Here is a 113924-nt window from a genome sequence, read left to right as displayed (position 1 = left end):
TATCCTCCTCCATGGGAGAAGAACTGGTCACAGTGGAGGTCCGGTGACTACTTAGAGATTCACCAATCAGCATGGGAGGAAGTGGAGCCGCTCCAGGCCCTTGGCGGAAACGCCAAGCCTCTGGAAATGCTGACAGCAGCCGTTTAAGGGTTTCATGTTTGGCTTTCTCTGGGCATCGTTCAATTAGTCCACTGCTCTTTTTCTTTCTTCCTGCCAAAAATGTAGTTGACTGCAAAGCCCCCAGGGGCATAGCCAAGTTTACACAAATCTTTTCTAGACCAAAGAAACTAGAAATGCAGCCCCCTTTGTCCCTGGCCCCTTCCTTCTAGTTCCCCTTTCCCCTTCAATGGGAAGAACGGAAATTTTTCTCTGAGGACTCTTCTCCCCACTTCTGCTTGTCAGCTACTTCACACCCCAGGTTTCAGAATGCATTGGAAACCTTCCATTCCAGACCTGGGTTTGTCATCTGACAGCCCAGGGTTCTCGTCTTTCTTTAGCAGTCTTGCTTGGCAGGGGTATAGCTAGACTGTGATTGTTCACAGAGTGTGAAGAGGGTGGAAGCGGGGTGGGGTTGCCCGTGGCGCCAAGACTTGCAAGGCTGGAAGGCAGGAGTGAGTGTACTGCCACACAGGAAAGGGAGGCTCTCAAGCCTGGCCTCTAGGGCTTGGTGGGAAGAGCAGAGACTCGGATTGAAGATAAAGAAGGGGTCTGGAGACTAGAACTGGGGCTCTGAGAGGGTCCTTGGACCAAAACGTGCCTCTGCTGTGTATTTGCCACAGTCTAGTTGTATCACCACCGAAAGGAGCAGGGGCTTGCCCCCGAGGCTAAGGAGGGACTCTGGGAAGAGAAAGCTGTGGGAAAGATCGTTTTTATATGTTTGTATCTCAGCCGCCTCTTCAATGGGGAGCAGAGACGGGAGGAGGAGATAGAGCCCAGAGCCTGAGGAAGGGTGCAGTGAGCAAGCGCTCCTGATTTCAGCAACCTGTTTATTGCCTGTGTTAGGTCACTGGTAAGCCAACTCTTCTGTGCTGCTTGAATATTTTGTGGAGCGAAGATTGAATCTGCCCGGGACCTTTGCCACGAAGGCCTGTTTCTTTGAGCTGGGTGCTGAGAGCTGCCTGGACAAGCAGCCGTCAGCACCCAGCTTCCTGCAAGCCTGCATCAGCCCCGATGTGGGAAAAGAAGGTTGCAGGAGCACCCCTTGCCTCCTGTGTGAAAAGCCTGAGAGGGACATGGTTTTGCAACCAGGAGGTGCATGGCAACAAAAATAAATTTGTATTTATTTGAATTTTTGTTTAAGTTCCAGTTAATACACAGTGTAATATTAGTTTCAGGTGTACAACACTTCCATACATCACCTGGTGCTCATCTCTGCACTTCTTAGTCCCCATTACGTATTTAACCCATCCCCCCATCCATGGCAACTTTTTAAAAAATATTTTATTTATTTATTTGGGAGAGAGAGAGCACGAGTTGGGAGGAGAGGGAGAAGCAGGCTCCCTGCTGAGCAGGGAACCTGCTGTGGGGCTCGATCCCAGGACCCCGGAATCATGACCTGAGCTGGAGGCAGCCGCTTAACTGACTGAGCCACCCAGGGGCTCCTCGGCAACTTTTTTTTAAAACTAAATTTCTAAAGCCCACAGTTGATTCGTGCATCTTCATCTCTATTTAAAAGACTCTTTCACTATGAAGTGTTCCAAGATTTACCCTGGAAAGATGCTTTGATATGATATGGCTTAAAAACAATTTGACCAAGGAGGGCAATGTCCCTCAGGGTCCTGAAGCAGCTCTTCCTCTTTTTTTTTTTTTTTGCAGCTCTTCCTCTTTAATGAGCTCTTCAGTATGTGTTGCTGTTTTTTGTAGGGCTTCTAATAATCCCCTGGGCTCCCTCATTCTTCAGAGCCAAGCATTGCAGAGCTGGGGCTTGAGCTTGTTGAGGCTCTGACCCAATAGCAGTTGTTAGCCTAGGGCCCTTGGACTCTTTCATGCTTGATTTAGCACTCTGGCTTTACAAGGAGAGATTGTGTCCTATCTTCCCTGTCCCAGTTCTAAGCACTGTGGCCTTGAAACTCAAAGTTGGAGACCTAAATATTCCCTAGACCCTCTTTCTACAGGCTGAGGACAAAGGAGATGTTTTTTACAGGTGAGTAATTGCTAGCTCCATGTGCTCTGCGGGTCGGCAGCGAGACTTCTTTGAACTCTGAAATGCGTGTGGCCTTTCTGCCAGAATCTCTCTTCCCCTGGAGCCTTCTGGGACACGTGACTGATGGTGAACGGTGACAGGATAATGCATTTCCTGACAAGGTGTTGGTCACCAAGTTGTAGACCACAGGATCTCAGTCAGCTGAGGGGGAAAGAAGTCACTCCCCCCTCATCACTTAATCCGCCAATTCAGTGCTGCTTACACATCAAGGCCTTTCCTTCCTCTACTAGAATACTGTCTGCAGCAGTTTTGGGACCCTTATACCTGTTTTTTTGTCTATCTGTATGGGTTTGTGTGTGAGCGGGCCTGCTATGTAAAACATATTGTGGGGAAAAAAATTTGAAAAACACTGGTGTTTAGGAAAAACTCCATTTTCCACTGATGTTTCCTCTGTACACACAGGACACTTCACTTCTGACACTTCTGGTCACCAAACGGGTAGGATTTTCCCCACACCAAACCATTGAGGACACCCGCTGGGCGTCCTGCAATTTAACTCCATTCTGACACCATCTGCCCGGAGACACCATCCTATCCCTCAGGGTAAGGGCTCAGCCCACAAGGCTGCTCCCTACTTCAGATGCCAATCGCAAGTAGCAGGTCCCCAGGTTCCCACAACTTCTGTCTGACTTGGCTACAAATTGGAGGTTCCCACAACCCCTTCTTTAGCTTCGATTTATTTGCTAGAGTGGATCACAGAACTCAGGGAAACACTGAAGTTTACCAGTTTATTACAGGACATGATAAAAGATACAGATGAAGAGATACCTAGGGCGAGGTCTGGGAAGGTCCCGAGTGCAGAAGCCTCTATCCCCATGGAGCTGGGGGGTGCATGTGTTTGCCAGCCTGAAAGCTCTTGGAAACCCATACTATTGGGGGTGTTTGGAGGCTTTCTCAAATAGGCATGGTCCATTATTAATTCCATTTCCAGGCCCTCCCCTCTCTGAAGAATGGGGGATGAGGCTGCAAATGCCAAGCTTCTAATCATGGCTTGATCTTTCTGGGGACCAGCCCTCATCCAGGAGCTTGCCCAGAGTCGCCTCACGAGAACAAAGATGCTCCCGGTGTTCTTTTATCATTAGGAAATCACAAGGGTTACAGGAGCCCTGTGTTCGGAACCAAAGCCAAAAACCAAATATTAGAACAAGAAATGTTCCCAATGCCCTTATCACTTAGGGTGTTAGAAGGGTTTTAGGAGCTCTGTGCCAGGAACTGGGAGCTGAGACCAATATATATATTTTTTCTATTATCTCACAACTGGTCTACAGGGCAGACCTCTCTCCTTGGATATATTGTAATCTCAGGGTCAGGAGGACAGAAATTGACTACCTTCCAAAATATCTCCCCTATTCTCTTTCTCTTTGTTTTTTAAAGATTTTATTTATTTATTTGAGAGAGAGAGAATGAGAGATAGAGAGCATGAGAGGGAAGAGGGTCAGAGGGAGAAGCAGACTCCCCGCTGAGCAGGGAGCCCGATGCGGGACTCGATCCCGGGACTCCAGGATCATGACCTGAGCCGAAGGCAGTCGCTTAACCAACTGAGCCACCCAGGCGCCCATTCTCTTTCTCTTGGTAAAAGGAGTCACTCTCTTCTGTGATTCAGGCTAGAGACTTTAAAGCTGTCTTTGACTCCTCTTTCCATTCCTTCATCTTTTGTGTCCAGCTGGTCAACATGTCCTGATGCTTCCTTGTTTGAAAAACCCCTCAGACTCGCCTCTTCTTGTGTCCACAGCCTTGTCTCAGCCAGTCTTGGAGGCTGGATTGCCTCAGATGCCAGTGCCTGCTGGTTCCCTACCTTCTAGTCTAACCTACCCCAAGCCCATCCTCCTTACCACCATCATTTGAATCTTCCCCAAATACTAGTTTCATCCTATCAGCTGGGGTTATTCAGCCAGGATGAAAAAAGGCTGATGGGAAACAGAACAGTCTCCAAAGATGAAAATCTATCCTGTAGGCGGAGGGGCAGGTTTACTCCATCTGGCTCCAGAGGGCAGAACTCAGGTCTGTGGGTGGCTTTGGTGTGAGACGTCCAAGAAACAAAAGAATGCATTGACAAGGAGAGAGTCGACTGAACTGTCCTGTCCAGTTGGCAAGTTTCCCTGCACACACCAGTAATAGCCCAATTAGAAAACACCCTGAAATATAAAATACCTAGAAATTGGGGCGCCTGTGTGGTACAGTTGGTTCAGCGTCAGACTCTTGGCTTCAGCTCAGGTCATGATCTCAGGGTTGTGGGCTTGAGCTCCGCAGTGGGCTCCACGCTCAGCAGGGAGTCTGCTTGAGTTTCTCTCTCCCTCTCTCTCTGCCCCCTCCACCCCATGCTTGCTCGCTCTCAAATAAATAAATAAATAAATAAATCTTTAAAAAGGTACCTAGAAATCGCCTCTATTGGAAATGTCAATGAGCAATGTGAAGACAATGACCAAATTTTGTTGAGAAATATGGGAAAAGTCAATGAAGAAAAACTTCCCTGGCTGGCAAAGTTAAGATTGTAAAGATGTCAATTCTTTCTTAATTTATTTTCAGGCTTTGTGTAATTACAGTGAAAATCCCAATAGAGTCCTTTTAGAATTGAATATAATTATTTTAAAATTTATCTGGAAGAATAAACAGGGGAGATGGCAAAGAAAATGTTGAAGACAGAGCTTAATTGGGAGGATTATTAGCCTTGGCTGATAGTAAAACATTATATAGTTTATACATCAATTTAACAGACTGACTAGGCAAAAATAGATCCAATTTTATATTAGCATTTATTTTTATTTATTTATTTTTAAAGATTTTATTTATTTATTTGACAGAGACACAGTGAGAGAGGGAACACAAGCAGGGGGAGCGGGAGAGGGAGAAGGAGGCTTCCCGCGGAGCAGGGAGCCCGATGTGGGGCTCGATGTGGGGCTCAATGTGGGGCTCGATCCCAGGACCCTGGGATCATGACCTGAGCCAAAGGCAGATGCTTAACGACTGAGCCACCCAGGTGCCCCTATATCAGCAGTTTAAAAAGAACAATGGGAGGGATGCCTGGATGGCTCAGTCAGTTGAGCGTCTGCCTTCAGCTCTGGTCATGGTCACAGGGTCCTGGGATGGAGCCCCATGTCGGGCTCCTTGCTCAGCAGGGAGTCTGCTTCTCTCTCTGCCTGCTCTGCCTGTTGCTCCCCCTGCTTGTGCTCTCTCTCTCTGACAAATAAATAAATAAAATCTTTTTTAAAAATAAAAATAAAAAACAATGGGAAGAAAGGCATTTGAATGGTTGGTTAAAATTTGGGGTGTTGGGGGTAAGTAGAGGACTCTATCCTTATATAGTACAACTAAATAAATTCCAGGTAAATTAAACATTACAAGTTAACTGTAGAAAAAATATAATTTAATAACTCTGAGAGGAGATCCATTTAGAATTTTAGTACTAAAGGTCATGAAAGTATATGTCAACTATACCTCAATAAAAAAATTTTAATTTACAAAAATGTGAATTCTGAATTAAACTAAAGGCCAAAAGAATGAGGAATTATTAGTGACAGAGATGATGAAAATGTAACATTTTTACTGATAAGCTCAAACAAATTGATAAAAATACTAAGATCCCCTTAGACCACTGGTCAATATAAGAATGGACAGTTCATGCACATATTTATTAAGCTCCCACTCTGTGCAAGCCATCTAGCCTTGGCCTGAGGATTCCAGTAGGGTGACAGCAGTAAGGGAGACAAGTATGTCAAGTGGGATAATGTGGGTTGCAAGTCCGGTTGGCTTAAGCAATAAAGGATCAGTCTTATGGTTCAGGTGACAGAAAAGTCAGAGACGCTGTAGGCCCAGGGAAGTGTTCATAGAGTACTTGGAGGTCTCACTAAAGATCTGGGTTCATTCTATTTCTTCTCTCTGCGCCAGAGGTTTGTTGCAGTGCTTCTTGTAATAGAAACAACACAAGTCCAACAACAGAGAAATGGGTCCAGTACATGAGGATGTGGCTTTCCTGGGATATTCTGCATTCACTACAAATGGCCTTTATGAAGACTATGTCGCATCAGAGAACAGTGCTGGGAATGTTAAGTGACAGAAAGTGGGGCACAACATTTTATGGACACTTACTACAACTTTGCAAAAGAAAAAAATGTTTCTAAAAAGGCTAGAAACAAACCACTCATCATGCTAGTGCAGCACGGTTTGTCTTTCCGCTCGGTTTTTGTTTTCTTGATCCTTCATTTTCCAAATTTCCTATGGCATTCATTCTTTTCTCTCCAGCAAGGCTGCTTCCCACACTGCCTTCGGCTCATGCGGGGATCAGTCCTGTCTTTGCACATTTTCTGGTGTTATTTCCTTCACCTGGAATGCCTTCCTCTTTTGACTTAGTAACCCGTCAGATATTTACTGATAACCAACACAACGAAATTGTGCAGCGTATGGAAGATAACTTACATGAAAACACTTTGTAAAGTGCTTTACAGCTGATAGTTTTTATGGTTAGGAATTAAAAAGGAAGAAGAGGGGGAGGAAGAGAAAGGCACCTATTATTTGCACAGTATTGTGCCAGGTGCTAAGGGAGGTCAGACTGGAAGAATCCAGAAGCTTACCATCTCGTCAGGTAGGTGGGGGAAAAACAACATGTGGAATGCTAACATGAGAGAGGCTGTGAGAGAAGGGTGGGGAGGATGTGGGGTTAGAAGAAGACTCTGAAGGATTTGGTCAGGGAGGGTCCCAGGCAAAAAGAAAGCCTGAGTTAGAACTAATCAGCCTGTGCTGATTAGGGGGGGGGCAGGTGGTGGTGGTGGTGGGCACAGCTGAGGAGTCCTGCAGAGGAAAAGTAGTGGGGGACTAGGGTGGGCATTGCCCCCAGAGTCTGGACTCTGATCTTTACAGCAACGGCTCTCCAGTGGAGTTTTTTAAAACTAGTGTGAAGGTTTCAGGGGGCCAGGGGTCTTCCTTGCCTGTCTTGTTCAACACTGAATCCCTAGTGCATAGAAGCGTGGTTCCTGGCACACAGTAGATGCTCAATAAATGTTAGTTGAAGGGAAGTGGGAATGAAGGCTAATCCCAAGAAGGTGGATGACACAGACTGAAAGGTAAAGGCTGGTGGCAGAGAGACAAGTTAACAGACGGCTAGAGCACCTCCAGGCATGAAGTAATGAGAGACTGACTTGGGCTAAGGGCCACAGATCTGGAAAGTAAGGGACTGCTGTGAGAGTCATTTGGAAAGATGGGATAGGTCCTGGTGACCAACTGAACGCAGGGCATGGAGAGAAAAGAATCAGAGATAACATCGAGGAAAGTCACTCATGCTTCCTCTGCCAGGAAGTCTTCCCAGAATTCTCAAGCCCGTGCTGTGTGTTCCCTTTCTGAGCTCAACACAAATAATCTGTATCACCCCATTTTAGGGTGTAAACATTATAATCCAGACTTTGCATATGTTTCCCTAACTAGGCTGCAAGCTTTTGAAGGTCAGAGGTATCTCCCATCCCCCCAATGCCTGACCCTACTACTGCCACACAGTAGATGGTCAGTAAGTCTTTACTGATTTAGAAGAAACCTGTATTCTCCTCTGTGCTGAAGAGGGCACTTTACTTTTTTTTTTTTTTAATTGTTTTCATCTTCTCTCTTAGTTGGTTCCAGGGAGTGAGGAGGAGGTACATCCTGAGTACTAATACTTTTCCCATGGAAAAGTCAGGTGCCAGCTATTGGTATTGCCGCCAGCAATGAAGAATTTCATCCATTCATTTGTTCTTACATCGGATTAGTCATAGGGGAAATAGCGTAGCATAGAGCCTAAGCCCAACATGAGCTTTGGATCTTCCTTATAATCTTAGATCTGTCATTTACTGGCCATGCTGGTTTGGAAAATTTATTTAATCTCTCTTAGCTTTAATTTCCTCATCCATAAAATCAAGATGATAATGTCTACCTAATAACATTTACTGAGTGCTTACCATGTGCCAGGCACTGCCATTTAATTCCCATTTTACAGATGAGGAAATGGATATGCAGAGAGGGTAAGGATCCACGGGTAGGAAGTGTAGAACCAGGAGCCGGTCATAGGCCATCTGACCCCACAGATCTTGTGCTTGGTGCTGTGCTTTATGACCTCATAGGTGTGGCGGTGGTCAACACAAAGCCATATGGAAGGATCACATGCCATGTGTCTGGTACATGACAGACACTGGATATGCTAATTTTGTTAATATTTTTGAGCACCAAACATGTCAAAGGTAAAGGCTTAGGCTTTAGGGATGTGAACAGGCAAAGATACACTCTGCCCTCAAGTTGCTACCAGTTTGGTAGTGCCACCAGATATATGTGGGCCAAGAGGCAAACAGACAATCATAAACTACCACTACTAAAAGAAACCACAGAAAACATAGAACTTCCTCACTTGACAGGAGAACACTGAGGCCCAAAGTGGGGTTGGGGGTGAGTCACTCAAGGTGGAAGCTTGGACAAGAATCTAGATCTCCTACACTGGAATGCGGGGTCCTTGGCCTAAGAAAGTGTCCAAAAAAAGGCAGGAGATGGTCCTTATCCAACGCCTATGTGCACTTACAAAGCAGCTTTCCTTGGGGAGCAGAAGATGGGGTGGGGGTGTCACGGACAGGTGGAGAGAAGCCCATCAGATCTTCTCTGCTCACCTAGCTCACCAAGTCTGCAACTCTTTAGCATCATGTCTTTCTAAACTTCAAATGGCAACTCCCTCTTCCTTCCTTGTCTTCCAGTGAGGACAGGAGTTCCATTCCAGGCTACTTCTCTAACAGGGATGTATCCTCGGCCAAGTGACAGAATCTCTCTGATCCTTGGGTTCCTTCTCTTAAAAAAAGAAAAAAAGCCAAAAAAAAAAAAAGAAGAAGAAGGTTGGTTGGACCAAGGTCCCTTTCAGTTCTAAAATGGCATGGGTCTTGTGGGGAATGCTTTCAGAGCACATTTACTCAGTAAACCTGAAAAAGAGAACTTTTTGTTTGCCAAGTGGAGGTACTGCGGCACCTCAGGTTGCAGCCACAAGAGGGCAGCAGGTCCGCGAGCACCTGCGCAGGTGGCCGCGGTGCGCGCCGCGGGAAGAGAAGAAGCAGGCTCTCTCCTGGACCTTGCCAGGGGTCCCGGGTGTTTTCCTGTTGTAAGTGCCAAACTCACTTCTTTAGCAAAGGGCAGCCAGCCAGGTTGGGGTGAGACAAGGGAGCAGTTTTGCAAATTAAGTCTAGCACCAAAGAGATGAAAGACCAGGCCTAAAAAGAAATTGGATTCTAGGAAAGTAAGTATTTTATGAAAAATTGAAAATGTATCCCTGTCCTAGTTTAAGTTGCCTATAGCTCACATTATCAGAGGCACAGCTTTGAGAAGAGCTGGGAGCATTTTACAGGCTGATAAAACGTCTGGCAGGCTAAAAGGTGATTTTAAAAAACTTATTTTGGGCGGCGCCTGCGTGGCTCAGTCGTTAAGCGTCTGCCTTCAGCTCAGGTCACGATCACAGGGTTTTGGGATCGAGCCCCGCATCGAGCCCCGCATCGGGCTCCCTGCTCCTCAGGAAGCCTGCTTCTCCCTCTGCTTGTGTTCCTTCTCTCGCTGTGTCTCTCTCTGTCAAGTAAATAAAATCTTTTAAAAAAATAAAAGCTAATTTGTGAGGCTCATGTGTGTTTTTTTTTAATTTATTTATTTGAGAGAGAATGAGAGATAGCACGAGAGGGAAGAGCGTCAGAGGGAGAAGCAGACTCCCTGCTGGGCAGGGACCCCCGATGTGGGACTCGATCCCGGGACTCCAGGATCATGACCTGAGCCGAAGGCAGTCGCTTAACCAACTGAGCCACCCAGGCGCCCAAGGCTCATGTGTTAGACCAGCATTTACTAAAGCTACTTGAGAAGTTTCAGTTTATTTTGCTCATGTTTAGTAAGCCCTTACTCAGGAAAGAATTATTTCTGGAAGTTTCCAAAGAGCTCAGCCAAGCCAGCACTATTTTTTTTTTTTTTTTTTTTGAGAGAGAGAGTAAAATAACCCAAAATATCATGTGTCATTGAATGAAAAGCACCAGCATGGGCACATTAATGTGTGGAAAGAGGAAGCTCGGTGAGATTGTTGAGGGCTGGTTACTGGCTTGGCTTATCCTCTTCAGAGTTCCAACCAGCAATAATCACATTTCAGATCATCACAAAAGCCCATAGATTCCAGATGACCTGCCCAAGGGCCTTTTCAAATATATAAAAGACCTTGATTCCCCGAGAAGATAATTCCCATTGGAGATTACAATCTTGCAAAACTTCTACAACACCCACAGAACACAACCTTAAGGATATGAGCCTTACATAGAAAGAGAATCTTGCTTAATTATCAGCAGTAGAGCTAGAGCTTCAATCCCCACCCCCAACCAGGGCCATGAAGGGGTGATGTTGGGATTAAGCTGCTCACTGCCTTACTCATCCAGCCTCATTTCTGGACCTCCACTACCTTGTGAGTTTCCAAAACACACCGTGTCCTTCCCCACCTCTCTGCTTTTGCATATCCTGTTCCCTCTGCCTGGCACTCTCTGCCTTGCCTTATCCTTCTAACAAGCTTCTATTCAACCTTCAAACCCCACTCGTGACACTGTTTGGCGAAGTCTTCCCTGACTTCCCCGAGAATCCCTGACAGTTAATCAGTGCTCCCATAGCAGCTGGTACAAAACTTATCCCGTCTACAGTAATTGTTTTCATGTCTGCCTCTCCCCCCAGACCTGAGAATTCCTAATGGGCAGGGCTGATGATTTATCTGTGTCCCCAGTCCTGGCCCAGTGCCTGGCACGTTGTAGATACTCAGCCAATGCCAGCTGAACAGACACGGATTCTCTTTCCTGTAACCAGCAGGGTGTTTTGCAAGGTGACTGACCAGGATCACAGAACAAAACAAAATCATTCCTGGAGGGAGCCCTGGAGCATTGCCCGGTATCAAGAGTTAAATGCAGAAAACTGCTAACATTCAATGTTTGTGCTTTGGAAGGCACACAGCATTCAAAGCTTAATGGAGGCCATTTGCCTAGAATCTATTTTAAGAAGAAGATTACATGTAAGGAGAAATTTTCTGATCATGAGATTAAGCTCTGGAACATGAATTTAAGGGAGTGGTGGGCGCTCCCTGTTGAAGATCTTCATAATCTATATATTTTGGAAAAGGCTGTTAGAAGTGAGTAGGTTAAATATGAACAGAGACTTCTGATTATAAGTTTATGTAACAGAACTGCTCAGCTCTGGGCATTGGACATGGGGTGGGGCTTTGGTAGCTTCCGGTGGAATGACGTGGCCCTCCATGAATGGGTGTTGGGGTTGGATACATAACCGTCACTTCTCTGCACAGCTCCTCACAGCTTTGCCTCATTTGCAAACATCTGAGGGATTAGTAAATATTAGTAGATATGTGTTGTCAAGTAAATAGACTTTGTGAGAGGTGCCAACACCTGCTGGTGCTAAGTGCTTGTGCTTCTCTCTGGCTCCAAGTCTTCCTCTCTGCCTCCTTGTCCCAAAGGCTTTTGGCATGGATGTGGGGAGATCCAGCTTTACTGAAAGACAAAGGAAGAAAGGGGCAGGTAACCTTCAAGGGGAAAGTAAGTGAGTATCATAGCTGGTTCCATTCTGTGCAGGGGGTTCCCTTGCAGGGCACTTTTGGGGGATGGAATTTCTTGAACTGCACGTCAGTCAGAACAACAGTGGGTTTGAGAACAGAGGGAAGGATAACACATGAATGTGAAAGAAGTGATTTCTGAGGCTAGGAAATGATTCTCACCCACAAATTAAAATGGGCACAAGTTCAACATTAGGTTATCAGAGAGAACCATGAATTTATGTTGTACATTTGTACCTTTATAAGTTTAGTGCAATTCCCTCGTTGTATATTTTAAATAGCCTCACTATTTTATTGAAATGTATTTATTGTGATAAAACAGACATAACATAAAACTTAACATTCTAGGGGCACCCGGGTGGCTCAGTTGTTAAGCGTCTGCCTTCGGCTCAAGTCATGATCCCAGGGTCCTGGGATCGAGCCCTGCGTTGGGCTCCCTGCTCTGTGGGGAGCCTGCTGCTCCCTCTCCCACTCCCCCTGCTTGTGTTCCCTCTCTCGCTGTGTCTCTCTCTGTCAAATACATAAATAAAATCTTAAAAAAAAACACTTAATATTCTAACAACTTTTAAGTGTACGATTCTGTGGCAATAAGTATATTTACATTGTTGTGCGACTGTCACCACCATCCAAGTCCAGGACTTCTTCATCTTCCCCAACTGAAACTCTGTACCCATTAAACACTAACTCCCCATTTCCTCCTTCCCCAGCCACTGGCAACTACCATTCCACTTTCTGTATAAATTTGAATACTCTAGGAATCACATAAGTGGAATCATACAATATTTGTTCTTTTGTGACCAGCTGGTTTCACTTAGCACGTCGTTCAGATTCATTGGCATTGTAGCATGTGCCTCATTGGTTTATTATTATTATTTTTTAGAGGGGGGGAGGGGCAGAGGAATACGGAGAGAGGGAATCTTAAGCAGGCTTCATACCCAGCACAGAGCCCCATGCGGGGCTTGACCTCACAATCCTGATATCATGACCTGAGCTGAAATCAAGAGTTGGATGCTTAACCGACTGAGCCACCCACTGTTTCATAAGTGTATCCTGCAAAATCTTATTTCTTAAGGTATCTCCATGTATAAATTAAGTAGGCATCATCATCTCTAGTTTACAGTCGGAGAAATTAAATTGAAGAGAAGGTAAGTGCATCAGATGTGACTGGCTGCTTCTCCAAATCTATATCCCCCTATACTCTCTCCCTCACACCCTTCTTTCTTTTGGCAGAGCTCCGATTTTGTTCTCATATTTACTGGCAAGCTATGCCAGGGACTACTCTTAGCTCCATGAGTAAGTCTTGATTAGTTTGAATCAATCACAGTAATTTCAGTTCCTTTGCCAACGACTGGTTTAGGTGATACACTTTGGGCCAATGAGACATGAGAGAAAGCTGATGCAAGACTTTTAGAAAGAGTTTCTTTGCTTTTACAAATAGACACAAGAAGAAACTTCCAAAATGCTTCTCAACGTGGTCACATGTGTGCGTGACGCTTGGAGCTCAGCAGCCATTTTTGCCACCATGGGAGGAGTTAGCCAAATGTTGAAGTGGCAGAGGAGAGAGATGGAAGGAATCCGATCCTTGATGATATGAATAAGCTGCTGAGTTAATCAACACTGGAACTCCCCACCTTAATCTTGTTATTTATGTGAGATCATAAATTTCCTTATTCTTTAAAGCACTTTAAAATTTTCTGTACTTGCAGCCAAAAAACACCTCATTTTGGGAGGCACTGGAGAAAATGAAGAGAGACACAGATAACAGAGTGACAACTGCCTAGGGAGTTACAACTGGAAGGATGGTGAAAACTGTTTTTTGGGCATGACCATCTGAAACTAACAGGTGTGGTGAGAAGGACTGATGGAAAAAAGCCAGCCAGTGTGGCTCTAAGAGCCAGGGAGCTTTTCTTTCCAATGGGAAGCCCAGCAAATCTCGGAGAGGTGGTATATAGCAAAGTGGGAAACAAGGGCATGATATGAAGATGGCCAGGTGAAGGGCGTTGAAACATCACAACTACAGGATGCTGCTAGAGAAGTAACATAATTGTAACTACATACGAAGCTGACACCTAAGCTGAGCCCATGGTAGATTGTACTAGCTCCTTTTTATAGTTTACCCAAAAGCTTTCTTTTGGCATGTGACCTGGGGGGTATGTGATCCAGTTTTGGACAATCATAGTTCTTCATTGTCCAGGCAACTTTAATTGGTCCAGGTGATGGGCACATGAAAGGGCCAAAGTCCTTCCCTGAGAAATAATATATGGATTTTGAGAAAAAGGAGGTGTTTTTTGCTAACAGATAAAGAGAAGCAGAGATGAACAAAAATGAAAGGCAAATGAAAAAGAATTAGGCGGCCCTGAGTTCTCTGTGTCTGACCCTAAGGCTATGGTTCCTATAGCACTTGGTTTAAATCAACGAGCCATCCCAACGTGGCAGATTATATTTTTCAGCGACGGCCACCATCCCACATACTCTGATTATGTTGCAAAACTGACACTCTTCTCACCTAGTGGTTGTGTCTGTGTCCCCTCCCACTGTACCCGGGCAGAACTCTGTGACTGCCAGGACCAAAACAATATGGTAGAGTGATGTCATGTGACTTTCAATGCTGAGTCATAAATATTCCATGCACTACTGCTTTATTCTTCCAGGACATCTGACTTTGGAATCCAGATACCACACTTGGAGGAGCCAAGAAGAAGAAACCACATGAAGATGCTATGTGTGGGGGTCGGGCCATCAGCCCCAGCTAAAATCCCAGCAGACAGCCAGCCTCAATGCCAGGAGTAAGACATTCCCTGGTGACCGCAGCCATACAGTCACCCTTAGCTTTTGAGTCTTCCCAGCTGAGGCCCCAGACACTGTGGGACAGAAACCAGTCATCCCTATGTGTCCTATCTGAATTCTTGACCCATAGGGTCCATAAGCATAATAAAATGATGGTTTCATGCCACTAAGTTTTGGGATGGTTTGTTATACAGCTGCAGTTAACATGAATACCCAGTGTCCTTCTTAGTTATGTGAACCAATAAATTCTCTTTTTTTTTGCTTAAGCTACTTTGAATTAAGTTTCTGTCACTTGCAACTAAAAGAAATTTGGTTCATATACCCTTTAGTCTGTAGGTGTTATTCACTTTGGCAAATCAGTTATTCAATTTACCAAGAAAGAAAGAAAGAAAGAAAGAAAGAAAGAAAGAAAGAAAGAAAGAAAGAAAGAAAGAAAAAATTTTTCATGTGGTCTTCATGGAGAAAGTATAGAAAAAATAGTGAGGAGGATAGAAGACTCAGAATTAGGAAAAGGGGTCTAAAAAAAGGGCCCTCTTTTTGTTTTCTTCAACCCATGACTCTATGGGTAATGACAGGCCTTACTGCCTCATTTAAGCCATTTAATTTTTTTTCCCTAGTGTTGAGTTCTGGCCACTGATCTGCTGAGTGACCTTTGAGAAGTCATCATACATTGCTGAGTCTATTTCTTTAGAGAGTGGTAGTGGAAGGAGCTATTTCTTCATCAGCAAAATGAGGGAATGGGGCTAGATGTGATATTCATTATTACACATATTAGTGATAACTATGTACTAAGCATTATGTTAGGTGTTTTCCACATATCACTCATTTCACTCCTATACAGCAGCTGTTATTAGACACTTTCTGGTCCTTTTCTGGACTAAGATTTCATCAATATTCCTTCTCTTGTGCCTCTCATTCTCTGAGGACATGTCACGTGTGACAAATTTCTCGTTTTCCAGAAACTTACGTTCAGATTAGAAAGGTAAAGCTGGACTAGACATCAAATTATTATGGTCTAAACTGAGTGGCACACCATAAATATGACAGGAGTTACATTTGTTATCTGCTGCCATGTAACAGATGACCACAAACTTAGCAGCTTAAAACAACACACATGTATTATTTCATAGTTTTTGTGGGTCAGGAGTCTGCTGGGTCCTCTGTAGAGTCTCACAAGCCTGCAATCAAGGTGTTGGCTGGGCTGTGTTCCTTAGTAGAGCCCAGGATCCCCTTCCAAGTTTATGTGGTCATTGGTAGAACTTCTTATAGGCACTGGACTGAGGGCCCCTATTTTCTTGCTGTCAGCTGGGGGCAAGTCTCTGTTCCTAGAGGCTCCTGCAGCTCCCTGGCCTTCTCCACAGGCAGATCAGAACATGGCAGCTTTCTTCCTCAGAGCCAGCAGGAGACTTTTTCATCCTAGTCTGCTAAGAAGTGTTATATAATGTAACTGTCGGTATGGGAGTGACACACATCACCTTTGCCACACTCTGTTGCGTAGAAGAAAGTCACAAGTCCTGCCCACAGGCAAGGGGAGGAGATTACACAAGCGTGTGACTCACTGGGAGGTTGTGGTAGTGGGGGGGGGTGTCACTGGAAGGTGTGTTTGCCACAGGAATTTAGTAAAAAAGATAAATCAGAGAGAACAGGAATCCTCAAGGGAGGCTTTATGGAGGGACTTAAGCTAGAGTTTAAAGGAAGAGTAGAATTTAGACCCACAAAGAGGGAAAGAGAAGAGGCAGACCATCTAGGATCAAAGGGCTATACACATATGAGCAAAGGTGTGAAGTTGGGGTTCTCACTTAAGTTAATGCCCACACAAAAACCTGATGGAAACCTGCTGACTTTTTACATCACAAAGGATAGGAGGAACCTCTTTTCTTTTTTTCTTTCTTTCTTTCTTTTTTTAAAAAAATATTTTATTTATTTGAGAGAGAGAGACAGGGAGAACAAGCAGGGGGAGCAGCAGAGGGAGAGGGAGAGGCAGGCTCTCTGCGAGCAGGGAGCCCGGCGTGGGACTTGATCCCAGGACCCTGGAATCATGACCTGAGCTGAAGGCAGACACCCAACGACTGAGCCACCCAGGCACCCATCTTTCTTTCCTTCTTTCCTTTCTTTCTTTTCTTTCTTTCTTTTCTTTCTTTTCTTTCTTTTCTTTCTTTTCTTTCTTTTTCTTTCTTTCTTTCTTTCTTTCTTTCTTTCTTTCTTTCTTTCTTTCTTTCTTTCTTTTTCTTTCTTTTTTTTCTTTCTCTTTCTTTCTTTCTTTCTTTTTCTTCCTTTCTCTTTCTCCTTCCTTCTTTCCTTCCTTTTTAAAGATTTTACTTATTCATTTGAGAGAGAGCAAAAGAGCAGGAAGGAGGGGCAAAGGGAGAAGCAGATTCCCTGCTGAGCAGGGAGCAACTCCAGGATCAAGACCTGAGCCAAAGTCAGACGCTTAACCCATTGAGCCACCCAGGTGCCCCTCCTTTTTTTTTTTTAAGAGTTATTTATTTATTTGAGAGAGAGCTGGGGGGGGGGTGGGGAGGTGGGGGCTTGGGGGGCGGGGGGGGGGCAGAGTGAGAGGGAGAGTCTTAACCAAACTCAGGCTGAGCACAGAGCCCCAGGCAGGGCTCCATCCCATGACCTTAAGATCACGACCTGAGCCAAAAGCAAGAGTTTTGGTATAATAAAGCAAGGCTTAATCGATTTAGCCGCCCAGGAGCCCCAGAACCTTTTTCTCTCTTTAACCAAAAGGAAGCTGGGTAGTGAAGAGAGTCCTGGCCGTTGTGTCAGAAAATTTGGGTTCATGGTTCAGTTCTGCTCTACACTAGCGGTATGATTGGGGCCTCTAAGCCTAGTTTACTGTGGATGCTTCTATTTATGTTGTGAGGACTTTGTAAGCTCTTGGGTGAGAAGTGCTCTGCAAGCTTTCTGGGTCCCACTTCCAAAGGCAGCTTAAGCGAGTTCCAAGACCCCACTCTCTCCAAGGCCACACCGCTCTCTCAGAGTCCTCTTTCTCAATCCTCACCAGGTCTCTCTTGAAGTCTCTTGAACAGCTGGAGGGAGGCACTCCCCAGGTTCTGGCCTTGGCACCCTCATCACCTTGTTATCTGCTCTGCCTGGTGCGCTCCTCCACCACCACCCACCACCACCCACCACCCACCACCCGGAGCCCACGCTCACCAATCCATGCTTGCGCCAGACCCCTTCCCCAGCGCTGGACTCATGCGTCCAACCAATGACTAATCCCTCCCTCCTGGATCTCCCCCAGACCCCTCAAATCTTCCTCGTACCCAGAACTAAACTCATTGCCCTCCCTGCGAGCCTCTTCCTCTTCTGCCTGGTCTTGGGAAATCACACCACCAAGTCTGGGCTTAGGCCATTCTTTTCTGCCCTGCCCTCACACCTGAGCTCCAAGTGGTGCCAAGTCCTCTCTGCCCGGTGTGGCCCTCCAGTCACCACCGCCCAAGCCTCCCTCTCGTCAATTCTTGCGGGAATCAGGGCACCTAGTTCTCAGCGGATCCTCCTGGCTCAGTTTGTTCTCCACACTTCCTGCAGGATGAACTTTCTCAAGCACGAATTTAATAGTATGTCCGCTTTGCTTAAAAGCATTCAGAGGCCCCTAAATATTTGGGAATGTGATTCTTGCCCACCCCCTCTGTCCCCTCTGCTCCAGTCCTACTGAACTACAGTCAGTTCTCACACTACACCATCTTCTTTCAAGTGTCTGGGTTTGAATGCACTGTTCCCTCTGGTCAGAAATAGCCGACCACACCATCCTTCTCTGCCTTGCCGGCCCTTCTCATCCATGATTACTCAGCTCAGCTGTTCCGTTTTCAAGGCCCCCTCCTATGGGCACTCTTGCCAGCCTCTGCAGGCCTTTATCACAACTCTCATTACTCCAGAGACCCAAAGCCTGTGGGGTAATTTCTTCTTTTGCTCTTTCTAGATTGTGAGTTCTCGAGAGCAGTAACGGTGTGTTATTTTAGTTTATTTTGATTCTCTGATCACCTTTTCTTCCAGTCTGATCCTTTCTACATATTTTATGTATTTATTTTTTGAATACGTAACACATTCATCTGTCTAAAAATTCAGAAGTTACAAAAAGCTATATAAGGAAAAGTCTCCCTTCAACCGCTGTCCCCACTCCAGTGGTCCAGTCCCCCTCCCCAGAGGGAATCAATATTATCAGTTTCTTGTGAATACTTCTAGGGATATAAATACTTCTAGAAATAAAAACATATCTACAGGGGCGTCTGGGTGGCTCAGTCGTTAGGCGTCTGCCTTCCGCTCAGGTCATGATCCCAGGGTCCTGGGATCGAGCCCCTCATTGGGCTCCCTGCTCAGCGGGAAGCTTGCTTCTCCCTCTCCTGTTCCCTCTGCTTGTGTTCCCTCTCTCGCTGTGTCTCTGTCAAATAAATAAATAAAAATCTTAAAAAAACAAACAAACATATCTATGGTTCCCCTTTTATACAAAAATGTTATCATGTTCTACAGACTGTGCTGTACCTTGTTTTCACTTATGTACGGTATCCAGGAGATCATTCCATTTCAGCACGTAAAGAACTTCCTTATTCTTTATTTTCAGTTTTCCATTGTGGTTGTATGCTAAGTTCATCAATGACATTAGGTTATTTCCAGTCTTTTGCAAATACAGGTAATACTGCAATGACTATCTTCACAAAAATGTCACTTCACACATGTACAAGTGTGACAGTAGAATGGATTCCTAGAAGTGGAGCTGCCAGACCAAGGAGTATGTGCATTTGCGAGTTTCACCATGCCATACTGCCCTTCATGGAGTTTGTAGATAACATCTTATTTATCTCTGTATCCCTAGCCACCACTGCAGAGTCTAGAACAGAGCAGGCATTCAGTACATTTTTTGTCAAATAAACAAATGAAAAAAATAGCTCTTTCAGTGGAAGTTCCCTTTTTCCTTTCTTTGATGTCCTTAGTGGATAAATTCCTGCCCATTCAGAGCTCAGTTCAAACCAAATGATTGTACAGCAAAATTCTTATTATTTCAACTTGTATTATTTTCCCTATTTGTGCAGTTAGTTGACACCCTTCTTCATTAGGTTGGTTATAAAATAAGGTCATATTAACTTTTATGTTCTAATATAATAACTGGATCCTCATCCCACATTTTGTGAGATGTCTTAATTATTCTACTACTCTCCTCCCCCACATGCTGAGCAATTGCTGGAAACCTATACATGGTTCCCAAATTCTTTCAGGGGGTTGCTTGTTGCTTTTATTTTATTTATTTTTTTAAAAGATTATTTATTTGACAGAGGGCACCTGGGTGGCTCAGTTGGTTAAGCGACTGCCTTCGGCTCAGGTCATGATCCTGGAGTCCCGGGATCGAGTCCCACATCGGGCTCCCTGCTCAGCAGGGAGTCTGCTTCTCCCTCTGACCCTCTTCCCTCTGGTGCTCTCTATCTCTCATTCTCTCTCTCTCAAATAAATAAATAAAATCTTAAAAAAAAAAGATTATTTATTTGACAGAGAGAGAAACAACAAGAGAGGGAACACAAGCAGGGGGAGTGGGAAAGGGAGAAGCAGGCTTCCCGCTGAGCAGGGAGCCTGACTAGGGGCTCGATCCCAGGACCCTGGGATCATGACCTGAGCTGAAGGCAGATGCTTAACGACTGAGCCACCCAGGCGCCACACTGGTTGCTTTTATAAGTCATCAGACCTCTCTCTGCAAGGTAACTTTTACTGTCTTTTTTTTTTTTTTTTTAGATTTTATTTATTTAGTGGAGAGAGAAAGTGTGGGGTGGGGGGCAGAAAGAGGGAGAGAGAATCTGAAGAGGACTCTGCACTGAGCGTGGAGCCCAACCTGAGGCTCAACTGAAAGACCTCGAGATCATGACCCCAGCTGAAATCCAGAGTCAGACACTCAACCGACTGAACCACCCAGGGGCCCCACTTTTACTCTCTTTTTTAAACCATGAATCCCTGTTGCTCCTCCTGGACTGTTTACTAGCTGTGTGGCTTCTCTATGCCTGTTTATTCATCTATAAAGTAGGGCACATTATAGGATTGTGAAGATTAAATAAAATTATAGATGTAAAGTGCTTAGAATAGTGTTTGGCACATGGTAATGTTGAGAGAAACAGTCCCTCATGGGTCTGTCATGCTTCTACCCATCTTCCTGGGTATGCCAAAAATGCAAGACGCTGACTGCTCTTGACCAGGGTCAATTCTCAAGGTTGTGTTTATAGTGAGCAACTTTAAGGAATGAAGTAATGTCTCCCTCTAGGACAGAGAACAGGTTTGCTCACTGCTTCCTATAAAATGGCAGGTTTCCCAAACTCAGTGTTCCCTCAGCTGTGGTGTAAATCCACCAAGTAAGTGCACAGCATTCATGTGAGCCCTTGTCATTCCCATAAGACTTGGGGGAAGAGGGATTGACACAAACATGCTGAAGCTCACGTTGCTTCCTGTGTTGTAATAGTCCTTTGTCTCCGATCCAGGAATTGTGTCTTTTTGTCAGCATCCACAAGACAGTAACAGACTAACTTACTAGCCAGTCAGTAGGGTAAAATAAAATACGAGTACTAAGTGCTCAAGTAAGGTATTTTCATTATTTTTGCTCTTGCTCTTCTTTCTTGCCTTTGCTAGGCATTCTGCACACTATCTGTGAGTGTGCATTTGGGTAGGTAGCTGAAAAACATCAACTGCTGCCACTGGCAAAGAATTCTACCGTGCTGTTGGGGGAAACAAAATAAATTAGAAATAAAGGTAACTTCAAAATCATTGCCAGATTTAAATTCTTACTTTGCCCCTCTAGTATCCAGTTCTAAATCGCTGAGACCATAATTTTCTCTGCATGTGCTTTTTGTATATTTGGAGCATAGTTTTTATGTAGTTGCAATACGTGAAAGTTGCGAAAAAATAACCGGGCCTCAGTTCCTGTTACCTAATAGGTGGATGACTTTGGGCTCTCTACGGTTCAGTTTCCAAATAAGTGAAATAGAGAAACGAATTCATGATCCAGTCAGCTCACAAGGTTGCTGGGGCCACGGAATAAAATAATGTATGTGAACACAGAAGGTACTGAACAAATGAGTTGTTATAATTTAAGGTCACAAACGTCAACTTATCCTAATATTATTGCTTTAGAGGCTACCAAATGAGTTATGAAATGAAAGAAAAAACTTGCCCCACGTCAACAGCTAAATCAGTCCGCCGCACTCGGCGCTGGGTTAGCGGCTCAAACTACAACTCCCGGCAGGCTTTGTTCCCCAACTGCGTCACATAACCTCCGCTCCGGCCGGGGCTCTGCCCTCTCCTCCGCCCCCACCCTCCAGAAACTACAACTCCCAGGAGGCTCCACGGGGCCCAACCGTCCGTTTTCCCCCCGCCCCCGGCCTCCCCTTTACCCTCTCGAGCAGCTCTGTGGCCGACTCCGGTCCCGCGGGCGGCGGAGCGGGCGCGCGCGCCGGGGGTCTTGCGGCTGTTAAGCAGGGCGAGCGCGCGCGAGGAGGGAGTGGAGGCGTAGGGGGGCGGGGGTACGGCTCGCTCGCTTGCAAGATGGCGGACGAGGACGGGGAAGGGATTCACCCCTCAGCTCCTCACAGAAACGGAGGTGGCGGCGGCGGTGGGGGGTCCGGGCTCCACTGCGCCGGGAACGGCGGCGGGGGAGGCGGCGGCCCGCGGGTCGTGCGCATCGTCAAGTCCGAGTCCGGTTACGGCTTCAACGTGCGGGGCCAAGTGAGCGAGGGCGGGCAACTGCGGAGCATCAACGGGGAGCTGTACGCGCCGCTGCAGCATGTGAGCGCCGTGCTGCCCGGGGGGGCGGCCGACCGGGCCGGGGTGCGCAAGGGGGACCGCATCCTGGAGGTGTGAGTATCTGGGCTGCCCGCCGCCCCACCCTGCCCCGCCCCCTCCGGCCGTCCCCGCATCTCCCTCTACCCCTGTCGCCCTCAGGCCGCACCGTCCCCCCTCCCCCCCTCCAGCCCCTGAACCGGCCCCCGGGACTCCGTTCCCCTCAGGCCCCGCACCTCCTTGGGGTTGACCCTTTCACCTCCCCGCGCCCAGGGTTTTCGCGACCCGCACCTCCCTCCCGGTAACCGGTCTACGTCCCTGCGCCCGGCTGTTTTTACCCCTGCCCCCGTTCTTCTGCCTTCTTTTCTGCCCTTTTGCTTTACCCCCGGGCATGCCGCTTTCTGCCCCTTGCTGGACTTCTGCCCTCGCTGACAGCATCTCTTTTTCTGACCCGGCCTCTATCGCGTCCTACCCAAGTTCTCATCTTTAGCATCATAGTTTCTTGTTCTCCACCACTGCCGTCAACCCCCAAGGACCGTCCCTCTGTCCTCTAGACCAAGTAGGCAGGACCTGTGATCGGCTCCCACTTTTCCTCCGGGAATAATCATCCCTCCACTGCACTCCTTTTGATTTCCTTAGTTACCCTCTCCTGCGGTTAAGCATCCCCTGCATTTTTCTATCCTGCCTTGTGTCCCTTTCCTCCCCTCCCTTTTGGATTCTCTCTCCCAAGAGTGTACCTTCTTCTCTGACCCTTGCTTGCATGCCTTTGTTTTTGTTTTGTTTTGGTGGTGGGGGAGGGTGTCTTGGACACTGTACTTTCTTTACACTGTTGTCCCGTATTGCACCAGGATTTTGAATCTGGTGTCTCCCATCTTCACATCCCTCTGAGAGCATCCCTATTCTGGTCTTCACTTCTACACCATACTCCTACTTCTTTTTAGTCAGGATTATGGTGGAGCTCTCCTGCTCCCCCCCGCCCCAAACTATACCCCTCTTTTGGGTCTTTGACCTCCTTACTTTTACGGGGCATGCCCTTTCCATTCTCTGTCTTACTCTATCCTCTTGTGATCCCATGCTCAACTTTATCCTATTCTTGATCTCCTCCAGACTGCTTTCCCTTCTCTTTTTAGGCTCCTACTGCAGCCCCTCCCCCCTTCATACTCCTTCATCCTTACTTCCCCACTGCATCCTTTAAAGCTCTAGCAGGATGCTGCCTTGTCTTGCAGTTTCTCTGCAGACCTCCTCCACCACTCTCATCCAGGTTTTACCTTGGTGGCTTTGTACTTTGTATTAAAATTTATATAGTGATTGCTGGTTGACTGGTAGGTGGCATATGCTCTCATTACCTCACCTCCATTCTCCCCAGCAGTCTTCAATCCTGTATCTCTTGCTTTTTTACTGAACCCTTATTTTTTCACACTTTTGCCCTCTCTCTCAGTGCTTGGATTTGCCCTCATGAAGTCTCTCTCATTTTTTATAAATGTTATTTTAGTTATGATTTCCACAACCTTCCGTTTCTCCTCTAGTAAAACAGTAGGTTTGCTCAAGGTTTCAAAGAGATTAGTATCTTGAGGTCTGGCCTATAGAGGAGTCCCTCCCTTTTTATTTACCTTATGCCCCCTGCCCTTATCCTTGACACTCTTACTCTGGAATTCACTCATTCTGTTTCCTCTTACCTTCCACCAGGAAGAAAGAGTAGCTCACCAAAGTAACTGTTTGGAGCTATTAAACCTTCCATTTGTGCTTTTTCTGTTAATGTTCTACGTGCTCTTTTCTTATTCTCTGGTAATACATTCTTAATCTTTGGGGGCCAGGGCATTCAGATGTAGAATGCAGTAGTGACCAAAATTTTGCTTCATACTTGGGCATCTAATTCTTTTCTTTCTAGATAACTCAAAATCTGTGGCTGATGTTTCCTTCTGATAGAAGCTCTCGGAATTGTCGTTTTCCTTTCCCTTTGGAAGTTAACTTTGGATCCAGCTGTTTATTTTTAAATTTAAAATCGAAGTATTTATTTAAAATTGTAAATTTATCATAAAGTTCTAAGTACTTTACTTTTTATAAGAGCTAAAGGAAGTAAACCAAAAATAATTCTGTGGATGACCACAACTAATATGATCAACTATTTCAAATATATATGTATATATATCAACTAACATAGTTGGTAGCTTCTTGCCTTTATTATGATTTTGTAACAGAGTCTAGACATAATTTAGGTACTGTAAGGGAGACTTTAGATGATCCCCTAGGGCAGATGGAGGGACTTGCCTCAGGTCCATGTTCCAGTCTAGGCCCATTCCTCCATCTAGAGAGAAAACATTGAACTTTGGCTCATACTTGGTGGTGAGTAGAGACTGTCTTAAAAAAGACAAAGTGAGCAGGACAAAAGAATGCTCTTTGCTTAGAGAACCTTACTCTGGAAGGTTGTGGTGATGAGACTTCTTCGTGGCAGTAGTTTCTCACCTTCCAGCTGTATTTTGATTTCCAAATTCTCTGAAGCTTCTTTGCTATTATTGGGAAATGGTGATAGTTGCAACACAGAGTCAAGCAAGTTGGCAGATTCTCTGAGACTTCAGCTATACCGTCTCTTTCCTTCCAAAGTCTGCATCTTCTCCTTAGGTTTTCAAGTGAGAGGAGGAAATCAGCGACCAAACAGACTTGATTCTTGAGGGATATCTGTGTCTGTTACTTGTTTTGATTTTGGTTAGGTTGATGCTAATTTTTCTAAAGCATTCTTTAGGCAGCACTCCTTAGGGCTTTTCTTTGTCTCCCACAAGTTCCTTAAGTTAACCTCTCTGTTGTCCCAGGAAAGTTTTGCATGTTATTGAAGTGCCAAGTGGGATCAGGGTTAGGCATAGGTAGATTATTATTGTGTAGACATAGTTTGCATGAAGTCATAGGTGGATGTCTGGACCTTGATGATTGCTTTTTAACTAAGACTTGTCCCTATTTTAGATGCTTTCGTGTTATACACAAATTATTCCAATTTTCATATATTGTAGTCATTTGGATAACTGAGTTGTGAAAAGAACCGAGTAACCTGAGATTTAAGGGATTAAAGTCTTGGACAAAAGTAAGAGCATTGATTTCTTTTAAAGTCTGCCTTATAAAGGCCCGGTCCTCATTGAATCTTAGAACAGTCATTAAACTAAATTCAGGGTGGTTCAGTTTGTCCTTTCTCCCTTCAGAATTGACTAGATTCTAACTGGTTTGGAAAGAGTCACATTGCAGGGCTTGGTAGTAGGATATGAACAAGCCCTCTGGGCTCTAAATTTTACTGCAGATGGGAAGTTTTGTACCAGCAGTGTTCATCTCCACCTTGTAATTTTACCCAGTGTAACGTATATTGAATGTTTCCCTTTGATGTGTATATACCTGGAGGGATGCTTTCATAAGTGGAACCAAAATACATATGTCTTTGCACTAATTATATAGTATGTGAAGTAACATTTGACTTCAGGTTAATTTTCTTAAAGGTTAAAGTATTTCTAAGGGCTCTTGATTGATTTCTTGAGAGCTGCCCTTAGGAGGGTTATAGTTGTGGTACCATCTTTATTTTTAAGGGCTTATCTATTGACTAGTTTATCTCTTTGGTATTTGGGTAGTGTGGTCTTTAATAAGCATGGACCCCCAAGATTGGCTTGCAAGCATTTAAAATCATGATATATTTGTCCTGGGTAGAGTATATGCTTTCCCTTTTCATAGCTTCAAGGTAATATACCCATCAACTTTCCCTTGTTAAACTTACACTTGATCTTAGCCAAAAGGCTGAGCAGTGATTCCCTTGTTAAAGTTAAACCATAAGAAAAATTAAAGCTCTCTCTCTCTATATATATACATATATATACACACACACACATATATATTTAAATTTGTTTATTGGGAGTTCATTTTAATATAATAACTTAGGAATATCTCATGAGCATTCTTTTTTTTTTTTTAGCTTCATTTAATGTGAAAGTTTGGAATAAAGAGGTTGGTGCCACAGGAAGTATTTTTACGAGTTAAGTGTGAGTCATTTAATGTTGACTGCTAGGTACCTTCTCAGGAGCTACTTTCTTTCTCAATTGTAGATGAATTCTATTTGGCCCAGATTTTCCACAAGTAGATTTTAGAAATGGTGTTTGAAATCATGGTTATTGATCAAAGAAAATTTTATGGTAGTGATTCTTAAGCTTTAGTGAGCATAAAAACTACTGGGTGTGTTTGTCAAAAGTGTAGATTCTTGGACTCACCCTTTAAGGGTTATCTGTGATTCAGTAGGTCTTGCATGGGGCCTAGAAGTCTTTATTTTTTACTCCCTTTGCAACCCACATACCCAGCCCATACCTGGAGCTACACTGCAGGTTCTAGGCCTTGAATTCTCCGTTCATTTTATCTTCGTGGTTATGTTGAGAGTCATGAGTTAAGACTATACTAACAAATAGTGATTGGTAGACTCCTGAACTCCAGCCCTTAGAAAATCAATTCAGTAAGATAGTGGACTATTATATCTGCTCATCTAGACTTTATTGAATCTTTCTTTCTTTTTTTTTTTTTAAAGATTTTATTTATTTATTTGACAGAAACACAGCGAGAGAGGGAACACAAGCAGGGGGAGTGTGAGAGGGAGAAGCAGACTTCCCGCCGAGCAGGGAGCCCGATGCAGGGCTTGATCCCAGGACCCTGGGATCATGACCTGAGCCGAAGGCAGACGCTTAACGACTGAGCCACCCAGACGCCCCTTTATTGAATCTTTCTAAATGTTGTAATAAAGATAAGTGGCAAAGAGGTAGAACAAGTTAAAATCATTATATCACTTTGTACTTTTTTTAATTAAAGATTTTTTTAAAGGTTTTTTTTTTCAGATTTTATTTATTTGACAGAGAGAGAGCACAAGCAGGGGGAGTAGCAGGGAGAGGGAGAAGCAGACTCCTGCTGAGCAGAGAGCCCGACTTGGGGCTTGATCCTAGGACCCTGGGATCATGACCTGAGCCAAAGGCAGACGCTCAACTGACTGAGCCACCCAGGTGCCCCAAGATTTATTTATTTTATTTTATTTTATTTTTTAAAGTTTTTATTTATTTATTTGACAGAGAGAGACACAGCGAGAGAGGGAATACAAGCAGGGGGAGTGGGAGAGGGAGAAGCAGGCTTCCCGCGGAGCAGGGAGCCCGATGCGGGGCTTGATCCCAGGACCCTGGGATCATGACCTGAGCCAAAGGCAGATGCTTAACAACTGGGCCACCCAGGGGCCCCAAGATTTATTTATTTTAGAGACAGAGAGAGTGAGTGAGAGAGTGGGCACGGGGTGGAAGGGGCAGGGGCAGAGGGAGAGAGAGAACCTTAAGCTGACTCTCTGAGCGCAGATGCGGGGCTTGATCTCACAACCCTGAGATCATGACCTGAGTGGAAATCAAGAGTCAGATATTCAACATCAAGAGTTGGATAGTCAGGTGCCTGGGTGGCTCAGTCTGTTAAGCGTCTGCCTTCGGCTCAGGTCGTGATCTCAGGGTCCTGGGATCGAGTCCCACATGGGCTCCCTGCTCAGCGGGGAGCCTGCTTCTCCCTCTCCTCCCCACTTGTGTTCTCTGTCACTATCTCAAATAAACAAAATTAAAAAAGAGTCAAACTTTAAACCAATTAAGCCACCCAGGCGCCCCTCACTTTGCACTTTGTGTCGTGTGTTACAATTTGCATAGTATTTTTACATTTGAACTTCACAACAGCCTTGTGAGATAGGGAAAATATAAATTCCTTGAGGATAGGGACTACATACATCTATGTTGTTTCCCTAGCCAAACGTCTAATGGCACATAGAAAGTATTACTCAATAAATATTTGCTGAGTGAATGTATGAGTATTATTTGCCCCTTTTTCATAAGAGAGGAAACTGGGTGTTGCACTAATGAATGTTAACCAGATTTAAACCCAGGTCTTTGGATTCTAAATCCAATATATTTTCCATTTCTTTTGTTTTCTTAGCTATTTTGACTATTAATAGTCAACTATTCTTGACTGGGTAGTCACTTAAAATTCTTAAAATTCAGTCGCATCCCTATAAACTTGGATAGCAGTTGAGCTTTGGTTCCATTGTGAAATGTAACTGTCTTATATCATTATTTACCCTGTCTCTCTGATTGTTAAATTGGATGGGTGACAGGGAGCCAAAGTGGCTATTCGTTGCCCTTGTTTGTTGATATCTTTATTGGTTATCAGTGAAGAGAGCCTGACATAATCATAATTGCAGCCACAGGAAATACTTTTAATTCCCTAGGTAGTTGAGGTAGCAAACAAATAAAACTAAATTTGAAAACAGCATTTATCTTTCTCTTGGAAATCACTTCCATAACATTGCTGTTACCAGGAAAAGATCTGTTGTTAGTAACATAAAGATGTGTCTAGGTCATATAAATTATTGGGAAGAAGGCTTCTCTTCAGCCCCCACTGACTAGTTTGTTTCAGGTGAGGGTTTGTTACCATGCTCTCAAGGATAATTATTTTTTAAGATAAGTCCCATTGGGAGTAATTCTTATGATAAGCAAAGAGACTCAATTGACAAGGAGACCCTTAAAATTTATGATCACTGCCCTGTGCCTTGGGAGCATGATCTGTGGTGAGTTTATTCGTTAGATGATGGCATTACTAACACAGTGGATATTCTGGTTTAGATTAGAGCCAGTTAGAATCATTCTTTTTGACTGTCAGCTATACAGATGATTTCTGTGCTTTACTCAAGCAGTTTTATAAAAGCCAAATATGGGTGGTAAAATTCCAGCCCCACACATGGAAAAAAAAAAATTTAGGATTTTTACCCTCTCTGATTGTTAAATTGGATGGGTGACAGGGAGCCAAAATGGCTATTTGTTGCCCTTTTTTGGGGCAAAAAAACCCCACAAAAAAACCCTAAATTTTTTTCTTTAAGATTTTATTTATTCATTTGAGACAGAGAGAGAGAGAGAGCATGAGCAGGGGGAGAGGAAGAGGGAGAAGCAGGCTCCCTGCTGAGCCAGGAGCCAGATGTGAGGCTCCATCCCAGGACCCTCGGATCATGACCTGAGCCGAAGGCAGTCACCTAACCACTTGAGCCACCCAGGCGCCCCTAGGGTTTTTTTTTTTTTTTTAAGTAGGCTCCATGCCCCATGTGGGGCTTGCACTCACGACCCTGAGGTTAAGAGTCACATGCTCTACCGACTGAGCCAGCCAGGCGCCGCAAAAATATTTAGGCAGTTTAAAAATATTTTTTAAAAACTTTCATGTCTCTGTAAGAGATATGTTTTATATTAGAACCAATATAAATACAAAAAAAAACCCCACCTGAAGCAAGTTTCACAAAACTATATTTAGTGTTACTGTGCTCCTTGGCATTTTTTAGTCTGTTCAGTATTTCAGAGATTTTGTTTTGTTTGAATGCTGATGGTGAGCCACATTAATTTCATGAAAATTAGGTTATGATCCACTATTTGAAAAACAGTGATTTAGGGTATCACTTTTCTGGTGTTGGCCCACTAGTATTACCCCATCTGGTTTTGCAATTAAGCACAAACTATGTGTAAATTACTGTTAGGCTTGTATGAGTCACAGAGTCCCCGCATCTCTGCCCTTGAGAAGCTTAACACTGCAGTGGGCAAGTGTACATTTTACTGTGTGTAAAGCAAATGAATTAATGGAGATAAAGGAAAAACACAATGAAGTTTAAAGGAATGAGTGAATATGGTTGAGATGATTGGTCACAGAAGGCTTTTAAACTGATTGAAGGACAAGTGTAATTTCAGTAGTCAGAGAAGGGGGAAGGATTTTATAGGCCGAGGAAACTGTGACCAAAGGGAGGAGGATATGAAAAGTTCTTGGGATAATAAGGAATCTAAAGTTGCTATTTGTAGACAGTTGTGCTTGAAGTTAGATCAAAAAGGGCTTTGAATGCAGTGCTACAAAGTTTGGATTCTGTTCTGTTTTTGAGGTCAGAAAATAATTATATGTGCATTAATACCTAGGACTCCCTGTGAATTTAGTTTTTATTTAATTATTTACCCAAAGAAGTTGAATAACTTCCAAGGCCGAAGAGGAAAATACTATTAGAATTAGAAGAATTTCAGAGCATCTAGTCTCTTGGGCTGTCTTGTACTATATAAAGAAGGGAACTAAGAACAACTAAGCTCTAACACCCAGAGCTAGGAACAGCTGGTGAAGGAGCTGGTTGCCTTTAATTTGTATATGTTTTACCTCACAATCTAGTCCAGCTTGTCGAATATCCACTTCTCTTTTTAAGTTTTTATTTTTTTTTAAATTTATTTATGTATTTGGGAGAGAGAGAGAAAAGAGAGAGGCAGGGTGAGAGGGACAGAGGGAGAGAATCTTCAAGCAGACTCCATGCTGGGTGCAGGATTCCATGCAGGGCTTCATGAGGATCTGACAACCCTGAGATCATGACTGGAGCTGAAATCAAGAGTCGGATGCTTAACCCACTGAGCCACCCAGGCACCCCACTTCTCTTTAAGTTTTAAATGAGTGTACTTACTGTTGTGTTCACAGTTGATAAGTTTGATCCTTATATGCTGCAGGCCCACTGTGCTCTGCCCTACGAGGTTCTCTTTTAGCTGTTCTAAGAGTTCCTAGTCTGCTCCTCTGATTTGAAGATGCCTCCTTTAATTTAAATCTTTTGTTTCTGCATGCAGCATATTGTTGGGAGTTGAGGGGACTGAAGACAGACAATACTAAGGTTTATTTTTATTTATTTATTTATTTTTAAAAAGATTTTATTTATTTGACAGAGAGGGAGAGACAGCGAGAGAGGGAACACAAGCAGGGGGAGTGGGAGAGGGAGAAGCAGTCTCCCGCGGAGCAGGGAGCCTGATGTGGGGCTCGATCCCAGGACCCTGGGATCACGACCTGAGCTGAAGGCAGATGCTTAACGATTGAGCCACCCAGGCACCCCTAGTACTAAGGTTTTTACCTGCCATCTACCTTCAGATTGAAAATCCATACAAAGATCCTTAAATAAGAATTGGTGATGCCCACAAAGTAAATTTTTGCTTTCTCTCAGTAATGTGAGGGGTACTTCAGGATTAAATTGTGTGATATGGTTTTAGTCAAATGCTAGGTAGTATGTATGTAGTCTCTTGTTTATTACTTAGCATGCTCCCTGCTAACCAAGTAAGGTTTTCATAACAGTTGAGGAAATACACCTATCTGCAAGGTATTAAAGTTGCAGAGTAAGGAACTGTATTTGAGTATCCTTTTGGGTACTTCCTTCCATGAACTTAAGTTATGAAAACATCTTTTAAAAAATGATTTGTTTTTGCTTAAGCTATCTAAAAGTGTAGATTCTTGTGTCAGACCTCAGAGCAAAACTAGAATGACAGATCTATGTATTCTATGGACTTGGAACACAAGTAATTAGCTTACTTCTCTTTGGAAAAGTACAGTGTGTCTGCAGAGAGTCAGCTGCTTGCGTGGATATTCTCCCAGCTGTGTTCAAGCAGCTGATTACTCTTAGAGAACTATTCAAGGAGATTAACCAGGAAGTTGTCTTTCCCCCCCCAAATACTGCAGTACTTTTATATTTATATGTCTATCTAGTTTTAGTTATGTTTATTTAGTATGTTTTAAAAATTGGGAGATTGATTAAATTAATTTTTGGTGATCTTGGAAAATGTGAAAGTTTTGGAAACTTCTTCCACTTCTTTTGCTGATCAGTTTAATCACCTATAAAGTTTGTAACTTGTAAAGTGTGTCGTTTGTCTACTGAATGCACCATGGGTTACTTAATTTTTTTTACCCAATATTATTGTCATTTTGATTTTGGTAGGGTTAAAAACTACTTTTTGGATCTATTTTCTCAAGCTATGTAACCTCTACCTATCTTTACTTGGACACAGCAATGAGTTTTGTTCTCTGGCTGGTATTTTGAATCTAAGGAAATGTGACACTTTTATGAGTTATGTGCTGGTAGATTATTTTAGATTTCCCTGCCCTACCCAGTTATCCTGCTGATTCAGAAAAGGTCTTACTGTACCTTTCTTCTTGTTCAATGTGTTGAAATAGACCACAATTTACAGAAACTGTAGTCTGTGTTCCTCAGCTTCCAAGAGAAATTGCCCATATTTAAGTTGGATTAAAGGGTGGTATTTGACTGCTAAAGGACTATCCCTTCAAAAGTATATCTGTTGTTACTAATTTTTGTTGTTGTTACAGATTTTTAAAGGCTATCTGTCATAGATGAAGGTATTTTGAGCTGATAGATCTACACTTCTTTCTTTTCTTTTTTTTTTTTTTTAAAGATTTTATTCATCCATTTGACAGAGAGAGAGCACAAGCAGGGGGAGTGGCAGGGAGAGGGAGAAGCAGGCTCCCCCCTGAACAAGGAGCCTGATATGGGGCAGATCCCAGGACCCTGGGATCATGACCTGAGCCGAAGGAAGGCACTTAACCAACTGAGCCACCTAGGCGCCCCTCTACACTTCTTCTATACACTCGTGTATAGTACCTCTTGAGAGTAATTGAATATTTAGGAAATAGCTATTAGGATTCAGGGTGTAGGCTGTTGTCCTAGAACAAACTTACCAGATCACAGGAGGAGTCATGCTCTTAATCACATTATGTAGTAATCCAGGAATAGTAGTGAAATAGAACTTTAAAAAAATTAAGATTCCTTTTTTGGTAATTTGTATCACTTGCAAACTAAAGTTGATAAAGCTGGTAGATTTTATTTTTTAATTAACTTTCACTGTGATCAGTATACCAAATTAAAAACATTTGGGGGTTGCATTTAAATTGGCCATGTAGGGCAATGGTTCAAAATTATAGCAGATCTCAAACTCTTTGAATTGATGTTGGGAAATGATTTAAAACTGATTATGTTTGTTTACTGGTCAATAACTGAGGGAGGGGTTCTCAGCAATAGTAGTGTACATAGGAAGCTATGTCAGGCTAGGGAAACCAGGAAACCATAGGCTGCTAGCAACTTTCTTACCCCTATCTAACATTCATTATCCCACAGTGTAGAGAAGTAACCCAGTTTTCACATCCAGCCTTACGTTTAAATAGAACCACGCGTTACTACATGCTGATCAAATGTTTAAAGACAAAAATGGAAAAATAATCCTATCAAAACAAAATAAGTCAATGCTGTATATAGTTTTAGTATCAGAACTTTCTTTAAGACCTTACTGGTAATTCTTTAGCCTCTGTCATGTGAGGAAACCCATTGTGCTTAACATTTTTTCATACTAAGTGTGGTGCATTTTGTTTTCATGAGATGAAACAGTGTAATTACAATAGATTATTCCCAGAATTCACATGAAATACTCACTTTTTAAATGTTAACATGTTTATTTCTTACCGCTTCTTACCTCATTTTGCTATCCTTGGAGTCAGTGTTTATATTTAAAAATAAATAACAACAATTAGTTACTTTTATTTTCAATACATTTGAGTAAAAGAAAACATAGCCTCACTTTGAAATTGCTTATGTGATTGAATGCCATATTTTACTCTTAAGCATTATTTCTACTACCTCCCATAATAGAAAGCAAAGTAATCACTAATACTAAAGTTTGAAAAATGTAGAGCTTGCATAATGTTTTTAGTACTTCCCCCTAAACAGTGAAACCAGTATAAAAGTTAAAAATAAGGAGTGGAATTACAGAAGTGCCTGAAGGAAAATCATTACTGAATGTTTTTCGTGCTAGCCTTAATAATTTTTTCATTCAGGGAAAAAATTTTTTTTAAAGATTTTATTTATTGACAGAGAGAGATAGTACAAGCGGGGGGAGCAGCAGGGGGAGAGGGAGAAGCAGGCTCCCCACTGAGCAGGGAGCCTGATGTGGGACTCTTATCCCAGGATCCTGGGATCATGACCTGAGCTGAAAGCAGACGCTTAAGGGACTGAGCCACCCAGGTGCCCCTCAGGGAAAAATTTTAATGAGTGCTTACTATCTGATGAACATGGGATTAGACACTGGAGGTAGAAAGCTGAATAACATGTAGTCCTTGCCCTTAGGAAATTAGCTGTATGTATGTTTATCCATTCCTCTACTGAAGGACATTTGGTTGTTTTCAGTTTTTGGTAATTATGAATAAAGCCTCTATAAACATCTGTGTGCGGGTTTTTGTGTAGACAAGTTTTCAACTCCCTTGGGTAATACCAAGGAGGACAATTGCTAATTCAGGTGGTAAGAGTATGTTAGTTTGTAAGAAGCTGCCAAACTGTTTTCCAAGGTGGTTGTACCATTGGGCATCCCCACCAGCAATGAACAGCCTTTCTGTTAATCCATATCCTTGCCATCATTTGGTGTTGTCAGTGGTCTAGATTTTGGTCATTCTAGGTGTGTAGTGGTATAAAATTCATTCTTTAAATTATAAAGTATTGTCATATGTTAGAGAAAATTTGGAGACTAAGGAAAAGAAAAATAATCCCCCATCTTATCCTAACAAAACTACTTTTGGTATTTTGGCTGTCTTTTATTTAGGCATCTTACATGAAGTTGAAATCATACTGTTATATATAATTTGTAATATAACTTTTAAAGTTAATACTTTATTTTCCAGAACAGTTTGATTTACAAAAAAAATCAAACAGTTCTGATAAATCCTCCCACCTCCGCCATATAGTTTTTCCTTTTATGAACATCTTACATGAGTATGGTCCATTTGTTTAAATTAATGAACCAGTATTGATATGTTATTACTAACTTAAGCCCATAGTTTGTTCACATTTCTTTAGTGTCTAGTCCTAATGTCTTTCTGTTCCAGGATCCTATCCAGGATACCACATTACATTTAGTTGTCATGTCTTTTTAAGCTCATTTTGGCTGTGACAATTTCTCAGTCTTTCTGTGTTTTTGATGACCTTGAGTATTGATGATGTTGAATTTTGAGTATTGGTCAGGTGTATTATAGGATGCCTGACTATTGGAATTTGTCTGATTTTTTTTTTTTTTTCACAATTCGACTGGGGTTTTGTTTTGGGGGGGAGGAATATTATAGAGGTAAAGTACCATTTTCATTAGTTCATATGAAGAGTACATACTGTCATTATGATTTGTGATGTTGAGCATCTGGCTGAAATCATGTTTGTCAGGTTTCTACACTGTAAAGTTATTCTCCGCAGCCCCTCTCCCCTACTATACTCTTTGGATAGTAGTGGAGTCACACTGTATGCAGCCTACACTTAAGGAGCGGGGAGTTACGCTCCCCTCCTCTAGAGTGTAGTATCTGTATAATTTAGAATTGTTCTGCATAGGAGAAGGATGCCTCTTCTCCCCCATGTATTAATATATTCAGTCATTTATATCATTATGGGCTCATGGATACAACCCATAATCCAGTACTGCTTTATGTTATTGCTCCAGTTGTTCCAGCTTTGACCATGGGTAGGTCTTTCAATTGGCCCCTGTGCCTTTTGCCATACCCCCTCCCCCCATTAATGTTTGGGTTATTTTGTTTTGTATTTGAGTACTTCTTTACTTTCTGGCACTACAAAAGGCTCCGGGCTCATCTTGTGTATTTCAAACCTAGAATCAACCATTTCTCCAAAGGGTCCTAGTTCTTTTTATGGGGGAATGGTATTAGAAAGCAAGATCTGGGCACTAGATGTGGTGGTAGCTACTAGCTACTTCTTTCAGGTCCTCTCAGCTGACAGCAAAAGAATATATGTGTGTATATTAACCTCTGTATATACACATGTCTATAAATATTTCTATATGTAACTATCTATATTAAATTAAATGAGTTCTTACTGTAGTTTTACTCCATTACCATATGGGTTTTTTTGTCACCCTCCCTTGCAGATCTGTACATTTCCACTTCAACAGTGAGAAATTTGGCTCCCCATGTTCACCATTCATTTACTTAATTGTTCAGTTCCAGTATACATATATAGCAATTGTTAACTTGTACTCTGGGGAAGCAATTTTATCGACTAGAGTATAGTACTTACGTGCAGTCCCTTTTGCCTTTATCTTACAGAATTCATTTCAGTTACTTAGGTCTGTACCTTTTCCCCCTACCCCCTTTAGGGAGATTGTTTGAAATACTTTTGAAATACAGTTAGATTCTCTTGTCGCAGTCTGGGATTCTCCCAACCTACTAGCTGATTTTTTTTTTAATTTGCATACATTAAGGTTTACTCTTTGTGTTGTAAAGTTCCGTAAGTTTTGACAAATGCGTTATGTCGTGTTTGTGCTGTTACAGTGTCATACAAAATAGGTTCACTGCCCTAAAAATCCCCTGTGCTTCACTTATTCATCCTTCCCCTTCCTCCACGCCCCTGGCAACACACTGACCTTTGCATTTTCTAGAATGTCGTATAATCGGAATCATACAGTATATAGCCTTTTCAGATTATCTTTCCCTTAGCAATATGCATTTAAGGTCTCTCCCCCTACACTATGTCTTCTGTGACTTGATAGCTCATTTCTTTTTATAGCTGAATAATATTCCATTGACGGGATGTACCACAGTTTTGTTTGTCCATTCACTTACAAAGCATATCTTGGTTGCTTTCAGGTTTTGGCAATTATGAATAAAGCCGGTGTAAACACTTGTGTGTGGGTTTTTGTGTAAATATAAGCTTTCACACCAATTGGGTGAATACCTAGTAGTGTGATTGCTGGATCTTATGGTTGAGACTACATTTGGCTTTTTAAGAAACTATCAGTCTGTATTCCAAAGTGGCCATACCGTTTTGCATTCCCACCAACAATGAATGAGTTGCTCTTGTTCCACATCCTCACCAGCATTTGGTGTCATTTGTTTTTTTGGATTTTAGCTATTCAAATAGTTGTGTAGTATCTTGTTTTGATTTGCAGTTCTCTAATGATGAATGATGTTGAGTGAATTTTCATATTCTTTTTTTTCCCTAGATTTTATTTATTTATTTGACAGAGAGAGCAAGAGCACAAGCAGGGGGAACAGCAGAGGGAGAGGGAGAAGCAGGCTCTCCATTGAGCAGGGAGCCTGATGTGGGGCTTGATCCCAGGACCCTGGGAACATGACCTGAGCTGAAGGCAGATGCTTAACCCACTGAGCCACCCAGGTGCCCCACTTTTCATATTCTTATTTGCCATCTGTAAATCTTCTTTGGTGAGGTGTCTGTTCATATCTTTTGTCCAGTTTGTAATTGGGCTTGGTTTTTTATTGTTGAGTTTTAAGAGTTCATTCTGTATTTTGGATATGAGTCTTTTATCAGATATGCATTTTCCGTATATTATTCCCCCAGGCTGTGGCTTGTTTTTCATTCTCTTAACGGTATCTTTCACAGAGCAAAAGTTTCTAATTTTAATGAAGTTCAGCCTAGCAACTTTTTCTTTCATAGATCATGTTTTTGTTGTATCTAAAATCTCTGCCATATCCTAGATTTTCTCCTATGTTACCTTTTAGAAGTTGCATTTTATAATCCACTTTTTAAAAAAAAAAGATTATTATTATTATTTTTTTTTTAAAGATTTTATTTATTTGACAGAGAGAGAGACAGCAAGAGAGGGAACACAAGCAGGGGGAGTGGGAGAGGGAGAAGCAGGCTCCCCGCCGAGCAGGGAGCCCGATGCGGGGCTTGATCCCAGGACCCCGAGATTATTTGACAGAGAGAGAGCTAGAGAGCACAAGCAGGGGGAGTGGCAGAGGGAGAGGGAGAAGCAGACTCCCTGCTGAGCAGGGATCCTGATGTGGGGCTCGATCCCAGGACCCTGGGATCATGACCTAAGCCTAAAGCAGACACTTAACCGTCTGAGCCACCCAGGTGCCCCTATAATCCACTTTTTAACATAATATTGGCTCAAACATATTTCTAGATATTTTCTTCATCTCTATAATTTTAAATGATTGCTTTATAGTTAATTTGTGCTATAATTTTAACTATTCATCCCTCTATTGTTAACTTTTTATAAAAACAAATTTGGAAACAATCTTTTTCTTTGTTCAGGATTATTTCATTTTTTCTTTCAACATATACTTGAGAGTGGTCTACATGCAAAGGTAAAGTTCTTGCTCTCTCGGAGCTCCTATTTTGATGTTTTCCTTCGGATAAATTTTTCAGTAATGCCGTTTTAATTGAAAATATAAGAACAGGGTGGCTCAGTCGTTAGGCGTCTGCCTTCGGCTCAGGTCATGATCCCAGGGTCCTGGGATCGAGCCCCACATCGGGCTCCCTGATCGGCAGGAAGCCTGCTTCTCCCTCTCCCACTCCCCCTGCTTGTGTTCCCTCTCTCGCTGTGTCTCTCTCTGTCAAATAAATAAATAAAATCTTTAAAAAATAAATAAAAAGTATTGAGAGAATAATTTTGCACTTTTTAAATTGTTGACAAGATTTGCTATTTATTGGAAGAAGCTCAAACATTTTAGAAATCTATGGCCATTCACATTCTTTAGTTATACTTCTCTTTTCCTATCAATGAATTAGGTGTTTAAAATGTAAGATGCAAAATGTTATTTCTGAAACAAAATGTTATTATTTTTGAAACAAAATCCAAAAAATTTATTTATTTAGTGGTCCAGAGTAGTAATTTGGTGTAGATGCATCCAAGCTCCAAGCTTCACTTTTGGCTATATTTGGCTTACACATGTTTGAATCTCTTATCTCAAGAGTTTAAGGGCAAAGTACAGCCTGATTGCTAAGACAGTTAGTCAATAAAAATATTCCCTGACTTGATTGTTTGCCTAAAGTAAGATGGCAAGGAGGTGGAGTTAGATGAAAGGGAGCCGATCAGATGCCTTAATTGCAAAATTAGCAAGGACAGATCTTCAAATTTCAATAGAGTAGGTATTTGTTTTTATAGTCTAGTGTCTAGTATTGCTGTGTACCCACTAACTGGGCAACGAACCGGTGAAAAGTCAAAGGAAGGGTCTCTCTTCTGATGTGTCAGGGGTCTGTTTTTCTCCAACTTGTGAGTCTTCACCCAATTTCTAAGAAGATCTATTGTGGAGAAAGTAGGGAGGTTGTTTAAAAAGCTTTGTGTAATTGAAGAAATAACAGGTATGTAAAATTTTTAAAAACTGCTCATAGTTCTAGTCACCCTAACTCAACTATTTTCATATTTTACACATCGTGCCTTTTCTTGGGTGAAAATATTTTATGTGCTCATCACAATAGACAGTATTTTGCATTTAACATAATATAAGGACTTCTCCATGTTATGTTGCATATAGCCTTATAGATATTTTTAAAGAATAATTGGTCCAGGGGTGCCTGGGTAGCTCAGTCAGTTAAGCATCTGACTCTTGGTTTTGGCTCAGGTTGTGATCTCAGGGTCATGAAATTGAGCTCTTCATCGGGCTTGTGTTCAGTGCAGAGTCTGCTAGAAATTCTCTCTCCCTCTTCCTCTCCCTCCCACTGTGCTCCATCCCATGCTCGCTTGTGCTCTCTCTCAAATAAATAAAATCCTAAAAATAAAAAACTGGAAAAAGAATTATATGGTCCATTTGCTTGATGTACTTGGATGTCTTTATTCAGAGTAATCTAAAAGTAGAATAGGGATTATGTTTCACTCTGATGATGGACTACTATTTCACACTTATAAATGAGGATATTGTATAATATTTTTTATTTTTTTAAGATTTAATTTTTAAGTAATCTCTACACCCAGTGTGGGGCTTGAACTCATGATCTTTAGATCAAGAATCGCATGCTTAAAGTTTTTTTTTTTTAAAGATTTTAAAGTATCTCTATCCAACGTGGGGCTTGAACTCACAACCCTGAGATCAAGAGTCACATGCCCCACCTACTGAGCCAGTCAACTTTATTGAGGTTTAATTTACATATGGTCTGATGCACACAGCTTAAGTGCAAAGTTTGAGTTTTGACAGAGGTTTAGACCCATTTAGACCCATTTAACCACCTACCCCAATCAAGATATAGAACACTTCTGAACATTTCTGAAAGCTTCTTTTGTGTTCCTTTGCATTCAGTATTTACCCCTGCCCACCCCAGACAGCCACTGATCTGATTTTTACCACTGTAGAATAGTTTTACCTACTCTGGTACTTCAAATAGATGGAATCAAATCAATCAGACCCTTTTCTGTCTCACTTCTTTTGCTCATTGTGGTTTTGAGATTCATCCATGTTGTTGTTGATATCGGTACTTTGGTCCTTTTTACTGCTGAGTAATAGTCCCTTGTATGAATATGCCACAATTTTTTTTTTTAATCTGTTCACCTTTTGATAGATACTGGGCTGTTTTTAGCTTTGGACTATTATGAATAAAGCTTCAGTGAACATTCAACAGCAATTGTTTGTGTGGGTATGTTTTCATTTCTCTTGGATAAATACTTAGGAATGGCATTATTAGGTAAATATGTGTTTAATTTAATAAGAAATTGCCAGATTGTTCTTGCTTTATGCTCCCATCAGCAATGTATGAGAATTCCAGTTCTTCTACATCTTTGGCAAAACTTGGTTTTGTTCTCTTTTTTATTTTAACCATTCTTGTGGACATGTAGCCACTTTGTTTTAATTGACATAATTGAAATTTATATCATATTGCTTGCAGTTATAGGAATTTATTGTCTGTTTTTTTACAGGCTGCCTCTGAGGGACTAATTGCCCTTTAATTGCTTTCTTGAATGTCACAGGGGGTCAAGATGGTATTCTGCTTACCACACAGAATGGCTCCTTGCTCTGGTACATTTAGTGATTGGCTCTGTCATATTTCCATCCATATTTAGTTGCAGTATATACAGCTTCCTTCACAGTATACAGATCCTGACAATTTAGAGCTTTTTCCCCCCCTGCTTTTCAGAGTGTTTATATTAGCTTTACCATTTCCCCAGCTGGCTAACTTTAGTTGAACAAAAGTCTTGTCTAAAGCCACTGCTGTTAGCTAGCTAAAGGCCTCTGATTGGGCCAGATTTTGTTTTTATGTAAAAAATGAGAATTTCATTAAAATTATTAGGTATATTTTTATAATGCTGAAAACACAAAGTAAGTTTTAGGTATCATGTAGTTACCTAAAGAAACAAAATTTTGGTCTTACTTGTGGATTGTTGGTTTTTTTTACTAGCCTTTTTTTTCCTTACATTTTATTATGAAAAATTTCAAACATACAGAAAAGTTGAAGGAAATGCCCAGTGAATACCTGCATACCTACTGCCTAGATTTTATAATTAACATTTTGCTCTATTTGTTTAATCACATATCTGCTGAAAATGTTTTGATAGTGTGTTTAAGTCATTCCCTTTCTTTGTGGAAGAACATAGATGAGTAGGACCCATTGGGCAGTAGTTACTTTTGTGTGGTGTAGGACTAGGTGGTTCTCTGATGCAGTGGTCTTATGAAGGGGATTCCCTTTTTTTGGTGGGTCGGGGTAGGTTGAGAGCTCAGTCATTTTTTTTTTCAAATGAATTCCAGCTAGATTATATTACAAAGACAGAAGAAAGACAAGGGAGATTGGTGATAGAGAGGATTTGTGTCATCAGGAGGCCAACATGCTACTGACCTGCTTGCCCAGCTGATACAAATACTATCACACGAATAGCTATCATTTACTGAGTGGTTACCATGTTATAGAGCTTTATCTCATTTTAGTTCTCATTCTGTTAGCTATAGGTATTATTAGCACCATTTTATGGATTAGGAAACTGAGGTTTAGTGAGATTGAATAATTTATCAATGTCTCATCTGTTAAATGGCACAAGTGGTACTCAAACCCAAGTCTGTCTGACTCTAAAACCCATGCTTTGAACCAGAAGTCTACTGCTGGAAGTTTCCTTTATTGAAGAATTTATAGTATTCATTTATGTCTTTAGAATTATCCAAATTGGGCCACACTTAATTTGAGCTTGGTAGAGTGGCTTCTTGTGGAAAAGAAGATATCATATAAACATTTTTATGATTGTGAAGGCCTCTTAATTCTTGAGGAGGGAGGGCCCTTTTTGAAATTAAACGTCCTGGGGTTTTTACTGACCTCATTTCATTCTCTGAAGAATGAAGGAATTTCCAGCCTTGTATTAAATTGTGGAATGTATAGCATTCCTTTTATAGTTGAACCAAATAAACATTAGCAAGTATGTTTAAAATGTGACACTGGTAGTTCGTTCCTGTCTTTATTCATTTTTTTAATAAAGATTTTATTTATTTATTTGACAGAGAGCGAGAGAGGGAACACAAGCTGGGGGAGCGGGAGAGGGAGAAGCAGGCCTCCTGCCGAGCAGGGAGCCCGATGTGGGGCTCGATGTGGGGCTCGATCCCAGGACCCTGGGATCGTGACCTGAGCCGAAGGCAGACGCTTAACGGCTGAGCCACGCAGGTGCCCCTATTTATTTTTTTTAAAGAGGTTTTTGGGGTGATAGCCAATTTGAAGCTTGGTCTTTCTCATAAAGAAGTGAAACTGAGCAAGCTCCCTTGTTCCCTGGCTATTGGAGTAAGCCCCACTTAGGTTTCTCTGATGACTTTCGGGGCTTGTTTTTTGAGTGACCCAGGAACGGTGTATTCTAACTTGAAAACTGAATGGGTGGAGGAAGTGTGCGTTGAAAACAGTAGTTCTTAACCAGAGGTTAAGAACTTTTGAAGCCAGTGGAAGCCGTGGACCCCATACTCAGGGTGAAAAATACGTATATGCACAAATACATACAAACAAATGCTATAGGTGCTTACCAGCCCTCAGCCTATTGACGGAATACCCGAAATTAAAGATCCTTTAAAGGGGAAAAAATTGGGGAGCTGAAAAATAAGATTTGAGCATAGTTGTTAAACTTTTTTTCATAAATGTGCGTTTCATAAAATTGATGATACTAACATAAAAATCTTGTTTTAATATCCAAGATGTTCAGTCTCTAAAGTGAGTTTTCCCTATTTTGTTAAAAAAAAATTTTTTTTTAAGGGCATTCATGAGTAAGTTAAGATTCCTAGGGGTAGATGAAGTTCTCCATGTTGATTTTTAATTTTTGCTTTTTCAATTATATTTCTTTTACCAGCAAAACATTTTCTCAGAACTACTAATAAGGCTAAAGATTTAGATGAAATCCTTTGACAGTCCCCAACTTGAGGTTTCCATTTCTTCTTCAATTAACATTTCTTCAACAGCTACACAATACTTATTATACCTTGTAATGCAAGTGTCCAGGTATTTTTCCCAGCGAGTTACATGTTTCATTACATTAATCCTCACAACAATCCTTTTAGGGGTTTATTATTATCCCCATTTTACACATGCAGAAAATAATGCTAAGAAAGGTTAAATGACTTAGTTAAGACCAGTGCCTGTACTAAAGGCAGGGCCAAGATTTGAATCCATAGCTTCAAAGCCCATTTTTCTTTCTGTTTTAGTGTCTGGCTCTGTGATCAGAGTTTATTATTTTTTTCTGATTACTAGTTTGACCTGATCCAAATTTTAAAAGCCCAAATTTCTATCAGTGGAAGGGGTGCTTTTATTTTTTTCTATAGCTAGCCAATTGTAAAATTACTGATTTTTTGTGTGTGTATAAGTTAGACTTTAGATTGTAAAATGTCTAGAGTGCTGAATTTACTGATTAGATTGTTAAACCCAAAAGGAAGGAGGCTTAGCAGGGTGATCTCCTGCCTGTTCTGTTTATATAAATGGATGTTTCAGATACCAGAGTTTGACAGAGACAGTTCCAGTGTCTGAAAAGTTTGTGGAAGGCTTGTTACTAAGCTTAGCATCATTTTCAGGAAGGAAAAATCCTAATGGTTTGGAACTGAAAAAGAGCTTAACTCTAAAGGGTAGTAGATAAGCTTTTATCACATTGACTAAAGGCTCTCAGGTGTATGTTTCCTAACTCTTGGGGGATAGCTATGGAGGGAACCTCCAGGTCAGCTAGCTACCTAGTGGTTTTTGCTGAGACAGCAGGCAGGGTCAGCATTGTAGGAAGGTAGTTCAGTTTGCTGAGTGAGTTTTGTGAGACTCAGCATCTTCCTTGACAAAATTATTGTTTTTCCAAACCTTGTACTTTTCCTAGTTGCAGCCTTTTTATCCATTGTAACAGGGAGGAGAATGGGTAGGTTAACTTACTATATAACTTTAGATGTAGGTTTTTCTAGTTTGAACTGATGACACAGGGCTTTAAGTGAGGTAGCACAGAGCAGAAAGAAGAGTAGGTAGAATGCTAAGAGAGATTAATGTAATTGGGAGGACAAGGGACGTTGGTTCAGATAATAAAGTTTCAGAATTGCCTTTTTAAAAACCAAGTGATAAAGGAAATTATTTGTATGAGGATATATACCACTTAACTCCCAAGGTGATGAAACTTGGGATAAAGGAAAATTAAATTGACTGATTTGGAGATACGGGGTGAAATCAGATATAAATATAAAAATTATCTTAAGTCATACTTTTGAATCTTTACAAATTAAAGGAATGCATTTTGTAAAAAATTTCTTCTAACAAATTTTAGGAGGTTTACAAAGAACTAAGTAGAGTTCAAATGGCAGCATTATTAAAAGGCACTTTGATTGTATTGTATACATCCTTGGTTAGGATGAGGAAATTAGCTTTGAAAGCTTTGTTTCCTCTGCAGCTTCACCATGTGCTTTCCTGAAGCTATATGTGGGATTCTAGCGTAGAGGAAGGGCAGGTCCTCTCACCTGTTTCCATTTTTTGTCCCTGCCATAAGTTCACAAACACTTTTACACGTTATGATCTATAAAAATATAAACAGCTTTTCTGGAACCAAATTAATCTTGATTTTATGGTTCATACTGCGTAACACTGGAGTGGGGGCAGGAGGGTGGAGAAATAAGGTGTTTGGACCCTTCTGGTTTATGGGATTTCTTTTTCCCTTTTTCCCCTTAGGAACGGCGTGAATGTTGAGGGGGCGACACACAAGCAGGTGGTGGACCTGATCCGAGCAGGCGAGAAGGAATTGATCTTGACAGTGTTATCTGTACCTCCACATGAGGCAGATAACCTAGATCCCAGTGACGACTCGTTGGGACAATCATTTTATGATTACACAGAAAAGCAAGCAGTGCCCATATCGGTCCCCACATACAAACATGTGGAGCAGAATGGTGAGAAGTTTGTGGTGAGTGTCAGCCAACTCAATCCTCAAAACATTTAGCTTTTATTTCCCCCCAGTCTCGTCATACATGATATAAGAGCACTAGAAGTAATCACTGCAACCCAGATCAGTTTGTCTACCAGGAAGATGGGTTCACACATAAATAAAAGACAGTGACCATGATTTTTTGCAGGGGGTGAAGTACAGGAATGAAGAGGATTTCTGCTTAAGTATAATTCCATTTTCTTTCCAGACAGTTTTTTTTTTTTTTAGATTTTTTTTTATTTATTTATTTGGGAGAGAGAATGAGATAGAGATAGAGAGCACGAGAGGGGAGAGGGTCAGAGGGAGAAGCAGACTCCCCGCTGAGCAGGGAGCCCGATGCGGGACTCGATCCCGGGACTCCAGGATCATGACCTGAGCCGAAGGCAGTCGCTCAACCGACTGAGCCACCCAGGCGCCCTCTTTCCAGACAGTTTTAAGTTTGCATTCTGGTCTGTTGTAAACATGTGTAAGTTGGTTTTGTTTATTTGTTTGTTCTTTTATTGGTTGCCGTATCTCTTTGCTAATAGCAGTCTCTCACTTACTACTGACTCCGTAGAGCTATAGAGAAAGATTAATTTCAAAAGGTGGTGTCTTCCTAAACATTTGGGTAATACAGGTTTTGTCCACATCAGAACCTACAGGTGCCCTACACTTCTCTCCACATCTTGTTCTTTTTCGTTTTCTTTGGAGATATCTGTGAGAATGATTAACTTGGGTTTTCTGCAAGGTCCTAATTATACTCTGACTACAGTAACTATTCTATACATTTCCAACCTGTTGCTTTGTAGATGTGCAGGAAAGCCCACCCTGAGTTCTGGGTAATATGTGCCAGCCCCTTTTTTGAGTACCTTTGCTTGTTCCTCAAAACCTAATAGCTGCTGGTGGCCCAATCTACTTACTTTTTCTCTTGATGGAGGTATGCTTTATTTACCTTTGATTATTTGGGGAGTGTTGATATAAAAAGAAATTCATTATTCTTTGTAGAAAGTGCAGTGAGTTCTGTTAGATTTTGGCAAACAGACTACATGTGTTTCAAGGTGAACTACAGGTGTTTCAAGGTTGCAATCTCTGAAACTGGGATTTGTTCCTGTATAGGAATGAGCCATAGGACATTTATGGTAAATTCTTTTTAGTGGAGAGATGAGAAAAGCAAGCAGAGAAGCCAGAAAAGTTCAGAAGGATCAAATAATGTTTGACTGCATCTTTAATTTAGCTGGTGATGATAGCACATAGCACAGTTTATGTAGCTTGGTCTATGGATTCTCAAAGCCATATACACAAAGTTTAGAGTTTTGTGTTTCAGAGGTGCTATACTTTGAATCACAAGGCACGTAAAAAGTAGAAATCAGGGTCAGCTCCTAAAAGTAGAGCAGATTGAATGTTGAGACCTTTTGGGAATTACCTGAGACCTTGGGAGCCTCTGTAGACTTTAGAAAAGGAATGAAACTACTAATTATCCCTTCTAAGAAAATCAACATTATTGAGCATAATTTACCTACATTAACATTCACCCACGTCAAATGTCCAGTTTCATGAGTTTGGATAAATGTACATAGTTTTATAATCACCATCATCCAATCAAGATACAGAACATTTTCACCACCCCAGAAAATTCCCTCATGACCCTTTGCAGTCAGTCCTCTCCTCATAATACCACCGCTGTCGACCACTGATCAGCTTCCTGTTAGTATATTTTGCCTTTTCTAGAATGTCAGATCAACAGAATCATATAATAGTTTTTGGTGTCTGGCTTTTTTCATTTATTTCATTTATTTATTTATTTATGATTTTATTTATCAGAGAGAGAGAGACAGAGGCAGGCAGAGGGAGAAGCGATGTGGGACTTGATCCCAGGACCCTGGGATCATGACCTGAGCTGAAGGCAGATGCTTAACCAACTGAGCCACCCAGGCATCCCTGGCTATGTTCATTTAGTATAGTCTTTTTAAGATTGATACTTGTTGCATATATCAGTAATTTGTTCCTTTCAATTGCATTTAATTTTTAATTGGATAAATTTACCGCAATTTGTTTATCCAGTGGCTTGTTGATGCATGTTTGGGTTGTTTCCAGTTTGGGGCTGTTATGACTAAACCATGAAATAACATTAATGTGTGGGGCTTTATGTAGATGTATGTTTTCATTTCTCTTGAGTAGCTGGAAGTGGAATTGCAAGGTCATATAGTAAATGAAAGTTTAACCTTTTTTTTTTTTTAAGGTTTTATTTATCTGAGAAAGAGTGAGCACAAGTGGTGGGGGAGGGGCAGAGAGAGAGGGACAGGGAGAAGAACAAGCAGACTCCCCGCCGAGCAGGGAGCCCCATGCAGGGCTCAAGCGCAGGACCCCAGGATCACGACCTGAGCCGAAGTCAGATGCTTAACTGACTGGGCCACCCAGGCGCCCCTAACCTTTTTTTTTTTTAAGATTTTATTTATTTATTTGAGAGAGAGGAGCAAGAGAGAGAGCACGAGCGAGGGGAGGGAGAGGGAGAAGCAGACTCCCCTGCTGAGAAGGGAGCCCAATGTGGGGTTTGATTCCAGGACCCGGGATCATGACCTGAGCTGAAGGCAGACGCTTAAACCACTGAACCACCCAGGCACTCCAGAGTTTATTTTCATGTATTTAGTGGCCATTCTTATATTTTCATTGGTGAAGAGTTCAACTTTTTTTTTATAAAAGATTTTATTTTTTTGATAAAGAGAGAGCATGAAAGAACGATTGGGGGCAGGGGCAGAGGAAGAAGGAGAAGCAGACTCCTTGCTGAGCATGCAGATGATCACAGGGCTCTATCCCAGGACCCTGGGATCATGACCTGAGCCACCTAGGCACCCCTCCCATTTTAAAACTTAAATTCTTTATCTTCTTATTTTGTTGTTAAGAGTTCTTTATGTATTTGGAGTCCTTTATCAGAGAGGTGTTTTGTAAAGTATTTTTCCCAGGCTGTGGCTTGCCTTTTTAAAAAATTATTTATTTATTTTTTTATTATGTTCAATTAGCCAGCATGTAGTACATCATTAGTTTTTGATGATAGTGTTCAGCGATTCATTAGTTATGTATAACACCCAGTGCTCATCACCACATGTGCCCTCCTTAATACTCATCACCCGGTCACCCCATCCCCCCCTACCCTCCCTTCTGTAACCCTCATTTTGGTTCCCAGAGTCCAGAGTCTCTCATGGTTTGTCTCCCTCTCTGACTTCCCCCCCTTCAGTTTTCCCTCCCTTCCCCTGTGGACCTCGCGCTATTCCTTATGTTCCACATATGAGTGAAACCACATGATAACTGACTTTCTCTGCTTGACTTATTTCACTTAGCATAATCCCCTCCAGTGCCATCCATGTCGATGCAAATGGTGGGTATTCGTCCTTTCTGATGGCTGAGTAATATTCCATTGTACAAATGAACTACATCTTCTTTATCCATTCATCTGTTGAAGAACATCCTTTTTATTTTATTTTTAACAATGTCTTTCAAAGAACAGAAGTCTTAAATTTTGATGAAGTCCAGTTTGTCTGTTTTGTTCATTTATGGATAATTTATATTCTAAGACATCTGCCTAACCCAAGGACACAAATCTTTTGTTTTCTTGTAAAAGTTTTATAGTTTTTTTTTTTTTAAGATTTTATTTGTTTATTTGACAGAGACACAGCGAGAGAGGGAACACAAGCAGGGGGAGTGGGAGAGGGAGAAGCAGGCTTCCCATGGAGCGGGGAGCCTGATGTGGGGCTCAGTCCCAGGACCCTGGGATCATGACCCGAGCTGAAGGCAGATGCTTAATGACTGAGCCACCTAGGTGCCCCAAAAGTTTTATAGTTTTAACTCTTTTTATAATAACTTTATTGAAATGTGATTCACATACCAGCAATTGTACATCTTAAGTGTATATAATTCTGTGGTTCTTAGTTTGTTCACAGAGTAGTGCAGCCATTACCACAGTCAGTTTTAGAACATTTTCATCACCTCGGAAAGGCTATACCTTTTAGCCACCATCCTCCAAACCTCCCATCTGCTCCCTACAAATCTTTCTGTCTCTACAGATCTGCCTATTCTGGACATTCCGTATAAATGAAATCATATGTGTTCTAGGGTTTATCCATGTTGTAGCATGTATCAGCCAAGTAACATTCCATTGTCTGGATACGCCACATTTAATTTATCTCTTCTTCAGTTGATGGACATTTGGGTTATTTCTACTTTTTGGCTGTTATGAATAATGCTGTTTTGAGTATGTGTGTACAATTTTTTATGTGGACATATGTTTTCATTTCTCTTAGATATTACATAAAAGTGGAATTACTGGGTCATATGGTAACTCTTATGTTTTAACCTTTTGAGGAAATGCCAAACTGTTCTCCAAAAAGTGGCCGCGTCATAATTTTCACTCTTATGTTTAGGTCTGGGATCCATTCAGAGTTGATTTTTGTATCAATACTGTATGATGTAAGGGTCAAGATTTTTTTTTTCCATATAGATATCCAGCTGTTTCAGCAACCTGTGTTGAAAAAGAATATCTTTCCCCATTGAAATACCTTGGCTTTATTGTTAAAAATCCACTGAACATATATATGTGGTTCTATTTCTGTATTCTGTTCCATTGGTTATGTCTGAACATTTCAATATGTTATTTTGAGGTTGTCCTCTATTTAGTGCCTTTTCCCTTGAAAAGGGAAAAGGGAATAGCCTCCTGGTTTTTTGTACAGTGAGTCATTTTGGATTGTATCTTGGATATTGTGAGTGTTGCATTGTGTAGGCCCAGAGTTCTGTGATATTCCCCTGAGGAATGTTGATGTTTTGTTTTACCTGGCTGCCACCTGTGGGCAGTACTCAAGTGTCAGTTCAATTCTTTTAGACTTTTCTCTGCTCGTTTGAGTCTGTTCTGCATGTATATCATCCAGGGAAGGATCAGTGTGAGAAGTATGTGTTGTTCATTCACAGAATTAAGGCATCTTTTTCTCTGTTTCTCTTTTCTGGAATTCTCCACTCATCTGGTGGCAGCCATGGTTGCCTAGAATCTTTTCTCTTTCCTCCAGACAGCAGAATGTTTCTATTGGAATTTTAGTTACCAAAGTCAGGCTACTTTGTGACTGATGCCCACTATCAGGGCAGAGCCCCCTAAAAGCAGGAACTCCTCCAACCCTGTGGGGTGCTCCATGTTTTGACTCCCCTCTGCAATCTGCCTGCATTTAAGTGTAGTATTCAGAATCCTCAGGTAATTGGTTTTTGCATTTTGTCTAGAGTTTGTAGTTGTTATCACTGGAAGGTTGGTCTGTGGGGGAATCTTCAGTTCTATCAAATTTTTTTTTAATGTATAATGAAGCTGTTGCCTTCTTGATGAATTGGCCCCTTTAATGTTATGAAATATCTCTTTATCTTCTGTAATACTCTTTGTTCTGAAGTCTTTCTCTGATACTATCTTATAGCCACTAATAGCCACTTCACCTTTTTTAAAAAAAAGATTTATTATTCATCTGAGAGAGAAATAGTGCAATTGGGGTGGCGGGTATGGGCAGAGAGGAAGAATCCGCCCCCCCCCCCCCCCCCCCCCCCCCCCCCCCCCCCCCGCCACAGCAGACTCCCAACTGAGCCTGGAGCCCAACACAGGGCTTGATCCCAGGACCCCAAGATCGTGACCTTAGCCGAAATTAAGAGTCCAACGCTTAACTGACTGAGCCACTTAGGCATCCCTCACCTTTCTTTTATTGTTTTCATTGAATATCTTTTCCATCTCTTTACTTTTATCTATATAACTGTACTTAAGGTGAGTGTCTTATAAACAGCATATACTTGTGTCTTGCTTTTTTATCCAATTTGGCAACTTCAGTCTTTTATTTGGAGTGTGTAGTCTACTTACATTTCATTTAATTACTGATATAGTTAGTTTTATATCTACCATATTATTCTGTTAACTATATCTCATCTGTCTTTATTCCTTTTTCCTCCTTTCCTGACTTCTTTTTGATTAATGGAGTATTTCTTTAGATTTTATTTATTTTTTTTAAAGATTTTGTTTATTTATTTGTCAGAGAGAGAGGCAGCGAGCACACAAGCAGGGGGAGCGGCAGGCAGAAGGAGAAGCAGACTCCCTGCTAAGCAGGGAGCACGATGCAGGACTCGGTCCCAGGACCCTGGGATCATGACCTGAGCCAAAGGCAGACGCTCAACTGACTGAGCCACCCAGGCGCCCCAGGTTTTATTTTATTTTTTAAGTAATCTCACCGTGGGGCTTGAATCTACAACCCTGAGATCAAGGTCACATGCTCTACCAACTGAGCCAGCCGGTCACCCCAACGGAATTTTTCTTTTTCTTTTTCTTTGAGAGAGAGAGCATGAGTGGGGAGGGGCAGAGGAAGAGAGAATCCCAAGCATCGCAGAGCCTGATGCGGGGCTCAATTTCACGACCCTGAGATGAGGATCTGAGCCAAAATCAAGAGTCAGACGCTCAACTGACTCAGCCACCCAGGAGCCCCTGGGGTATTTTTTTAATGATCCTATTTTATCTCCACTATTGTATTATTAGATACGATTTGTTGTTTTCTTTTCTTTCTTTTTTTTTGTAAGATTATTTATTTATTTATTTGACAGAGAGATAGAAGCACTAGTAGGCAGAGAGGCAGGCAGAGGGAGAAGCAGGCTCCCTGCTGAGCAGGGAGCCTAATGCGGGACTCGATCCCAGGACCCTGGGATCATGACCTGAGCCGAAGGCAGCCGCTCAACTGACTGAGCCACCCAGGCGCGCCTTGTTTTATTTTCCTAGTGGTTGTTCCAGGTTTATAGTATACATCTGTGTAAGTATTACCTTTAAATAATACAATATTACTTGTCATATAATAAAAGACTTGTACAGCAGTATATATTATTTCCTTCCCTCATCCTTTGTGCTGTTGCTGTCATACATTTTACTTCTATATGTGTTATAAATATATAAGTGTTCCTTCTACCTGAAGAACTTCCATTAATGTTCTTATAGTGCAGATCTGCTGGCAATGAATTCTCTTAGCTTTTGTTGGTCTGAAAAAGTGTTTATTTCACCCTTATGTTTGAAAGATATTTTTACCTGGTATAAGATTCTGAGTTGATGGTTTTTTTTCTTTCAGTACTTTAAAAATGTGACTGCAGTCTACTGGCCGGCATAGTGTCTGATGAGAAGTGAGAGGCCTGCTTATTTTAGTTTTTGTTCCTCTCTATGTAATGTTTTAACCCCTTATAGTTACCTTCAAAGTTTTTAAACTTCAAAGCTAGGTCTTTCTTGGTATTTATCCTGCTTGGGGTTTTCTAAATTTTATAGATCTGTGGTTTGGTATCTTATTATTTTTTAAAAATTCTCAGCCAGTGTGTTATCACATATTTCTTCAGCTATGTTCTTTTTCTCTTGTCCTTCTGAGATTCCAATTACATGTATGTTAGGCTGTTTGATATTGTCCTACAGCTTTTGGATGCTCTATTCTGTTTTTTTTCCCTCTTTCTTTTTTGCTTTAGATTATTTTTGTTACCCTGTTTTCAAGTTCACTGATTATTTCCTCAGCTGTGTCCAGCCTACTGTTGAGCTTGTCAGAGAAATTCTTCATCTCTGATATCATGTTTTTTATTTCTATCATTTCCCCTGAAATTCTCCATCTATTTACACATGTTCTCTACCTTTTCCAGTAGATCTTTTAATGTATGAATCATAGTTATTTAAGGTCCCTGTCTGATAGTTTTGACATTTAGCTATCTCTGAGATTGCCTTATCTCTTGACATGAGTGGTTTTTCTTTGTCTTACTTTTTTGTCCTGTAATACATGATTGAGTGCCAAGCATGTGTAGAAAAGTAGAGACTGAAGTAAATAGTATTTGAACCTGAAAATATGCAAATGTCTTCCTCTTCAGGGGATTGAGTCAATCAGGCTCAATTTGGGTGTTGTTTTGGCTTTTGGTATCTTTATTGTTCCATAGGCTTCAAATCCCTCTGATAGTAGGCTGCTTTGTGCTTAGAGTGGGGGCTGGGGTCAGAGGCTGTTTTTCTGTGTTCTGCTCTCCCCTCTCTCTCAACGTTTAGCCGCCCCTGCGTTGCCTGTACCACACAAGTTCTCTCCACCTTTGCCTATCCCCCAGTGGTGGACTACTCTTGCTTTTTATTTAGGCTAGATTTGTAGTGGGGGTTCTCTGTTATCTGGTCCAGCTTCCATCTTAGACAGGGTGTACACAGACCCTGTGCCTATGTCTTGGGAGTGAGACTTTTTCAGTTTTTCGGCCCTTCCTTATCACAGCTAAACTCTGCTTTGTATCTGTGGTTAGTCTTGGAAGAGTTTCTTGTCCCTCCCTTAGCTGTAGCAGACCTCTGCCTAGTATCAGTATAGGAGCTTGGGCTTAGGATGGTTTCCTGCCTCTCACCAGGAATAAGGAGTAGAGGGTTTTTGCTTTGTTTTCCCCCAGAAGCAGTGGATCTTTGCCAGTGCCCTCTGAGATGATTTGCTGCCCATACCCCCAAGGGCTTAAGCCTTTTGCTTAATAGAAGAGAAGAGTCTAGGGGCGGTAGGTGGGGCATTGTGTCTGTCCCCCAACAATTGCCAAGCACTTCTCTCATGCCTAGGCTGCCACAGTAGCCCATTTCTAGTGTCCCGCTCTGTCCCTAGTCTTTCTTGTGAGCACAAGAGGCCCATGGGGAAGACTTGCAAGGGCATGGGTAATCTCTTATATCTAGAGTGGGATTACTGTTCTTACAGCTTCCTAAATCCTAAACAGAAGCAGCCAAGGATAGCTGCTTAATGTATTTGTTTGCTACTACTTTTGTTTCTGAGTCTGTTTCTACTGACTGAGTTTTCTCCTGGTTATGGGTCAAATTTTCTTGCTTCTTCATATGTCTAGTATTTTTTTTTTTTTTAGAATAACAAAAAATATTTTACTAAAACATAAGATTTACAGAAGTTTCCAGACAAGCCATACAAAATGGTCACAAGCTTTTTCTTGAAGGAAGGATTCTACACTTGACAGCAAGTCACAATGGTATTAGTGAGGGCTGTGATGTTTGTTTAATGTTCCCATTTTGGTTCAAACAATCAAGCTTGTCCATCTACAGCATCTAAATAAAGTTAGACTTGGCTAGAGAGCATATTCTAAAGAACTGGTTAGCTGCTTTTAACCAATGCAATTAGATCACCATAAAAGGGGGGAAAGGAGCCCAAAAAATTAAAATAAAACTACCTCTCCCCCTCAAAAAAAGTAATAAAGAAAAACACCCACACCCCTGCAGCTAACCCTGACAACTACCTTCATTCACAGTGCTTTATACTCAAACCATGATGGGAAATGAATAAAAGCAGAGAAGGGCCACTGCTTTTAAACGTTTCACAACAATCCGGATGGTACTTCTAGCCTCTGCTCATGCTTTACAACAGTGAATCAGGACAAGACATAGGTTTGCTAATGTGCATTTAATCACCAAAGGACTGAAGATGTCTGGGCTTTTATTCTGTAATGTTTCTAAGACTGTGTCCATTAAATGCAAACAAAAAAGGAAGAAGTCTTGGCAGAACAGGAGAACTTGATGATCAGATCGATTTTAAATATTATTCATGGCATATAGCCTAGTCCATGCTCTAGCTGTTTCTATGGCTTGGGCTTCGTTGGTCTTCCACTGCTCCGCTACATCATTTGCTAATGGATCATCTGGATTGGGAGCACTTAACAAAGCCTGGATCGATAGCAGAACTGTGCGGATCTGTAGTGCTGGGGACCACTTATCTTTCAAAATATCTAAACATATTCTTCCCAACTTGTCTACATTAGGATGATAAATTTTGGTCATGAAACGTACTTTAGGGGCTGCCATCGGGTATTCTTCTGGTAGGAATAGTTCAAGCTTAAAAGTCCCTCCCTCAAAGGGGGAATCCTGGGGGCCAGCAATGACCACATGAAAATAACGGGCGTTGCTCTCATCTGGTTCTGCTTTAATGCCAGGAACTGGTTCTGCCAGCAAACGCTGGGTTTCCTTGATAATCCTGCGGGGCAGCCCGGCCATCTTGTCAGATCCCGAGTTCGGCCTCTGGTCTCGACTCTGGCTCCGCTCGCCTCACGCACGAGTGGAAGTCCAGGGCTCCACTTCCTGTCTAGTATTTTTTGATGGGGTATTGCACCCTGTTTATTTAATGTTAGTGTGCATTAGATTTTGTTATATTCCTTTAAAGAATGATGGGTTTTTTTTCTTTCTTTCTTTCTTTTTTTTTGGCTGGCATGCAGTTAAGTTACTTATAGATTACTTTGATCCTTTTTCAGGTTTGTTTTTAAGCTCTTTTAGGGAGCATAGAGTAGCTTTTACTCTAGAGCTAATTTAGCTCTACTCCAAAAGCATGGCCCTTTTGAGTTCTTTAGAATGCCATGGAGATTCAAGAGAGGTCTCTCTATTCTGGCTGGAGGGAAGTCAGATGATTCCAGATGCTCTTTGAACTCCAGTAAAATTGTTATTTTTACAGCTCACCCTGGTAATAGTTCTTTTTTTTAAATCGAATTAAATTAAATTTTATTTTATTTTAATTAACATATAATGTATTATTTGTTTCAGGGGTACAGGTCTGTGATTCATCAGTCTTATGTAATTCACAGCGCTCACCATAGCACATAGCACATACCCTCCCCAATGTCCATCACCCAGCCACCCCATCCGTCCCACCCACCTCCACTCCAGCAACCCTCAGTTTGTGTCCTGAGATTAAGAGTCTCTTATGGTTTGTCTCCCTCTCTGGTTTTGTCTTTTCATTTTTCCCTCCCTTCTCCTATGATCCTCTGTCTTGTTTCTCAAATTCCACATATCAGTGAGATCATATGATAATTGTCTTTCTCTGATTGACTTATTTCGCTTAGCATAATATCCTCTAGTTCCATCCACATCGTTGCAAATGGCAAGATTTAATTTTTTGATGACTGCATAATATTCCATTGTATATATATATCACATCTTCTTTATCCATTCATCTGTTGATGGACATCTAAACTCTTTCCACAGTTTGGCTATTGTGGACATTGCTGCTGTAAACATTGGGGTGCATGTGCCCCTTCAGATCACTACATTTCTATCTTTGGGGTAAATACCCAGTAGTGCAGTTGCTGGGTCATAGGGTAGCTCTATTTTTAACTTTTTGAGGAACCTCCATACTGTTTTCCAGAGTGGCTGCATACCCTGGTAATAGTTATTTCCTCAAATTGCTATTCAGCCAGAATTCAAGGGGATCCTATGCAGATTTCTAGAGCTCTGTCTCTCTTTAGCTCCCCCCTCTTGTGTACTCTGTCCTACAAATTCTAGGTGCTTTGGCCTCCCTGAACTCTAGTCTCTGTCTCCACAGCTCAGTGAAATTGCTATACTGTTTGGATGCCCTTGTCTGACCTGCAGTTCAAGCGTTACCTCTAGATAGAAAACCTAGGTTATGGTAGGGCTCATCTTGTTTGTTTCCCTTTTCTTAGGGATCACAGTTCTTAGTTGCCTGTTGAACAAGTGTCCAAAAATAGTCGTTTCCTATGTTTTGCCCAGTTGTCTAGGTGTTTACTGTGGGAGGTTAATTCCAGACCATTCAGAAGTTCTCAGATTATCCTATAAAAACAGAATATTTTTATTTATAGGCCATTCAATTAAAACTTGATTTTCAATATTCTTGATTTTAAAAGGAATACCAGTGGAACCCTGCTTCATACTATTTAGAAAATTTGATTCCGAGTGGATTAAGGACTTAAATGACAAAATAAAAAAATTAAAAGCTCTTAGTGGAAAGTATGGGTGAATAGGTTTTTGATTCTGGGTTTAAAGAGTTTAACACAGAAAGCATTGGTTATAAAAATATTGATAAATTGGACTCCATAAAACTGAGATTTTTAAAAATCAAGTTACATAATAAAGTGAGAAGACAAATGACACATAGGAGAAGATACAGTATACACACATGAAAAAGATTATGTCAAGAACTTATGAACTCTACAAATAAATGAGAAAAGCACAAAAACTCAGTATAACACTGGACAAAATATATGAATGTGTATTTTACAGAAGAGAACACTCACTGGCCAATAAATATGTGAAGAGATGATCAACATCATTAGATGAAACATTAGAGAAATGTAAATTACGACCACAGTGAAAAATCTTTTCACATCCATTCCCCATTGGCAAGAAGTAAGAGGATCTTTTTATGTTTTACTGAAAGGAGTATAAATTGATGTAACCACTTTAGCTTACCATTTGGCATTATCTCGTTAGGTTGATTATTCACATACCTAATAACCTTGCAGTTCTACTCTTAGTGTACCCAAGAGAATCTCTTATATATGTATAATGGGGGCATGTATACAATTTCATGGCAGTATTTGTTCATGATAGCAAAAACCCAGTAATAACCCCAGGTGCCCATCAACGGGATAACAGATAATTAAAAAGCAAAACAAATTGTTATATACGACAGAATAAACCACAAAGATATATAACATCGTGGATGAGACTAAGGGAAAAAATAAGGCATGAAAGGTCTCACTCTGAATGATAACCTTTTTATAAAACTAAAATACCTCCCCCCCTTTTTCTTATTAGTTTCAGAGGTAGAATTTAATGATTCATCAGTTGCATATAACACCCAGTGCTCTTTACATCCTTAATGCCCATGACCCATTTACCACCATCCACCTACCCACCTCCCATCCAGCAACCATCAGTTTGTTTCCTAGAGCTCAGAGTCTTACAGTTTGCCTCCCTCTCAATTTTCATCTTATCCTTTCCCCTATGTTCATCTGTTTTGTTTCTTAAATTCTGCATATGAGTGAATTCATATGGTATTTGTCTTTCTCTGACTTATTTCACTTAGCATAATACCCTCTAGTTCTATCCACATCTTTGCAAATGGCAAACTTTCTTTCTTTTTGTAATATTCCATTAAAACTAAAATACCCTTTAAAAATTAAAATAAAGAAAAATTTAAGGATTACTTATAAATACAGGAAAATACTATAAAAAGAAAAGCAAGGGAATGATGCACATGATTGAATATGTTAATTTTGGGGGTCAGAGGAGCAGGGAGAAGGGATGAAGGTGGCAGAGACGATGGTTAGAAATTATTGTCAGGGTCTTAGTTTATAGTTTACTTTTTACAAGGTTAAAAATAACTAATTAAATATTATATATATATAATATAATATAACTAATCAAAAATCCAAACAAAGAGCTTGCCATAATGATAGTGTGTTGTGAACCAAGGATTATGATTAATCCAGTTCTGGACACCTGAGGCCCAGATAAAGAAAGAAAAGTAACAGAGACCATTTATGATCCATCTTAGGGAAAATACACATATGCATGCATGCGTGCACACACAAGAAACCTAAGTTATTTAAGAGCATATTGTGGCCTTTATGCTTTTTCATTTCCAGGAAGGAGCCTAAAAACTTCAGCATTTGGGAAAAATCCCTGAGTAAGGATCTCATGCATTTTACCCAGAAATCAACTAAGAGTGCTGTATCTCCTTTTACTTTGTAAGCAGCTTGTGAATGGCAAATAATGTAGTTTTTTTTAAGATGGATTTTCAGCTAAAAATAAGATTACATAGGAGGGTGGTGTTGGAAACAATTTGTTTGTCATAATGTACGTTGAAGATTCATCCAGTCAATAGCAGAAACCAGGACAGCATCTATTTGACTTTTGGAAGCTGAACTTGGGTGATTTTGCCAAAATGTCATCATTCTGTTTATCACTTTTGCATTATATAAGGAGATTCTCTTCTGTGTGTTCAGTAGCACAATTCCTGTTACTTACTAGAGATTTGAGAAAATGAGAACTTTTTAATATTCAGATGCTACATAGGATGAGATGTTACCATTTCAAAGCCTTAAGAAATCTCTAAGTGGGGATCTAAGGAACCAACAAAATGGAGATCTCTGATATCTGGGATTTCAGTTTTGCTACCGAATACAGAGCCCGGGTGTTAATAGAATTGCTTTCCCTGCAGTAGGCTGTGCTCATTGTAAGATTTTTATCTGTTACAGGATGCCTGGCTGGCTCAGTTAGTAGAGCATGAGACTTAATCTCAGGGTTGTGAGTTCAAGCCCCACATTGGGCATGGAGCCTATAAAAGAAAAAGAGAAAGAAAAGAATTTATCAGTTACCATCTTCTGGCATTCATTACATAGGATTAAGTCATGAGGCTAGAGAGAGAAATGGCACAGCATGGATTTTCAGCATTTACATATTAGAAATTATTTTGAAGCTGAATTTTGAAACTTTGAGCTGCAGAATCCAGAGAAACAAAAGTAGATCACTGACGGATAAGTTTTACACTTTCCTCACCCGTGTTTTTTTCTTACTGGGTTCTTACTAAGCAAAGAGGAACTCAAGAGGACTGAAACTTGTTACCCTCAATGGTGCTAGGAGCGGTGCAGAGCCACATGCCGCCTCTAAATCCACTGCGCCATGCCTGCTCCAGCCCTGGGGCCTGAGGGCACGTGCCGTCTGACTCTGCATGGGCTCTGCTCTTGAATGGGTAACAACAGAAAATGGTATTGGAACACTGGGATTCAGCAGTTTTGCACAGGAAGCTTTGGGAGATGTTGTTTAATGTAGTGTGCCTGAAGGTGGGACAAAATTGAACAAACAAGATGAGTTTGGTGCTTTGGAAAGTGTGGAAGCTGCTAGTGAACTCTGTTCTCTATTAGGAGAAGTAACTGAAATTAATGAAACTCTTGCAGAAAATCCAGGACTTGTGTACAAATCCTTTTATGAAGATGGTTGGCTGATCAAGATAATACTCAGTAATCCTTCAGAATTGGATGAATTAATGAGTGAAGAAGCATATGAGAAATACATAAAATCTATTGAGGAGTGAAAATGGAACCCCTAAATAAGCTAGTATGAAATGGAAGGAAGGAAGGAAGGAAAAGAAAGGAAAGAAGAAGGAGAAAAAGAAAGAACTTGTTATCTCAGACAACTGGCTTTGCAGTCTGAACATTCCAACTTGAAGTCTTGTAGGATATGGTCAGTTGGAGAAGAAAGTGACCAGTGATCGTTAAATTCACTGTACTATTGCAAGCTAGACTAACTTCATCTAATTCCATTTATGAGCCAGCCAGTCTTAGGGTTTAAATTAAGGTAGAACGCAGAAGCACTGCCCGCCTGCGTATATCTTTAGTTCCTATTGATTATGTTCCTCTTTAAGACCAGAGAATATATTTTTTGATAGACATTCTCATTTGTAATGAGACTATGGGCATTTCTTTTTTTTTTTTTTTAAGATTTTTAAAATTTATTTATTTATTAGAGAGAGAGCGCACAAGTAGGGTAAGTGGCAGGCAGAGGGAGAAGCAGGCTCCCTGCTGAGCAAGGAGCCCGATGCGGGACTCCATCCCAGGACCCTGGGATCATGACCTGAGCTGAAGGCAGACGCTTAACCAACTGAGCCACCCAGGCATCCTGAGACTATGGGAATTTCTCATGGACCATCGACATTCTTGAGTTTTAGGCAGAAGACCTCAGCATGCACTAAGTGAATCAGTCTTTTTTTTAGGCAAATGAGTGTGTCCAAACCAGGGAAATATGAATACTAATAGATACTGGTTAATTTTAAGGACCATTGAAGAATAAAACAATCTGTTGGTGATCTTTTTGTATGTTTCTCATTTGCTAAGCACAGTTCATTTAAAAATGGTTTGGCTCTTGGGGAAGCCATTCCTACTTGCATTAAAGTATTACAGAACTGTCAGGCATCTGGATTATTTATATTTCTGTTGCCTTGATGCCACATTTAAATTGGGAGTGGTGAGGAGTTAGATGAGAGGCTTTGATGTTACTCTTCTCACTTTATAAAGAAACTGAAAGTTGAATCAACTTTTCAGTTTTCTTGTTGAAATTATCACAAAGGCCTCTCAGGCTGTAGCATTCTTTTTACCTTAGGAAATGTTTTACTGGACTTGAGATTACTCAAGTGAAGAAATGCAGTCATAGTCTTCAAGTGCATTACCACAGACCTACTCTACTCTTCCTTGGAAAAAGATATTGGGGAATATATTTGAACCAGCAGTGTCACTAACTAGTTTTACCTCCCTCCCTTCCTTCCTAGTATGAGGAACTCAGGCTGACATATATCACCCATAGTGTTATGGACTTGCTTTTTTTTAAGCAAAGGAATGGTGATGTTATTGAGAAGTTTGGATAGTTTAGTTTGAAAAGGAAGTATACAAGACCAGATTGAGTGAATAAGACTTTCTTAAGACTGCCTGCCCTCAAGAGAACTGTGGTCTTGTCTAAGGGGAATGTTGTTCTCTGTTTTAGGCATTTGTACTTTAAGAGGCAGTGATGGGAATACTTGATAATATATGTGATTCATTACAACTTTGAGTGATAATCACAGGAAGAAAGCTCATTGATCAGGATCATACACATCCTTGGAGACTGTTTCATAGTGATTAGAGGCCTTGCTTTTAATTGGGGGAGGAATCATAGGCGGAGAGTTATGGGAGAGGAGTCTTGAATGAATAAATTATTTTTGTATTTAATTCATACTTCCTAAATCACAGAAGCATGGGATAGATACTTCTTGAGCTTTGAAGGAAAGGCTTTGGCTTTTACATTCTCAGTGATTAACTCTTGATTCCATGAGTATATGATCTGTGTTGTACACATTTAAAATTTGGAATGATTTTTGCAAAACCAGTAAATGTGATTTGGGGCCAGTTTTTCCATCTCTGCCTCATTTGTTATGTTCTGAGAATACAAAGTAACTTGGATTATTAGATGTTTTTGGATTGCATGTTCTATTACTTTCCTTTATGAGGGTACATATTCAGGAATTTCACATGTATTCATTTATTTCTTCATCAAATATTTACTGAGTGCCTGCTATGTTCCACACCCTGTTCTAGAAGCTTGGCATGTATCTGTGATTGATAGACAAAAATCTCTAACCATTTCTTTATGAGGATTATTAACTCTCTGTAATTACAAAGTGGTCCTTAGGATACATTTATTCTTCAACTTTTTGTTAACCCTGTTTTAATGATGGAAGGAAGAACAAAACTAAAGATATCTGACTTCAGGAGAGGAGTTTTTGCAACAAAAACATTTTGCTAACAAAATGCTATTACATCAATTTTAAAACTTCCTTTGAAGTTTGGGCCACATGCAAATATCAGTCACATTGCTTTCTAGTCAACCCTCACTTTATACATCTCCAAATTTTCTTGCTTGTTCATTCACTAGATTTACCACATTGGTTTTGAATGACTTAACTTTCTGAAAATAAAATCCACTCTTAAAAGCTGATAATTGCCTTTGAAGATATTTAAAACAATGTGTTGGAGGTAATTTTAATAGCAAAAATAAGATCATGGGGCCACTTGAGTAGCACTCTGTTGTACGTATCATTTCTGGTGTGTTTATTAAAAGTAAGCCTTATTTTACAGTGACTGTGAACACATTCTCTGTTAAGTACATAGCAGAATATACCTCACAGCATCTGTCTGAGCTTGACTTTAGATGATTCTGTGATTTAATTTGTAGTAAGTAGGCTTTTTTTTTTTTTTTTTTTTTTTTTGTTCTTTCCCCTCACCAGGTCTACAATGTTTATATGGCAGGGAGGCAGCTGTGTTCTAAGCGGTACCGGGAGTTTGCCATCCTACACCAGAACCTGAAGAGAGAGTTTGCCAACTTTACATTTCCCCGACTTCCTGGGAAGTGGCCATTCTCTTTATCAGAACAGCAATTAGATGCCCGACGTCGGGGGTTGGAAGAATATCTAGAAAAAGGTAAGCTGGCCTATTAAACTCTATCTTACGTAGACATGGAGTCTAGATATGTGTTGCAACTCTTAAACTCCATAGCTAAGTTTCCTGAAACTAGTGAAAGTAAATCATATTTCTCTGACCATTGGTGTTGAATGATCTGAGCTTTGAAGCCGAGGCTGAAATGTCCAGTTCAAGGATTATTTGTCTATTTCATTGACTTGCTGAGCACTTAACAACAATAGAAAAATACGTAATTAGTTTTTGGTGCATTAGGGACCTTTATTTGTAGGGTTATATTATTTGCCAGCAAACACAAACAGACTCATCAACATGCTGAGTTGACTTAGGAACTAAGTGGGCAGTACTTAAAACATTTTTATTAAAATGATTCTCAGTTCACTGGCATATCCTACTTGAAAACTCCTTTTTCCTCTTACAGGTGCCAAGTTGTAGGTATTCTAGGTCCTTTTGATCTAAGCAGGTTATAGGTTGAAGTATTGAAATCTACTTGTTATCTCAGGACTTCCAGATAGTATATCAGAAGTGGGATGTGGATGCTAAAACTTTTGCTTATCTGGAAAGGCAAGAAAAAATGACCCAGATCTCTGGAATAAGATAGTTCATTTTGTGGCTCAGAGAAGAGATCTTGCTTCATTTTACATTATGGAGTTATATAATTTGCCAGCTGTGCAACAGGCCTTTTTTAAAATACTAATTTAATAGAATAATGGTCTTATGTGATATTTATTAATTCTGTGTCCTTGTGTCCTTGTATAAGAACTAATTGACCTAGTTGAATTTTTTTTGAACTGTAGTAGAGAGCCTTATCCCTGAAGAAAAAACTATTTCCCCTGTAGAAGTTAGTGAGATTTCCTCATCTGTTTTTAGCTTTTTTTCCTAACATGGAATGGCCTCTAAACACAGCCCTTGGGAAATGAAAAAGGGTATAAATTTTTTTTAATAAAATGAAGTAAAATTGTCAGTATAACTTAACATCCTCATGAGAGTGTCAGGAAATTAACTTTGTTATATTTAGACAATTAGCTTCTTACCTGCTTTCCTTCCTTCCTTCCTTTTTTTCTTTTCCTTTTTTTTTTGGTTGTTTTGAAGCTAAAGTTAGGGAGGTGAGAAGATGTGCTGAGCTTACTACTTAATTACCTACCCATTTTTTCCAAAATGGTTTTAACTACTTATGCTTCTCTGACTGGCCTGGTTCCTAAGCCAAGTAGACATTTTTCCTTTTGTATTTCAGTTTTGTATTTGCTTTATTCCTAATTGACTTTATCCTTGCTGGGTTTTCTGACTTGTTCTTAGAAGTTCACATGAGATTGCAAAGTTAAATTTACTGAACTTTCTCTTTTTTTGGGTGACTTCCTTTGGCTATGTTTAATATTTTTAGCAGGCTACATCTTTGAGCATCCTATTATTCCTCTGTTCTTGTTCATTTTTTTTTTAAGATTTATTTATTTATTTGACACAGAGAGAGATACAGCAAGAGAGGGAACACAAGCAGGGGGAGTGGGAGAGGGAGAAGCAGGCTTACTGCGGAACAAGGAGCCTGACGCGGGGCTCGATCCCAGGACCCTGGCAGATGCTTAACAACTGAGCCACCCAGGCGCCCCTCTAGTTCATATTTATATGAATGTTTATTGTGCCTTAACATGTCATATGTCAGGAATGGCATCCCACCTCTGCATTGCCTGCTACTGATGATTTACACTTAAACTTTGATATGTTCTTGACTTTAAAGTCTTGATTTTAGGGCCTCATGCCAGATTCTATTTTTGTTTTCTACAGTATGCTCAATACGAGTCATTGGTGAGAGTGACATCATGCAGGAATTCCTATCAGAATCAGATGAGGTAGGTGAATACTCCCTTCAGTGACTGTTTACCCCTTGGCTCCTTGTGGGGGAAAATAAAGATATTGATTATAGATTAAATTGCCATAAATTCCCCAAATGACTATTTTTTCAACCTCTGTTTCTTCTGTACCCTGCTTATCTTTCAAGACCTAGTACTAGGTTCATCTTCTCTTTGACGCTTTCCCTGATACTCACGTCATTGGTTTTTCATTCCACCAAGAACTTTTGCAGTCAGGACCACCCGATCATCACCTTGTTGCTCTCTCATTCTCTAATTTTTTTATACATATAATCAAATTATCACTTTATATTTTTAGTTCACTAGACTGTGAACTACCTGTAGGTAAGAGCTAAGTCTTTTTTTTTTTTCAGTCTTATTGAGGTAGAATTGACAAATAAGAATCATCTGTATTTGAAGTGTACTACTTTATGTTTTGATATATGTATACATTGTGAAATATCACCACAGTCAAGCTAGCGAACATATCCATTACCTCATAGTTACCGTTTTCTTTCTTCTTTCTTTCTTTCCTTTATGTGTGTGTGTGTGTGTGTGTGTGTGTGTGTGTGTGTGTGTGGTGAGAACACTTAAGATCTACCCTCCTAGCAAAATTCCAATATACAATATAGTATTGTTAACTCTGGTCACCATGCTGTTATACATTAGAACTCAAGAACAAGAACTTGGTCATCTTTATGTATTCCCAGTGCCTTACCATAATGTCCAGCATATTGTAGGTGCATAATAAATATTAATGGAGTAGAAGAATGAATACATAATGCTGCTATATTAAATAGTGTGTTATCTACTAACTATTTTATATGTATATGTCTTATTTTCCCGACTAGATTATAAGTTTCTTGCAGACAAGGGCTTATAATGAAGTAATGCTTAGGATGGTTTTAGATGATGAATATTTTTTAAGTGGTAAATGAAAATCGACTTGCTCTTAAATAGTTGTTTCTCTCTAATAAAACTTAGAGAGTCAAAAATCTGTTAGAGGAGGGGCACATGGGCAGTTGGTTAAGCATCCAACTCTTGATCCCAGCTCAAGTCTTGATCTCAGGGTCATGAGTTCAAGCCCTGAGTTGGGCTCCACACTGGGGATGGGGCCTACTTAAAAAAAAAAATCTGTTAGAGGAATGTATTAATCCTCAAAACCAATAAGAAAGAAGGATCTTTTGAATTAAGGGATAAGAATTGTTTACTCTTCTCTAGAAGAAAATTGAATATTATACTAAGATTCCTGCATTTCATCCTTTTTTCCTGTCAAAGGTAAATGATTACTTCAGGCTTTAGAAAGGAACTTAGGATACTACTTGAGCCAATCTAGTGTGCCTCACAATTTAAACCCAGAGAATGTTTGTCAAAACTATTGCTTTCAGTTGTTTTCTTTTCTCATTTGTGAGTTCTGAATGTTTAGAAGTAAGCCAAAAATCTCATCTGTGTTTGACCTAAACTGCTTCACACGTGTTCTGTTTTGAAATGTGAACACATTGGCTTTAACCTGTTTCTTTTCTCCCTGTTCATCTTAAAGGTTAACTGCTGCAGCCTGAAGTCAGCTTTCTGACTTGTAAAATATATTGACTTTAAGGTTTCTTTTTACCCCTTTTCATTGGAATTTGCTTTCTGTCACATGTTTAGGTTGTTGTTTAGCTAGCATGTTACAAGGAGAGTAAGGATATGCTGGGTGATAAATTCTGTCTCTGTATCTTTTCCCCCAGAACTACAATGGTGTCTCCGACGTAGAGCTCAGAGTAGCACTACCAGATGGAACAACAGTTACGGTCAGGGTTAAAAAGAACAGTACTACAGACCAAGTATATCAGGTAAATTAAACTTGGAACAGGTAGACTCAACATTGGTTGGTATAAAGCTAAGGAAAGATGGATTAAATGAGTTAATACATATAAAGTGCTTGGACTTATCTGGCATATAATAACTTTATTAAATGTTAGCTACTCTTGTTGATGTTATTATTAATGTGAAAGTACTTTGCCCTCCTTGAAAGAAAGGTACAGTATATATCCTGGGTCATAGTAGGTATGATTAGCCCCCCTCCTTTTTAATTGTAAAAAACTTAACATACATGAAAACAGAACAGTACAGTGAACCTCCATTTTTCCATCACCCATATTTAATAATCATCAAGATTTTGCCACATTTGTATTATATATCCTTTTTTCCTTTTCCTTTGTTTAAATTTTTTTTTTAAAGATTTTATTTATTTGGGACAGAGAGAGAGAACACGAGCAGGGGGAGAGGGGCAGACAGAGAGGAAGGGCAAGAAGCAGACTCCCCACTGAGCAGGGAGCCTCATGCAGGGCTCGATTCCAGGACCCTGGGATCATGACCTGAGCTGAAGGCAGTCGCTTTACCGACTGAACCACCCAAGCGCCCCTTCGTTTAAATATTTTAAAGCAAATTCCATTTTATTGGACCTGTGTATATTTCAGTATAAATCTCTAAAAAAATAAGGACATTCTTCTTATATAAATACAAAGCCATTATCAGACCTAAAAAATTAACAGTATTTCCTTGGCATTAACTAATAACAAATCCATAGTCAAATTTTCCCAGCTGTCTGAAAATGATTTTTTATAGTTGGTTTGGTAAAATCTGGATCTAAACAAGGTTTGGTTTTTATGTTTATTTTAATATAAAGCAGTCTCCCTTCCCTTCCCCAACTTTTTATTTCCATGTATTGGTTTGTCGTAGAAATTGGGTCTGTGTTGTCCAGTGTCCCACATTCTGAATTTATCTGTTTGTTTCTTTTATCTGTGTCATTTAATATGTCTATCTTCTCCTTACATTTTGAGTAAGTTGAAGTTTGTTCGAGAGGCTCGATTAGGTTCAGGTTCAGCTTTTTTTAATAAGAATACTTCATAATTGGTGATATATATATATATATCGATATATATATATATATATATCTATTGCTTTTCAACAGAGTTACACAATATCTGATTATCCCACTTTTAGTGATACTAAGATTAATCAGTGGGTTTAGGTGGTGATAACCTGGGCTCTCTATTGTAAAATTTCCCATTGGTCTGTAATCAGATAAGTGTATTATCGATGATTGCTGCCTTAACCAGTGATTTCATTAAGAGTTGCAAAGTACTGGTTTTCTAATCTGTCATTTCTTTGTATTTGTTAGGTAGAATTCTTCTGTAAAGAACTTTGCCTTATTAACTAGGGTTATGTAGTTACCCTAAAATACACTTTGTAGGAAAGGGAGGATAAATACTGAATTTTTTAATTGCCAATTGTCAGAGTAAAGAATTGGTGTCCCAAAAAAAAGAATTGGTGTCCTAGTTGATCCCAGTGATGTCCAATGAGATAATTATTTTATTTTATTTTAGTATCGTGGGTTTTTAGGTATTTAATATGATTTAATCATATATTATCTTTGATGTTCAGATTGTTCCATTTTTGGCCAGTGGAAGCTCCTTCATGTCTGCTTCTGTATTCTTTTGATGCAACTTATTTGTTTGGAATAGCATTCTTGCTTTCTGGTACAACAGGGTGTTCTGGCCTCATTTTGTATATTTCTCATCCTAGATCTAGAATCAGCCACTTTCCTCAGGAGTCCTGGTTCCTTTCAGTAAGAAATTATATATATATATTTTTTAATTTAATTTAAATTCAGTTAATTAATATGTAGTGTATTATTAGTTTCAGAGGTAGTGTTCAGTGTATATAACACCCAGTGTATATAATACCCAGTGTTCATTACATCACGTGCCCTCCTTAATTCCCATCACCCAGTTACCACATCAGCCCACCAACCTCCCTTCCAGCAACCCTCAGTTTATTTCCTTAGTTAAGAGTCTCTTATGGTTTGTCTCCCTCTCTGATTTCATCTTATTTTACTTTTCCCTCCCTTCCCCATCCTCTGTTTTATTTCTTAAATTCCACATATAAGTGAAATCATAGGATAATTGTCTTTCTCTGACTGACTTATTTTGCTTAGCATAATAATTCCATCCACATCGTTGCAAATGGTAAGATTTCATTCTGTTTGATGGCTGAGTATTATTCCATTGTATATATATACCACATCTTTTTTATCCATTTATCTGTTGATGGACATCTGGTCTCTTTCCATAGTTTGGCTATTGTGGACATTGCTGCTATAAACATTGGGGTGCATGTGCCCCTTCGGATCACTACATTTGTATCTTTTGGGTAAATACCTAGTAGTGCTCTATTTTTAACTTTTTGAGGAACCTCCATACTGTTTTCCAGAGTGGCTGCACCAGCTTGCATTCCCACCAACAGTGTTGGAGGGTTTCCCTTTCTCCACATCCTTGCCAACATCTGTTGTTTCCTGACTTGTTAATTTTAGCCATTCTGACTGGTGTGAGGTGGTATCTCATTGTGGTTTCAATTTGTATTTCCCTGATGCCTTGTGATGTTGGGCGTTTTTTTCATGTGTCTGTTGGTCTTCTTTGTCTATGTCTGTGTCTTCCTTGGAGAAATGTCTGTTCATGTCTTCTGCCCATTTCTTGACTGGATTATTTGTTTTTTTGGCTTGAGCTTGATAAGTTCTTTATAGATTTTGGATACTAGTCCTTTATCTGATATTTGCAAATGTCTTCTCCCATTCTTTAGGTTGTCTTCTGGGTTTGTCATCTGTTTCCTTTGCTATGCAAAAACTTTCTATCTTGATGAGGTCCCAATAGTTCATTTTGGTTGGTTTTTTTTTAAGATTTTATTTATTTATTTGACAGAGAGAGACACAGAGAGAGAGGGAACACAAGCAGGAGGAATGGGAGAGGGAGAAGCAGGTTTCCTCCTGGATCCCAGGACCCTGGGATCATGACCTGAGCTGAAGGCAGATGCTTAACGACTGAGCCACCAGGCACCCTAGGCCTTTTTGTTTATCTTTAATCCTGCTTTGATCAAGACTTTCAGGAAGACAGGTTTCTGGATATTAATATTTATTTTTCCTTTGTAGCAAAGAAACAAATCTGTTCCCCATACATTTACTCATGTACTATATACCATGGCAAAGGGTATGTGCAGAATTTGAGGTACTGCTGAAATTACAAAATGGTGCAGTGATTGCAAGGAAAATGTTAATTTTACAAGTTGCCGATGTTTTGTTTTGTATTTTTTTTCCCTGAGTATTTCTCTAGCGAGGCCAATTACTTATTTATTTTTTTGGCACTTTTCTCCTCATCCTGAGACTTGTAGCTATAAGCCATTTTCCAAACTTTTTTTTTTTTAATTAAAGATTTTATTTATTTATTTGACAGAGAGAGAGACAGTGAGAGAGGGAACACAAGCAGGGGGAGTGGGAGAGAGAGAAGCAGGCCTCCCGCTGAGCAGGGAGCCCGATGCAGGGCTCGATCCCAGGACCCTGGAATCATGACCTGAGCCGCAGGCAGACGCTTAATGACTGAGCCACGCAGGCGCCCCAGCCATTTTCCAAACCTTGAAAGCATTTCAGTTTCTGTTCAGTACAGTGTAGAATGGTGACTTAGAACTTTTATAATCTCCAATTTCTATCTCACATCAGGGATGAACTTAGGTTTGTTTGATATGTGAATAGATCTGGGAAGAAGGATATAATTATATTTGGTTTACTGAGACACTAGTATTTAACAATTTTATCTTGTTCAATTAATACCTTATTTATATTGGGACTGATCTGGAAAAAGAATTGTACTATTTTGTGTTTTTTGAGTTTTGTTGTCTTCTGTTTGTAATTTCAGTTTTCGTTTATTTGCACGTGGAGTCTTTCAGTTGTTTGTTGTCATATGAGCTCCTAGAAAGAAGGACTAATACTTGTTTTTGTTTTGTTTTTTAAAGATTTTATTTGTCAGAGGAGAGAGAGCCCAGGCAGGGGGAGCGGCAGGTAGAGGGAGAAGCAGGCTCCCTGCTGAGCAAGGAGCCTGATGTGGGACTCAATCCCATGACCCTGGGATCATGACCTGAGCTAAAGGCAGACGCCTAACTCACTGAGCCACCCAGGCGTCCCCTAATACTTGTTTAATATTCCTCTGTTGTCCCAACATTTTACTGTTTTCATATAGATACTCATGGTGATAATTCTTAGGAAATGGAGGTCTCCAGGCTGAGGCATGGATTGTCCAAAAAATAAATAAGAATAATTTTGAAGCATGAACAAAATTGACAACTATTTTAAGCTCAAGAACCAAAGATACAGATTTTGTATGTTAACAGCTTGTGTTAAATGCAGGTTAAATGTGTGAGAGTGGATATTTAAGAATTTATTTTCTTCTTAAGATCTGTTCTTATCAAGCACATGACTTATAAGTGGTGTTAAAAAAGACCTTCGTGGGATGAAGTCATATTTCAGAGAGAAAAGATGATATTTAAGGAGAGATTATTACCAGCTTGAATTGGCGGGGGAAATCATTTTAGAGATCATAACTGTTTGGGTCAAATACAGGTATATTTTTCCCCTTTTATTTCATACATATGTGTGCATGAGTGCATGTACACATACATATAAAGAAGAATAGCTTTAGATGATGAATTTAGTTTATGTGAAACCAAGATAGTGAAACGCCTCCCTTTCCCCCCTTGCACATGCACACACCTGTCTTTTCCCAAAGTATTGTTTGATTTAGTTACCCTAAAATGAATCTATCCTGTTTATACTATAGGCTATTGCAGCAAAGGTTGGCATGGACAGTACGACGGTGAATTACTTTGCCTTATTTGAAGTGATCAATCATTCCTTTGGTAAGTGCCAGTCAGCTAATTTAAGTTTTGTTTGAGGGTATTTTATTCTAATACTATCAGACTGAAGCTCCCAGAAGCTGTCATACTGAAACTGTTTGCCTGGAGAATAAGAGCTTGAAGAAGGGGAAATCCCACTCACTAGGACTGTGTCCCACAAGCAGACTAGGCAGATTCTATTAAGCCCAAGTCAAAAGGGTGTCTGATCACTGTCGATCCTTTTTCCTCTTTTGTAAGTATAACTTACTTATACCTAGCACTGATACTTCATGATGTTTTTTAAAATCAGAGTTTCAAAATTAATATATTCCAATGAAATAGCCAAAAAGAAGGATATTCCATTTAGCCACAACTTGTTTTAGTGTACTTTTATGCTTTTTGTAGATAATTAAGAATAGCTTTTTATTTTCAGGAGTTAGAAAAGAGATACATTGCTTAAAAACCTTTGCTTTAATGCATGTATTTAATTTTCCATATTCTCTTTCTAGGAAATTTTATTGCATGGTGACAGGAAGTTTCTCATATGTTATTTTATAAAAGCTCAGGATGCTGGTCACATTGGTTGCATTGAGTTCACAAAGGGGAGGAAGTCTGAGTGCTTGCTGTTAATGACAGATTTCCTATAGTTTATGGGTCTTTTCTACATCATATATATATGGGGCTAAGGCCAGAAATGACAGATATTGATTGATCCCACCTTCCTCATCCAGAAAGGAGGGGAGAGTTTCGTAGGTTTGGGTCACCTTGCCATCCCTGGTCAAGGTGTAACAAAGTTGATTCCCCCTGAAGCAGCCATCTCCTTATTACTCTTCATCTTCCCAACTCCCTATGGTCTAACTAGCAGATATAAATGTTACAGAGGATTGCTAGGGAACCACAGCACTTGGATTCTAATCTTACCCCTTTTTTCTAAGCTTTAGTTAACAAATAAAGTGGGAAATATTAAATCTGTCATTTTGCAGTGTTACAAAGTCAAGTAAACATCAAGAGAAGAAAACTCTGAGCCTTTCCAAAGAAAAGTAACATAGAAATTAAACACAATAGTGTTTTATCCTGCTGTGCCTTGTTAGGAAGAGGAAGAAACATTACTGAGAAGATACTTTTCACTTTGATGAATGTCTTAGAGTTGGGGGTGGGGAGTGGGGAGAGTCTTTCAGCTCTTAACAATAGAAGCAGTTCATTGAGAATTGCCACATGAGAGACTGAATGCACCATGGCTGGGTGGGTAAGAGGAGAGGCTTGCTTTAAGGATGTTCAGTGGACATTGCTGTAATTTACCAGATAACGGATAAGATATTTTAATTGACTTTGGAATAGATGCTGTCTGCACAGTCAAATGTTAGTTCAAGGGCGCGTCATTACAAGTGATAGATTTCCATCAGTTTGAGGCTCGATTGGCCATAGTCATAGTTAGAAGGGATAGCTTTGGCTAGAGAAATGGTTATTTTGTGGTCCCATAGCAGAGCTACTTGATGGTTCTAAGCCAATGTTCTGGTTAAGGAAAGCCTGCCATTCTTAATATCTTACACAGTTTGTGCTGAGGAAATTCCCTACATATCTTTTCACTTTAGCTTTCTTTCTTTCTTTCTTTCTTTTTTGCCTTCTCTTCAGTACGTAAGCTGGCACCTAATGAATTTCCTCATAAACTCTACGTCCAGAATTACACATCAGCTGTGCCAGGCACCTGCCTAACCATTCGAAAGTGGCTTTTTACCACCGAAGAAGAAATCCTCTTAAATGACAATGACCTTGCTGTTACCTACTTTTTTCATCAGGTAGGTGAATTGATCTTCCTGGAAAGGCCTGATTTCTTTTTCTGCTTATATGTAGTATGTAATTTGCCAATCCAGTGTGAATCCTTGGATAAATTGCTTTGCCTCCTGGATCTTAGTTAAGTTACATTTTTAAAATGTTCTATCATGGGGCAACTGGTTGGCTTAGTCAGTAGAAGATGCAACTCTTGATATTCGTGTTGTGAGGTCGAGCCCCATGTTGGATGTAGAAATTACTTAAAATCTTTAAAAAAAATAAAATATTCTATCCCATTTAACAGAAGATAAATAAGTTTAAGAAGTAAAGATGTCCTGGAGTTAAGAATAAATTTATTTATTTATTTATTTTTAAAGATTTTATTTATTTATTTGACAGAGAGGGACACAGTGAGAGAGGGAACACAAGCAGGGGGAGTGGAAGAGGGAGAAGCAGGCTCCCTGTTGAGCAGGGAGCCTGATGTGGGGCTCGATCCCAGGACCTTGGAATCATGACCTGAGCCCTAGGAAGATGCTTAACAACTGAGCCACTCAGGTGCCCCAAGAATAAATTTATTACTGTTTTTTTTAAACAACAGGAAATGAGCATATGGCTATGTACTTATTAAAAAACTTTTCTTCAAAATTACACATACATAGAGTTTAAAGCGTCAAATAGTTCTATAGAGGTTATTATGAAAAATATTAATTACTCCACTTATCTTTATCTCTGCTCCCCCTAGACAACCATTTTCACCCCCTTTAGCTTTTGTTTTATATTTGCTTTCATGTCTCTGTTATGACTTGGTTATATTGCTCCTACTTGAATTTTCAGATTCAAGCAGTATCTCTTAATTTCCCACTATAGAAGATGAGACTCTAGCTCCATTTCCTCCTGCATTCCCACTATGTGCCATAACCATACCCATACTCAAGTGTACTTTGCTAGGTGACAGAGCTAGAAGTTGAAATGGTTTCTTGACTTCAACTCTGAACTCATTATGTTATGTAAATATTTTCTCTTAAAAGGGTATGGGGAATGATTTTTACCTTAAAGAAATCAGCAGTCTTCTGGTAAAGGTTCAAGTGGCCCCAGCCTGGTGCCTACAAAAGTCGTTCTTGTAGCAAATCACTGAGATTGGATTCTGAATACCCTGGACAAGTGATTCTGTTTGTTCTTTCCCTTCCTCTTGTTTTTCTCTCCCAAAGATGAATTTTCCCTTCTATTAGATTTTTAAAGTTTTTCTTGGGATAGAGTGAGATTGGGAAGGGGACGCATGTTTCATATAGCTGAACCAGGAGTAGTTGAGAATAAGCATATTATACCTAGGTACCTTTATGCCTGTATCAAGTCCTTTTGGGGATTTTTGTCCATGTACGATCTCAGATTTATCACTTCCTGTCTTCCAGTTGTTACCATCCTAGTTTTACAATCTTGTTTCACGTCATGCTTAAAGCACCATAACATCATCAGTCTCCTTTTCTCTCTGTAGCTTGGTTCATTTGGCACTCATATAAATCAGTCTCTCTTTTAAAAGTAACACAAATTTTTATTGCTTATTTTAGCTCCAGTAGTCCTTAGTGCTGTCCTTAAGTCTAAATTTCTGTGCCTGTTTTCTGGGATCCTTCATAATCTGTTAACTTAACCCATCCAGCATTATATTTTGTTGTCCCCTGACATGTACCCTTTCTTTAAATCAGGCAGATCTGTCTCCCGAATGTATTTAAGCTCAGATGCATTCCTGTTCCCTGACTTCCATTTGTAGTTTTTTCTGTTCAGCTTAACCTTTGGGGTCCAACCAAGTCTTCCCTGATAACTATAATTAGCAAAAAACTCTGCTGTTTTTACTGTGTATCACTTACTATCTATACCATACATCTTTGCTACCTCATTGTTATCTTTAACAATTATATGTTATCTTTCAGTATTCTCTAATTGTTTCAACCTGTATAAATTAACTGGAATTTAAATCTCTTAACAGGAGAAACAAGATCCTTCATGTGCCTAGAACAATTCTTGAGCGCATACTGGGCACTCTTTAAACGCTACTTATTCCAATAAATATATCCTTGTGGCAGAGTTCACTGGTGATGATGATGACGGTCCAAATGGATAAGAGTTGTTCTGAAAAGGAATCTGTATCTCTTTATTTTTATCAATAATATGTTTGATAATGACTTTGATGTTCCTTTCTTCTCTGCCCTTGTTTTGGTGACAGGCTGTTGATGATGTGAAAAAAGGTTATATCAAAGCAGAGGAAAAGTCCTACCAATTACAGAAGCTGTATGAACAAAGGAAAATGGTCATGGTAGGTTTATGTCCCCATAATCTCTTTATAAAACACCTCTTCTTATCTCTTAAACATGTTGTTCCAGTCATTTTTGAAAGATGTTACAACTGGTCAGTGGCTTAATTAATTTTTTTAAAAAAAAGGAGGGGGATATAGGCCTTCATGTAATGCCCATTATGTTCCTCCATTTAGCATATTAGAGGGTATTTTGCAACATGTGGGTATTTAACTTTATTATTGACAATAACCAAACAGTATTCTTTTTTGATAAAAAGTTCTAAAACAAAAGATGTGCAGAACATTTAATATGTAAATATCAGTTCTCGAAGAGTTGATATTTAGATTTTTAACATTAGAAATTATTTTATTTTGGCTCAGGTCGTGATCTCAGGGTCGTGAGATCAAGCCCTGTGTAGGGCTCTGCACTCAGCAGGGAGTCTGCTTGAGATTGTCTCTCTTCCTCTCCCTCTGCCCATTCCCCCTGCCCCACACACTCCTGCTCTCTCTCTCTCTCAGATGTTTGGAAAAAAATTATTTTATTTGTGATTTAGCAATTGCAAAATTATTTGTTTTTATAACTTCCTTCTTTGCAGTTCCTTAAAACATATATGCTCAGTGGTGCCTTTGGTTAGTGTGCTATCTTAGAGCTGTGCTGTTTGATTCAATAGCTGCTTGTGTCATGTAGCTATTTAAATTTAATATTAAACTCATTTAAATTAAATAAAATTTAAAATTCAATTCCTCAGGTGCACTAGCCTCATTTCAAGTGTTGAGTGGCCACATATGGCTAATACCGTACCATGTTGGACAGCTCAGATACAGAACATTTTCATCATCACAGAAAGTTCTGTTGGAGAGGGGCTGCCTACAATATTCCTTAAATGTTTTAAAATGAATTTTCAATTTGTACCTGCCATAAACACAGGGATGGAAATTGTCAAAAGTAAAATTTGTAAAGAATGCTTACATAAAATTTCACTCATAGCATTTTAAAATTTCTTTCTTGGCGGGCACCTGGGTGGCTCAGTTGGTTAAGCGACTGCCTTTGGCTCAGGTCATGATCCTGGAGTCCCAGGATCGAGTCCCACATCGGGCTCCCTGCTCAGCAGGGAGTCTGCTTCTACCTCTGACCCTCTCCCCTTTCATGCTCTCTATCTCTCATTCTCTCTCTCTCAAATAAATACATAAAAATCTTAAAAAAAAATTTTCTTTCTTGGCAAATTCACATATAGTTGAAAGTTTTCCAATTACAGTTTTTCATGATTTCACACAAGACAGTTATTGCATTGGTGATGATGCTGATAGATCACTGAATTTCTTTTGTACCCTCTGTGTGTGCACTTTTTTATGAGGGGATATTCTCTTTCTAAACTAATTGGGTTGGAATAAGAATACAAACAAGTCAGCCATTGAACTCAGCCCATAATCTTATATCTAGCTGGGATAGTCATTTTATCGCTTATATGACAAAAAGTAGTAAATCTGTTTGTCTTAGAAAACTGCCAGAGATCAGGGAACCATTTACCAATGTTCTGCATACCAACAGGCTAAAATAGACAACACAAAAATCTTTTAAACAGAATTAATTCTTGGCAGAATTTTGGTAAAGGGAATTTTACTGTGTGAGAGACAGGATTTTAAAACTCGATTTTGGGGCACCTGGGTGGCTCAGTTGGTTGAGCATCTGATTTCCGCTCAGGTCCTGGTCTTGGGGTCCTGGGGTCGAGCCCCCCCACCGTGTTGTCGGCCTCCTTGCTCAGTGGGGAGTCTGCTTCTCCCTCTCCCTCTGACCCTCCCCCTGCTCTCTCTCTCAAATAAAATCTTAAAAAAAAAAAACCAACTCAATTTCCACCTCTTCTTTATATTAATGTGTGATTCTGGCCAACACATCTGCATCTTTTTGGTGAAAAGGACCAACTACTAAAGGACCATCAGCCTCTGAAATATTTCTTTGCCTTTGCCAAAGGCAACAAATCAAGGTACTTTCATAAGGGCTTCTGATAATTCCAGTATGGAATACATATTGTTTCTTTGCACATGTAGTACTCCAGACACACTATCTTCCATTTGTGCATTCAACAACAAATATTTGTTGATTACCAAGTGTGTGCCAGGCACAGTAGAAGGTGCTAAAAATATATAAATAGGTTTGGGTTGTCCTATGGCAAAATATAAAAGATCTGAATTTAACAAACTTGGTAATCTATTACAAAATTACTTTTAGACTCAAATTTGTATCTTGTAATCACTCAGTTAAGAACTCTAATACAGGGGTGATTGGGTGGTGCAGTCGGTTAATCATCTAATTCTTGATTTTGGCTCAGGTCATGATCTCAGGGTCATGAGATTGAGCCCTGCGTGGGTGCCTCTGCTTAGGACTCTCACTCCCTCCCCTTCTGCCCCTCCCCCTCCAGCTCACCTGTGCACACACTCTCTCTCTCAAATAAGTAAATGAATCTTAAACAACAACAACAACAAACCTCAAGTACAGTTGATTTTCCCCCCTTGGATCATTGGAATTGATCATTGGATCATTGGAATTGAGTATAAGATATGCTTAAACGTTTATGGAATTCTGTTGTCTTGAAAACCTAGTGCCACAAGTAAGTACTAGCCCTATAATATTGCAATTAGATTTTAAGTAAAATCCCACCAAAGGTTGAAACGCATGAATTTTATTCAAGTGTAATTTCATGTATTCAAGTATTAGTGTTCAAAGACATTAGTCTACCCAGTGGTCAGGTTCAGTTCATTGAAATTTCCAACTCAGATGGGCCCTTCTGATCCCATGCGTCTTGATAGCAACTTAATATGGTTGATAGGCCCAAGATTAGGCCAAATCACTACTATTAGTTGCCAAATCACTGTGAGACTTTCAACAAACTTCAGTTTTAGTTTCTTTTCTATAAAATGGGAATATTTGGATTGCCAGCTATCACGTAGACTCTTGACAAAATACTCCAAAATTCTTAAACATCTGTAAGTTCCCTTGTTTTCCAAATACAGAAGACAGCTCTTTATACTTTGTGCAAATCTAGGAGTATAGAGATTTGCCTAAAGCTGAGAAATACTACCTGACCTGAGAATCTGAAAATCTTATTTCCCATATGAGATTTTACCTCTGTCGTCATACCAAGGCCACAGGTGCCCTTAGTTTCCACTCAGGCTACTTTTAGAACTTAATGCCATTAGAAAGTCCCCTAAAGGTCCTTTGCTTTCAAGGACTACATTCTTGAATATGGAGGGATAAATCAGCATTTTGATTGAAAGGTGAGAGAGGGGCACATAGAGTGTGCCTGGTACTGTTCTAGGCACAATATGTACATTCTCATTTCCTCCTTATACCAACTGTGCAGGTGTGTGGAGAAGTAGAGTCTGAGAGATGAAGATTCTGACTTATTATCACTTAGCTTGTCAGAAGTGGAACTAGAATTTGAACCTATTTCTGTCTGACTTCAGAGCATGTTTTTTTCCCTGTAGCAGGGACAGAAACTGGCCGCAGCAGCCTTTATTCCCAGATGGCAGAGGGGAAGCCCTCAGGCAGAGTAACTTATACAAGGTCACAGAGAGAGGTCAGGGTATGCATAGCTCCATGCCTCATCTGATGGCTTTTCCTAATCCCTCCCTTTGTCTACATGTTTCTCTTTTTAAGAAATAAAATAAAGCTCCCTATTAGGAATATGGCAGAAATATTTTTAAAACAATAGTGGTGCCTCTCAAAGACGAGAAATCTCAGCAAATGTGTTATATGTAAGGCTCTTTTGGTAAAGAATGCGAGCAGAACCAGTCCCAAGGCTATGTGACACCTTCCAGCATTTGCAAAGGTCCTAAACACCTTTGAGCAGAATTTGCTGCTTACTGAGTATGCAGACTTTCCCATGACTGTGTTAGGAGGGTGCCGTGGATTGAGCGCTTGCAGGCCTGCTTGCAGGGCACTCTTCTTTTTCCCTTTAATATTTTATTGTAGAATATTTCAAATATGTAAAGAAGTTGGAAGAATAGTACATTTAAGCCCCCATGTACTCATTACCCAGTTTCAGCAACCTTCCACTTTTCTGCTGTTCATGTTTCATCTGTCTCATGCACATGCTTTTTTCCCCCGGAGTTTTGTTTTTTTTTAAAGACTTTATTTATTTACTTGACAGAGAGCAGGAGAGCACAAGCAGGGGGAGTGGCAGGCAGAGGGAGAGGGAGAAGCAGGTTCCCCGCTGATCATGACCTGAGCTGAAGGCAGTAGCTTAACCAACTGAGCCACCCAGGTGCCCCTCCCCTGGAATTTTTAAGAAAAATATTCATATACATCATTTCACAGGGCATTCCTGAGAGAGAAAATAGTTTAGCCCTCTGGCTAAGGATAATGGGGCCTTTAAAATTATTTTTTTAAGCTAAATACTTGAATGGTCACAAGTAACTGTGTGATGTAGGTGCTATTACTATTTTCCTTTTCACAGGAGAGGAAACTAAGGCTCCTGGGATTTAGTAATTTGCTAGAGTGCAAGTACCTTGCCCAAAGTGACATAGTTAGGAAGTGACGGAGCCAGGATTCAAGCCGAGGGTAGTCTGGGCCCAGGCTCTTGACCACTCTTTGTACACGCTTCCTGTCCCAACCTTTGTTTCTGCTTATAACCCCAGAAGAGTTTTATTCCATGGCACTGCCTGTCCTATCTACCAAAGTTTAGTGGCCAGAGATATCTTTTTGCCCATAGTGCTAATGGCAGGGCCAAGCAGTATCTACTTTTATCCCTAGTACAGCAAGGATGATGAGATAAGGGGATGGAGTAGGGTGATAAAAGGAAGGAGAAAGAAAAGAAAAATGACACAAATCAGGTATTGTGGTACTTCCTGTCACTGTGTTCTTGCTGTCATTTTATAATTTTCCCCTTCGAAGTTGCCATTATACCTAAACAGAAGTAAATACAAAGTAGGGAAGGGAGCATGTGGTGTGATTTTTTTTTTTTTTTTTTCCTGTGGACCTTTAAGTCTTCCCAGGGCAGTAGCAATGGTCTTGGTTCCATTCATTGGTACCAGAGCTACAGGTTGCCCAGGGTCCTTTTTGTGCTTAGGTCCCTTTGTCTCTTCTCTCTTAGGCAGAAGGCGACTCTGCAGTGTGTTCCAGTCTCCCTGCCCATCTAGTGTAGATCAGCTAGTGTGCCGTGCCTTTGTCTTCCTTCCAGCACTCCCTGCATGTCCCCAGTGTGCTCTGTTCTCTGTGTGGGGACTCAAGGCTCTTTGCTTATTTCCTAGTCAGTCCCTGAGAGGAAACTGGGTCAGAGTACATGCATCTTTTTTTTTTTTTTAAATCATCTTTTCCCTATTTCTGTTCTGTTTTCCTTCCCACTCATCTTTTACTCTTAACTTAAAATAGGGAGTTGAGTGAAAGAGAGGCCAGTCTTCATTGTAGAGGGGAAAGGACAAAGAGCTGAGTTGGAGTCCTTTCTGAATCAGTCCTGTAGCACTGTACCTCTGAGGGTTGTATATGCCACTCAGTTTGGTCCACATGCTTTTTAAGGAGGCATAGGTACTGGAGACCGGGGGATGGTGGCACTGATCTGGGGACTAGCGGCAATAGAGAAAGGACCAGTGGCCAAGAAATTAAACCTCGCTTCTAATCTTGACTGCTCCACCTGTGACCTTAAGCAAGTCTCCTGGGGGAGACTCTGGGCCTATCTTTAGCAGTCTCTTTCAGCTTAAACATGTTATGAGTATGAGATGTGGGATAGCTTACTCCTCCTCACAGAGATCCTTATAACTTTTGATTTGGGAGGAGACATGAGCTCCCTTTCCTTAATCATGCAGATCGCTTTGATTCCCATCCCAGAGGCAAGTGAAAGGAGAGGCAGACTTAATGGCATTGTGAGTCCCCCTCTACACAGAGCATCTCTTCTGGCTCCGTTGTGTACTTATGGGGTAGAGAAAGGAGGTGGGGTTGGAAGTATGAAGGTAGAAGCTGGAAGTGGAGCAAAGGATCTGCTCGGAGTCCTGGCTCTTCTTAGGGCTGGGTGTGAGACCAGAGCATGGTCTTCAGGTTGCTGGGTGAGAGTGTTCTCTTCATGGTGGTTTAATACTACAGTAACACTGTTTTTGCCTTCCTTTTTTTTTTTTTTTTTTTTTTTAGTACCTCAACATGCTAAGGACTTGCGAGGGCTACAATGAAATAATCTTCCCCCACTGTGCCTGTGACTCCAGGAGGAAGGGACACGTCATCACAGCCATTAGCATCATGCACTTTAAACTGCATGCCTGCACTGAAGAAGGACAGTTGGAGGTGACAGTTCGCCATGGGGCTGGGGCTGGAAGTACTAGGGACACAGTTGCTCAGTCACTTGCTGGGGTTTAGTTCCTGTTGGGAGGGGAGATGAAATCAAAGCTCTTTTGATGGGGTAGGTAAATTGGCACTGGATCCACACTAATCCTTACCTTCCTGGCTCCTCACGCTGACTCTTACTCTTCTGTCAAAGTCTTTTCTTTAAAATGATGCAGACATCTCACTCATTTCACTTCTGCTGTCTGCTTCAGAACCATCCTAGCTAAGCTCCCCAGCATTCTCGGACTTACGCTCTTGTTCTCGGATGTTTAGAACCAGGTAATAGCGTTTGAATGGGACGAGATGCAGCGATGGGATACAGATGAAGAAGGAATGGCCTTCTGCTTTGAATATGCCCGAGGAGAGAAGAAGCCTCGATGGGTTAAAATCTTCACACCATACGTGAGTGGTAGACAGGGAAACTGTCTTGGGGAAAGTAGATTGGGTTTGAAGTTCTCAAGCTGAATGCATAAATGGGGAGAGCTATAGAGGTAGCAGTTGTTTTTTGAACCCTAGAGCCCCAGGTATCTTCCTGTCTTTCCTGGAGGACTGACTAGGATTGGCAGTTTCACATCCCGTTTGACTCACAACTACCACTAGAAGGAGCCAGAGAATAGTAGATGAACCAGACCTGGGTTTTGGTTTGTTTGTTTGTTTTGTTTTGTTTTGTGGTGCTTGTCAGGGTTTTTCTCTAGGTTGAGCAAGTTTGGGAGGTGGGGTAACAGAGGGCAGGAGTTCAAAGGCATGGCCCTGTGGTGCCTGATCTTGAGAAGTCAGTGTTGCTATTTTGTTTTTGTTTTTCAGTTTAATTATATGCATGAATGCTTCGAAAGGGTGTTCTGTGAGCTCAAGTGGAGAAAAGAGGTAATTCTAAATCTTGAATTGACTTTTTTATCTGTTTGTTTGTTTGAAGTGATAGGCCTGTGGCCAAATACCTGGGACCTTCACCTCCATCTCAGTCTTTATAGGAATATTAGTTAGAGACTGTTTATTCTTCTAGAGAGGTTATTCTTCCAGCCTTTGGAGGCTGAATAGACTGTGCAAAAGAAGCCCTGCTTTTGTCGGTGGGTAGCCATTGGCTGTAGGCTATTCCATCTCCCATGACTTCATGGCCCCTCCTCTGCTGTGGTTTTGTTTTTGTTTTTTAATAAAATCACTGCCTATGTTGTTCCTGACCCAAAAGGGCAGCTGTCCTCAGTTTTAGCTGTTCTGACTAGACAAGTCATGACAGAACCTGTCTGGGCGAACCAAGAATGCATATGTGTGGGAAAGGTTCTGCCCCTGTTTTACTGCTGTCCATATTTGCCAGTGCTGGAGCAGAATTTGGAAGGTTCTGAATAAGTTGCTACTGATTCTCAAAGACAATGTTTCTGAAGTTCAGAAGGAAAGTCGGGATTATAAAAATTTATAATCTTGGTACAGTAGAAAGAACATTAGGCTCTGAGAATCAGATCAGGATTTTCTCCCAGCTTTTTTCCTCTCTGCAACATTGGGCAAATGAGCCTCCCTAGATCTCAGGTTTCTTGTCTTTCCTCATCTATAAAATGGGAACGCTGAACCAGATAACTAATATCTAAGCTCCTTTCTGGGTCTAAAAGGCTGTGCTTCTAGGTGGGAAGTTATAGCAGAGGTGGAGGCCAATCAGATGGAGTCATCTAGCCATATATTTTTCTGTTTCTGTCTGAGGGTGGCCACCAGGTGGGAGGAGATGCAGACACCTCAGGCTTCCCAATGACTGTTCTCTGTTTTCCTTTCAGAACATTTTCCAGATGGCACGGTCACAGCAGAGGGATGTGGCCACCTAGCCTTTCCTCACCCCTCCTCCTCCCCCTCATCCTCCCACCCCTTTCGTCTCCTGTGTCAGACAGAGTAACCATTAACACAAAAGAAGAGAAAAAGGAAAAAAGTCATTATGTTCAAAAGCCCTAAACTAAATCCTATTAATAATCCCTCTGAATTTCATGTCTCTGGAATTGAGCTGGTAGAGAATGACAGATTGGTCAGCACTAGGAGTCAGCTGAGTTAAGACAGGAAAATAAGCCCAACAATGCGCCAAAGGTATCTTTGTCCTTTCACCTGGGCCTCATACCAACAGACTCTCCTTGTACTATATTTTTAAAACTGGAACTATGAACTCCATCCATTTGCACTGTTCAGACATATATATGTATGTATGTAAAAATTATATATACACAAATTAGCTGCACGTATATACATATATATATTTCTTTTTAAATTTCATATTGATGGCAGTACCTTTTTTAGCTTGTGTTTTTACACACCTTTCACTAGAATTCATGACTTCTCTCTTGCTCTCTTTATTTTGAAACAAACTTTAAAAAGGAAAAAAAAATAATTTACCAGGAAAATACCTCTCCTCATGAAGGACTCGAAAAGTTTACAACCTGCTTGGGTTTTTTCCCCCCTTTTTTGTATTGGGTGAAGATTCTGACTCATGGGTTGCCGTAGAGTCTGAGGAGCAAGGAGCATAGTTTCTTTATCTTCCACGAGGCTGCTGGGGAGGAGAAAGAGATGTGTTTCTCAAGGGTAGCAAGGATTGCAGATCTGCAGGGAGAGTCTAAAGACTTGGTGTGGTCTTTGATTCCAAGACAACTTTCCTGGTCCATCTCTCTCTCCCACTCATGGCTTTCTAGCCACATTCCATCCACATCTCCTCACTTCCCGAGGGCCCCTTGAATGCTCTCCCTCCACTGCCTAGAATGGAGGGGAGGGTCAGCTCAGGAGGTTGATGCCACAGGAACCTGAAACACTTCGTGGTTGTAATTTCCCATTTCCCTGCCGTTTCTGAAGCAGGCAGAGTACTAGGGACCAGAGTTAAAGCCAATACCTTTAGGCACAAAGATTGGACTTAGGGGAAAAGAAGGAAGAAATGCCCTAAGTACCTAAGCTTTTCCCTATCCATTCCTGACCAATAACCACCCATAACCAATTACATTCTCCATGACTTCCTTAAAGAGCCTTGTTGGGGAGGGACCTGACAGTATAGTATCCGCAAGGCCTTAGGGAAACTTGGAATGAGTCAGTGGTCTGTGCCAACCAAACCAGTTCCCATCTCTAAGCCAGCTGAGGACCCAGGAAGGACCAGTAGCAATATGGTTGATTTGAGTTGGATCTCAACTTTTAATGAAAAGGAGACTAAAGAAAAACCTTTTTGTCCCCCAAAGAGCTCCTCATCTCACCTTGCAGTTTGAGCTTTTGAATCCTGAGAGCTGTATCCCAGGACTCCGGGGGCCGGGCTGACCAGGTGGGGCAATACTCTCAGCCCCAGGCTCTAGAGATACTGCATTGGGAGCTCGAGGTTGGGCTCCGGTGCAACTGAAACATGTCTGTGAGCCTTCTTTTCTTTTTCCCTTCTCTACCTTCTAAACAAAAACCTCCATTGGGTGGCATCTTTTGCTTTGTCTAACTGGGAGGCAGCCATACTTGGTTTAGTCACTCTACTGAGCAGTGGTGGGGTGGTTTGAAGTTTCTTTTTTGGTAACTTGTTTTTGCAGATCGTCGTGAGGCCATTTTTCTTCCTCTCTCACCCTGTTATCCTGGCAGCTGCTTGCCCCAGGACAGTGTGGGATCATACAGGACACCTGTCTTCCCTCCCCTTCTTCAAATCTAGGTGGAATCATAGAATACAGAATGTAGGGATGCTGAATGTTTAATGTTACAGAGAGTGATCCCTGGTTTGAAAGCTTTGATGCAGGATTATCTTCTTTTGGCTTAAATGAATTTAATAATGAGCCAAAGGACCCTAGAAAGAAGATATGCTGATACCCCGCTCCAAGATGCTAAAGAGGCTTTTGGTGCCAGCTTTGTTCAAACTGTAAACATAGCAGCAGTTTGTGTGTATTCCCTCAGAGTGGGAGAGGAATGAACAAATCTGGAGTCTGTGCACTATCCCAAATATTGACCTCCCATTGTGAGATGTGAGACGTGGGGGCTGCCCGTAGGATGGAGGCCCCTTGGAGTGGGTGGATGTTGCTCTGGTCCCTTTGTGGCAGAGCATTCATTCACTTGGTGCTTTGGAGACTGGGCGAGGGCCCTGTGGGTATTGGCCTGTGGGCAGAGTCTATTTAGGAATAGCCCCTACTTGTGGCTGTACCACTAACAAAGCACCCATTTATAGCAAGGAGGGGGAAGGAGGGAGCCCCTGGAGGACGGCACCTTCCCCTCTTCCACCCACAGCAGGCCTCCTGGACCAGGGCAGAGGTCACTGTGGCTCCATAGGATCAAGCTCTTTTTTGCATGAAGCAGTGTTAGTGTGACACTCCTTTCCCCCCTGGCTCTATACTTCCTCTCCTCAATCCCTGCTGTCTTTCTTAGTCCTGGGTTGTGCCCAGGGAGCCTTCTGCCCAGTCTTCTTTTGCAGTTTGTCTCTGGGAAATGGAGGGGCTCCCCCTCCCCTCTGCTTTGCTCCAGCAGAGCCAGCAGGATCTTCCTGATCTCCTGTTGTCCTTCCCTCTTTTACTCAGTTTCTATCCTCTTTGGTAAAAGCTCAGAGTTTTGTATAGATCAGGAGAAAATGCAGGCCCTGAGAAACCTGTCCCTGCAGAAAGGTTTCCTTGGGCCATGCTTTGGGCTCTCTGCTCTTTATATTTTTATTCTACTTTTCCATTTTCCTGCCCTCCCCTTGCCCTTGGCCTAAGCTCAGCCCAGGTGTGTGCTCAGGGCAGCTCCTAGGCCTGGCCTGTCTAGTTTCATCCTGTCATCACCCAGGCCGGTAGCTTTGGTTATCCCCTCTTGTAGCTCCAAAGCTAGTGCTTGGAGCAGCAGTACAGGGCATTGACAGGAGGGGACACCTCTCTCTCCTCTCAGAATTTGCCAGCTTACAGCCTGGCTCCTAAGAGGCAGATTTCCTTGAGGAGACTGCATCCTGGTTGACCTGATGTCTCCTGACCTGGAGGGACTATTGTGCTCTCTGGCTGGATCAGTTCAGCATAGAGACCATTTGGCTGTTGGAGCCCAGCATATTGCTAGGTTCCCTCACCAGATCGATTGTGTCCCATTAGCTTCCTTTTGAAGGGAGGACAACACTGTTGATACTCAGAAAAGAAGAGAGGCAGTGGGTTTGCTTCTTCAACTCCTGTCTTCCAGTTCCACCTCCTGCCTGCCCTTCCCACTAGCCCTGGGCATGTCATGCCAGGCCTCACTCATACCAGGACAGCAGCTCACTCCTCAGCAATAATCTCAAGTGTGGGGAATGCTTAGGGTTCTGGGGAAGGGTAGGAGCAAAGAGGGGAGTGCTGTGGGCTGAAGGCACTTGGCCAATTGCTAAATTGGACACCAGTTTTATATCATGCCCGCCTTTTAAGCCAGTGAGCTGGGCTTCAGTTTTCCCCAGGCCATGCATACTTTTAATTTATTTGAGAAACTCTAATTGTATTTTCACTGCAGTATCTTGTATTTTTTATTTGTGATTTAAGAAATGTGAAGAGAAAATACACAGACACATAATGGCTAACAGTGTTTCTTTCATTCCTTGTTCTAGAGCTAACCACTCTAAAATTGTTTGGTAATGTCACTTAGTGTAATTAATTGTAACATATTCTTTTAAATAAATTGATTTATTGATGAAAGTAGTCTGTGCCTTCCTAGACTACACATCCTTTGGGTTGCATGGGAAGAAGTGAAGAGGGACCTTTGAGATTGGTGTTAGAAAGGTCAGTCTGAAAATGGGAAGGAACACCTAGCTGGTTCTCCCGGGTAGCGAGTGGGGCAGTCTTTTGAGGGCAGGAGATAGAGAAGCTGGGAGGCCCCTTGCCTAAAGTTCTGTTTCCAGTGGCTCCTTTGGAAATGCCTCCTGCTCCCTCAGATGTCAGAGTTGATTGCGCCAGTCGTCCCCCCCCCCCCCCGCCAAATCCATGGTAAAACTCACAGGACTCTTCTCCCTCAGCCTTACTCAGATAGAGCCTAGCAAAGCCCTTGGGACACATCTTAGCACTGTCCCCCTACCCCAGTAACATGATCTGCTGTTTCATTTTACAAATACCTCAGGAGACTGATCTCCTGAATCTGAACCTAATATAACAACAACAATAATAATGCATAATAGTAGGCACTCTGGGTGGTTGTATTCCTTCCTCTGCCCACACCCCTGAGAATAAAGGTGGTTCTGGATGTACTTTGTTTTTACACAGGGGTCTCAGGTACTGTGGCCTAATGACTTACTCCAAAGAGTACCTGCTCCTCTCTGTCAAAGCTCAGCATTTGCGTTAGGTCAGATATTTTGTTATTTTTGTAAACCTTTCTTACTTTTATAACCCCCGACCATATGTTTTTGCTCCTTGATTGAAGGCTATAAAAGCAAGAACTAGTTTGACATTTCTTTTGGCAGTTTGGGGAGAGACATTTGTTCTGGATCTCATTCACTCAGCCATCAGCATTAAATAATTGGGATCTGGGCGCCTGGGTGGCTCAGATGGTTGAGCGTCTGCCTTCGGCTCAGGTCATGATCCCAGGGTCCTGGGATCGAGTCCCGCATCGGGCTCCCTGCTCCTTGGGAGCCTGCTTCTCCCTCTGCCTCTCTCTCTCTCTCTCTGTCTCTCATGAATAAATAAATAAAAAAAAATAATTGGGATCTGATAAATATGATAATGGGGAAATAATTCTTTTTTCTTTAACAAGGAAAGAATCTGTAGAGAAGGAGAAAGTGGAATCCCAGAGTCGAATTACAGAAGTTTAAGTCGACAAACATTGATTGGCTATCTGCCACGCGCAGGGCATCCTGTTCCATACAACAGCAGATACAAAGGCAAAGGAAGAGCCATTGTTCCCGCTTTCAGCCCAGCAGAGAACTGAGAGATTTACGAATGACATGATACATGGCAATGGAAGGTTGAAGTGCCATAAGGACTAGGAAGAAGAGGGGGGGAGAAAGACCTCTGGATGAAGCAGCTAAGGAAATCTTCATGAAGAAAGTGGCGTTTAAGATGAACCATTTAAGATGAACAGGAATTCAACAAGAAGGTTTTTCACAAAGTTTATTGAGCTGTTATGTGCCTGACACTTATAATTGGGAATGAAGAGCCATGGGGGGAGGGGAAGGCTCAAACTTGTCCAGATGAACAATGAATAGTCCTATTTGATTAGAACTTAGATGGAAGATGAGGTTTGAAGAGCCTTGAATGCCAGGGTAAGGTGTTCTACATTTAAAAAAAAGGTTTTTTTTAATCAGGTGCAGTTTAGAAACTGGTGCTGTAGAATACACACAGAAGGCTCAGTTAGGACACTGTTATGGTTGGTTGGTAAGTGGAGGCAGTGATAATTAAAAGGGATACGGATGTGAGAAAAAAATTGTGGAAGTAAAATCTTTTGTGATTTAATAACATTGAATGCATGTGTCAGGAGTCAAAGACTCCCGAGGTTTCATCTCTAGGTGGCTAGAAAATGGAAATATTTAAGAGTTGAAACAGGGAGAAAATGTGTTGGCTTTGGACCTATTATGATTTAGGCATGGGTGAGAAATCTAGATATATAGACATCCAGCAGTTACTTCTTAATTATTTGTGGAGCACCTTCTGATGTTCTGGGCACTGTTGAGGGTGATGGGGATACAGCAGTAAACAAGGTGAAGAACGGACTCGGCATCTGTCCGTGAATGGATTTGTAGAAGGCTTCTATGGAGAACAGGTTGTAGGAGGGCTCTGGTGGTATGAGGGTGACTTTGGACTTTGTGGCCATGGAGATGGAAAGACAGATGTGTGCAGGTCAACAATATATTTGAGAGGACAAGTAGGGCTTTGCAGTTGGATTGAATAGGAGGCGTGAGATGGTGAATAGTGGTGCTAGATACTTTTGAGGAAGACTGAGGGAGGAAGGCGCTCCCAGACTGAGTTCAGGACAAAAGTTCAATTAGAAACACACAACTGGGAGTCATTCTCATCGAGTGGATGAGAGGATGCAGTATATTGGAGGGAGACCCCATTTGTGGGGGGCAAGAGGAAGCTGCCTGATTACTCAGGGAAGTAGACCCAGAGAAGGCCCACAGAATGGGAGTCTTCGAAGGACCAGATGCTTGGCTCAGAGCGACTCAGGTTGTCAGACTTGGAGAAGTGAGTGAGTCTTGGCCGCAAGTGGAAATGCCTGCAGTCACAAATACTAGAAGCCAAGGCCGCGAAGGCTTTGACACTTTAGCAGGAGAGTGAAAAGACGAAGGAAACCCTGCAAGTCGGACGGGCTGTGCAGGGTCTCTGCTAAGGGGACGGAAACGCTTTGCCTGATGTTTGTGCATTTCTAAGCTCTCAAAATGCGGCCAGGGCATGGGGATGCATTGGAGGAAGAATTATCCAGGGCTTTTCCCGGCCACACTCTCATCCCTGGAGCCCCCCTAATGGAGGATATTTTCCTAAATGTCTGTTTTCATTTCTATAAATGGAAGGCTTCTCCCAATCCCTGCTATTAATCTGTCAGCTCCAGTCTTCTGCCTTAAGAAGTTCTTTTCCTTTTCCCTTCTTTTTATGCTGCCATTAACGTTGGAACAGTAACTTGATCATTTTAGAAGAAGCAGCTGAGTTTCATCCTGCTTGGTCTGAATTAGGGGATCCTACTGTCCTGATTTCTTATTTCTTCTGCTCTCCCATTTTATTACTGCTCAGATCCCCCCTGCTCAGAAGAGGTGGTAGTGAACTTCGGGAGCTAACAGAACTACCCTCCTTTATACCCTACCTACTATATTTGAAGCTAATATGATGCCTGAGAAATCTGTTTATGCAAGATGCAAGTTCAGAGCTTCCTTTTCTGGCTCCGAGGGTCCTACGTTTTGCCATCAAAGTCCCTAGAGATGATGAGCACTGGGTGCTGTATGGAATTACTGAATCACTATATTGTACACCAGAAACTAATATAACACTGCTAACTATACTGGGATTAAAATAATTTTTAAAAAGGACCTGGAGAATCCCTGTCCCCGAAATGTTTTGTTTCCCCCCAAAAGACCCCTCTGTGTCTCCCTCTTCATCATTCAACTTTACTTGTATCTACTGCTTCTCTGGAGAAAATCTGGCTCCTTTGGAGCTCCTTCTCCTTGCAGGGAAGGGCAAGCCGTGAGCAGTGACAATAAGGATTCTTCGGTTTGGTGAGGGGCTGCCTGAGATCAGGGAGGATACCAGGAGGAGGAGACTTCCGAGTCCTTTTGCCTTCCAACTCCCGCATCCCAGGAGAACCCACCAGTCAGTATGTCACTCTGGGAGATGCTCTTCGGTCTCAAATACACCTTCCATCTTCCTGTCCTGACCCAGAAACTGTGGTGAGGCCACAGCGAGACAGTACAAGGGAAAATTCCTGGTGTTGATACCAACTCCTGCTGTTCTTACACTTTTGCCTGTCTGTGACCACACACACACACACATACAGTATACCACACACACACACAATATACCACACACACACAATATACCACACACACACAATATACCACACACACACAGTATACCACACACACAATATACCACACACACACAGTATAACACACACACAATATACCACACACACACAGTATAACACACAGACACACACACACACACAATATACCACACACACAGTATACCACACACACACACACAATATACCACACACACAGTATAACACACAGACACACACACAATATACCACACACACACACACCCTATATATTCGAGATTTCAGATGCTCCTGCCAGGATTCTCTTCCTTCTGAGTAAGGCCCCATCCCTGATCTCTGCCAATCTAAGAGACTTTTTTTCCCTGAAACAATATCCACAGGTATATTTCTATTGTACTTCACATGTTGCTTCTCTTTGTACTCCTCTCAGTTTGGGGTGGTTTAAGAGAAGGCCAAAGTACGGGGCTGAGGTGGGAGTGGGTGGTGAGGAGTCGCACATCCTTGTGCGCTGGTGGAACAGCTCTGGCCTAAGGCTGGCTGGGCTGGAAGGTGAGCAAGTTTAAAGTGGGGGGCATAATGAGGGTGGGGTAGCAGGTTGCTGCTAAAAGCAAGTGGCCCAGGTGCTGTGAAGTCACACACTACCCCTGTGTGAGCCCCCTGAACCCAGCCCTAAAGTAGTTCACTGAGAAGAATCTAAGAACCGAATCGAAGGGACCTCAGGGCTTATGCAGTCCACCTTCTGCGTGATGGGACTCGCTGTGACAGCCTGCTTGGTACTTGTTGGGATCATTACCTCGGGTCAAAGACCAGGTAGTTGAGTCTGTTAGATGAGAGAATCATGGGCTTTGGAGTCTGACATATAGGGCTTTCTTCCTGCAGCCATCCCTTGGTAGCTTTGTGATTCTGGATAAGTCAGTTACCCTCCCAAGCCCTTTTTAACCTGTCTGTAAAATTATATCCCGCCTCACAGAGTTGTTGGGAGGTTAAGTGAGGAAAGGTACCCTAAAGGCCTGTAACAGAATCACAGAGCAAAAGCTTAGCTCCCTGTATCCCCACTGGGAGGTGCAGGGACAACTCACCCCCAGCCTTCAGAGGGACAGGGCTGGATACAAGAGAGGCCCACTGACCTGCTTTCTTCCCTCTGTGCCTAGTGCTGCAGAGCATTCCAGGATTAAGCCTCAAGGAAGGGCGGAAGAATGGGATCATGAAGCCATGGTCCAGGCCTGGACCCCTCAAAGATCTTGGACCCTCCCAACAGGTCTCTCTCCCAAACCTCCCTCCTTTCATCCCCTCCCCAGTGCGCAAAATCCCCTCCCGTCAACTTTCCAAGACTCTTATTTGATGCTTTTAAACTTTTTTCTTTATTTAGACAGAAAAGACCAACTCTTTAAAAGTAAAATGCAATAAATAAATAAGTTAAGCATAGAGAAGTGTCTGAAACGGACTCCCCAGTCTCCCCTTACCACTCCCACCCCCACCCGTTTCTTTCCCCTAAAACCTCTTCCTAAAGAAAATGATCAGGTAATAAACCCCTGTAACCCTCCCCACACCCCTCCTCCCAAATACCCAATTACCCCCAAAGCAAAGGGAGAAATCAAGAGAGAGAAAAAATCCAAGGGGAACATTGTCTAAACTCCCAGAAAGAGAGATGGCAGCGTCCGGGCCGGGCCGGGCTGGATAACGCACGGGTGGTAGTGGTATTTACACGGAGGGGACCAGCAGAGACTGTAAACATTTTTAGGGGTTCGGGGGAGGTCTTTTCCTCATGAAAGGAGGAGGGTCTCTGTGGCTGACTGGTGGAGAGGCAGCCCTCAGGGCTCCCCCACACCCTCCTTAAGAGGGGGCCCATGGGGGAGGCAGTGAGTTTTAGGGCTGGGAGCCCAGGGTTCAGGGATATCCTACCTCTAGCTGAGGGTGGCAGGGGGTGTGAGAACCAGCTTCTGAGAAACCCCTAATGTGGGGAAGAGGCTGGGGTGAGGGTGAGGTGGGGAGCTTGTGGGAGGCCCCTCTGCCCTCCCGGGGGCCACAGGCCCGCTGGTGGGGGAGGCAAGTGCGAAAGCTGGGCACAGAAGGTCACCACAGGAGCCCCAGCAGAAGGCAGATACCCTGGAGCCTTTGAGCCTGTCCCTTGCTCCCTCACAAAGGCCAAAAGGGCACCTGGGAGGAAACAGGCCCTTCAGGAGGGGCGGGGTGGTGGGAGTGGGCCAGTGTCCTGTTCCCCCAGGGCTGTGAAGCAGCTTTTGCCCCAGAGCCCCATCGAGGCCCGGGCAGGTGTGCAGAGAGGGCTGGGACCAGACGTGGGGAGAGGGGTGTGGTGCCCCTTCCTCTGGTGTCTCCAGACCTGTGAAGGAAGGAGACACGGGTGAAGCTGTGGGGAAGACACAGCCAGTGCAGGTCATAGGCCCTGCCAGGGAGGAGGTAGCTGGGCTGGCTGACGCAGGATAGGATGGGGCCGCCTGGGGAAGACAGGTCATCGGAAAGGCCTCAGTCCAGACGGAGCCCCCCAGCTGTTGACAAGGGGCAATGATGGAGGAGACGGGACGGAGAGGGCCCATGATATAAGAAACCAAAGGATATGCAGAAGGAGATATTCACACAGCCCGTGAGAGAAACAAAGGCTGGAAGATATGGTGACAGGGACTGGAGGGGACAAAGCAAAGGAGTGAGACAACAGGCAGGCAGGCAGAGATAGCTAAGAGGAAGGAGAAGAAGGGGCAGCAGACAGACAAGACACCTGGAGGAAGAGCAGGGTGGCCAGGCTAGGACCTGGGGCTGGGCTTAGGGCTGCAGACTTGAGGGCTGAGACCCCCAGCCCCTAGAGAGTGCTCTCATTCCTTTTCAGAAAGGAACAAAGAAAGCAAGAGAGAAAGGCACAGAACACAGACCACAGTCACCAACCACTGTTGACCAAGCACATCCCGCGAGCTGCCCCCGGCCCTGACCCTGGGCTGAGGGGCGCTTCCCTCCGCGGCCCCCTCCCCAAATAACAAACAATCGGCTCCAAAGACAACACGCTCGTTCCATGCAACTTACAGGGGCCCGGAGCAGGGGTCCGGGGATGGGGGCTTCGGCCGACAATGAACACGGGCCCTGGGCTGGGGGGGCCCCCAGGGTGGGGGGAGTTAAGCAGCCAGGATTGGGGGGGAAAGGGGGAGAAACAGAAAATGTGGGTATTGTTCTTGGGTTGTGTTTTTTCAGGGGTTTGGTCCAAAGGAGATTAAACAAACACAAAAGTCACTAAAGCTCACAGCTCTGTGGCCATGAGGCTAGGGTGGTGGCAACAATGGGGCGGAGGGGACCCATTTAGTGAAATTCAGGCAGTCCAGCATTTTGGCCTTCTCCACCTAAATCGAAGCTTCTCCTGGGGGGCCTGAAGCTTGGAATTCCCCCCCAGTCTGTTCTGTGCACTCTCCACTGTCCCATGGGCCTATACTACATCGGAGTCCAGGGTCTATACTACCTGGAATCCAGGGCACTGAGGGTCTGATATCCCCACCTCTCAGGAGGATAGATATTCCAGGAGTCATGATTCTAGAACCCTCCAGTATCCTATACCAGCCCCCTTCCTTTCCCAACTCTACTCCCCTAATTCAACTCTGACCCAAAGGAAAACCAAAAAGAGAGAGACACACAAACACAAGGACACTGACCAGACAAACGAGACCAGATACTGAGGAAGACCTGGGGAGTGGACACAGATCTAGACAGACTTGGCTCTCTCTGGGGTCACAGTTTGTGTGTGTGTTTGTGTGTGCGCGCGCACACGCGTGCGTGCACGCTTGCGCGTATGTGTATGTATGTGTGTGAGAGAGAAAGAGAGAGAGGGAGAATGACTCAGGTGATTGAAACACAGCAGAAGGAAGGAGCTATACCAGATCCCTGCTTCAAGTGCCCAGAGTCAGAGGTGGGGGTGGGGTGGGCATCCCTGAGGCTGGGGGAACAGGGGGTGGGGGGGCAGTCCAAGTGAGGGCCCTGGCTTCAGTGTGAGGGAGCTGAAGAGGTCACAGGATGGGAGCAGGACCCACCTGGGGGCCCTCAGTAGGGCCGGTTGGCATCCTTAGGCCGCTTTAGCTGGACTTTGAGGCGCTTCATGCCAATCTGGAAACCGTTCATGGCCTGGATGGCAGCCTGTGCACTGGCCGGATTGTCGAAACTCACAAAGCCTGAGGTGAGAGGGTCATAAGGCCCAGCCCAACCCCACCTCACTTGCCTGTGCTGAGGGCCAGAACCTGCTCTTTGGTTCCCCGGCACCACCCTACTTCCTCCCGGGATCCTGAATACCTGACACACAGTAGGCATTCGATGGGTAGCTGCTGATCGATAGGTTGAGTTAATGAATGCAGTCCAGCCACTCACATGCACTAGGACATTCTTTCCAGCGCTCTTTAAAGGGCAGCCCCTTCCTCAGCCTGGATAACTCTGAAAATGACACTTCTGGCCCTTCATGACTTCTCACGCAGGGAGGACAAGGCCCTTGAAGCAACTTTTCAAAGACACAAAGCCAAAAGACTCCACTCCCTAAGCCTTCCTTTTGAAAACCAAACATCCCGTTCCTGAGCCTCTTCCAGACCTCATGGAGTATGAATTTGACCAGTGCTCAAGGAGAAAAGGTAAAGCTGTAGTTTTTGGAGGAAGAGCTGGGCCTGGACAGCAGCTGGTATGGGATGCTGAGGGTGTAAGAAAGGCTCTTTCCAACTCTTGGACAATCTGGATTTCAAAGTTTGGGCCCACTGTGACCATAAATGCCTTCAAATGTCTCAAACCTTGTCCACATTTGGAGTTTGGCAAAAATGTGCCGTATTTTATCTTTTGGATCATTACATTCTTACCAAAACACTTGCTCTGATTGGTGGCCCGGTCAACAAAGACTTTGGCCGAGATGACGTGGCCAAAGGGGACAAACATCTGGAGGATCTCTGAGTCCGTGAACTCCTGGGGCAGGTGGTAGATGAAGATGTTGCAGCCGTCAGGGCCTGGGTGGTAGCAGAGACAGAGGAAGAGCCCAGTGATTGGGAAGCACTCGGGGGCAAGCGTCTCACGGAAAGCAGGCCCGGGGCAGACCCTCCCATCCCAGCCCCCATTGTGCAGGCCAGGGCACCAGACACCTCATCCCCACTCGCTTTCTCCCCGCACATGAGGCCAGAGGCAGGCTGCGAGCAGGCGACAGGGAGTCCCCAGCCCAGGGCAAGGGCGCTCCTGTCCCAGAAGGGTCTGGGCCAGCAGGAGGGCGCCCAGGCCGCACCTTCCCGTTGCTGCGGCTGCGGTTGCGGCGGCTGTGGCTGCTGCTGGGGAGGAGGTGGGGGCTGCTGGGCAACCAGGGCGGGAGGCTGCGGGAACGCGGGCGCCACCAGGCTGTAGGCTGCTGGGTAGGCTGCTGCGGTGGGAGAGCAGAGAGCTAGTGGGGGTCCCAAGACTCGCCTGGCCCCCGGGGCCCTCTGGCCAGCAGCCCAGGGTAGACAGGGGTGGACAGGGCTGAGAGGGGTCAGAGAAGGAGCCACCTTGAACTCTGGGTGCACTGCCCCTAATGTCAGGAAGCCCAAGGGGGTGGCTGGCAGGGCGGGGCACCTGGCAGCCTAGCCTCGGTCCCACGCCGTCCCTCCCATCCGGGGTGGGGGGGATGCTGGGCTCCTCACCTGTGTAGTGCTGCATCCCTGCGTAGGCCTGCTGCAGGGGGTCCACGGGGGCCGCGGGGCTCTGGGCTGGGGAGAGCAGCACCGACTGTGAGGGTGGGGCAGGACGCAGAGCAAAGGCCAGGCAGGTGGGGAGGATAGCCTCACAGGGCACAGGGTGTGACGGGAGAGCGTGCAAAGGCCCAGAGCCACGGGGAGAGGGCAGAGCGTGGAGTCTGTGACTGGCTGTGCAAACCCTGGGCTTCTCTAAGCCTCAGCTTCCCTGGCTGAGAACGGGCAGAGCATCCCTGCCCAAGGATGACAGAGCAGGAGAGAGCAGCTTATCACCCCGAGGCCTGGAGAGGGAGGGGGCGCCATGGCTTTCTGTGGGCAATGGGAGCAGCGGCTTTGATAGTTGCTGGGGAGAGAGGGGGGCAGGCAGAGACCCCCACCTGGGTAGGGGTGAACCCCGTTGGGATAGAGAGCATCAGGGGCAGGCTGCCCGGTGGGCTGGGTGGGCACCGGGCTGTAGCCGTTGACGCCCAGGGCAGCAGGGATTGCCGAGACGGGCGTGGCAGCGATGGCAGGAGGGGTGCTGGTTCCTAGGGAGGAGAAAGCGACAGAGACAGAGCGGAGAAGTAGACACACACACACACACACACACACACACACACACACTAGTCAGCAAGTCTGCAGGCAGAAGGGAGGAAGCAGGCCACTCTCTCACCCCTGAGTCCCTTCCAGACCCTCTGGCTTCCCTGAGCAGTGCCCTGTGTCCCACCCCCCCACCCTCCTACACCCCGGGCGGCAGCTCCTCTGACCTGTCCCATTCACACCCAGCCCAGCCCGCCTTGCCTGGGCCTTACCTGAGGATGGGGTGATGGGAGTGGCGATGAGGCCATTGGCATTGATGGCGGCCATGTGCTGCATCTGCACGGCAGCCATGGTGGCCATGGGGCTGAGGTAGGCACTGTGAGCCGCTACCAGGGCCGCCTGCTGCTGCATCAGCTGGGGGAAGGGGGAGAGAGGAGAGTGGGGCCAGGTCACCTGTGCCTAGCCTGGTTCCCCTCCCAGCCCTGGGCCTTGGCACTGGAAGGGTGGGGACAGGTCCTGGAGGCCAGGAGGAGGCGGGGATTGGCCAGGCCCAGCACCCAGGGGTCAGTGCTCACGGCCTGGGTGTAGGCGCTGTAGGCTCCAAACTGCAGGGCGATGGGGCTGAACATGCCCAGCTGGGTAGCCACCTGCTGCATTCGGCGGAGACCTCGCTCCTTCTCCGTGTCAGCAAACTTCACCACCAGGCTGGATGAGGCACCCTGGGCAGGGGCCACGCATGTGGTTAGAGGGACAGAGTCGGGATTTCTCATCCCCAGAGCCCTCAGGGCCTGGCCTCAGTTCCACCCCTCCAGACTTGGCCTCTTTGGGAGGGCAGCCATCATAGTGCCTCTGTCAAACAGGAAGATTTTAATCCCCGCCTCCCCCTGTGCCAGGATGTGCAAGAGACTAGAAAAAGTTGAGGAACTCAAAGACATGTGCTTGAAAAGGGAAAGACCTACTGGAATCCAAAGGGCATCCCTGGCTTCTCTGTGAGGATTCTGAGCCAGAAATTATCCCCAGGTTGGAAGGGCCACAGAGAATATTTAATCCCAGGCTGGTGGTGTCGGCTAGCCACCCCAGCCCCCGCACCGTGTGCTCAGAGGATGAAGCCTCAAGTTTTCATACCACTTTGCACTAAATAAAAACCAAACCCAAGAACATTTGCAGAGTGTTGTAGAATCCTGGAATCTAGAACGCAGTTCTCTATTCACTGTCGCATCCTCTTGACCAAGTTCCTGCTAAATGCTTGCCCAGCCTCTGCTGAGGGAGCTTCAGAATCAGCTAGTTCCATCTGAGAACTCTGCCCTGCTGGAGAGCCCTCCACGAGTACAGTCAGTTGACCCACTGCTAATGTGCAGAGGGCACGTGCGGCCTCTAAGCAAGTGTTCTGACACCCAGCCAGTGAGGCTGGGGGGTACAGGAGACAGGAGATGGAGAGCCTGAGGGGTGGAGGAGGCCGGGGAGGAGGGCAAGGCATGCCGACTAGATGTGAGGGACAGGGACAGGGGCCCGAGGTGGGGAGATGTCATCTGAAATGTGAATGTGAGGGGGGCTCACCGGCAGGGTCCGGCTGCTGTGAAGGGTGTTGATGGCCGCCTGGGCCTCGGCGTGGGTCTGGAACTTCACAAAGGCGCAGCCTACAGCATCCAAGAGCAAGGAGGAAAGGGTGAGTGCTCACCCTCGAGGGCCCCCACTGTCCCCGTTGCCGGGAAGCCAGTAGGAGAGGAGCAGGAAGGCCAGAAGGCCCGGTTGGGGAAGGGGTAGCGACTGGGTACCTTTGCTGGTGCCATCTGGCCCCCGGAGCACAGTGCACTCGTCTATGGTCCCAAAAGGCTCAAACATCTTCCTGACGTCCTCATCTGTCTGCTGCTTCCCTAGCATCCCCACAAAGAGCTTCCGGTCTTCTGGGGGGTAAGGCACAGGAGGAAGGGCATGTTCAGGGCCCCCTGGCTGCTTTACCAACCCTATTCCCGCTTGGGACAGGCAGAAATCCTGCCCTTCACCTTCAGCAACTCCCTGGAGGTCCAGGCACTCCCCTCACCCTGCGACTAAGGCTTCTAACATATGACACCGGTGATGTTTGGGGAAATGGGGCACAGTTACATAGAGTGCTCGGTCCAGTTCCTGAAGGTCTTGCACTTTACTCTGTGCTTCAGTTTTACCATCTCTACAATGGGCTGGATGACATCCCCTCTGACCACACTGACTTCAGTCCCCACCTTGACCAGGAACCCTTTGGAATTCTCAGATTTTCTTCCTCAGAGAGGCTGACCCTCAGTTACTCCAAGCCCTGGGCCTGAGTCCAAAGTCCAAAGGTACAGAACCTACCTCCTCGGCTCTCGCTGTCGGCCGGCTTGACCTGGATGGGCCTGTTCATCTAAAAGGAGAGAAGAGAAGGCAACTGCTGGGGACCTCCTCTGAACCTCCCAGGAGCCCTCCCCAGGACGGGACCTGCAGAGAGGCCAGAGGGAGTAAACCCCAGGCCCTAAACTGCTGATGGGAAGGAAGGGATGGGCCTAATCTTGTTTAGGATTAGGACCCAAGGGGATTAGAGGCAGCGGAAGGTGAGGATGTAGAGGATGCTCCTGGGGCCAGCTCCAGGCTCCGGTGAGGCCCCAGGTGACTTGGCCAGGGATAAGTGATGCTGGCTTTAGGGGGAGAATGGAACTTCCCGTAGGACCTGGGTCCTGAGACAGAGCCCAGCCAAGGGGCTATTCAGCAAGAGCTGCCTCAATTTTGCAAAGTAGGCGCAACAGAGGCCACTCCAATAAGCAGCCCCAAGGAGGACTGTCGACCCAGGGACACCCCACAGATGCCCCGCCTTCCTTCTGACCCCTAGAGGTGTGTCTGCTTCTCTATCTTCCCCCCAAAACCCTTGACCCCAGGGGGAAGGCACTCGGGCAGCACAAAGGGAGCAGATGCCCAGTCTCCGTGGCAACGGGAGAATGCGCGCCATGGCAACCGCCCACTCAGCCTGATTTATCCCTCCCGTCGCCCTGGCGACCGTGGTGACGTCATCACTTCTGCTGCTCCACACACCCGGTGAAGGAGTGTGGGGGGGTGAGAACAGGGTATGTTGGGGGTGGAGGATTTGGTGGGGGCTGGGAGGTGGGGGAGGGGCCCAGGACAAGCTTCCTGATTCGCACTGAGCAGGCCCTGCCGGGGCCACACTGTCCCTTCCTCTGCCTTCCTCCTCCAAATCAAATCCTTGGTGTCTCACAGCTGGGAGGGCTCCGAAGGAGGAACTGTTATCCCGTGCTCTTTTGACATTCTCCCTGTACCCCGAAGTCCTCCAGAGCTCTCCCTTCTCTTCACTCCTGCAGCATTTCCCTTTGTTCAGCCTCCAGTGGAAATGCAGACACCCCCCAGTTCCACTCTCCACGTTCTTGTCTGGTGAGGGGACTTAGCAGTGACTTCTGCAGGTTGATTTCCTTAACTAGCGGGGAGCATCTTCGGAACTGGAGGGAGTGGAAGGACTCAGGCTTTCGTGTCTGAAGATATTTTGCTATTGAGGGGCCATCCTAGCTCCAGTGACCAAAAATAGATATTAAACAAAAGAAACCATTTATCGACATTCTGAGGGGGGCTACGGGTATCCTCAGGCAAGGCACTGGACTGGGGGTCAGGAGACCCAGGTTCAGGGACTGGCCCTACCACTCACTAGCTGGGTGACCTTGGACAAGTCACTTCTCTCCTCAGGGCCTCAATGTTCTCATCTGTAAAACAGTGGGGCAGATCAGGTGGTGGTGAGTCAGGTTCCCCTCAGCTCTAGTGTTCCAGCCTTTGGGGATCTTGTGTCATCACTTCATACACAGAGAAGTGCAGGATTGATTGTTGCCCCTTGCCCCTTCTCACACCAGACCCTCCTCCCTGGTATCAGGCCATTCCAGTCAGTCTGACAGGACTCTGCTGGTGAGGTATCCCCAGCCCTGGATCAAACCTAAGCCCCACCTCAGCTGACACTCCTGTCCTGCCCCACCCCCATTTATGGATCTGAGAGCAGCTGGTTAGGGGGAGGTGGGTAACAGTCACCCAAATCCTCCAGCCAATCTGCTCCCAGCTTTATCCTCCACCAATCTGGGATTATCCCATGGAGGTTCAATCTCCTCAGGAGCTTGTGTGCATGTGTGGGTGCGAGAGAGAGAGAGAGAGAGAGAGAGAGAGAGAGAGAGAGAGAGAGGTGTGTGTGCACAGGGTGGGGGTTAGATGCCCAGGGCTCTCAGTCTTGCACCCTCCTCCTCTCTGTAAAGCTATCAGGAGGTGCCCCACGGGCATCTCAGCACCAGCCACACCCCCTACGGAAGAGGTAGAATCCGAATCAGGGTCTTTCCATAGCATCAGGGAGTTCTTTAGTTGACACTAACCCCTTCCCAAAATGCCCCTAGGGATTTGCGGTTCTAGTTGAGGGTGGGGAACCTGAGACCCAGAGAGAAAGGATGCCATTCCCTTGCTGCATGGGCTTCCAGACACAAAAATAGCACCTCAGTAAATATCCACAGCTGATAGGGATTCACACAAAGACACACGCAAGCGCACAGGCTGCAGTGCAGACCACGTTGACAGAAGGCTCCCCTCACTCCCCTACAGATAGACAGCCTCCCTCAGTGGCCCTCAGTGACCCAGGCCCAGGCTCTCCTTCTTGGCCTGGCACTTCCTGTGGGAAGCTCGGTCTTTGTTAGCTCAGCTTGGGCACACCTGCCCCCTCCCTTGAGTCCAGCTGGGCCCTGTTTACCTGGCAACCCGGAGTCGGGCGCCTCTCTTCCCTAGCCACCACCAGCCAGGTGATAAGCCCTCCCTAGGGCCTCCCAAAGAAGAAGAGGCTATTTATACTCCAAGTAGCACTCAGACTGCTCCCCACCAACTTGGTCACGCATAAGGCCCTCATCCTTCTCACCAATAGCAAAGACCCCACTGCCAGGAAGAGCTTATATTTCTAGAAAATCTAATTCTCCTGAGGATAGAGGCCTGCTGCTCTCTCACCCCTGGCTCCGGACTCCCTTCCACCCAGTGTCCCAGACCACACACGGGTCCTTTCCACGGGGCCAGAATTCACTGGCCCAACAGCAAGCCGACAGGGAGGGCCCACATCCCTAGAGTGGGATTTTGGCCCAAGGAGAGGGGCTAGGGCAGGCTAGGCAGAAGAAGTCCCTCCCACCACCACCTCCAGTCCCTCCCACCACCACCACCACCACCATTCTCTGGGCAGGGAGAATCCAGGGGCCTGTGGCTGAGCCCCTCCTGGGAATGATCAGGGGAGAGAAAAGGAAATGGGGCTTGACAGCCACGGGCCCAGCCTCCATTCTTCCTGTCTGCAGCCCAAGCATCACCCTAATGTGGTGGCACCTTGCAGATTCCAGGGTGACAGAGATGGGGAGAAAGGAGAGAGAGCTAAACGCCCCCACAAAAAAAGAGCCTGTACTGGGGCACCTGGCTGGCTCAGTGGGTGGAGCATGTGACTCTTGATCTCGGGGTTGTGAGTTCGAGCCCCACGTTGGGTGTAGAGATTACTTAAAAATAAAATATTAAAAAAAAAAAGCCTGTATTAGGAGGGTGTGGAGGGAGATTAGACAGCAGGAAGAACTTCCCAGAGAGCTGGCACACTAAAAAGCCAAGACTGTTTGAGGAAACAACACTGCCAGGAAGGCAGGTGGCAGAGAAAAGACCTGGGGGATAAAAAGGGTCAGGCAGAGCCTGGCCACAGACATCTGCTCCCCTACACTGCCCTGATTTGCTCCCTCAAGCCCCTAGCACCTGGGTCCCCTTGGAGGATGGGACCCTCCCCCCATTTCCTATGCTAGAGGCTCTGTCAGGCCAATCTGGACCCTGTCCCCTGAGGCAAAGGCCAAAGTGGAGGCCTCAGCGTCACCTGGGAGCTGGCTCAGGGGCAGGGCTAGACACTCATTAACCAGGTGCCCTTCTCCCTCACCTCCCACCCTGGGCCTGTTTGTTTCCAGGAAGGGGAGGCAGAGCCTTTCCACACCCGGACAGTTGGAGCCCTGCCTGAGCATGCAGGCAGCTGGAGGGGGCCGACCCAGGGCAGGTGCCCGGCTAGCGAGACAGAAAAAGACGAGACGTGGCGACGGAGATGAAAACTACTGATTTGTCAGGGGTCTCCACAGAGAAAAGGGAAGAAAGGAAAGTTGCGACGTGACGTGATGGAAACCAGGCTTCCCAGGGATGCGTGTGCCCACACCCACACAGCCAGGCTGGCGGGCGCACGCGCACACATGTGCACACGCACGCGCACACACAGGCTCCCTGGATCCCGAGCCTGCTCACACACACACACACGCATGCACAGATCCTTAATTCCATGGGCCAGGGCTGTTCTGGCTGGCTTGCCACCAACTAGGACAAGACGGAGGGGTGAGAGCCAGGCGGGCAGCGGGATTTGCTCTCCGGGCCATCTTCAAGGGTTGAGGGCCACAGAGGGAGTGGGTCCTAGACCTCTGAAGGTTGGAAGCTGGGAGTGGGTGAAGTGGTTCTGATGTTCCTGGATGCCCCCAGCCTCTTTGCCCATCTGTTTTGTCTATTTCCCTCCCAGGAAGGGATGGAGAATCAGCCTTTTTCTCCATTTCCCACATGGGGAGAGGGCTAGAGGCTGTGAAACGTGTGCCTCCAGCACCCAGGCTGTGCTCAGCAAATGTTTGCTGAAGGGATGGACGGGGTGAGCTCTCAGTCCTGGGGCTCAGGGGGTGGGAGACAACAGAAGTACAGAGACAGTGGAATAGAATGGCACATCCTCTCCCCCCCAAGGCTGCCTGGCTGGAGGCATCCTGAGATTCTCTATCCCTGCCAGCCCGGGCCTGGGGCAATCTGCAAGGCTGTCTCAGAAGAAGAGAAAAAGAGCTCATGTTTTCAGGAGAAAGGCCATGTCAGAGGGCACCCCTGCCGACCTGGGCACACTTTGGGGGTCAGGCCTGATCTTCCGCAATGATGTCTGCCCCTGCCCTTGCTTGCCCCCCAGCCCAGGCCCACCCAGGCCCTGCTCTACCCTGATGCCCAAAGCTCTTCCTAGAAGACACGAGGTGAGTCTGTCAGAGCTCAGAAGCCCGCACAGAGATGCTAGTCCAGCAGGCACCAGCTGTCCATGTCACAGCCAGACATCCCACCCTCAGAGCCACAAGAGTGCCTGGGTGCCTCCTGCTTACTTTGCCACACACTTGGTGTCCAGAGTCTGTCCCCACACCTCCCCACCAGCTAAGTTCTCTCTCTACATGTTGCCCCACGAGCAGGTTGGGAAGTGGGGAAGGGGCGGCATCTGCTCCTTACAAAGGTCACATTTGCTCTGCTAATCGCTCTCTTCCTTCTCTCCAGGTAGAAGAAATGAATGCATCTCTAGCAAGAAAGAGGGGTGTTAGAAGGAGAGGGGGGCTTCCTGGTGATGAGAGGAGGTAGAAAATGAGCTCCATGTCTCAGGAAGGTGGTGAGCCCCCTGCCCCTTCTAGGGCCCTTCTCAGCCCTCTGGCCCTACAAATATGGGACTCACCCCTGGAAGCGTCTTCTGTTCGTGCAGGGCGCTCTGGGCCTTCAGGGCTGAATCGCGGGCACAGTATGTCAGGAAGGCACATCCTGAGGAGGGGCAGGGGCAGAGAGACCGGGTGGGGGTGAGTCCCTGATCTCCCCTCCCTAAAAGGCTTCCCCCAACCATAAGACTGAGGACTGGGAGGCTTGTCTCTCTTCTTGCCACTTTCTGGCTGCTGAAGTGGGAAGGTATCTGCGAGGGGCTAGACAGTCTCTGGGCTGCTGAACTCAGGGCAGAGACTCAGAGCCCGGGAGGTTTCTGTGGTGGTGGCATTGGGAGAGGGGACTGTTGGGAGAGGGGGCTTTGTGTGGGGGGAGAAGGGGCATGTGGTTGTCAGACAAGTGTGTGCGGTGTGGTCTCTTCCTTCGCTGGCCTCTTTTCCCCTTCTCCTTTGCCTCTACCTCCCTCCATCTTGGTCCCCATCACCCCTCTCCTCTCCCATGTTCCCTATTTCCTCATCTCTCTCCAACTCCACAGGAGGCAGGTGGAGGGTGGAGAGTGGGATAGAGGAGAAGGAAAGGGGAGAGCAGTTCACCGCAAGTCCCTAGGCCAGTGCAGGGGGAAGCAGTGGGCCCCCCCCACCCCGAGCCCCATCCCCAGTGCCTGGAGCTCTCCAAGTCCTGACCGGGGCCTGACCCTGCTTAGCAAGAGCGCAGAGCCCTGGACAGGCCCAAGGAGTGCCCCTTGTCCAGGCTTTCTTAACTTCCTGCCCCCACACTTCCCAGATCTATACCAGTCTCTGTCCTCCACACCCTGCTTCTCAGGTCCCTCTCTTGGGTCCTGGAGCTGCCCTGCCCAGTCCATGTCCACTCTTGCCAGGTTGACCCCCACCCCAATAGTGTCTGAGACTACTAAGATTCTCAGGCGCGCGCGCATGCGCACACACACACACACACACACACACACACACACACACACACACATCCCTGCCCGGCTCCTTATCTCCCAAACCAGATCTCTTGGTCCTCCATCCTCCTTTGAGTTCATCCACGACACTACCCTCTCATCTCTAGGATCCACATCTCTGCATACCCTCGACAACTCTTCCCCCAAAGAGGCTGTCTTTAGGCCTGCACAGCTCACCCTGGCTGTTCTCTTCCAGGTCCTCCATCCACTCCTTAGCCCCTGAAATCTTTCCTTCCACATCAGCCCTTTCCAGCCACTCCAGCCCTCCAGGCTGGCTTCCTCTCCTCCCAGCCTCCCCTCCCACCCCTGACACCTCTCCAGCCTGGCCTGACCCCTCACCCTTGTGCAGCCCGGTGTACTTGTCCTTGATGACAGTCAGCTCGAAGATCCGACCAAACTGTTCGAAGATGGGCTTCAGGTCCTTTTCCTCCAGATGCCTCGGGATCTGCCCCACAAACAGCTTGATGGCATCCGGCTCCTTCATTGGGGCGGCCCAGGAGGAGGGGCCGAGGGGAGCAGGGAGAAGCCCAAAGGCCAAGGGGAGCTGCCCAGCAAGGAGGCAAGTGGTGGGGGCCGGGGCCCAGCCGGGGCTGGCTTTCCCTTTGGCCCCCAACCACAGTGCTGAGGAGAGGGGCAGCTCTTCACACAAAGGAGGCCCAGGGAGTTGAGGACTAGGGGTCAGGGGTCTAGGCAGACACTGTCATGCCACCAGGGGGCATAGCCCAAACAAATGATCTCCCTCCCAGAGATTTGGCAAATATCCCAGGAAGGGGGTCAGTGTGCTCAAGATCTGGAGGATTAGGGTGGTATCAGGGGTGCTGGGAACTGGGGGTTAAGAGCTGGAGTCGGGGAAAGGGCCTGAGGAGGGTGATGGAGAAGGAGGCTTAGGGGTTAGGGGCTTGGTAGGTTGCCAGCAGCGTCGGGTGGGGGGGGGCACTCCTGATGTGGGGCAGGTGGAGCTCTCGTTGGCTTTCCCGGGAGGACACCTCCCCTGTGGCTGATCCTTCTGCTGGGTCCGAAGATCCCTGATGCCAGATGCTTGATCTCTGATGGCGGCAGGGCTCCGGGGGTCCCTTCTGCCCTGCCGCCCCCCTTCAGGTCCTCCCCTCAGCCCCCCTCCCACCCCCACCCTGGTCCCCGGGCCTGGGCTGCTGCTGGCTGCTCCCGTTGCTGGGGCTGCCTGCTTTCCCGGTCACCTGGGTCCCGGAGCTCTGCTCTCCGGCCGCGCTCTCCTCAACAAAAACCTCCCCCCTCCACACCCCCCTCCCCACTCCCACCTCCTTTCCCCTGACATCAGTGATGTCAGTCTCAGGGGTGGAATACAAATTCTCTACCCTGGAGAGGGACGCACAATCCAGACAAGAGCCACGCCCTCTTTCTATCTCCTTCCTTCCTGACTCCCTTCCCGCCCCCAGAAGAGCGGCTGGTCCTGTTGATAATAACCCTTCCCCCATCTTACTCCCCAATCACGAGTTGGGCAAGACACTAAGATGGAGAATTTATAGAGGAGCCCTAAGGTGGGGTCCATTGTTCCGGGGGCTGGAGCTGTCCCCGGTGCTGGAAGCGAAGACCCAGGAGAGGGGAGCAGGGGGGAGGAGGAGAGGGGAGCCGGCATCTGGGGAGACTGAGTGTGGGGAGTATAGGAAAGAATCCGGGGAAAAGAAAATGGTATAGGAACAGTTGGGCAGGTTGGGAGTGGGGGGAGGAGGGAGGTGTGGATGGGGTGGGAAGTAAGTCTCAGAGCCCGGGGGAAAGGGCAGAAGGGGACCCAGAGAGGAAAGATGAAAAGGGGGGCGGGGAAGGAGAGAGCGGGGGTGAAATGAGCGCAGAGAGAGAGAACTGTGTATTTTCCAGAAAAGGATCCAAGAAAAACTGTCTTGCTGGCATTTGCCAACGCCCCCTTCTCTCCCTCTGGGTGGTTTGTGTGTGTAAGTGCGTGGGCAGGGAGGTGGCGGTGGTGAGGACTGGGAGAGTTATCACTGTAAGCTCCTTGAAGACCAGAGCACCGTTTAATTCAGCATTTTACTGTTTGGGGTCTAGCACAGTGTCTTGCTCATGCGTAGTTGCTTAACAATTATTTTTTGAATAAACAGTTGATGCAAAAGAACCTCTGACAAGAGCAGATCCCTGATTCCTTTAGTGGGGGAGAACCACAGCAGGCAAGCTCTGGTTCAGGGCAGAAGAAACCCAATTTCTCCTCCCTTTGCCCTCCTCTCCCAGTTAGGTTCCTCGAGTAGGACCCTTAAAGTGAATCAGATAACAAAAAGGGATGGGGGGAGTGCATTTGGGGGTCATTACTCTCCTAAACAACTCTTCTTCTACGGATGATCTGTTTCCCCCATAATCTCAAGGGAGCTGAATTCTTCCATGTGCTAGGCCCACTCACAGCACCCTTCAGTGCAGGGAGTACCTGCTGACATCAACTCTCCTGGACAGGACAGTCCTTGCCTGCAGCCCTTGTGGAATGCCCTCTCTACTGTCATTTCCTTCTCCATTCCAGAGTGGGGCTGATGTCTCCACAGTGGCACTGGTGTCTCTGAAATACGAAATACGTCCCAACTGAATCCCAGCCACCCCCATTCCTCAGCTATCACGGCAGGCAAACTTCTCTTCAGGAAGGGAAGTAATAGTAAGGGTGCTTAGAAGACACTTACAGTGTCCCAGACATTTTTCCAAGTGCTTTATATTTACTAATTTGTTTAACCCTCAGCACCAGCCTATGATGTAGGTTCTACCATTACCTCCAAATAAAGATGAGGGAACCAGGGCACCAAGAGATAAAATGGCTTGCCTAATGTTACAGAGCTAGAAAGAGGCCTTAGTGAGGGTGGAGCCCAGGCAGTCTGGCTCCTGAGTCCTGAGTTTAACCCCTACATCAAATGCTCCCCATGGGAATGGGAAGAGTTGTTAAGCCTGGCTTTTTTCCTGTGTCTTCATTTGAGCCCTGTGTGAGAGATGATCTTCTTTCTACTGCTTGATTCTCTGTTGACCACCTTCCCTCCTTCCTTAGCCTGGGTTTGTGTGTGTGTGTGTGTAAATATGATTACACTTCATCATATGGATGCCCAGGTCCCCCCAGTTGGGCCCCTAAGATGGGCACAGGGGGAGATGGTAGAGGACCCAGTACAGGGTGGTCAGAACATGGGATGGCAGTGCCAGGGAACCAAGAGTGCAAGCACATCTGGAAAGTGACTTTCCACTCCCGACTCCACCCTCACTGCTCCCTGCCTTGCCTCCTAATCAGATCTTAGTATTTATGGAGATGCTAAACAGATCACATCTTCTAAGGATGGAGCCTAGGAAGACCCCACGGCCCTGTTGATCTTGTTACTCTGTGTCTTGTCAGCAGATCTGCTGCCCTGCTGCTCATTCAGGCTTGGGGCTAATCACATTAATTGAAATATTGAACATTCACAAAAATGAATTATAATGAACTCCCCTTACTCCTCCTCCCAGTCAGCAATTGGGGAGACAGCTGCAGGCAGCAAAATGCCTCCAACCATTTGCTTAGTTTGTGGTCCCCAGATGGAAGGTTTCCATCTGAAAGGAGAGGCAGGGTTAAGGGGAGAAGAGGTGGGAGCTTGCGTTGAGCCATCCTTGCTGGGTGACTGTGGGCACATCTCTGTCCTGTGAGGTAACTCTGGGGGGTTAACCCTACGACTTTGGAGGCCCATTCTGGGGAGTTGCTCTCCAGGAGGAAATGAAGCTTCCAAACCTTACTTCTTCCAAGGTCTTTTCTCTTTCCACCATCCCGAAGCTCTCCCTCTTTCTTATTCTTCTGCACTCAATGCTTAGCTGCCCTACATAAAAAGATTATTGACTTTATAAAGGGAGAGCTCTACTCCTGATTTTAGATTCTTAGAAAATGAATAATTGGGATATATTTCAGAAAGGGCAAAATGTAGTGGTGGTATATGTGGGCAGAGTGGCTAGTCACCAAATAATTGCTGGCATCACCAACTGAAAGCAGAGTGAAGCCATGTGCAGCAGAAACCATGACGTACAAAGAATCTCTTATATGATCTTCTTTCCCTAAAGTGGCTTCTACCTCAAGTGGAGCGGTAAGACAGGCCAACACCATGTGCAATAGTGAGGACCGAAGTGCTGTAAGAAAACCAAAGTAAGTAGAAGTAGCCTCTCTTATTTCTACATAGTGGTATTTGGGCCATGGGAAGTGCTCAGTCAAGAAAGGCCTGATTGAGTCTCAAAGTACAAGAAGACCACAGACTAGCAGAAGGAGGACATTAATTATTTTATGCACAGGGTGGGAAGATGGAGAAAATTTTACATACTTACGCATGCGTGTGTGCGTGTGTGTAGATTTGCCGGTCCAGTCCAGCACTGTTTAATATAAGGCAAGCCATCTACATAATTTAAATTTCTAGCGGCCACATTAAAAAAGTTAAACAAGTGAAATTACTTTTAATAATAGATTTTATTTAACTGATATATCCCAAATATTATTCAATGTGTTTATATGATATATCCAAAATATTCAACATGTCATCTATATAAAGATTAGTAATAAGATACTTTATTTTCTTACACTACATGTTCAAAATCCAGTGTGTATTTTGTACTTAATAGCACATCTGACACAGCAACATTCGAGTGCTCAAATAGCCACAGGTGGCTCGTGGTGACCATATTGGATACTGCAGCTTAAGAGGTTCCCCCGCTAGCTTCTCTGGGGGTGGCGGGGTGGGAAGAAACAGGTCTTGGCCAACAGGAACTATCACCTCTGATTAACCTCTGCTCCTGCCTGAAAAAACCACTTGTGACAGATGGCAGCTTATCTACCTCTCTACTAACCCTTTCTCCTAAAAACCAGATAAACAAATGCAATGATTACTAACCTGTATGAGATTCCTGGGAAGAGGCCTGTAGCTCACTACCTCATCTATCTTCCATGGTTTTTTCCTGGCTTGGGAACTGCCAACATTTTCACCTCTTCTCCTCAGTCTTTGCTAAGAAGGATAGAGGTGGACCACTGAGAGACCCCCTCCAAGGCCGTGGTCTAAATGCTGGGCTTATTTCTCCTTGGGCAGTTGTTCACCAATCTGAAAGACCAGGGGTGAGGTTTTTTCTGAGGTCTTTTCTCTGTTTCCTTCTGAGGTCTTTTCTCTGTTTCCCAGGAGGCCTCTGCTGGGCATGATCTCTGGGGGTGTAGAAACTCAGCACCATGTGTATGGTGTGTATCGACAGACAGGCTCCTGCCCTTTCCAGGTCTATTTTCAGCTCTTTGGCTTTATGTTTCACTTTCCTTTCTTAATTAGATACTAAAAGAATACACCTTGAAGGCCAACTGCCTTTCCCCTCCTCTGTTCAACTGGGAGTGGTAGAGATGATTTAGAATTTATGAGGAGCAACTTAATCTACGCAAGAAAGTCAGTCCAAGAGGGGAAACCTCTGGCAGGATGTCCCCCAGGTTCTTTCCAGTATCTTTAGTGTGAGAATGTCCCTTCCTTTGCAGCACTCCATTCACTCCATCCTATGGAACGCTTTCATGTTGTTGAATGTTAAGTGTGTCTACAGGACTGATGGAGGGGTTTGGCTTTGGAGCCGGCTGAAGACGAAGAAGCTTGAATTCTCTCTCTACTACTAGGTTTCAACAGCTGCCAAACAAGGGAGAGGGTCAGGAACCAGATTCTGGGAGACTCTGACTTAGGAATCCCTTTTCCAGTTTTGCTCTAGAGCCAAGGAAAAAAAAAACTATTTGAGGTTGGGTGGAGTCAAGAAGAGGGGCTCATTCCATATACAACCAAGCCGGGAAATTAGAGGGGAAGACCCTCCCACTCGGCTTCAGAGTGGCCCCCATATTCCTTCCCCCAGCCCCTCCCCGCGTGCTGATGAGGGCCGGACTTGGGGGGCGGGGCGGGGCCTCTCCGCCCGCGTGGTCCGTCGCCTTGACGACCTGGACAAGATGGCGACGCTGCAGGGCGGGCTTCTGGGGCCGGACCCCGGGGCGCTGAGCCCCGCGCAGCAGGAGCAGCTGCGCAACTTCAAGGTGGGTGCGCCCCGGACTCCCGCCTCCATCGAAGTGCAGCTCCCCTAGGGCTGCAGGGGGGCTGCAGAGCCGGAGGAGGTCCGGGAGGAGGGGCGCGGGAGCCTATTCTCAGATGAACTGGCGGAAGGCTGGGGGAGACCCCAGGCGGAAATCTGGGCTTCTGGGGCCCTGGACGGAAACCGACAGGCGCCTGGAAGTGCAGGAAGAACGACCGCAGGGATCTGGCCAGGGAAAGGGACCGAAATTACTGCCGGAGACAGTAACTTAGATACAGACAAGAACTTCCGGACGGTGGAGACCCGACCTTAGCTATGGCCCCTGAGCCTGACAGCGCAGGAGGTGTTGGTCTATAATAAAACAGGTGGCTTAAAATTTCAAACATCCTGGGAAAAGACCCAGGTCAAATGCACACCTAGTTTCCCCAAGGCCTTCACACCCCCAGGGCTTGAACCCTGAAATCTGCCTCTTCATGGAGCGTGACCTTTTGCTCTTACCCTCCTAGATTCAGACTCGGATTGCTAACGAAAAATACCTGAGGACCCACAAAGAAGTGGAGTTGCTCATAAGTGGTTTCTTCAGGTAGGTGGTTTTCCCAACCGGCCTTGACAGCTAGTGGGAAATATTACCAAATCTTGGTTGGCAGAGATGAGTTGGCTGCTGCCTTTAGGGTCAGAGAGGTAGGAAAAAAATAAAATAATACATATACGTACATATATGTTAAACTAAATAAAAATTACATATATATACATATATTTTTTTAGGTAGACAATATTTTAAGATTGAGTTTTTTCTAACTCTGGGATTTGTGGTACCCAGGGTGTTCTTGAGTTATCTCTAGAGGTTTTCTTATCTCTGAATTCTCAAAAATATTAATATTCAGTCATTTTAGCTGTAAGGATAAATATATATCTTCTGACACTTGGAAGAGGTAATTTGGCATTGAGAAACTCAACAGGCAGCCATTGGGTGTAGAACATTATTTCTCCTGGGTGCCTGGGTGGCTCAGTCGTCAAGTGGCTGCCTTCCGCTCAGGTCATGATCCCGGGGTCCTGGGATCGAGCCCCGCATTGGGCTCCTTGCTCTGCGGGAAGCCTGCTTCTCCCTCTCTCCCTCCCCCTGCTTGTGTTCCCTCCTCCTGTGTCTCTCTCTCTGTCAAATAAATTAATAAAATCTTAAAAAAAAAAAAAAAGAACACCATTTCTCCATCAGAGGAGCTTAACAAGATCACTAGAACTTAAAAAATTCAGATGTCTGGCCCTTCTCTCCCTGAGAGCCTTATTGTGAAAAGACTCCAGTGGTTGGAAGCAATTCCCCTGTAAGTCCTGGGGAAGAGACTATTTTCCACCATATCCTGGAACACTGTTTTTCTTTCCCCTACATTGCCCTTCAGCGTGGCATTTGTTGTTTGAATGGAAAATTCTAATGGGATGAAAGGCAAAGAACTGTCAAAAAAAAAAAAAAATCTCGGGGCAACAACTGATGAAAACAATAGAGCTATGTCAAATATTGTTTGGCTACAGACAAATAGGCAAGGTTTAAATAATACTAATGGCTTCCATTTCCAGGCACTGTGTTGGTTTCCCAGGTCAGCCTTTATCACATTTAATTGGAATTTGTACTTTTTCTGTCCCTGGACCAAAACCCCAAGCTGGTGCAGCCATATTTGTGTCTCCGGTGCCTGCACACTATATGACATCTTGGTACTTGTGCTGACCCTCCCAGCAACTGCAAAACATAGCTTATCATCACTTCCATTTTACAGCTGGGGAGGTGAGGTTCCTTCCCAAAGATGCGGAAGCAGGATCCAAGCCCCTGGTATTTCCACTGTGCTGGGTTGAAAGCTCACAGGAGCTGGTGAGCCAGAGGTGGGGCTCTTTTTTGTCTTCTCAAAAGTAGACCTGGAGCAGTGTCTTTTTTTCCAGGCTCTTTCGTCTTTCCTGGGTCTCACTCGTCTTCATATCCTAGTCATTTATCCAGTGGCAGCAGAT

General features: G+C 43.8%; 4 protein-coding genes and 1 long non-coding RNA gene across 16 annotated transcripts in view; 3 read left to right on the top strand and 2 right to left on the bottom strand.

Moving 5' to 3' along the window:
- Positions 1-10909: 10909 nt before the first annotated feature.
- On the top strand, positions 10910-14722 carry LOC112813369 (uncharacterized). 3 transcript variants are annotated; one of them, XR_012376899.1, is made up of 3 exons: positions 10910-11752; positions 13472-13608; positions 14417-14722. It is a non-coding gene; the product is annotated as an uncharacterized lncRNA (long non-coding RNA). The 3 variants fall into 3 exon arrangements; XR_012376898.1 differs by having other exon boundaries at positions 10912-11748; XR_003205515.2 differs by lacking the exon at positions 10910-11752 and adding an exon at positions 12338-12910.
- A 7348-nt stretch (positions 14723-22070) lies between these two features.
- Positions 22071-89574, top strand: SNX27 (sorting nexin 27). 3 transcript variants are annotated; one of them, XM_025858296.2, is made up of 12 exons: positions 22071-22381; positions 45028-45259; positions 62830-63022; positions 64799-64863; positions 66591-66695; positions 71508-71586; positions 73195-73358; positions 75551-75640; positions 81738-81887; positions 82200-82328; positions 82731-82790; positions 88563-89574. In XM_025858296.2, exons 1-12 carry the CDS (start codon positions 22071-22073, stop codon positions 88734-88736), a joined length of 1752 nt encoding a protein of 583 aa, XP_025714081.1. In that variant the 3' UTR covers positions 88737-89574. The 3 variants fall into 3 exon arrangements, with proteins under 3 accessions (XP_025714081.1, XP_025714082.1, XP_073744573.1); XM_025858297.2 differs by lacking the exon at positions 88563-89574 and adding an exon at positions 83684-87514; XM_073888472.1 differs by lacking the exon at positions 45028-45259 and having other exon boundaries at positions 22285-22381.
- Positions 54794-55356, bottom strand: LOC112813257 (ubiquitin-conjugating enzyme E2 N). The gene has a single exon (XM_025858298.2). It carries the CDS (start codon positions 55275-55277, stop codon positions 54819-54821), a length of 459 nt encoding a protein of 152 aa, XP_025714083.1. The 5' UTR covers positions 55278-55356; the 3' UTR covers positions 54794-54818.
- A 3060-nt stretch (positions 89575-92634) lies between the features above and the next one.
- On the bottom strand, positions 92635-107185 carry CELF3 (CUGBP Elav-like family member 3). 8 transcript variants are annotated; one of them, XM_073888395.1, is made up of 14 exons: positions 107126-107185; positions 106269-106374; positions 104988-105070; positions 99827-99875; positions 99274-99402; positions 99056-99135; positions 98074-98217; positions 97771-97912; positions 97357-97506; positions 96929-96994; positions 96538-96669; positions 96125-96268; positions 95321-95458; positions 92635-93636 (listed from the first exon to the last, which is right to left on the bottom strand). In XM_073888395.1, the coding sequence occupies exons 4-13, from the start codon at positions 99873-99875 to the stop codon at positions 95331-95333; spliced, it is 1164 nt and encodes a 387-aa protein (XP_073744496.1). In that variant the 5' UTR covers positions 104988-105070; positions 106269-106374; positions 107126-107185; the 3' UTR covers positions 92635-93636; positions 95321-95330. The 8 variants fall into 8 exon arrangements, with proteins under 8 accessions (XP_073744496.1, XP_073744494.1, XP_073744491.1 ...); XM_073888393.1 differs by lacking the exon at positions 104988-105070 and having other exon boundaries at positions 99274-99399; positions 107126-107142; XM_073888390.1 differs by lacking the exon at positions 104988-105070 and having other exon boundaries at positions 107126-107141.
- Positions 107186-111820: 4635 nt separating this feature from the next.
- Positions 111821-113924, top strand: part of RIIAD1 (regulatory subunit of type II PKA R-subunit domain containing 1) — a 7718-nt gene continuing 5614 nt past the window's right edge. Inside the window, exons 1-2 of the mRNA XM_025858408.2 lie at positions 111821-111936; positions 112439-112515. Of these exons, the coding sequence (XP_025714193.2) occupies positions 111853-111936; positions 112439-112515 (161 nt within the window). The 5' untranslated portion in view covers positions 111821-111852. The remainder of the gene's footprint in view (positions 111937-112438; positions 112516-113924) is intronic.

This window comes from Callorhinus ursinus, unplaced genomic scaffold (genome assembly GCF_003265705.2).
Source record: "Callorhinus ursinus isolate GAN/ISIS: 27379988/994484 unplaced genomic scaffold, GSC_fseal_2.0 scaffold90, whole genome shotgun sequence".
NCBI lineage: Eukaryota > Metazoa > Chordata > Mammalia > Carnivora > Otariidae > Callorhinus > Callorhinus ursinus.
The sequence above is the reverse complement of the archived record's forward strand: the minus strand, read 5'-3'. Positions and strand labels throughout refer to the sequence as shown.

Excerpts from the sequence above, each read along its gene's own strand:
- SNX27 (XM_025858296.2), top strand. The coding sequence starts at position 22,071 with ATGGCGGACGAGGACGGGGAAGGGATTCACCCCTCAGCTCCTCACAGA. Across the intron at positions 22,382-45,027 it reads GGGGACCGCATCCTGGAGGT|GAACGGCGTGAATGTTGAGG; the intron begins GTGAGTATCTGG and ends TTTTCCCCTTAG. Across the intron at positions 73,359-75,550 it reads TTACCTACTTTTTTCATCAG|GCTGTTGATGATGTGAAAAA; the intron begins GTAGGTGAATTG and ends TTTTGGTGACAG.
- LOC112813257 (XM_025858298.2), bottom strand. The coding sequence starts at position 55,277 with ATGGCCGGGCTGCCCCGCAGGATTATCAAGGAAACCCAGCGTTTGCTG.
- CELF3 (XM_025858406.2), bottom strand. The coding sequence starts at position 106,413 with ATGAAGGAGCCGGATGCCATCAAGCTGTTTGTGGGGCAGATCCCGAGG. Across the intron at positions 96,670-96,928 it reads AGGGATGCAGCACTACACAG|CAGCCTACCCAGCAGCCTAC; the intron begins GTGAGGAGCCCA and ends CTCCCACCGCAG. Across the intron at positions 96,269-96,537 it reads GCAGCCGCAGCAACGGGAAG|GCCCTGACGGCTGCAACATC; the intron begins GTGCGGCCTGGG and ends GCTACCACCCAG.